Source organism: Adiantum capillus-veneris, chromosome 27 (genome assembly GCF_014529385.1).
Source record: "Adiantum capillus-veneris isolate H3 chromosome 27, ASM1452938v2, whole genome shotgun sequence".
In the NCBI taxonomy this organism is placed as follows: domain Eukaryota; kingdom Viridiplantae; phylum Streptophyta; class Polypodiopsida; order Polypodiales; family Pteridaceae; genus Adiantum; species Adiantum capillus-veneris.
Genome location: NC_140957.1, coordinates 46,928,605 through 47,072,783, shown reverse-complemented (window position 1 = coordinate 47,072,783; position 144,179 = coordinate 46,928,605).

Genomic DNA, 144,179 nt, shown 5'->3' with positions numbered 1-144,179 from the left:
CTTCCTGAGTATTTGGTCCTTACCCTTACAATACAAACCATCATTGATGAGTCGATACCTTGTGGCCTTCCGCGTCAGCCATTGCTTCTGTCCCTTTGTTAAATCTCATGGGCATTCCCCTATTTCCAAAAAATGCATGATGTCAGGGAAGGCATCACAGTGGCCTTGAAATAGAGGGAGCTTTAGTTTTATTGCTCCAACCACCACTTCCTGTAGTCTTTCACTTGCTAGGGCATCTGCTTCTTGGTTTTGAGTCCTTGGGATATGGTGTATTTGAACTTCTTCAAATTTACCCAACAAAGTTTTTACACCACTTAAGTGAGTCCTTAAACTAGGATTCTTGCATATCCATGCTCCATTTACTTGCCTTACCAGAAGTAGAGCATCCCCAAATACATTAAGGCGTTGTACACCTTGCGAGACGCACCATTGTAGACCCTTGGTTAGTGCTGCATACTCAGCTTCATTGTTAGAATGTGAATCTAACAATTGGCCCAACAAAAATACCTTTGTCCCTTTGTCATCAAAGATCACTATGCCTGCAGCTGCTTTGTCGGACGCTCGCTTGTAGGCTCCATCAAAGTAGAGAGAGTATGCTCCTTCTACCATCGGTGGTACTGGAGGTAATCAGACTTCTCCTTCCTTAGATTGCTTCTCCTTCCTTTCAAAGACTTGGTAGGTCATGAGTCCCCCCAAACTTGCCCTTGTCGTGCTTTCTACCTGATTCGTGTAGTCAAACTCTTGCAGACGAACTAGCCATTTAGTAATTCTAGCAGACACATCCATGTGTTGTACAACATAGGGAAATATTTCATCCGTGGTTAGAATCACAAATTGCTTAGGCAGCAAATATGACCTAAACTTTGTAGTTGCAAATCTAAGAGCTAGGACTAAGTGTTCCACATGGGTGAAACCTTTCTCTCCTGCTGTCATCATTCGACTAGAGAAGTAGATTGGCCTCATGAAAGATGTCGTCGTATCCTTTTGGAGTAGCATAGCCCCCAATGAGTCATCACCAACACTTGAGGTGACATAGAATTTTTCATCCCACTTAGGTGGTGAGATAGTTGGCAGAGTGGCTAAGACCTCCTTTACCTTGTTGTAGTGATGTTCGCTTTCCTCGTCCCAAGTGAAAGTTGATCTTTGAGTGAGTTGTTGCAATGGTAGAACAAGTTGTGATAGTAGATGTATGAATCTACTTAAGTACCTCACCTTCTGTAGAAAAGAGACCAGTTGACGTGCGGTCGTTGGTGAAGGTAGGGCTATGAGTGCAGACACCTTACTTGGGTCGGCGTTGATACCTTTTGCTGAAATTTCATGGCCTAGTAGAATGACTTTACTCTCCCCAATGTGGCATTTATCCACATTTAATTGCCCACCTAGGCTCTGCAACCTGGCCAAACCTTCAATTACCTTTTCTAAATGTGAAATACGGGAGCTATATATACAAAAATCATCAATGAACACTCTTATGGATGTTCCAAAGAACGGTTGAAAAACATATGTGACATATCTTTGGAATGTGGCAGGTGCATTTGTGAGACCAAATGGCATAACCCTGTATGCAAAACAACCCCATGGCGTGATAAGAGTGGTTTTTAGCTGATCTGCCAAGGCTATGCGTATTTGAAAGTATCCAGAATAACCATCACAGACGGTATAGCATTCAAAACCTGCTACTTCATTCAGAATTTCATCCAAGAAAGGGAGAGGAAAGTGGTCTCTCTTTGTAGCTGCATTTAGTGGTTTGTAGTCAACACAGACCCTCCACTTACCATTCTTTTTAGGCGTCACCACTACGGGTGACACCCATTCTGAGTTTTCTACAGGATAGATGAATCCCGCCTCCAACAGTTTCCTTACCTCGGCCAAAAGTGCCTTTTCTTGTATGACCCCCCAGTCGTCGTAGCTTTTGCACAACTAGTTTTACCCCTTCCTTCAGCTTAATATGATGTTCCACCACTGTAATGCCTGTGATTATTTCATAGTTGTCAATGAAAAGGTTAGGAAATCCCATCAACATTTGCAAAAAACTATCTTTCTCCTCAAGTGTTAATTCCGTAGACAACATACCCTTCAACCTACTTCCTCCTAGGCCAGGTGATTTGCTCTCCTCTTCATTGGGTTGCACTTTTGGTGATGGATCACTAGTTGTGCTTACCCTTTGTGGATCCTTCATAATGATACCTATCACATCAATGGAACTGTCACTTTCGTCGGTGGATGTGGTCTCCTCCTCAGAACTGGAAGATTCGCTAGTGGTTTCATTTGCCGATGTTTCCAGATTCATTTGCTTCTGCTTGCCAATCCTCATGTCGTAGTAGATTGTCTCCCCTTTCTTACCGGTCATGCGTAGAAGGCCAGTACCCCAGTCTTGTTTTACCTTCATGGCCATCAACCATGGCCTTCCCAAAATTAGTGGATAGCCCTCCCCCTTAGTAGGCATTAAAAAAACATCTACCTCTACCTCAGTGTTGAAAGCTTTGATTTTCACGGCACTTACCACACCCACACACTTTACTTTTGCGTTGTTTGCCATCTTTACCTTGCATGGAGAAGGCCTGTCAACCTCGAGCCCTAATCGAAGCATCATAGCTTCGCTCATTACACAGATTTGTGCACCTCCATCAATGTAGGTGTTTCCAACCCTCTTTCCTTTTATGTTTACGTCCACAATTGGAAGGATGTCATCCATGTTGCATCCCGAAATTTCTCCGGCTACCTTTGTTTTGGAGCGTCTTGCACTTACCATTTTAGACCATTGTCGCCTTACTTTAGGTACAAGATGTAGCAACTGTGGCCATGTAATCTTCGGTCCTTGCTCTGCCACATCCAATGTTAGATTATAGGGCTTAGAACTTTCCCCTAGCTGGATGTCGGTGATGCCCAATTTCCGTCGTGGCCTGGATGGCCTCTTGCTAGTTTCTCCTCTCATGCTTCTCTCATCATCTGATTGTGTAGCTTTCTCCCTCCTAGCTCTTTTCATAGTCATGGCTTCAAGTGGTTCTAAAAAGGTTACCTTCTCCTTACCCTTGTCCCTCTTCTTTGCTCTGGGTGGATCCACTACTACGGCTTTTTCTTTCTCTTCTAGCCTTATGATGTTTACAGGGCGATCAGGTGGTGGGGCTGGTGGAAGAGGTGGAATGGATGCTTGTAGTGGTGTCTGGGGTGGACGTAGAATTTTTGTTGGTGGGGGTGGTGCTCGGGGTGGGGGTGTTCTTTCTCTAGGGGGTGACAATTGGTTCCTCCTACCTCCTCTATTATAGTTTTGTCGTGGTTTGGGAAAGTAGTATATACCGTGACCGTCTTCTCCGCAGTTGTAGCAATGATACTCCCTGTTTTGTCGTCGTGCTCTTCCAGGGTCTTGATCTCTTTCTTGACTCCTCCCTTGGTGTATTAAGTGGACAGACAAATTCTGCAGTTGGTCAATAATATGGGCCAACATATCTTGTTGGTCATCTCTTATCCCAAGAGCCGGTGGTGGTGGTATGGTGGTTGTCGTAGTTGCTGGTCGACGCAATGTTCCTGCTTTTGTTGACTTGGTTTCTTTGGATTTCATTCGCAGCTTCTTGTCCTTAAGGTGAGCAATCTCAACGGCTAACTCGTACGTAGCCGGGAATCTACCTTTCACCTTCTCCTTGAGAAGCGGCCATAAGCCATGCGTGAACCGATCTTTTTTTAGGAAATCGGGTGTGGCTTCCCCCCTTGCTAGTGACTCAACCCACCGTTCCCACAAATCCACAAATTTGGACTCATAGGTGGCATATTCTAAAAGACCCTCCTGCTTCAAGTCTCTCAACTTGTCCCACAACTTTTCTGAAGTGGTACCTCCCCCAAAGCGCCTCTTAAAAGTGGTTTTTAAGGGTTCCCAGTCATCCTTGGTTGCTTGTGGAAGTGCATTGTACCATGATCTAGCTTCTAGCTTCATGAGATGCTTAAAGATTCTAACCTGGGATTCATTCATAACCTTGTTGCTCACTACACATGTTACTTCAAAGTCATCTAGGAAGTCTGTTACCAAATCCTCCCCCTTCTTTCCTTTAAATGTTGGAAATGCTACACTTGCCATGATTACTGAGAGAGAGCTAGAAAGACACTTCTTAACTTGCAAAAGTTTTTTTCTTCTTTACAAGGAGGCGTGTATACCCTCTTATACTAGGACATAGATTAAAACTTCAAACGGTACATTGCCTTGTACCAAAGGTAAGACAAATGGCTGATCTGATGCCAGAACCTCAAAAAACCGCTCCCCACCCAGCATGGTGTCAATGACGTGTTGGTAGTGAGCCTTCAAGTCCAGTATTACCTTGATTGAGCGTACACGTTGTCAGGAGTTTTTTGGAGCAAGGGATTGCGCATATGTACATATACATGCATGGTGCATCAAATAAAGGATTGCCCATTTTCCTTAGCCAGGTGGTTATGTGGGGCCCACATGTGTACAAGTAGGACAGTGTGTACATAGTGCAGCGATTTTCACTATTATCAATGCTAGTGTGTTTTTTCTACAATAAGGAGGAGTTGGTAGCGCGTAAAACTTCTCGCGGAAGCTATCCGCGGGCCGACGACGTGAGGTCAGCAGGTGCGTCAGATGGCATCTAGTGGCGTCAAGAGGGCGAACGAGGTCAATATTTGCACGCGGATGAGGACGGACACAACGTGGGTGTTTTCTTGTGAGAGTTATGCAGAAAGGTCATCATTAGGACCACTTTTTGGGGCCACTTCACGTGGTGGCGAGATGCATTATTGGAAAAAAGCTGAGTGCCAGGTGTGCAAATGATGCAAAAAGGTGACAACTATGCACTGCGAGGTCAGTTTTTTGCCTGTTCGGGGTCCGTTTGAGGTCATCTAAAAGGCCAAGGGTGCCCAACTAATAAAGCTAAGTGTGGGAACTGAAAAAACGAGAGAGAAGACCAGAAAAAACAGGGAGAAGAGAGGAGGAACAGCCGCAGGTGTGTTTTTGGTGTTTTTGGAGCTTGTTTTGGCCGTAAACTACTCATCCGAGGTCGGATTTGAGCACTTTGACATTGTAGACTGGGGTTTTGGGCCGTTCCGAACGCGATGGCGCTGTCCATTTTGCCAAATTCCTCACTCTTTTTTTTCTGTTTTTCTGTGTAATCTTCTCCGGTGAGTGAAGCTTCTTCTCCAATTTGTGATTGTATCTGGTATCTTTTACCCATATTGTGTGAGCTGTTTGCCCCATTGGTGTTGGCCCAAGCTCATTTGTATCTAAACATCAGAAATTCTCCTCGTTTGAGCTGAGTTTTTTGGGTGTGTGTGTGTGTGTGTGTGTGTGGAGTGGACAAGTGGATAGTCTCTCTCCTCTCACTCCAGAGGTGTGTTCCCTGTCTCGGCCAGGTGTGTTGTCTAAGCGGAGTGGTGCCCCATAGTGTGTGTGTGTATCTTCCCAAGAGTGTGTGTCGGGTCGTTATAGAGGCCTTCTGTGTGTTTCCATCCCGCTCACATTCTTTTGGTGCCCCCACTGAGGATCTTCTTCGAGTACCTTCTGCTTCGAGCTTCGAGCTTCGCGCTTCGGGATTACAGGTTACAGGTTACAGGGACAGGTACAGGTACAGGTGATTCACACAGGTACAGGTAGCTGGAGTATAGTGATATACTAGCAGTGATGTCACTTGCAGTTGTTGTGGGAATGCATTACTTGGCGCCTATTTGAGCGCATTGTCTGCTGGATTGTACGTTACTTGTGGAAACTGCCATTGTACGCATTTGTGGAGCCATACTTGGTTGTATTTGGAAGTCCCAGCCATTTCTGAGACTTGGTCTGGAAGATAGTCATTTCTGAGACTTGACTGTATGCGATTTGCATTAGCCTTCGTGTGAGGGTCGATAGCGTGAGGTTTTTATTGAGTTGGGGGATTCTCAAATGTGGAGATCCTTTCGGTGATACAGGTAGCTGGAGCACCCTTTTTGTGACCTCGCCATAGGCTATGTACTAGTGAGTCCTACTTGATGCTCGGGTTCTATTGTTGACAGTTTATGCATACATAGACAGTCCATATTTTGGGTTCCTACTGCTCTACTTCTGGGGAAACTCTGTCGAAATTTTCCCAAGTTATGATGGCTGGTTTTTTGGTATTTTGAGCCATTTATGCTGTTATGCTGCTGAAATTTTGGCAAAATCAGAGGTTGAGTCAGGTGTGCCTTCTTGGGAGCTTCATGGTTGGCTTTAATGGATGATCAAAATGGCCCTCAGTTCACTCCTTTTCATTTAACTCAAAGAATTCAGATTAATGTTCATGTGTCCAGAAGATCTTTTTCCAGCAGCGCATAGTCTTCATGTTCAGGCCAAGAAGATTAAGGGAGATCCTGGAATGTCCTTTGCCTGTTGTCATTCCGATGATTAACTATGAAAACTCATTTGATGTGCATGTGTTTGTCCTTATCTAAAGTTGAGCTCCATTGAAGTTTATGGGGATTGGGTAGTCAAAAGTTTTGGGTTCTTGCACGTGTGTTCAAAGGGGTTCTCAAAGCATTGTAACTTGGGTAGCCATGGCTTTCTCTTATCCCGAGTTTCATGGAAGAAGTGATGAAGATGTGGAAGAATTTTTGGAAAACATGGAGGTTGCCTGCATTAGCAACCAGATTCATGACCCTACGCAAATGTTACGCCTTCTCCAAATTTGTTTGAAGAGTGATGCACGAGTTTGGTCTAAAGCATTTGAAGAGGAGTTGCGTGTGGCTGATCCACCTGTAAGGTTGAGTTGGGACAATCTAAGGCATGGATTGGAAGTGGAGTTTGTGAAGATAGAAGATCCTGACAAAGTGTGGCAAGAAGTACAAGGTTTGGTGCAGAAGGAAGGTGAGCCAGTAGATGTGTACATACGTAAGTTTTCATTGGCATGGGAGCGAATGTGCAAGGCTTTAGCACCACAGGTACCCCCGCCTGACATGATGAAGAAGGACAGGTTCTTGGCTGGTCGTTGGGAGAATATACGTTGGAGAGTGGAGCTAAAGAAGCCTAGGACATATGAAGATGCACTAGAGGTAGCAAGGAACAAAGAGTGGAAGCTGAGGAAAATGAGCCAGTTAGGGGTGGAGTCTTTGCCAATGAGGTCTGAATTTCAGCCTATAGAGTCTTTACAAGGGCGCATGTCAGGGGTTCATCATGAACCAGTAGTTCCTGTTACTACTCAGGTTATGCCAACAGTGGTCACTATAGCAGTGCAAGATGATGGGCTAAGGCAAGACATGAGACAAATGGTAGATTTGATGAAGAATCTCAGCCTAAACATGCTAGGTCAAGTGGGAAATAATCGAGGTCGAGGGAGGTTTGGAAATCAGCAAGGAGGTGAAGAAAGGCCTAGGAATGGTGTTGGACAAAGCAATGGTAGGTTTTGGAGGCAGACGCCCACATGTTATAATTGTGGAGAGTTGGGTCACATCAGCCCGCAATGTGATAAGCCACCAAGGATGGGGGGAGACATGTATCCATTGCCAAGATAGGTGCTAACTAGGTCAAATGATTATGGCATCGAAATTAAGGGAGACGAAGGAACCAGTGGACTGACCCAGGAGGAAAAGGGAAAGACAAAAGTGCTAAGTGTAGTCACTTTGGAGAAGGCATCAAAGCTAGAGGATACATTAGTGATGCCTATTGGGAAGAGGACCACAGAGGAAAAGGAAGGAAGAAGTGCCCCAGGTCCTAGTAAGAAGAAAGGAAAGAGCCATGAAGGCGAGGATGTCAAGGCCAAGAGGAAAAGGAGAGCTCGTCGAAAGTTTCATGTTTCAGATTTTCCACTAGGGGATGGGCAATTAAGCTATGACTTGAGGGAGGATCTGATGAGCAAGAAGGCAGATGTTACTTTTGGGCAGCTTATAGAGATGGTGCCTAAGCTAAAGCGACAGTGGAAGAGGATGGTTAACCCAATGGAGAAAGTGCCAAAGAGAGGTTCAGTAAAGGTGTTGGCAATGGATGAGCTACCAGACATTTGTCCAATAGTAGATGTGTGGCATAAAAGGAAAAATTTGGGACAAGGTTATGTGGATGGCGGAGCCCAAATATGCGTCATAACACACTCATGCGTTGAGAAGATGGGTCTCACAGTGGCTGGGGTGTCAGGTTTTCGGATCAGATTGGCAAACCATCAAAAAGTAAAATGCTTGGGTGTTGTAAAGAGCTTAGAAGTGGAGGCATATGAAGCAAAGGCAGTGGTTGATTTTCATGTGATGCCAGCAGGGTTGGGAGCATATCCTATTATACTGGGCAGACCATGGTTACGTGCAGTGGGAGCTGCTCAAGATTGGCGACATGGTACGATTAGCCTCTATGGAAAGACAGGTACCAAGAAGCTTTATAATATGGACGCAAGGAAACGATTAGAGGAGCTTTATGAAGATGAGGATGAGTCTAGTGATGAAGACTCTTCCACGGTGACAGATGAGGACAGTGATAGCACTACGAGCAGTGATGAGGATGCTGATGTAGCATTTCTTTTGATGGATAAAGAAATCCAGGAGTGTGGTTTAGTCGCATTTGTGAATGAAGTTGAAGATGAAAGTGAAGGGCCTTATGAAGTGATTGAAGGGCTGATGCAAACCAAGGTTGAGTTGTCAAAGAAGCAGGAATTAATGACACAAATGATTAGTGGAGACCTCTCAGCTATGGAGAAGGATATATATTTGCACATGCTGGCTAGTTTTCCTGATTTGTTCATTACTTCATATGAAGAGATCAGAGGGTTCAAGGGTGAAGAGATGCATATAGAGCTGAAAGAAGGTGCTAAGCCAGTGCGGCAAAGGCTAAGAAGGATGGGTCAAGAGCAAATGGAAGCCTTGCGGGAAGAGGTGGACAAGTTATTGAAGGCAGGGTTCATAGTTCCAGTGGAGACCATAGAATGGGTGAGTCCAGTTGTAGTCAGTCCAAAGAAGGATGGGAAGTGGAGAATTTGTGTGGATTTTAAACCCTTAAACGCAGCCACTAAGAAGAACCCATATCCTCTTCCATTCATCGATCAGATCTTAGATTCAGTGGCAGGTTATGAGAGGTACAGTGTGTGTGATGGTTTTTCAGGCTATTTTCAATTGAAGATTGCTCTTAAAGACCGCACAAAGACAACTTTTATTAATCCATGGGGCTGCTACTGCTACACAGTGTTGCCGTTTGGGTTGTCAAATGGACCATCTTTCTATCAAGAAAGAGCAAATTGGGTGCTGGAACCATTCATTGGTAGTTGTGTTAAGGCTTTTATGGACGACTTATGTGTCTATAGCAGTAGGGCTGAGCATCATGAGAAGTTGCAGATGGTATTGGCTCGATATGATGAATGTGGAGGACAACTAAATCCAAAGAAATTTCATCTAGCACAGCCAAGGGTGAAGTTATTGGTCCATATGGTGTCAGAAAATGGCATTGAGGGTGATCCAGACAAGGTTAAGTCTATTATTCTTCTTCCATCACCTATGAGTACGAAGCAATTGGCAACCTTTATACACAAAGTGAAGTACATGGCATGGTTTATTCCATTGTCTTCGCAGCTTCTTTATCCATTACAGCAAGTGGCAAAGCATGATCCATTGCAATGGGATGACAAGTGTGAAGAAGTGTTTCAAGAGGTGAAAGAGGTGTTAGGGGGTTTGTCAGCCATGCAGGCTCCTGATTGGGAGAAAGATTTTTATGTAAATCCATCAGTAGGGGATGATGCCATTGGAGCTATGCTATTGCAAAAGGGGAAGGGTAGCCATTATATGAGGCCAGTGTATTGTGCAAGCCGAGTGAAGTTGGTAGCGGAGAGAAAGTTATCGGAAGTAGAGCTAGTGATGGCCAGTGTAATATTTGCTTGTCGACGATTTCGTCATTACTTGCTACCACGGCCTTTTGTTTTCTTGACGAGTTATGCCTTTTTGCCACAGTTAATTAATGGTACTAACATGTCAAATGTGGTGAAGAAATGGGTAATTGAGCTGCAAGAGTTTGAGTTCTCTTTTCTAGTGGAAGATAGTACAAGGGCTACCCTAGCTGATTTGTTGACCTACAAGGAGAATCCCCTTATTGTTAAGGAAGAGGTGGTGAGAAAGGTAGTTGAAGAAGTGCCACAGATCAGCAATGCACATGTGTTGTTCTTTGATGGTTCATACAGAAAGAGCCACGATGCAGCTTCAGGGGGTATAGCACTTTATGATCCAGAAGGGAAGCTAGTATGCAAGAGAGGGTTCAAATTGGATGCGCATAGTAACAATGAGGCTGAATATGCTACATTGGAAGCCGGATTACACATTTGTTTGAAGCATGGGGTTCGAAGGTTGAGCATAAAAGGTGATGCCTTGTTAGTGGTGAAGCAAGTGCTGGGTGTGTGGAAGAGCAAGAACACCTCATTGAAGAAAATGTGCTTCAGAATTAAAGGCCTGTTAAAAAAGTTCGAAGCATGGATCATCAGACACATTGAACGTGCTCTAAATGGAGAGGCACATGAAGCAGCTCAAGGCATGAATGGGGAGCTATTTGTGTTGAGGACCACTTTACCTCTTTATCATGGCCGGGAAAGTTTGGCTCAAGAAGAGGAGTTTTTGCTAACAGAAATCATTCCAAAGGAGATTCAGAAGTATAAGAAGTATGGCTTTGTGCGTAGAGCATACAGGTACAAATTGATTGGCGATGTCTTATACATGAAAGGAGCTCATCTCGTGTTGAGGCGTGTACCTTGGTGGGAGGAGCTTTACAGAGTGTTGGAAGAGAATCATGAAGGCGCATGTGGTGGCAATTTTGCTCTAAAGATCACCTTGCATAAGATTTTGCAAGAGGGGTATGTATGGCCTAGTTTGCACAAGGATGTTCACCATTGGTGTAGGTCTTGCAATAGGTGTCAAGCATTTGAGAAGAGAGTGTTGAAGCCAGAGCTACGAAAAACCATTATGGCGTTTGATGTGTTTGAAAAGTGGGGGATTGATGCAATAGGCCCGTTACCTATCACAAGCAGGGGCAAAAGCTATATTTTGACGGCAGTGGACTATCTTTCTAGATGGGCAGAGGCTATAGCAGTAAAACAGATCAGTGCAAAGGATGTGGCAAAATTTGTGTATGATGAAATATGTTGCAAGTTTGGGGTGCTATTAGAGCTACTTTCAGATAAGGGGCCAGGATTTAGAGCTAAACTGCTAGACTTCTTATGCACAAAGATGAAGATTAGGCACCAGCATACCACTCCTTATTACCCGCAGTGTAATGGCTTAAATGAAAGATTCAATGGTGAGTTGGTACAAATTCTTTCTAAAGTGACAGAGCACCAAGGAAAGAATTGGGATTTGGAATTGCCTAGTGCATTATGGGCTTACCGTACTTCGGTGAAGACAGGTACAGGGTTTACTCCATTTCATTTGGTGTATGGAAAGGAAGCACTATTGCCTGTGGAGGTAGAGTTGCCTGCGGTCAAGATGTTAGAGAAGTTACTTGGGCTGCCTAGTGATGCATTCAAAGAGAGGCTCTTGCAGTTACAAGAGGTCCAGTTGGATAGGATGAGCGCATTGGAGCATTATGGGCAGATGCAGGATAAGGCTTTGGCAAAGATAAATGAATAGGTCAAAAGTAAGGATATCAAGAAACATGACTTGGTTTTGCGCTACAACAGTAAGCTGGACAACACCTTCCAAAAGAAGTTTCAAATTAAGTGGGAAGGCCCTTTCAAGGTAGTGGAGTGTTTTCCAAATGGCACATATCAGCTGGCTAACTTGAATGGTGTTCTACATAAGTCAAGGGTAAATGGATTGCGTCTTAAATTGTATCATGCTAGATTGATGATGGTGGAGCAAGATGAGCTGTCTATGGATCAAGCAATGCTGGTGAGAGATGAGGAGACCTGTGATGCGGCGAGTCTCATATCTCTCTTTGCTGCTGCTGATCATGAATGATCTAGCAGGCTAGGGGATGGGCAAATTATGTCAGGAGTTTTTTGGAGCAAGGGATTGCGCATATGTACATATACATGCATGGTGCATCAAATAAAGGATTGCCCATTTTTCTTAGCCAGGTGGTTATGTGGGGCCCACATGTGTACAAGTAGGACAGTGTGTACATAGTGCAGCGATTTTCACTATTATCAATGCCGACGACGTGAGGTCAGCAGGTGCGTCAGATGGCATCTAGTGGCGTCAGGAGGGCGAACGAGGTCAATATTTGCACGCGGATGAGGACGGACACAACGTGGATGTTTTCTTGTGAGAGTTATGCAGAAAGGTCATCATTAGGACCACTTTTTGGGGCCACTTCACGTGGTGGCGAGATGCATTATTGGAAAAAAGCTGAGTGCCTGGTGTGCAAATGATGCAAAAAGGTGAAAACTATGCACTGCGAGGTCAGTTTTTTGCCTGTTCGGGGTCCGTTTGAGGTCATCTAAAAGTCCAAGGGTGCCCAACTAATAAAGCTAAGTGTGGGAACTGAAAAAACGAGAGAGAAGACCAGAAAAAACGTGGAGAAGAGAGGAGGAACAGCCGTAGGTGTGTTTTTGGTGTTTTTGGAGCTTGTTTTGGCCGTAAACTGCTCATCCGAGGTCGGATTTGAGCACTTTGACATTGTAGACCGGGGTTTTGGGCCGTTCCGGATGCGATGGCACTGTCCATTTTTCCAAATTACTCACTCTTTTTCTGCTGTTTTTCTGTGTAATCTTCTCCGGTGAGTGAAGCTTCTTCTGCAATTTGTGATTGTATCTGGTATCTTTTACCCATATTGTGTGAGCTGTTTGCCCCATTGGTGTTGGCCCAAGCTCATTTGTATCTAAACATCAGAAATTCTCCTCGTTTGAGCTGAGTTTTTTGGGTGTGTGTGTGTGTGTGTGTGTGTGGAGTGGACAAGTGGATAGTCTCTCTCCTCTCACTCCAGAGGTGTGTTCCCTGTCTCGGCCAGGTGTGTTGTCTAAGCCGAGTGGTGCCCCATAGTGTGTGTGTGTATCTTCCCAAGAGTGTGTGTCGGTTCGTTATAGAGGCCTTCTGTGTGTTTCCATCCCGCTCACAACGTGTTGGTATGTGTGATCTGTCTTGAGGTAGGTTGCACCGAGTCTTGTGAAGCTTAGAGGTGCTTAGTCACTGTCCAAGCTTGTGGGAGAGGGTGGAGTTCTTTCTTGAAACAAACTCAGTAGATCCCTAGTTTCTCTAGTGAGAGTGTGAGCCAATGATTCCGTTATCTGTGCTACAGCATCAGGTGCGACTTGAAAACTGACTGTGATAATTACCTCGGTGACCTGAGTTACCCGATTCTCAAAGTAGAATAGTATTGATTCTCTATTGTGTAGAGCTCCTTCCATTTTGTTGTTGTGGGTTGGTTGTAGGTTGCGGACATGGTTTCGACCTTCTCCTTCTTCTTCTTGGCACTTGGCCTATGTATATCCACTGGGTTTGGCGTGTTGGTTGACTCTCCCACTGCAAATTGATTACCGTTACGCCTGGCACTCGAGCTTCAATGGAGATGCGGAGTTCGTCTAGTTGTGCTTGGAGCTCTTCTTCTTCTGTCGTCTAACTAGCAAATCCTGCTAGCCATTCATCCATTCACAATAGTTTAGGAGTTTCAGTCTTGTAAACTGAAGGGTTTCATGAAAAGATCCTCAGTGGGGGCACCAAATGACGAGAGCAAAGCGAACCCCAAACCCCGACGGACTCCAAAACACTGGGACCGAATGGCGCGCCTCGAGCCTGTCATGGTAAAGCAAACAGGGGGCACCACCTAGCTTTAACGGCTAGGATGCAAACAACACACCACCATAACAAAGTTTTCATCCAAGAGAGATGGATTCTTGGGAGTAATGATGAAGAGGAAAGGGAACGAGATCAAGTGAGAGAGAGAGAGAGAGAGAGAGAGAGAGAGAGAGAGAGAGAGAGAGTGAGGGAGGGGGTATAGCGGCTTAGTACTTAGGCATCACAAAAGCATGGCGAATCCGCACACCCTTCACACATACACAAGCTCACTCCAAACACAAGATTAGGTGGCGATTCCGCACACCTCACATGGGCAAAACATTGCAAGAAAACATACTCACAAAACCTCAAGCTTTATTTAGAGAATAAGGCGATGAAATGGGGAGCATAGGGTAGGGGAATGAGAAGGGAGAGAGTGGTAGAGCACATGGCGGATAGGTGGGAGTTGATGGCGAAGACTCGCACGAGGGTTATGGCCATCATCCTTCATTTGGCTGCCCTTTATCTTCCATAGCCCAAGGGTGTAGAGGTCATGCTCAAGACAAGCATGGTGATTGTGGTGATGGTGATGGTGTGGGTGTGTGTGTGCACTAGGCACACACAGTGCATAATGTGTTCTTTGGTGATGTCGTGTGTCCTTAGTGTGATCGTGACCCCTCTTTATATAGGGGAGGAGGGGGGAGAAATTCTAGAATTTAGAAATGAAGAAATCATTATCTACATAGGTCATGTGACTGTGGGCCCCACTTGTGTGGCTCTGTGTATATGTGCCAGAACAACAGTCTCATGAGAGAGAGACTAAGAGAGAGAGATGGATTGATGAAAAAAAGTGAGAGGTGACATGGAGAATAAAGTAATTACAAGAGGGGAGAGAGGGGAGTGTGTTCAGAGGTGAATCTGTGTGCAGATGTGTGTGAACACAAGAAAAATCAGGTAACCACCGGGTGGGGATGGGTCTGCGGGCACCTTTTTCAGTGAAACTAAGTGTGTGTGAGTGTGGGGGAGGTTATTTAGCTACAAGACAAGAGACATGGCACCCTTTAGAGAGAGAGAGGGGTATTTGGGTCATGGGATATGATAGGAGAGAGAAAGAGAGGGTGGGGTATACTATTTTGGAAGATAGGGTAAGTTGCATGTGAGTTAGTGTGCATTATTGGTGAGTTATAATACGTTATTGGTGAGAGGTGGGGTAGCTTGAGGGAGAGAGAAAGGAGAAAGGACAAGGGGAAGAGAGAGGGGTTGACCTTTTGAGTGGAGGAGAGGAAAAGGGACACCCGGCGGGGCAACAGTGAAGAAAAAGGAGGCAAGGTGGGGATGGGCTACCCCGCAGGCATGAGGTGACCTATTTTATCTTTCTTATATATTTACATAATCATACTTTATTTTTTTCTTACTTTTTCCAATGCCTTTTATCACTCCCTCCCTAAGAGGGGGTTTTCATGGGGTGGGGATGAGAGGAAGAGGGGTATGGGAGCTTGGCTTGGGAAAAGCCCCCATCAATACAAAGAAGGCTAAGGATGGTAGTTGGTTGATCCTTATTTTGTACGTGGATGACATGTTGATTGCTGGCAAGCACTTGGAAGAAATTTCAGCTTTGAAGTCAAAGATGGCAAAATCGTTTGACATGAAAGACATGGGTGAGGCAAGTCATATACTTGGTATGCGCATTGAGAGAGACACATCAAAGAAGTTGATTTGGTTATCTCAAACAGAGTACATTGACAAGGTTTTGCAACGTTTCAATATGGAGAAGGGAAAGGCATTGAGTGTTCCATTGCCACCATATGTGAAACTTAGCAAACAAGATTGTCCTGTGTCTGAGGAAGAACAGACTGAAATGGATAAGATTCCATATGCGTCTGCAGTGGGTAGTTTTATGTATGCAATGATTGCTACTCGCCCAGACATTGCATTTGCAGTGGGAGTAGTAAGTCGATACATGTCAAACCCAGGCAAGAAACATTGGGAGGCAGTGAAAGGAATATTGAGATAGCTGAAAGCTACAAAGAGTATGCGTATATGCTATGGGAATCAGGAGCTAAGTGTAAAGGGTTTTACAGACTCAGCTTATGTAGGTCACTTAGACAACCGAAGGTCTACGTCAGGGTATGTCTTTACATTGGCTGGTGGAGCAGTATCATGGCGTTCTAGATTACAAGATTGTGTTACTCAGTCTACTACAGAGGCTGAATATGTTGCAGCATCAGAGGCATGCAAATAATCAATTTGGCTTAATCGACTAGTAATAGATTTGGGAATCAAAGAAGAGATGCCTGTGTTATATTGTGATAGTCAAAGTGCTATACAACTGGATCGCAATCCAGTTTATCACTCAAAGACAAAGCATGTGGATGTGAAGTATCATTTCATCAGGGAAATGCTCGAGGATAAGCAACTTCAGCTTGTCAAAGTTCACACCACAGAAAATCCTGCTGATCTACTTACAAAAGGACTTCCCTCAGAGAGCTTTGCGCATTTTCGCAAGCAGTTAGGTGTAGGGTAGTACATCACTTCTCTACATCTCGTGTATATTAGCTTGTATAGTAGCTTCTCTCGCACTTAAAGTATCACATTGGACTTTAAGTGGGAGGTTGTTGGGGTATAAAGCCTAATGTGGTCGCCCAGGTAAGTGGGCGGGCCGCCATGTATGTACACATATTCTTTTGTAAAAACCTAATAAGAACTTACTATGCTGTACACATTACAGTAGAGCGAGTTCACCATATCGTCATGCTCTTCTTCTCGCACTCTCTCTCGCGTCGCACTTTTGCTCGTACTCCTTCACTACCGAAGGTGAGTAAAGAGTTTCATGATCATAGGGAATGATGGGTTTTGGCCAAGTACCATTGTCAAGAGGGATTGCAGTGGTACATAACAAAAAAGGTTCTCACATGATCCAAAAATGGGTGAAACTTTTTCTACGAGCGAAATATGTTTTACAAGACTTGAAGAGATGTGAGAGGAAACATGCACATAACGTACAAATAGGCATGAAAGAGAGTGACGCTAGAGCCTACTAAAAATGTTTTGGGTTTGTGTGAGCAAGTTTCTTTTGTAGATACTATGGGTGATCTTGATGCTATAATGGAGTCTAGTTTGCATCTTGAAAATGAAGTTGTGGAAGTATGATCTATGGAAATGTATCTAGTCATAGAAGACTTTAAAGAAAACCAAAATTTCAAGCAAACAATTGGCCTAGATGTCCATGTTGAAACTAAATACACGAGTGTGGAAAAGAAGGTGAAACCAGTAGCTTCACCCTTACCACCCAACAACAGGGAAAATATTGGGCAACCTTCTTTGCAACCAAGTTTGAGGAATCCTAAAGAGATTGGACACACCTTCACAAAGGAGTCTTTTCAGGAGTTTCACATTGGTTACGAGGAGTTTCTAACAAAGGAGGAGACAAACTGATTCAAAGGAATGATTTCAAAGCATGGTGAGGCTTTTGCATTTGAGCCACATGAGATAGGATGTATTGATTCTTTTATTGTAGCTCCTACAATAATTTTTACAATACTTCCTGTACCTTGGAATCTATGGCCTATTCTGGTTCCAAAGGCTGATTTACCAAAGTTAGTAGAGCTATTGAATGAAAAGATCAAAATAGGGATTCTGGAGACCTTCTTGTGCTCCATACTCAAATACGTGGTTCATAGTTCCAAAGAGAAAGGTACTCTATGCTTCATTGAAGATATGCAACCAGTGAACAAGGTGATAATTAGAAATGTAGGTACATGTCCGATTGTGGATGAGTTTGTGAAGGTGTTTGCAGGGAGGCAATCTACTCAATGGGGGACCTCTACTCAGGGTATGATTAATTTTATCTTTCAATTGAAAGGAGAGACTTCACAACCATTGAAACACCTTTAGGTTTGGTAAGAATGTGTACCTTGCCGCAAGGAGCAAGCAATTCGGTTGCACATATGATGAATGGGATGAATATGGTCTTACCTGAATTTATGCCTCAAATCACAATGCCTTTCATTGATGATTTGCCTATCAAAGGATGTGAAGAAAATGAGAAAGATGAAGCTTTGGATCTCAGGGGGTGCCGCAGGTTTGGGGTAAATCACATAAATGAGTGTGATAAAATCTTGTCTAGGTTGGGAGAAGTGAATCTTACTTTGTCAGGAAAAAAGTCTATGCATGGTGTCAATGAGGTGCTCGTTGTGGGGCACATATGTGGGCCATATGGTAAGAAACCTTGTCCAACAAAGGTAGATTCCATCCAAAGAATGAAAGAAACATGCATTAGCATCACTAAAGTTAGAAGGTTTTTGGGAGCACGTGTCTTTTATGTTATTTGGATTGCATAGTATGCACATGTAGCTGATCCTCTTTATCAATTGCTTAGAAATAATCAAAAGTTTAAATGGACATATGCACATGTAAAAGCCATGAAAAAGCTAAAGGAGTTGCTACAGTTAGCACCAACTTTGAGAAAGGTAGGCTATGAGTGTAAAAGGCCAGTAATTGACAGTAGACACCTGTCTTATAGGAATTAGATGGGCAATAGGGAAAGATGATGAAGAAGGACAAAAGTATGTGGTCGGATTTGGAACAAAGGTACTAAGTTCTTGCCAAAGGAACTATCCACAGATAAAGAGAGAGCTATGTGGTATAATTATAGCCTTGAAAAATGGAAAAGAGTACCTAACTGGTGCATGTGTGGTTGTAGAAAAAGATTGTCTACCACTCTTTGGATAATTACAAGCTGCTCAATGCCATACATTGCTATGTTGTGGTAGATTTCCTACATTAAGTCCTTAAATCTCGAGTTTAAGCACATTTCAAGTAAAGACAATACAATGGTATATATTCTATCAAGGGTAAGGTATGAAGACGAGTCACAGATGATTGATGAGGAAGATGATGTGGGCACAAAGTTCTATTTTGTCTCTTATGTCAAAGCTAACAATGTATGCATCTAAAAGGATGATTGGTCTGAACAAGAATTCAAAAGGATATGTAGAAAAACATTTGGGTACTTATTGATGGATGGTTACTTGTGGAAGCATCCTAAACAAAAGAGTGTTATGCCACAAAGGGTTATATGTAAGAAAGAGACTCAAGTAAAGCTCATGAAAGAGTCTCATGAGAGACTATGGGCTGGACATAGGGGTGTGTGGGCAACCTTCTCCAAGTTGAAAGAAGAATACTAGTGGAAGGGTGTGTATACATATGTATCTCAATTTATAGAGTCGTGTGTAACTTGGAAAATGTATTCAAATGTCCTACAATGTAATGGGTTGCATCCTACATATCCGCTAGCCATGCACCATAAATGGGTTGTGGATCTAGTCACAATGTCTTTAGGACTCTGGTAGATGAGATACTTAAATCTTGCACGAGAGTTCCTAACTAACCAGGTTGAACAACAAGCATTAAGAGAAAAAACAACAGAAGATGTCTGCAAATTTGTTCTTGATGAGGTGATTTGACGTTATGGTTGTGTGGAAAGATCAATACAAAAAAAGGTGAACTAGATGCTAGGTTTCAGGCCCCGTGACCGGGGTGTGGCCTGAAGCCCATCCACTTACTCTATTCATGGTGGTTATACTTAGAATAAGGAGTTGAGATCAATTGCTCTCAAGTGCTCCACCAAGCTACTATGTTTGGCTCATCCCCTTCCCCACTTCTTTCCTTCCCTCTCTTGCACTCACCACACAGATCCTACAAGTGGTCTCATAGCTCAAGGCACCCGGATCCTGAGCCTCAACTATTCCATGTGTGCAACAACCCTAAATGAGGAGGGGAATATTGGGGATCTTCGTAACTTCTACTGCAAATGGAACAGGTTAAAGTGGGAGCTTGAGGCGTGCAAGGAGAAGCGGGCACAAGCACGAAATCGATTGCAAGGGGAGGCATAGAACTTGCAGTCAAAAGCAAGCAAGGAAGTTGAATGTTTTTTTGCAAGCTTGGGCAACTTGTGCAGCTTGAGAGTTGAGGGGGAGTGGCAAGGAGAAAGACTTTTTGGGTGGCATCAATTAATTTTTCAAGCAAGCCCTCAAAGGGCTGGCCTCTATAGTGTGCAATTCAGCCCATCATGTAGTTGAATTGAGCAGCAACAGAGCCCATCAAAAGGGCACCATGGTGCAGGGAAAGAATCCCTCAAAAGGGTGACCACATTTCAACAGCGAATTGAGCAAAAAATTAGCTTGCAATTGAACATTCAGAGAAGCCAGATCAGCCCCTGACAAGGCCGTTTTTGAGACTCGAACCCAAAGAGCCCTTTTTGAGACTATGGCTAGTCATTTTATGTCTTCTTTAGCCTTTGGAGGGTTGTTGCATGAGGTTTTCTTTGAGCTAGGGTATTCTCAAATGTTGAGATACCTTCGGTGATACAAATAGCTGGAGTTCCCCTCTTACGGTACCCTCGCCATAGGATATGTATCTGGGCGATTTCTTATGCTTTTGATGCCGATTTGGCGGTCACATAGTGGTGGTTTGAGCAGTTTATTCCCAATGTTTGCTTTGAGAAGTTTATGTGCTTACTTTTGTAACGTTGGGTTTGAGAGTTTTCTCCTTGTATAGAGGAGACTCTGCCGGATTTTTCCCGGGAGTCCATTTTATGCATTCTTGGCACTTGTAGTTAATCTTACATAGTGATTTTACCACATTTGGTTTGAATTTTTTGCTCTTGTTCTAGGGGAAACTCTGCCAAAATGATCCTAGGCAATTTGTCCATAAAGTTTTCTGCTACATTCTCTTGAGTCATGGCTATGAGTAGTGCTTTTGAAAGAGAAGAGCACTACGTCAAAAAGTCTGATGGCATAAACTTTGTTATTTGGTGGCAGCGTATCCAAGATGTTTTGATCAACAAAGGCTTGATAGCACCCTTGCGTGAAAGAAGAGAGAATGTGTATATTGATGAACAGTGGGAAGGATTGAATGAGCGTGCTATGGCGACCATTCACCTACACATTGGTGAATCCATTTACTTTACCATAATGGATAAGACCAATGCCAAAAGATTTATGGCATGCTCTATGTGTAGCATGGGATGACAACAATGCCTCGAATACGGTTTTCTTGATGAAGAAGCTTATGCTCATGAATATGAAAGAGGGCACTAATGTTAGTTATCACTTGAACGGATTCAAAAACATCTTTTCACAGATTACTTCAAAAGGTCTCAATTTTGGTGATGAACTGAAGGTCATTTTCTTTCTATGTTTGCTACCCTTGTCATGCGATACATTCAACATAGCCATAAGCAATTTTGCACCTAATGGCAAACTAGTTTTGAGCGATGATTCTAGTGCATTGCTCATCGATGAGATTCCATTTCAATCTCTTGATGCAAGTGGGCATGGTGATCCGTATGAGGCTAGCGGCAATCGTGACAAGCAAAGGCAGTGTGGTTTTAGCTGCGGTCGTTCTCAAGATTGCAGGCAAGGTCGTAGCAAGAGTCAAAATGTTGAGTGTTACTACTGCCATAAAAAGGGAGACTTGAAGAAAGATTTCCGCACAATGTAGCGTGATAAGGGAAAAGAGAAAGCGAAGTCTTAGAAACCTAAAGAAGCATGTGTTGATTTTCACATTGGATTTGAGTCTTGATGGATTGTTAGCTCTTAGTGAGTGTTATGCACAGAATTGGATTGTGGACTCAGGTGCTAGCTTTCACGTGACTCCTCACAAGGAGTGGTTTTATACATACACTACCACACATGGCACATTGAAGCTAGGCAACTCTTATGAGCTTGATATATACGTGGTGTGGGAAACAACAAGTTTTGTATGCATAATGACACTGAGTTTATGCTGCATAATGTTAGGCATGTACCCAAATTGACAAAGAGGGGATAGCTGGATGATTTGGGCTACAATACCATATTTGCTCATGGTTCTCAGAGGATTATCAATAAGGGAAATCTGGTCATTCTTAAAGGCTAGAAGTCTGGCTCATTGTACTCACTTTATGTCTCTTCCATGAAAGAGAATTACATTTGTGTAGCCGACTACCATCTATAGAGTTGTGGCATAACCGGGTAGGACATATGAGTCAAAAGGGAATGAAAGTCTTGCAGTGTTTTGGTTATATCTGTGTGTTAGATTACTCTAAATTCTCTTTATGTGAGCATTGCATCTATGGAAAATAGACAAGGTTGACATTAGCACCTTTGGACAAGGAGTTAGGGAGTCCTTTAGATCTCATTCATAGTGACTTGTGCGGACCTATGTCAGTCAAGTCTCTAGGGGGAGTGCTATACTTCCTGACATTCATAGACAACTCTACTAGAAAGATGTGGGTTTATCACTTGAAGCAGAAGAGCGATGTCTTTAGTGTCTTTGAAAAGTTCTTAGCATTGGTAGAGAACAAATTGGATTCTACTAAAAGACTCCATAGCCCACCTAATCCAGATCCTAAGCCTTCTCTAATCCTAGCCTCGATAAGCCCATTTGAATCCTAAGCTAAGCTTCCATAGCCGCTCCTAAGATAAAATCCATAGCCAATCTAAGCCTAAGCTAAGCTTCCATAGCCAACTTGATTCAACTCCTCATAATCCAACTCTCTAATCCTAAGCTTGCTTAGCTAGATCTCTAATCCTTAACTTCTTAGCCCGCTCTAAGCAACCCTCCTTAACCCATTCTAATCCTATCCAAGCCTCCATAGCCAACGGGAATTGCAAGCTCTCTCGGAGGAGAAATCCGTCAAGTTTTTTTTCCCAAAAGCTTGGAAATTTGTTAAGTCTATATTGATAAGCTAATATCATTAGCCTAATCGGAGGAAAGCCAGAACCCAATCCGTAATCTCTTCCATAAGCCATAATTAATCACTTTCCCTCATATCTCTCTCTCAACCTTGAAGCAGGAGAGGAGGAACGAAGGAGAGGAAGAGTATAAAGGCAAGCTTGGCAGGCCAATTAAGGCAAAGGGAAAAGCACCATCATATTCAGTATTCTTATCATTGAATTGGACATTATCATCATCAAGTTTACTGAAGTTTGATTTTCTTAATTATCACCTAAATTAAGGTAAATTAAATCGATGTAAGGAGCATAAACTCCAAAATTAACATTTAATTTAAGCATCGATACTGTTAATTGTCCGCTTTGGGTAATCAAGCTTTAGAATCTTGTTCAAGTTGTCCGCTTTAAGCTTTGTCTACATTAATTGCATCTACTGCAACTCTCTTCCTCACACCTCTCACAGCCAGAGGCCTCGTGCCTTCTGGCTCACCTTTCGAACACAAATCCCCCGACAACGGGTTGTGTGGACACTAGGCTGTCCACACCTGGTTATGTTTTCCTGCTCGCTAAAGAGGCAATTTCTTGGAGATCATGTATCCAGGATTTCACTTCATCTTCCATTACTGAGGCAGAGTATGTTGTAGTTTCTAGTTTCAATAAGGAAGCTGTTTGGTTATTTCATCTACTGGGAGACCTTGGTATACACTAAACTCCAGTGCTACATTGCAAAAATCAGAGTGCGATTGCGTTAGCAAAGAACCCCGTGTTTCACTCCAAGTCGAAACACATAGAGGTCAAGTATCATAGGATATTTTGGCTAGAAAATGGATTTAGTCAAAGTTCACAATCTAGCGGATGCTCTAATGAAGAGCTTAACCTCAGAGTGGATTGCACATTTTATAGAGATGACGGGCATAGGGTGAAGCTATGGTCATGCTTCATGATTTTTGTACATCTATACATAATAGCCCCTACATTCTTTAGCCACTTGGGCCACGTTGGCCTTCAAGTGGGAGATTGTTAGGGTACACGCTCCGTGGTCAAGTTGTGGCCGACAGCTCGTCCACTTACTCTATTCATGGTTATACTGGAAATAAGGATTTGAGAGTAATTGATCTCAAGTGCTCCAACAAGCTACTGTGTCTGGATCATCCCCTTTCCCATTTGTCTCCTTCCCTCTCTTGCACTCACCGCACGCAGATCCTAAACTCAATGCTGAAGAAGCAAGGGAGTTCTTTTCCAGATTAGGAATCAAGCTTTCCCTTACTACAACATATAACCCTAAACGAAATGGAAAGAGTGAAAGAGGGTATCCTCCTATCATCAAAGCTTTGGCCAAGGCTTGAAGTAAGAGTTGGTGAGTGGCCAAAATTATTGCCGTATGCTTTATGGACTGATTGTACAACACATAGCTCAGTAATTGGCTATATGCTTGCGGAGCTGATGTATGGTCAAAAGCCATTGATGCCAATTGAAGAATATACAATTCCCACATGGAATGTACTACCTTGGCAAGAGGGGCTTAACATGGAAGATCTCCTTGCATTGCATATAAGGAAACTAGAGAGAAGACCTAGAGACATTGAGACTGCAAAAGAGTGATTGAAAATTCAAGGTTGAAAAACAAGCGTTACATTGATAAGTGACATTGGATCAAGAGCAAAGAAATTGAAAAAGGTGACTGGGTTTTAGTGTATGATAGTAGCCATGATAACCAGCACACAGTCATGCGTAAGTTCTCAAAAAGATGGTTTGGATCGTACGTTGTAAATCATGTGCATAAAAATGCTACTTATAGATTGTCTAAACTAGATGGCACAGAAGTAAAGGTACCATTGTAGGGAAAAGGATCAAAGTGTTTAAGAGAAGATAAGACAGTGATCCAAAAGATGTTGATGGAAGAGGAAGAGCAAACTAGAGGTGAAGATCAAAGTGAAGATGAAGCATTGGAATCTATCAATGAAGATGAAATTATGGAAGATCTAAATGGGAATTGAAGCTACATGAAAATCAAATATGGCACATACCAGAGGATGTGCAGATTTAGAGGGGGTGGATGTCATGCTGTGGAACATACATAGTGGAAATGAATGCTAAGAGATTTATTTTGTGATTTTTTAGATACATAGGTATATTTTCCATAATGTACACACACACACACACACATACACACACACACACACACACACACACACACACACATATCATATCTAAGTATAATAATAAGCTTTCTATCTCATCCTATTATTTATCTCAAGGGTAACATATTCTTATTTTATCGTTACTAAAGTATCATGGAAAAAAATGTCAATTGATGCGCCTCTTTAACTTGGAAAAAAAACATTGATTCTTTCTTTTTACTATCTCATTATCACCTCACGCTCTAGCTAGATCCTATAGCTAGTGTAATTAGCAATATATATATATATTCTATGTATTTTCTATATTTTTCTTATATTTCTTTTAAATAGATACTAAGAAGGTATCAAATCCTAGTGGAACACTAGTTTGCATAATTTTCAATAATGCACCTATTTTAATGCATTATTGCAAGGATGCTTACAAAACTTTGTCAAGGAGCAATGTCATGCTTTTATATTGCATGAGGTGTCCATTGGAATCAAATGGAAGTCTAAGCTAAGGGGACCACAAGAAGACTTTTGCTTCCAAAATGATACCCTATTTTGATGATTTTTTTAACACATGGTTCCAATTGAAACTGAAAAAATCATATAAAATAAGGGTCTTAGCTAATGAGCTGAATTTTTTGTTCCTATTTTATTTCTTTATTTGGAGCCATGGTTGAGGAGATATGCTCAAAATGGTGGCCCCCAGTCTACCTATATCATACAGGGGACAACTCATTTCAAACTTGTCACACTGCTCCTTTATTTCTTTTGTAACCCTTGAGGGTTCCTTTTACCTAGAAAAAGGGACATCTTCTTCCTTGAAAACCATTTATTATGGAATGAGTGGATTAATACCTAATTGTACTTAGCCATAGACATAAGCCTAATCCTACACTTGCTTAGCCAATCTTGTAAGAAATCCTTGTAAGATCAATTTTAATCAAAGAAGGACTCGGATTTGGTGCATCATTCAAGGTTGGAAGTCTTCCCTCTACTTCACTCTTCATCAAAATGGTGAATAAATCTTAAAGGGCTATCAAACAAGGTGTGTTTTGATTTTGTTTATTTCTTGATGTTTTGCTTTTCATCTCTAGCCAACCCTTACCTCTATCTCTATTTCAAAATCTATTCCCTAACCTAGATATTATCCATTTCTAATTCTACACCCACTCTTATCTCTATCTCTACATCTACTTCTATCGCTATCCCTATCTCCATCTCTCTTGTGTCTTAATTACTGAAGGAATTCAAGCTACAATACTCCACCAAAGCTATGATCAACTTTCTTGGAGAGCTATGTTAATGCACATGGTGAGTAGCCATATCTTTACACTCTCATTAATCTCTCTCACTCTTAGAAGCTCATTCTCTCTACATTTTTCACATACTAGAATTATCCTAGATAAATAATCCTCATGATGTGAATTTATATATCTTTCACTCTTTGCAATCTATTACAATTAAGGTATGGATTAGCTGTAAAATACACTTTCAACAATGTATAGTGTTTCTCTTTGGTCCAGAAAGGCTCAATGAAATACTTCTTTCATCAGATCCCATCATACTACCCCTTTTAAACTATAATTTTTATTTTGATATAAGTGTAGTTATTTTGCCATGAACCAAGAGGACTCTTACACACAATGAATCACTAGGCAAGACATATATATCATAGTAAGCACAAAACTATATTTCCAAAGAACATTTTATAGCTTGTTTGGTCGGCAAAGATTGAATGCCATTAACTCATCTATTAACCCATTGTTAAGACGGTTACGCCGCTAGCGGAAGCTAAATAGCGAGAACTCAACCAACAACAGAATTTGTCAGACGAGGACGGAGCTTGACCCGCAGGCGCATGGAAACAACTAGGTGGGTGTCAAATCACCTACTCGACCTTCTAATGACAATCACTACTAAGGAAATCAAATCTAAGTTCTAAAATACGCAAGTGACTGAAATCCGTACTACGAACGAATGCTATACGAAACAGGATCTAGAATCATTGAATCGATCTCAAATTCAAGGGGAAGTCTATACACTAGGTAAGAACAACACCCTAAAGACTTGAACTGCAAACTCAACCTATAACCACTCCATGCGGTAAACGCGTATGAAGACAGGCCAAAATATACAGGTGACAGAAACTTGACCCCGATGGTACTAATGTGTAGCTCTACTCGTTGTGGTTCTATAGATATGCTGCACGCTCAATTCCGACACACAAGTTGGAAGAAAACTCACACCGAAGCTCGTAGGAACTTACCACACATAGAAGCCGATAGCGTGCACTCTTGGTATCTATGCGTAGCTCTCGCCGTTGCTAACACAATGGCGGTGTCGCTTCTCCAATGGCGGCTCCATAGCTCGTGTAGCAAGTAGATAAGACTCTCTCTCTCTCTCTCTCTCTCTCTCTCTCTCTCTCTCTCTCTCTCTCTCTCTCAGACACAGTCACGACGCTCAAAAACTCACTTTGATTAATAATCTCCCCCTTAGGTTACAAAAACTTTGGCTTATATACCTCAGCCTTGGAGGTGAGAACATCTCTAACTAATTACATCAGCAAGTGAAATTACTTCGGGATTACAAGCTGGAAACTCAATTGAGTCCCGTTACTTAATGAATGGCTCAAATCAAAATTAATGTCCGAAAGACATTTATTACAATCAATGGTTACAAAATGATGAGTGTGAGCAAAAATGTGGGTGTGATCCTCTGCTGGCTCAACACTCCCCCCCCCCCGCGTTCATGTCGTCCCTGACATGAATTTTATGCTTGGTCAATAAAGTCCTGTCGTCTTGAGCATCTGCAAATGTGATTTGTATCATAGGTTGCCGATGGTCAAGGTTGGGCTGAATATTTTGCTTTCGTGGGTGAAAAAGCCGGTGTAGAAAGCTTCTTCGAATGTTTGCATGTGGAAGCTAGGCAAAAACATAATCCTTTGGTATAGGAGGTGTAACACTTTTGGAGAAGGCTGCAATGAAAGATAGTACATCATATCAGACACCGTGTCGGCCGTCGATAGTAGACTCGAGGTCGTGGCTTTATCTGGCGCGAACACTTCAATGCAAGCTAAGAGAGTCCTGCAGATTTTCTTGAGCATCTGACAGGAAAGGTCAGGAGAGCTAGTAAAGACCTTGATGGTGCCCGTTAGGGTTTTCACCATGTAGGCTTTACCTATTCTCTCTCCTGCCTTTGGTCCTGGAATCCTGGGATAATTAAGCCAATTTGGCTTCTTTTCTGCAATCCTGCCATGCTCTTTCCACTTTCTGACTCTTGGCACCGGGCAGAAGGTTGCATCCTCTCGGATCTCCTTTGGTGCCTCCACCAAGTAGATGAGGTAGGCTAGGTATTTGTTCAGCCAACCTTTCCTCCATCTAGGTTGTGAATCTACTATCTTCTTTGATTGTTCCTCCTTTGTGATGTCGCCTTCGTAAAGAGCGACATACTGCTCTCCTTCTAGTCTCTTTTTTGTCTTTAGCACTTCAAATTTCATCAAAGGGAAAGGCAGGCTGGGTTGCATCCACTGTTCATGGAGCACTTTTGTGTCTAGTCCCTGAAGTCTAATGGAGATTAGGAGTCTCCTCTCCCATTCCATTTCCGCCTTGGCACTCTCCTCTGCTGACTTTTCTATTTGGTCATGGAGCCTTTGTTCTTCTTCTTCAGAGATTCTTGAAGTCGAGGCCACCTCTTGAGCTGGGCCTGTATCTTCAATTGTGGTTGCCTCTCCAGTTTTTGGTAGCTCTATGGCTGCTCCACCTGATTCTTCGTGTGGTGTCTCTGTCTCTCTTCTTTGTTGCTCTTGTAGATCTTGGAGCTGTTTGCGGAGGGCCTCATTCTCTGTCCGTAGTGTTTGATTTTCTAATGTGAGCCTCTCCTCTGCAGCCAAGGATCCCTCCGCAATGTGAAACCTTTGCACTTGCTCTAATCTTAGCTCTCTTTGTAAGCTTCGGACCTGGTCTTCCAAAACTGGTACGATAGCTCCCTCTTGTTCGGTTCCTGCTCTGCTAGCTCTAGGGGTAGACCTGAGTCGAGTGATTGTTCTTTCTTGGAGCTCGACTCTTTCCCTTAGATCAATGAGCTCATCCTTAGCCGCCTCCAACTCATCCTCTATCTGCTCCCTTGCTTCTTGTGCACTTGTTACTTCTCTTGAAGCCTCGGCTAGTTGGAGTATCAAGCCGTCTCTCTCGTTTTCCGCATCATAGAGTGATGCTTTATGACTTTTAGATTCGGTCATAGCATTCTCCAAATTTCTCTGCAACTCCGCTTCCCTTTGTTTGGCTGTCTCAATCTCTACTTCCTTTGCCTTGGACCTTTCTTTTATCTTGCTGAGCAGTTCATGCACCATGTGCATGTCTTTTTCATCATCATCTGTCAACTCTAAAGCTCTTTCCGCCACCACCTCCACTGGATTTGGCTCTTCTAGTATTTTTGGTTCGTCCAGTTTCTCTTCACTTTCTTTTTTACTCTTTGTCTTTTCTCCGTCCCTCTCCGTTCATCTTGTTTTTGTAGGGTGATCCCATAAACTGCCTCAAGGGCATCTTCTTCGGTGTATCCTATCTCTACCAGATCCTCATAATCATTTCTCTTTTGCTGAACTGGATCTATCTTCTTTTCTTTGGTCTCGGCTTCTGGCTTTTCCAAAACATCTGTGTCCACCTCTACTGTGGTCTCTTCCACAATTTTTTTCCGTCTTCTTCGGGCTTGGTACATCAGTCATAGAGGGATGTTTGTCCTCAGCTTCCTTGGCTTTCCATTTGTCGGCTTGCCCATCTTTCTCTTGAGGCTTAGTAGACCCATCTACTTTCCTTTTCCCCTTGTCGTCCTTTTTCAGATCAGCTTTTAATTGTTGTACCTCCTCTTCAGTGTATGGCTCGACAAGTTGCTGCTCCAAAATAGCCTCTGACTCCTCATAAGCTTTAATATATTGATCGTATTGATCAATGTGTGGCCTGGCCGAGCTAGTTCCGACTTTAGTGGGGTCTGGCATCCACTTTTCTTCAAAGTCACCCTTTAGAGCTCTTTCCGCTCTAAACTGCTCCACTAATCTTTCCATTCTTGTCGCTTTATGACTTTTGGTTTGCTTGGGAGCAACCTTCTTCTTTACTTTATTCTTAAGTGGCTCGTCCACATCCTCTTCAGGTTCTGAAACTACTTCTAGTTTCCGGCGTGCTCTTGTGGATGCCCTCTTGGATACTTCAGGCTGTTCTTCCTCCTCGTCGGCTTCTCTAAGCCACTCATTCTGGGAGGGAGACTTTGGCCACTGATCTCTAGCTCCAATAGCTTCATAAGCTATTCTTGTCAGAATTTCCGCTCCTATGTATTTTGGCTTCTCGTTGTGCATGGCAATTACTTGCTCGTGGATGTGTTGAGCGTAATTCACCTCTTTTGGCATATTTCTCTTTAATGACCATGTGATGGTGGTCGCAATGGCATGGGGTGGTGTCGTATACTTTTGCGGTCTTTTACTGCAAACATGAAGAAATTGGTTGTACAGTCGGCAAAGGGTTGCCGCTCTTGGGTCCTTCATATCTCCATAGGTCGCATTCTGTTTCTTGGGCCCATAGACCTCTATGGACTCCCTTCTTTCGCTGACCGAGCTCCCTTTGTTGTACAGCTTCAATGCGTCTGCAATTAGCTGTGGAGTGATCTGTACTTCTACCTTCTCTCCATCCATGGCTGTCAATGTGGCTTTTCCATCCTTCTGAATGGATGTTGCCAACTCGTACACTCTTCTTGTATCCACACCTGATGGTCTCGAGGTGAAGAAACTGTGTAAGTCTGCCCTTTCTAGGTACCTGCTGATGTCTTCTAACCTGCTATAATCTACCAATTCCTGTGGGATCATTGGTACATCCACCGCTTGCCCTTGAGGATCTCTGAAAGTCCCCTGGTATATCTTTATTCCCTCTTTCTCCAATACTGCTTTCTCCACCCAAGTTTTAGTTGGCTTGAGGGTTTCTGCTGGAATGTCAAATGGTTCCGCTTCTGCAATAGCATCTTTGATTGTCGGTCTTTTTCTCTTCGTTGCCGATGACTTGGTGGAATCCATGGATCCTGTAACTCCAATTTCAGAAGTTAGCGTCTTTTTAGTACTGAAAGCCGAAATGAAGCTTTTAACTATCCAAATGACTTGAAAATTGAAACATGAGCTATTCAGGGCCTAAGGATGCAAGGTAGGTGAAAAAATATGCAAAATGGGCTCAAAATCATGCTGGAGACATCATACGCGTATGATGTCTTTTGTGTCAAAATGACTTCATATTGGTTGTGCTTGTAGCTGATAGTGTATACATGATTATCATATGCTTGGATTTGAGTTTGGATCCCATTTGGTCAAGTTTTGGCCAATTTAGTCCAGTTCCGGCTCTTGGCAAAATTTTGAAAGGGAATTGGATTTTATGATCCAAATTGGATAAAACTTGGTGGTTCACTTTCAAATGGCATGTAGATCACTTCTGTTTGGTGGTTGAAGCCCTGAGGTGACAAAATCACATAGTGAGACGTCATACGCGTATGATGTCTTTTAGTGTATTTTTGGACCAAATTTCTCTATAAGCTTGGATTTGGCTTTAGATAGGCTTATTCAGTGGATTTATGAAGTTTGGATAGATTTTGGGCTAAAAATGGCTCTGGAGACATCATACGCATATGATGTCTTTTTCATCAATTTTGCATGGGATTGGTTCTGTGGACTCCCCATGTACTAGTGAAGGACTGTTCCTACTCAAATCTTGGTTTGGACTTGAGTATGTTGGATTTGGGCCAAAAATAGGCTTTAGGTGAAGGATTTTCCCTCAATTGGGCTAATGGGGTGATCCTCTTGACCAAATGGTTCCAAATTTTATATGTAGCATGTATTAAATATATATAATGGATGTATGATGACAAATGAGCAGTTTTGGCTCTGTAAGTGCAAATAGACATCATACGCGTATGATGTCTTTTGTGTCAAAATGGTGCTTTTTGGTTCCAGATAGCTTGTAGATGTGTTTAACAACAATCCTACAAAGTTTCAATGAGTTTGGAGTTATTTTGACAAAATTAGGACCAAAAATCAATTTTATGGCCTACTTTGCGTCTTTTTGGTTTTCCCTGGGTTTTCTAACTCCAATTCTCATGATACTTGGTTCATAGGATGTGATTAACATGTGGAATGAGGCTATGCACTCAAATGTTGAAATGGATGTGAAATTCATGCTGTGAGACATCATACGCGTATGATGTCTTTTCTTGAAATGTTGGTCTTTTTGTGCGAAGAATGCTTTGTGCTTGTGCCCTAAGCCCTGCTAACTAGTTTTCAACTTAAAAAGTCATCAGTTTAGCTAAAAAGCCCCCTTATAGGCATTTCAATCTCCGAAGTCGTCTTTTTGCCTTGGAGTTGAATTTCTTCAACTTTTCTTCTCGAGAGTTGCATTTCCAGCTCATTGGATATGTTGTGAAGCCATCTATTTGGTTGAACTTGACTTTGGCTCCCCGTTCTCCATCTTTCTCCCTTTGGTTGCCCGAAAGCGTCTTTTTCACCATCGGTAAGTGAATCAGCTTTCTTTTGGGTTTTGCTTGCAAACATAAGTCATCGATAGTTACTTGAAGTTGCTTGTGAAGTTTCATTTCATTCGGTCGTCAATTTCAGCCGTTATGCCAAAATGACGCTTTGTGTGTCCGCAGCCAAATTGGTTGTTCCGACCTACTTTTTGTGATTTAAACTTGGAGATATTCTATGGTTGCATTGTCCTTGATGTGGTTGAACTTCCTGTGAAGTTTCGTGTTGTTTCGACAACTTTTTCCTGTTTGCCTCTTGCAGGCTCTGTTGACCTAGGGTTTTTCCAGTCGTTCTTTCTCGAGCTTTGAGTGTTAGGAACACATCTTCTATACTAGGGTAACCCACCTATAAGTTCTTGCAAGGTTTGGTTAGGCGGTTGCGCCACTACCTAGCATTCTACCCCATTCCCCGTCTGCTCTTGTTTCTTAGTTTTGGTCAGTTTTCGCGACAAAAGTTAATGATAAGCATCAAAAGCTTATGGCAACGAGTCTACCTCTCATGTCTGGTGTCCTCTGAGCTCTCGTGGAAGTCGTAGAAGGTCATAGAAGAACTGTGCTCCTGTGGCTCTCTGCTCTTCTCCAAGAAGGTAATAGTGTGAATGAGATTGAAAGTGATGTGAAAAATACTTGACTTCGGACTTCCCGGTTCACTTGCCACCAAATTTGTCATGTGCTCCTATCTCGTTGTGAGATGCGCTTTAGGATCTGAAATTTCCCAAATCGGACTCCGTTTGACCTGTTTTCTTAGAATTCCATCCACTTGCCAAAATTCTGCCGTTTCGGACTTTTCGCAACTTTTTCAGAATTGTACCCAATTTTTACCATGGGTTGCCCTTGTCATTAGGACCATCACTGTCTATTCTTTTCTTTTTTCCGATCTCATTTCACGTGCTTTTTTCTTATTTTTCTTTTACTTTTATTAAGAAAATCATAAAAAATAAAGAAAAATAGCAAATTGAAGCCAAAAAATTCGAAACATACACAACAAATAGCTGGTAACCCTGTGTATATGAATATACACTTATTTGTGATTTCTGGACTTGGATTACCACTTTTTTTCCACTTTTTAGCTCCAAAAACACTCTTATTTAGTGATATTTACACGTCTAGAGACCCAAATTCATCATTTGATCTCTTCTTGTTGCAAAACAAGGTATATAAGGGCATAAATATTATCAATATCCGCAATCAAACATAAAAATTGCAAAATCATGTAAGACACTGCCCTTGTAATATAATTTTTGTTTTTCTTTATTTTTTGTTGCTTGTAGCTGCTTTGTAGCTCCTGTATACCTGTATACCTCCCCCCCTCCTAGTCTGAGTCCTCCCGGACGACTATGAAGTGTCTGTGGGCGAAGCATTGTAGTTGTTTGGGTCATAAGTTCCCAATGCAATTGTAGAGCGATGATACAACAGTCTTTCCAATAAAGCTGCTTTTTGTTTGATTGAAGGATTGGTGGTCGGGTTTTGGGTTGGTTTTGGCACTTCGGTAGTAGAATCAGTAGATGGATTCTTCTTTACCTTATTGTTCTTTTTCACAATCCAAATCTGCTTCCGCTTCGCTTGTGCTTGCCACAAACTCTTTGCGACCCAAATCTGCTTTGTTCTTTGTGTTGATTTCCTCGCCTTGAAATACCTAGGAGTTTCCGTGGATTGTACTGAAGGGAGTTCCTGTTTACAAATCCTTGGGATCCAATTTTGCTTGCTATAGCTTTGTGCCGTCATGAACTTCTTTGGAATCCAGATCTGCTTCACTGTCCTTGATTGTCTGGAAGCACTCTGTTGTCTGGTATTGAAGACTCTGTTTTCCACCTTTGTGTTCTCTGGCACAACCTTTTTTGGTCTCCATACCAACTTTGACTCCGTTTTTGCCCAAGGTTGAGGTGTTATATTATTGCTTGTCTTCCTTATCTAATGTTGAGAGTTCCTCGGCGAAGAGCAATCCAGTTGTATAGAAACTTTTGGTTGCCATTGCTTCTTTTTTTTCTCTGGTTGTTGTTTACCTTTGTTCTTGGATTCTTCCTTTGGAGTTGGCACTGCTCCTTTGATGAACTTAACTGATTGACTTTCACCTTCGTATTTGATAAGCATTGTTTAGAACTCTAGTCAGTCATTGCATTGTATTGCTTCTGCCATGGTTGTCCTAGCAATAATGGATGTTGTGTAGCTTGGTCTTCAACCACGTAAAACATATGAGGATACACATACTGGTTAATTTGTATATGTAAAACTGTGCATCCGACAGTTTTGATTGAATTCTCAGAGTAACTCTTTAACTCTTGCTTGGCAGTTTGTAATTTAGTGGCATTTGTCAATTGTCTATACAAACCGAGTGAAAGTAGGTTAGTTTGAGCTCCTGAATCCAATAGTGCTCTGGCTTTGATTTGGTTGGTTCCTACTTTGTATTCAATGATGGGTTCTTCTTTGTCATTATCCATTTCTGTTATACTGACTGCGTTTATTCGTATTGCTCCTTCATTGCGCTGTTTCTGACGCAGTAGTCTTCTTTTCTCCATTCTTTCCTTCGCCTCGGCTTGCGCTTCCTCCACAATCTTTTTCTTTTTCTGGACACACAACTTTTCTTGATGTATTTTGAGAAGCATGTCTTGGGTTAGCGGCAAAAGATACTTTTTCACTCTGTATCCACTAATCCAATTGGGCATTTCTTCTCCGTCTAATGTAGCAAGCTTGACGGCTCCACTTGGTGATAGATCTTTAATCACCAGAGGTCCCATCCCTTGCTTTTTAAGCTTCTTAGCATGCTATTTCAGAGTGTAAACTAGGACATAGTCCCCAACCTTAAACTCTTTAGTCCGCACATGCTTATCAAAAAATTCCTTTTGTTGCCTTTTTTGAGCGTAGATAGAAGCTACTGCTTTTAGGCGAAGCTCGTCTAGCTTTTCCAGGTCATCTATTCTATCAGAAAGCTCGTGCCCTGTTCACTCTAGATCCTTAGCCACCCTTAAGGTTGAAATCAAGAATTCTATTGGTAGGATAGCATTTAGCCCAAAAATCATGTTATATGGGGTCGTTCCTATTGATGTTTTATATGCTACCCTATATGCCCATAATGTTGAATGCAAATTCTGGTCCCAGTCAGTTATCGACTCATATACAATCTTCGTAAGGACCGTGCATATGGTTTTGTTTGTTGCTTCAGCTTGTCCGTTTGCTTGTGGATGATACGGGGCTGATTTCCTATGGATTACCATGAATTCATCTAGAAGGATCTCTATCACTTCATTTATAAAATGTGTGCCTCAATCACTCACAATTTCTATTGGCAATCCATATCGTACAAAGACGTATTCATATAGAAATTGTGCCGTGGTCCTGGCATCTGCTTTTTGAGTTGCCTTTGCTTCGACCCACTTTGTTCGATAGTCTGTAGCCACAACGATGTATTGTGCATGAGTCTTATATGCAGGAGGTGAAATGGGTCCGACATAATCAATCCCCCATTTTGCAAAATCTCTTGCCCCCATCATTGGTCTAAGTGGCATATCATCTCTTTTAAGTGGTACTTTGGTCCGCTGACAGTCATCACACCGTTTAACGTATTCCTCAGCGTCCATATGTAATGTTGGCCACCATATTCCTGCGGCTAAGACAAGTTTTGCTGTCTTATCACCTGAGAAATGGCCTCCACCTACTCCTCCATGAGCTTGCTCCAGGATTATCACATACTCAGACTCTGATGCGCAAATCCTAAGCTGGTTGTCTTTACCTCTCTTATAGAGTTGATCTCCTATTAAAGCGTAATCTCTAGCTTCTGTCTCTACAGATTTCTGACGAGCTTTTGACGTTCCTTCTGGGAAAGTTCTATTTGTGAGATATTCAACAATATACTGACTCCATTCCGGAGCGATCATTATCTGATATAATGTCGAATACTCTGCTGGCGGTTTTGATGAACATACAATACATACAGTGACATATTCATGTACGCTTTCTTTCATTCCTGGCCAATAGACTCCCAATTGTAACAAATTCCTATATGTGTTCCTTCTTGAACAATGAAATGCACATTCCTGAACATGTGCTTCGCGCAGATATATATTATATTCCTCAGGATTGATGCATAGTCGTAAAACATGATCATTTCCCAATTGATACAACCTTCCTGCAACCAATTGAAGATTCTTGGATTGCTGAATAGCAATATGTTTCTGGTTGTATTCTCTTCTATCAAACTCTCCTCCATAGGTTAATAGGCTAACGACATTTTGAGACCACTTCGGTATCATTTCTATGTTGAACAAGTACGCGTCTGGCATGTCGTCATCTACTCCTATAGGGTCTTCTCCATTCGTCAATCGCGAAAGATGATCAGCTCTAAGATGTGTTTTTTCTTTCTTTACTACTACCGTGAAGTCGAATTCCAGTAAGATAATGAACCATCTCACTATTCTCCCGGTATTGCATGGTTTATTCACTAGGTAGAGCAAGGCTTGGTGATCCGTAAAAAACACAAACTTGTTGGCTAGAAGATAATGCCGAAATTTCTTCACAGCATATATCATTCCTAATCCCTCTCGCTCTGTTGTGGTGTAATTCTTCTCTGCATTGTTGAGCTGTCGACTGGCGTAACAGATAGGAAAATCCATGTTTCCTTCTTCTGGCTGAGCCAGAATGCATCCTATTGCATATGCCGAAGCATCTATATGCACATGGAATATCTTCTCCCAATCTGGTGATTTCAAGACTGGAGCAGTAATGAGTGCCTCTTTCAATTTCTTGAATGATTCCTCACACTCCTCTGTCCATTCAAAGTTCACTATTAGCCTGTAAAGTGGTTGGCCTATTATAGCGTACATGTAAATGAATCGTCTATAATATCCGCAATGTCCCATAAAGCTCTGTACTTGTTTCGCATTGGTTGGTCTAGGCATATCCACTATAACTTTTATCTTCTCTAAATCCGTGGATATTCCGTTTTGTGAGACAATATGTCCCAGAATTCTGCCCTGTCGGACCATAAACACACATTTCTCAGGATTGAGACAAATGCGATATGTCCTACATTTCTCAAATACTTTTCTTAGGTGTTCTAGATGCTCATCTCTCAGAAGAGAATGTACACATAAGTCATCCATGTATATTTCTAGAAACAACCTTAAGTATTCTTTGAAAGCATGCGTCATCAGCCTCTGGAAGGTTGCGGGAGCATTGGTTAGACCAAAAGGCATAACCCGATAAGCATAAATTCCCCACTCCGTTGCAAAAGCTGTTTTATGTTGATCTTCCGGTGCTATGGCTAGCTGGTTATATCCTGAAAAACCATCAAGAAAGGAGTATGCTGTTTTCCCTGATACACGCTCTAGAACATGATCAGTTATCGGCAGGGGATAATTGTCCCTGATTGTTGCAGCATTCACTTTCTTTAAGTTGACACACACTCGGAGTTTTCCGTTCTTCTTGGGTACCACCACAATCGGAGATACCCAATCGGTGTGTTCAATCTCGTATATGAATTCAGCTTCCATTAGCTTATCTATCTCTTCTTTGATTCGCTTAGCAAACGTATCATTATATGTGTATGGTCTCTGTCTGCTAGGCTTTGCGTCTTGTTTTAGTGGGATTGTGTGTTGGCATATCGATGGGTCAACTCCCTTTAAGTCCTTATAAGACCATGCAAACACATCCCTGTACTCTCTGAGAAGACTCAAAAGTCTCTCTTCCTCGCCTGGAGACAAATCTGTGGCTATGTACACCGGTCTAGGTGTCTCACCTGGAGCTGCTAAATCAACTTTTTTTGCATCCTCCGGTCCGTCATAAGATTCGTTCTCCCTCTCTCTCGAATAGGTTGGGTTAATACCACCTTCCTATCCTCTATTGTGAATTTCCTATAGTGAGAGGGAACATCCATGTTTTCCTTGATTTTGGCGTTTTCGTCCTCTCCACTCTCAATTTCTGTCGTCCAAACTTCTTTCAGAGTTTTCTTGAGCTCTCTGTACTTGTTTCTACGTTCTAACTTGGACTCCGTGTGTTCTCTGTTGCGCTTGTTCTTTTTGATTTTTCTGTTTCAGTTTTCGTTTCATTCCTTTGAACTTGATTTCTTGACCTTCTTTTGTCTTTTCGTAAGCTCTTTTGATCATTGCCTCTCATTCTTCCAGAAATCTTGTCCTTAACACAATCTTCCGCCTTTACTAGCATTAGGAATTGATTTTTTCCTCTTATTCTAGGCATCGGATTGGTTCTAACCCCCTTTGTTTTTCTCTTTGCTCTATAGCGTTTCTGGCGTTGTTTAGTTTGGTTCGGAAAATCATAAAATCGGACATCCGTTATAGTTTCTTCGTTTCCGCTTGAATTGTCCGTTGACTCGTTGTCTGCTTCATTTCCCCACTCTGGATGATCGGGAATGTCGTGAAACACCTCTTCTTCATCTTCCTTTTCCAGTGTATCGTTCTTTTCAGTTTCTTTTTCGAGTATAGTTCTCAACATGAAGTACGGAACCACGTCGTACCCGTCCTTGTCGCAAAATTTCGTTGTGGGACCATCCGAATTGCACAAACATCTAGGGTTGCTAGAATGTGTGTCCATTCTAATGGTTCAAGCGTGTCCTCTGGAAAGGGTTCTCCTATATAAGTTTCGTCTTCGATAGCCCTTTCTAAAACATATTCTTCTCGCCTCAGACTTCCACATTTCGAGGCTCCACACATCCATAACTCCTTGGGCTTACCTAACCAAGCTGGAAATTCGGATCCCGCCAAAGTAGCTGAATCAAACTCCTCTACCGGTGTTCGGTTCACATCTTTGTAGCTATGGTCTCTCAGGTTCACACGTGTAGTGGTTTCCATATTTCTCAGGTATATGTGATCGTAGCCCCAATCCTGGACCATTTTCAACTGTCTCATGAATGGTCTTCCCAGTATGATATCATAGTTATTCTCCTTGCCAAAATCGACAATAGCAAAAGTATGTTCGTATTCAATGCCGCAAGAAGTCACTACAACTTTCTCTAATAACCCCATAGGTTTCTCCATGTGTCCATCTGCTAATTGGAGTTTCAACCTAGTCTTCCTTATTGCTGGTTTCCCCCATTTTTTCCAGATTTCTTTTGTAGCAATGGCTACCCCAGCTCCGCTGTCTAGTATTGCCATCGTGTTCACTCCTTGGAATTCAACTGGTAAGGTTGTATTCCCCTCTTCACCTTCGCAATACTCTCCGACCTTGTTTAAGGGTACAGGCTTAGCGTTCTTTTGTGGTTTGCTCAGCTCTTGTATACCCTCTTGCAGTCTCGATGTTGGGTCTTTTATCCCAAATTTCTCCAAGCATTTTCCTACAGTGGTCCACATATGTGGTCTTAGCCTCAAAAGCTCAGCTAGAGTGATAGTGCATGTCACTGGTGTTGACAAGATCTCTATCAATCCTTGCGAGTCCATGACTTTTTCTGATGAGATTCTTCGTGAGGGAAGTGCTCTAATCTCGGATTTTGCTTCATACTCTCCTAAGTATGAAGGTAAGGTATTCAGTGAATGAGGTTTGCTCTCCATTGTTCTAACAGAGCCCCCATCTCCCCAGTAAGATTGCAGATCCAAGTCCACTTGAGATCCTGCCTCAAATTCCACTATGGGAGGATTCCTGATGTCCTTTTCCCAATTTGTCTGATTAGCTTGGCAACTTAGCTCGTTTGCAAAGTTTGCCTCTCTCACTTGTTTCCAAAATTCATTGTAATCCTCATCTCTTCCGTAAATCCTCTGTATGACTGGATGAAAACTCTCTATCTCCTGATCGGTTGTGTTCAATACTATGCGGTCATCCTTGTGTGTATTTTCAGGCTTTTGTGCACTGGGAGTCTTTTCAGCTACCCGTGAAATGATAGTCTCTTGCTGAATTGGGTTTTCCGTTCCACAATTCATTGTTTCTCTTGGTGGTTCTAATAAGGCTTGTGCAGTCTCGATCATTCTCTGGCACATTTCAAGTCTCTGCTTTTCCAATTCCGCGTTTGGGTATGTCATCCACCTCTGTTCTTGTGTTTGGTTGTTCTTTAACCTAGCTTCGTAAGCTCTCATCAGTGCGTCCAATGGTTCGTGTACTTTGTCGACTAGCACTGATCCCCCTGAGCTTAAGCTCGTTGTTTCTTTGATACTCTTTTGTTTCGTTCTTTCCGGGCTCATCTCTCGTTTCCCGTTTTGACTCTCAAGTTTTTCTAATCTATCTTTAGTTCGCTTTAGTTCCTCAGCTAGAATAGCGTCTTCACGTTCTTTTCTCAACTTCATGCGTGCTTTTCTAGCTTTCCATGTGTTTCTCTGACTCCGCGGTCCTTGACTAACCACTTCAGTCGCTAACTTTCCATTCTCAGGTTCTCTAGTGGTTTTCTTAGCTTGAGCTCTAGTAACAACTTGCGTTGGTATCAGAGTTTCATTTTCAGACCCACTGCTGGTAGGAATAGTTTCTAGCATATTCAATGTCGTCTTTTGCACTTTGTTTGGATTCTTTGAACAATCCTCAATGAAGTGAGTAACCCCACACTCAGTGCAATAAGCGTTAATTCTAATGATTTCCGTATGTGGACAGACATTCATCAGATGGTCACCTCCACACTTGTAACAGGGTCCTAGTGCTGGTCTTGGTCCCACTTGATTCGTCCTTTGTGGATAGGATGGTCTTTGTCCTGTTAACCCTCCATGAGCTATGAACATCAATGTTCTTGCGTCCAAATTGTATCTCTCTTCATCAGAAGCACTTGTAACTGTTGGTGTTCCAACATTCCCAATCATGCCCCATGGTTCTGGTTGTTTGGGTTCTTCTGGTGGGTAATACACAGTTGGAGACATGTGTGCACCAGATTCTTCATAATAGGCTTGAACAGGCTCTAAGGCTTGTTCTTCCTGATTCTCTAAGTTTGGTGCATATCTAATGCCCACTGGTCTTGCTCCTGGTAAAGGTGGTTGTTGTCCCAATACTGGTTGCGGTCTTTCTATCCCCATAGGTCCTGGTACATTTCCCGTTGGGTATCGAGATACTGGATGTACCTGAGGTGGTGCTAATTGAGCAAGAGGTGCATAATGACGCTCCCTTACATACGCTTTGTTGTAATAGCACTCCTCTATTGGGTGGTTTGTCCATTTTTGTTCAATAGCACACCATTTCAGTGGTTTTGGCAATGTTTTTTGGTATGGTGCCATCCTTTTTAGAGAATCTTCTATCATTTGCTCTACATTTGGCATGGTTGTTGTTTGAACATTTTTTCTAGTGGTAGTCTCGCTCGCTACGGAGGAAGAGCTACTGGATGCAAAATCTGTATCCGCTGACACCTCTCCATAAACTATACAGTTATCCACTAAGTACAATGCTTCTCTCGTTACTTGCTCGAAACTTGTACAAGCTTTCAAGTGCAAGTCCTTCTTGAGAGTGTCGTTTCTCAATCCTTCAATAAAGAGAACAGATAGTCTGTCATCTTGTGGTCGTTCAGGTACTGGACATCTCTCAATGTATTGTTTGAAGCGAAGTGAAGCTTCCTTCACTTTTTTGTGTTCTCTCTGTTTAAAAGCATATATTTGTGAGACCGTATTGTGCTTAATCCCTCGTTTTGAGAATTCCTCAGCAAACTCTCTTAGCAAATGGTCAATGTCATGGAATCCCCCTCTGTTCAGTGGTTGAAACCATGCCAATGCCGTACCTTCTAGAGTAAGACCAAATCCCTCGTATTGTGTATGGAAATCTGTTATCTGCTCAGCTCTTAAGACTTGCTTAAAGAGTGACATATGTGCATACGGATCTCCTGAACCACCATACTTCTTTGGCATACACTTGGCTACTTGAGATGGTCTCATACGTCTATGGTCTGCTACCAATCTCATTGCTCCTATGTCCCGGCTAAAGCTTTCTCTAGCATCATGGACTTCATGGGTTACCCTTGTCGGTTTCCCTGCCCTGAGTCTACTACTAGGAGGTAAATGTGATGGTTCCGCTTCGAACCTTGGACCTGGAGTGGTATATGTGGGGATTGGAACTGCACTACCTCGATTCGTATCCATTGACTCTCTGGAATGTAATGATCCCATTGGTCCGGGCTTCGACTACTGAGGTTGACTGAAAGAGTCAGCAGCGTGAATTCTTTGTCCTCCTGTTGTCATTGGGTTTTGCACTCCATTTGTTGGTGCTGGTCTTTGTGAGCTAGAAGTAACATAATACTGATGTAGTGGTCCCCCAAAGTATGTATATCCTTCTAATTCTTTCTTGCCCATTGTTGAGTATTGCCTCCCATACTTGTCGTAAGCGGAAATTTTCATTTCCGATCCCTCTGTGTAGGTAAAGACATAAAGTCTTTTTTGGTCTGTCAACTCTCCAGTGTAGGGTTCTTCACATCTATAATAGAGATCTTGCTCCCCATTATTATATTTGTATAGCCCCACATAGATGTTATCAGTGTTGATCCTTGTAGTTTCATTCTCTCTTCTTAACCTCGCATCAGGGAAGTTCATTATTGGTGCTTTCTCCTCAAGTTCTTCATCTACTTTGGCTTTGGTGCCCATCAATCCCCACTTGTCCACAATTTTAGGGTTTAGGACTACCAAATACATGGTACCCTCGTTATCTAGATATCTATCTCCGCTATAGCTCACAGGCACTAAGTCCTTGAACTCACTAGGTCTATGTTCTATCTTTACACAATAGCGGTCCATTCCATCTTTGTAGATCTTGGCACCTTGCTCATTGTCGTACTGGTATTTTATGAACAATAGCTTCATTGTGGAGGAAGGGTTTGATGGTCCTGCTGCCATATTTTCTCTGTTGTTCAGGTTCAAGTGTTCCAAGTGTTCGGTGAAAATCTCGTAAGATCTCTCCGAAGAAGTATCAAAAACACTTCCTTCAAAGATCGGCTCTAATGGTTGCACCCAACTTTGGTTTACACTTCCCTCGGTTGATATGACACTTGCTTGTTCCCCTTGTTTTGGTTGGTTATTCTGGAGATTCCTGCTTGATCTCAAATTCATCAATTCCCCTAAAGGACTTTAACTTTTCCGTCTCGGCAATTTGTTTTCCCAAGATTTTGTGGTCAGAATTGATCCAAACTGATTGATACTTGGTCAATTGTTTAATCTTGTCACTTGGACAACTTCTGTTTCATCAAGTGAGAATTTTGTTGCAGTTATGCTGAAAAAGACATTATACGTGTATGATGTCTTTTTTCACAGATTTGGACTATTTTGGTTATGCTCACTCTCAGTAGCCCCCTTATGCTCTGTCCACTCACAAAATTCAGTTTGAACTCTGTTTGAGCAAGTTATGGCTAATTTAGGCTTTTCCTGGCAATTTTTCGCTTTTGACTTGTTTTGGGTCAATTGTGATCCAAATGGGATGAAACTTGAAATATAACCTCTAGACAGCTATTACAATGGATCTGTGTTGGCAAAGTATCAAAATATGTCCAAAATTAGGTCAAAGACATCATACGCGTATGATGTCTTTTTCATCAATTTGGGTCAAGACTTGATATTTATGCTTTCTACAGTGTTTGTAACAATCTTGTCAGGTCAGATATCAAAAATAAGTAGTGGATGTGCTAAAAGACATAATACGCGTATGATGTCTTTTGTTCCAGATTTTGACTATTCTTGGTTTTAAGCCTTCTCCAATGTTTATAATTGAATTTCAAGTGTTTTTGTCAGGTTTGAATGTAAAAACAAGATCTGAATCCAAAATTTCCTATTCTTTGCGTTTCTTGGACTCTGACTTGTCTTTTTGGGTTTCTTTGAGTGTTAATGCTCTTGTTTTAAGTTGAAATCAGGGTATAACCCCCCTTTTGAACACTCTGGTAAAGTCAAAATTTTTGTTTTGGTCTCTGTTTGGTCATTTAGACATCATACACGTATGATGTCTAAAGTTGCAGATTTCCAGTTTTTTGGCACAGAATCCTTCCTAAAGCTTTCTCAAGTGCTCAGCAACTCCCAGATACACAAAAAATTTCACTGACTTTTGTTTATTGCAAGTTTCACTACTAACTCGACGGTTTAGTGATCTAACATGCAATCAACCATATCAAGCAAATACTCCAATGATTACTAGCTCTAGATCAGGATCAAATGAAGTCCTACCTAAGCTATTCCTAATCATAAAATGGGTTTGGTAATTGTGATTTTAAAGAGATCCACTGCCACTCACGGACTAGCAAATTCTTCTTCTATCAACAACTACTCAACACCAACAAAACAACAAACAAATCTAAGCTAAACTAAAAATACTGTCAACACGGAAGACCCAGGAATACCCCACTTCCTAGTATCTCTCGAGATCTTCGGAGTCCACCACTCCTAGATCTTTTCTAACGAAAGTATACAAAGTAGTTTATACGACTCACCTCGTAGGATTAGTCTAAGGTCACCTACTTAGGGCTCTCGTCCCCGGCAACGGCGCCAAATGTTAAGGCGGTTACGCCGCTAGCGGAAGCTAAATAGCGAGAACTCAACCAACAACAGAATTTGTCAGACGAGGACGGAGCTTGACCCGCAGGCGCATGGAAACAACTAGGTGGGTGTCAAATCACCTACTCGACCTTCTAATGACAATCACTACTAAGGAAATCAAATCTAAGTTCTAAAATACGCAAGTGACTGAAATCCGTACTACGAACGAATGCTATACGAAACAGGATCTAGAATCATTGAATCGATCTCAAATTCAAGGGGAAGTCTATACACTAGGTAAGAACAACACCCTAAAGACTTGAACTGCAAACTCAACCTATAACCACTCCATGCGGTAAACGCGTATGAAGACAGGCCAAAATATACAGGTGACAGAAACTTGACCCCGATGGTACTAATGTGTAGCTCTACTCGTTGTGGTTCTATAGATATGCTGCACGCTCAATTCCGACACACGAGTTGGAAGAAAACTCACACCGAAGCTCGTAGGAACTTACCACACATAGAAGCCGATAGCGCGCACTCTTGGTATCTGTGCCTAGCTCTCGCCGTTGCTAACACAATGGCAGTGTCGCTTCTCCAATGGTGGCTTCGTAGCTTGCGTAGCAAGTAGATAAGACTCTCTCTCTCTCTCTCTCTCTCTCTCTCTCTCTCTCTCTCTCTCTCTCTCTCTCTCTCTCTCTCTCTCTCTCTCTCAGACACAGTCACGGCGCTCAAAAACTCACTTTGATTAATAATCTCCCCCTTAGGTTACAAAAACTTTGGCTTATATACCTCAGCCTTGGAGGTGAGAACATCTCTAACTAATTACATCAGTAAGTGAAATTACTTCGGGATTACAAGCTGGAAACTCAATTGAGTCCCGTTACTTAATGAATGGCTCAAATCAAAATTAATGTCGGAAAGACATTTATTACAATCAATGGTTACAAAATGATGACTGTGAGCAAAAATGTGGGTGTGATCCTCTGCTGGCTCAACATCCATTCATTGTACTCATGATAAGATATGACCAAAGCCTTGAAATTTTCATCTTTGTGTTGTTTTGATTTTCTCTTTTGTGTTCTCTCTTTGTGTGCGAGCGAGCGAGAGAGAGAGAGAGAGAGAGAGAGAGAGAGAGAGAGAGAGAGAGAGAGAGAGAGAGAGAGAGAGAGAGAGAGAGAGAGAGAGAGAATTGGGCTTCTTTGATTGCACTCCCTACCAAAATCTAGGCTTCATGGCATCTATGGCATAACTCTGCGTATAGTTTTTGAAGTTACCTCACAAATTCTCACAACAAGAAGCATGTGTTTTCCTGGCAAGATCGCAAACTTCTTGATAGCATGAGAGAGACTATATTTTTTGTAAACACATTATAAATTTTTTTGTTGCATAAATGCATTTCTTTATGCTCATTTGAAATTTTAATTTTTAAGTTCATGTACAAGGGAAGATCCATCAAAATGCTCTCAAATTGGAGAATCCTAAATCATTTCATCTACTACATAACTTATACTTGTAAGATAGGAGTCATATAAAAAATATAGAGTTTGTACAAAGGGGGTTAGGAAAGTGCTGCAATGTTCATAAATAGGGGGTTGGATTAGTAGGCAAGGAAATATATATGGGGGGGTTGGGGTGTTAAAATGTGGTTGCATGCAGGTGGCATACCCCCCCCACAATTAGTAAACCCCTCAGTAGGATGTGAAACCCCGCAAGAATTCCTTCCCCTCCTACATGCACATAGCTTCCTCCTGTATCTGCTTCACCTCTAACTACTATACATATATAAACACCTAAGTATTTGTATTTTGCATCTCCATCATCTTATAATGAGTTATCTTTCTCCACATAGAGCTTGTCACAAAGTCTAGAGATGGTAAAGAGAGGCACAATTTTTGCTCAAGCCATGCAGGATATGCTTGATGAGCCATATCTTAGCTCCAACATGGATTGGAACCTCTCAAGTCACAATCCATAGTGTTCTAGTAGAACATGAACAAATAAGACCTATTACAAGCATGGGGTATGTAGGGCGGCGTGGAGGAATCTACAAGGTTACCTTTTGATGACACCATCATCCATTGATACATTTGAATGTGAAACCGCATGGATAGTCACTGCCAATGGGAAAAACATTCAGATCACTACTCCAACTATCTCCCATGTGCTCATGTTGTCCTTTGACCAGAAGTCCTAATTATGCAGTGTAGACACCATCACTAGTTTTTGAAATGAAATTGCTCAGAGCAAGAAGAAACATAAGGATGACGGTCAAGGAATTTCAATTTTTGCGTTGGAAAATAGAGCATCATACATGTTTGATGTCAAGGCCATAATTTTAAATAACAATCCTACTTATGTATCCAAGAAATAATTCAGTATGCTTCTGGCCCGAACAGTAAATAGTAGGCACCACTTAATCGATTCTCTCTAGTAGTGTGGTCACACAAACTGCCAAAGTAAAGACACAAAATTTGTTCAAAGCGTAGTATTTTTTGCAGTTTCTCTATTAGGTGACCAAGTTTCCACCACATATCAATGCTTAAAACTTTTTGTTGAAGATAAGTAGAGTAGATGCCCCCAAGGAACAAACACGTGGTCTAGAGTCCCAGACAGAGCAAACGGCCCTAGCAAATGAGCATGCTCATGGGAGAGGAGGAGCTACTCTTGCTATTTCTAAAAAATACTCTAACCTCATCCCTAGATTCATGAAGTAGGCAGTGGTAACCGGGCTACTATTTCCCTAAGCTCCCCCTTCAATTATATAGTGATGTCACTCTATGCTTCTAATTCTTTCTTTGAATAAAGTTCTCTGTGGGAGGAAATCTCCAATCTTCCTCTACTTGTTATGATTGCAGGTGATTTCAATATGGTAGAAGTCATTGAGGATAGGTGGGATAACTTGGGTCAAACAATTGGAGGTTATCAGAAAGTCAAATGGGAAAAGCTCCTAGATTTTCATAAACCGCTAGATTATTTTAGAGAATACTAGAAACACACGGACCAAAAAACAAATAGGAGACTACTACATAGAAGGCAAACTAGACAAGATTTACATGAACTGATACTTAGTCCAAGAATTTTAGCAGGTACGTTGTAGCAAAGATAATTCTTTATTGCTTTTAGATCATGATCCTATCATACTTGAGATGCATAAATAGGAAATCATGTATCAAGCTGGGTGGCCCCATATGGATGAATCTTTGTTTTTAATCAAACTTGCAAAAAAAAAAGTGGCAGAAGTCTTTGATAGTGCTTTTGAGCAGCATACATCATCTTTTAGAGCTTGGGATCAAGCTCTTAAACAAACCCAGAGATTGTTGATCAATTATAAGAGAACGGCTAGGGAGATTAGGGCTCATAGAAGAGTGATGATTTCCAATGAGATAGCTGAGTTGGAGGGTCAAGTACTTCCTAATAATCTTCCCCTTCCTTCCCTTATAGAATTTAAATCGGCTAAAAAAGGAAGAGCTCTTGGCTGATCAAGCGTCACTGATATGGACCAGAGAACATTGTGCAACAAAAATAAATCGGCCTAATAAAAGTATGTTCACTTTACGACTGCCCATTACATTAGGGAACATATGAACCCCAAAAGGGCCCTTTAGGGGTCAAAGGATCTTTTGGAATATAGTCTCTACATCAAGGAGAATGGGCTTGTGGCCACGGTTCCACCAATTTTTGCATTTTTTACAATGGCCATAACTTGAGCATTTTAACTTCAAATTTGTCGAACAATAGTGCATTTGGAGTGCATTGATGATATCTTTCCATAGATTTGTCACATGATATAGTTTTGAGGTACGTAGATATGGGCTATCCATGCCCCCTTTTTTATGTCATATTGTTGACTGTAATATGGTTGGTTGCTCTTACAAGGCCCCTTTGGGGTTCATATTTTTCCTAATGACTTATACACACCTTATTATCTACTATTTAAAGAATAAGGGGCTCTCTCACACGCATTTTGTTGAGCATCTCCACCCACATCCTGTGTTCTCTCTCTCTCTCTCTCTCTCTCTCTCTCTCTCTCTCTCTCTCTCTCTCTCTCTCTCTCTCTCTCTCTCTCTCTCTCTCTCTCTGCACATGTAGTGCATTCATGCACTCACAATTGGTATCAGAGCTTTGGATTTGCGATAGATGGAGTGCTACAGAGAAGTGAGCTTTCGGTTGTGGCAAGCTCGTTTTCCTTGGGAGCTTGTGTTCGGTGAGAAACCACCAAATCTGTGCTCATAGAAGCTTGAGGGACATTCCCAAGAGGGTGTATTGCAAGTCTGTATGCTTTTTTGCAGCCATATTTGTAGGAAGAATGCATATTTGCATTTTTGTAGGTCATTTTTCAGGCTCCAAAATAGTGTTTCTTGCATAAGTTTTGCATACAGAATGCAATTTATGAAAGGGTGTAACCAGGGGTTTTGGCATTCTCTAGATACGATGGTGATGTCCATTAGAGCTGCTCTTGATATCTAATTTTTTTGCAGCAGTAGATGTTTGTTGTCCATCGAGGATTCCACACATGGTTTTCTCTCGGGTGTGAGATCACTATTGAATGGAGGTTTGCTCTCACATGGGAGGATATGATGTATGCTTCACTATGGAGTTTTTGCATGATTTTCTCTGCTTTTGATCATGTTTATGACATGCATGGTTATTATGGTTAGATAGCCAAAATATTGTCAAAACTTTGGCAAAATTTTTCCAGCAATTCTATGCACATGATTTGTTGTAATTTAGGTAGTGATTGCAAATTGCACTCATGGCTTGTGAGGTAGATTAGTGGGTATATGACTCAAATACCGCATTGGGTGATCTTGACGATTAGCTCACAAATTTTCACTGTCTTGTGTAGTAGGTACATCTCAAGTATTGACATTGCCAAAGATTTATGCTCGTTAATTCCGATTGAGGGATGTAGGGAGGCAGTGTAGCAACGGCCTAACTACAACCCACACAAAATTATCAATCCGTGGATTGGAAACTCGGCTAGCACTTGGACGCACGAGCATCATACGATGCATCAAAATAGAGGATTGAAAGGATTCTTCTACCCATCATAGAGAGAAGCCATGGAAGGGGCTTCCTCTAATCAACCACACAATTCTACTCACTAATCACTTTTCACACAATCATGTGATTGAAATTAACCTCTCACATCAGTCACCCTAATCACAACTCCTAATCACACAACTATACAAGCATACAATTAACATACCTACTTTGTGTTAGTGTGGCCATTCCAGCCAACCCCTCAATGCTACTACAGATGCACACACACTAATTACACACCTTGTAGAGAGAGACAAAGAGAAGGCATAGCCTTCACACACCATGGCCAATGGTGTCGATATAAGAGATTAACTTAAAAAGGGATTACAGATCTAGCATCCCAATAATACAATATCACTTCACATAATTAAAACAAAGAAGACTAATAAGAAAAAAGGTGCAATTGATTATTAGAAATCAAGAGCTACATGGGCATGAAAAGCCCATGACCCTCATGACCATCCACTCAACAAAAAAGAGAGCTCATCCAAGAACGCCTTCTCATTTAGCATAGGGCTCTTTTATAGTTTTGGGCTTCAAGCCGTTTAACTATGGGATAAAGTTGAGACCTTTAGCCTATATAATTTGGAACTCATAAATGAGCCCAAAACTTTATACAATGTGAATAGGAATTATTGTGCACATCAATATCACATCCCTAGCTTAGTGCATAATTGGTGTAGCATGTGTTAGCCGCTGCTAACATTCCCCCCTCCTAATTCGGCACACGTCCTCATGTGCCACTGAAGCAAAGCATGATGACATGATAGAAAGCACGTGCATGGAGGAATGTGGAGCTGCAAAACATAAAACAAGTCATGAGTATCAAAGGACAACAAGGATGAATAAAACATGAAGTGTAATGAAAACTTATGAAAAGTGATTTTTTTCTTCCAAAAGATGGGTCCTTCATAGCCAAAAATTAAACCACATAAAGCAAGAAAACACCTAAACTATCATGAAGATTAAACCATTGAAAATATTAGATTTATGCATGTAACACAAGGAATCAATTATGACCCTAGGCTAATGCAAGGTCATAAACCTACTAGTCTAAAAACTATATGAGCAATCTTAATAAGCATCCAAGTCTATCATGTCTATGGCCACAAAGAATCTCTTGATCTATTAGTACATTGTCACAACATTTTGAAGCTCATGGAAGATTTTTTTTAAACATTTTATAGACAAAACTAAAGAACATCACAAGGCAACCACCCCATGGAAAGTCAAGCTACGACTCTCGGATCCTTGAACCCTCAAGGAGGTGCTCCAAGAATCTACTAGTCTATCAAGGTGGCAACTAACTCCTATCTGATGGATGCAGGATGAAGAGTGCAAGAGAGGGAAGGAGAGAGGGGGAAGGGGATGGGGAGAACACATCATATGGTGGAGCTTGTGAGAATAAGGTTTCACTCTCCTTATTGCTCATTATAACCAAAGAATGAAATGGGCGCCCCCGGCCATAACCCGGCATGGCACTTGAAACCTAACAATCTCCCACTTGAAGGCCAACGTGGCCCAAGTGGCTAAAGAATGCAGAGTCTATTACGTAAAATTGTACAAACGTGAAGCATGACTATAGCTTCACCCTATGCCCATCATCTCTATGTAATGTGCAAAATGCTCTGAGGCTAAGCTCTTTGTTAAAGCATCCGCTGGGTTTTCATCCGTGTGAACTTTGACTAACTCAATGTGCTTTCTAGCCAAAATATCCCATACCACATGATACTTGACCTCTATGTGTTTTGACTTGGAATTGAACACGGGGTTCTTTGCCAACGCAATCGCACTCTGATTGTTGCAATGTAGCACTGGAGTCTGGTGTATACCATGGTCTCCCACTAGACCAGATAACCATATAAATTCCTTACTGGGACTAGAAAATGCAACATACTCTGCCTCAATGGTGGAAGACAAAGTGAAATTCTGGATACACGATCTCCAAGAAATTTTCGCTTTAGTGAACAAGAAAACATAGCCAAATGTGGATCATCTAGTGTCCACACAACCCTCATAATCCAACTCAGTGTATCCAACTATGGATGTATCACTGTTCCCAAAGTGTAAGAAATTGCTAGCTGAGCCCTTGATGTATCTCAAGATGTGCTTCACTGCTTCCCAATGCTTTCTACCTAGATTTTCCATAAACCTGCTAACCACTCCCAGTGCATATGCAATGTCTGGCCATGTGCTAACCATGGCAAGCATGAGACTCCCACTGCCAAAGAGTACGACACCTTTTTCATCTCTGCCTTTTCAACATCCATCGATTTGGGACAATCATGCTTGCTAAGTTTTTTGTATGCTTCCATTGGGGTACTCAATGCTTTCACCCCTTGCACATTAAAACATTCCAAGACCTTGTGAATATACTCTTCTTGTCAAAGTTCAAGTATACCACCTTTGCGATCTATTTTGATACGCATACCAAGAAAGTGATGTGCATCACCCAAATCTTTCATAGAAAACTGCTTCCTTAAGGCATCCTTGAGGAGTGCAATCTCATCTTTTGTCTTTCCGGCTATGAGCATATCATCCACGTACACAATAAAAATGATGAGGGAACCATTGTTCAAACTCTTTGTGCACAAGCAGTGATCCTCTTGGCTCTGTACGTAACCTTGAGACTGAATGTACTTATCAAATTGATGTCCCATTTACTTGAGCCTTGATTTAATCCATAAAAAGTTTTCTTGAGCCTACACACCAGTTCTGTCCATGTTGGCTTCTTAAGATTTATCACAAAACCCTCTGGCAGTTTCATGTAGACATCCTCCCATGAAGAAACGTGCTCTCTTCACATCCATTCGGACCAATTCCATGTTCTAGATGGATACTAGACCAAGAACAAGATGCAATGTAGTCATCTTGACCACTGGAGAAAAGATTTCATCAAAATCCACGGCTTTTGTTTGCTTGAACCCTTTAGCAACCAATCTTGCCTTATACTTAGGCTTGGGATCATCTATGATATACTTCTTCTTGTATATCCATTTGCATGGAAATGCGTGCTTACCCACCGGGTAACTCCGTCAATTGCCAAGTTTCATTTGCTAAAATCAAGTTATACTCAAATTGCATAACCTCTTCCCAATTCACACTATCATCCGTTTGAATGGCCTCTTTGTAGAAAGTGGGTTCATCGCAATTAGTGACTAGTAGATAGTCCAATCCTGGCTCAAACGGCTTAGGTGCACGAGATATACAAGTATATCTACGAAGTGCCTGAATGCTGGATTCTTCTCTCTCTAGAGCAACATGTGTGTGTGTACTAGTGGAAGGTGCATCGCTAGCATGCCAAACATTCTGTGTAAGAGGCGGTGAAGCAACATCCTCAAACCTTACTTTGCGATACTCAATGTCTTTCACTTAATATCTATGTATCTTAGACTCATTGAATATCACATGCCAGCTACTTATAACCTTCTTAGATTCTGAGTGCCAAAGAAGATATCCCATCTCTCCATCAACACCATACCCAATGAAGATGCACTTGTGTGATTTGGGGTCTAGCTTTTGTCTAAGATATTTTGGCACATGTGAGAATGCCTCATACTCAAACACACATAATTTGTCATAATTGGGCTCTTTTCCTGTCCACATCTCTTGCAAAACTTTGTACTTTAGTGGTATACTAGGTGATCGATTGATCAAGTAAGAAACCTGTAACAGCTTCTCCCCAAAACTCTTGAGGTGAGTTGGCCGTAGACAACATAGAAGTGACTCATTCCTGAATGGTTCTATTCATTCTCTTAGCCATACCGTTTTGAGCGGGTGTGTAAGGTGTGGTAAATTGTCTTCTAATGCCTCTTTTATTCTGCAAAAGTCCTTGAACTTGGAGGAAATGTACTCACCTCCATTGTCATTGTGAAAAGCTTTAAGCTTTCTACCCAATTGGTTCTCTACCAATGCTAAAATTTAATGAAAGACACTAAAAATGTCGCTCTTTTGCTTCAAGAGATAAATCCACACCTTTTTAGAAGTCGTCTATGAATGTGAGGAAGTATAACGCTCCCCCTAGAGAATTGACTGACATAGGTCCGCACAAGTCGCTATGAATGAGATCTAAAGGACTTCCTAACTCCTTGTCCAAAGGAGCTGATGTCAACCTAGTCTGTTTGCCATAGATGCAATGCTCACATACATAGAAGTTAGAGTAATCTAACACAATGATATAACCAGAATGCTACATGACTTTCATTCCCTTTTGAATCATATGTCCTAGCGGGCTATGCCACAACTCTATAGATGGTAGCATGGTATAAGGGCCTTCTCCTAGCCTTTATGCAAGGCCAACACATCTAAGCCACTGACTTAAAAGATGAAAAAGAAAAAGAAAATAATCGAAAGAAAAAAAATGTTCGAGAAAAATTTGGGCTCAATTTAAGCACCAAAGTATACTCACGGGACACTTCCGGCTTATGCCATGGGAACATGGACATAACCAATGCATAGGAAATTAGCTTTTCATTTTGGGGAAAAGATAAGATAAGGAAAAAGGAAAAAGAAAAAGTTGAAGGAGAAAATAAGGATAAGGTATGTAAATAACTTATTGAGAATGTTTTGATAACTAAAACAAGTTATCAAAGAAAGATAAGTTAACAAAATAAAGAAGATAAACTATCAAGATAAGTGAAAGAACTTATAAAAAATGTGCATAAAAAGAATGCTTTTCTTCTCATTTTTCACTTCTCTCCTTCATTTTCTCAAGGTGCAAACTTGAGAGTAAGTTTGAGAAAGCCATATCCAAACATCTTTCACACACACACACACACTAGTATACTGGTCATAAATGGTTTTTTAAGAAAAACTCCCAAAAAAAAAACAACCCCCCCCCCCCCCCGCCCCCCCCCTCCCCTTATGGTTGCATAATAAAGGTTCCCCCTTTTTTTGCCATATCATTAGAAACCGCCTTATATGGGGACTTGGCCCCCGCTTAACCAAAGTGTGAAGTAAAATCATTACACGGGAGAGGCAGCCCCTGTCCACTCTCTATCACCTTCCCCAGGCAATGGCGCCTACAGGCTTGCGCAGTTGAGGGCGGCCGATTGCATTCAACCTGCTGGTTCTGGGAGCGTGCATGACATCCTATATATACTGAGGTGAGGGCATACTCTGGCCCTCACTTAGCCCTGGAGTAGGTCTTTCTTTCTGCTCATTTTTTTGCTACTGTCTGAACTTGCTAAAATGGAGCTTGCCGCCCAAGTAACACAGGTACCTTACTACAAAGCTTCGGTTTTTGTTTAAATGTTGTTGTAGTACCTTGCAAGTGAAGAAAACTGTCGTCGGAGTTATGCACTGTATATTTGTCTTAGACATAAAGAGACAAACCCTTAAAGCCATATGGCTTAGCATTTGAGCAAAATAATGGTCTTTTAAAAGGGAGTACGTACAGGTAATTTAGGGATCGGCTCTATAAAAAGCCGCTGCATAACTGTTATTGCTACACCTAGGCATTGTTGTGGGCCTTTAGACTGCTTGTGCATAAAGAACAACTGTTTTTTTTGGCCTGTTTTTTTGACTGTATCAATGGGAAGAACACCTGAGGGAATGGTGTTAGCTATACAAATTGCTACATTGGATTTTTTTCTGCCACTTTAGGACCTTACCTGCATTTTTTAAGGTACCTGGTTATGGGTTTTTGATATTAGAAAATACTTGCATAAGTTGGTTTTCATTACAGGCTGTTATTGGCTCTGTTATAGCAGTTGGGAGTTGTTGTATGGGCTCTCGTTTAGCCGCCAATGGTTGTTTTAGGGGCTCAGTTTTTGTCGTTGCAGGTTTTTTCACTAATAGTTGTTATATTGGCCCTGTTGTAGCCGCTACAGAATGTTAATTTATTGATAAACAATATAATTGGAAACTATTTTTGATAGTTTGACGAACTGCTGCCGCACCATGAGTACAGATTGGCCCTCAAGATTTCATATGAGGAGACTGTGTGGGGTGTTATTTATCTCATTTAGTTGGCTTGATAAGTTAAAAACAATCTGTGTTAGCTTGGATTGATAAGCTGCTGGGTTTAAATCCAGTTTGGCACTTGAAATTTCATATAAAGCAACTGGTTGGGGTGTTATTTACTTCATCTAGTACCTCTGGTTGATGGACAAGTAAGGTATCTTACTCAGTCAAGGGCCGGACACTACCGTTTTGTAAGGGTTGCTAATGACTTGTGGATATCTTGGGATTATGAAGGTAAGTATATGACAGGTATTTTCGGCTTTGGCATAGCTTCCAAACTATGGCTCGTAAAAAAAGGGGATTCCATATTATAAAGAGGGAGTCTTGCTACCCTGCTAACTGGATATACTAGTGTTTTTAGCTGATACCGTTTGGGTCAAAAAATAGAAATTAAATGATTAGGCATCTTATACAGAAAAGGTCGGACACGACCTATCTTTGTCTAAAGGGATACCAATGATACCATGGGATTGCTAAAGTCTGAAGGTAAGTATATGGTTGCTATTTTTGGGCTTAAGAATAGCTACCGAGCTATGGATCTTGAAATGTTTGGATTCTTTGTGGACTTCACCACTCAGATTAGAAAGTAGAATGTACCACTCATTTTTTGATGATGTAATAAGAAAAGACTACTAACATACAAGTTCTAATAAATAACCTAGCTTGTCTAAAGTAATTAAATCCTATAAGATGGACATGGATAACAATTGATATGTTCCATTGATACCTGTAAAACACATCCAAGGCTAACTGAATTGTTGTCTTGTTTGGATGGATGCAGGCAAGGAATCTTTCTTATCTTGGAGGGTTTTATTTTCTTTGGCAAGCAACCTTACTGTAATGAGATACTCACTGAGGAACGGGGAAGTTCTTTTACTACTAATCTTACTGAAAGAGGATCTCTTTCCTACAATCGTTGTACCTAAATAATTCTGATAATGAGTTATTTTTGTACATATCAGTTCATTTTTCCTTGGCCAGCTGTCTTTTGAATGTAAAATTCAATTATGTCTTATTAGTTAAGATTTAAAAAGCTACAAACACATCCTATACATAAGGTTTCTTCTTTTCGGGGGAAACCGGGATGCTGGCCTAGGAAATTATCTTAGGAATGGAGCTCTAAATTGGACCCACAGTATGTAAATCCTTCATTGGTAGACTGGTGTTAGGTGGCCCCTTTTAGACCTTTTCCTGGTTCCCTGCTCACGGCTACCATAGTCTTTGACTTTGCTAGTTGAAGGTTTGCAGGACCAAGTATACTTTACAATATAGACAATTTGCTAAATTTTATGTCACCTCTGTTTCAGGAGTGCTCACGTTATAGAATGACAGCTCGCATGAGTACTAATCACAACCCTGAGAATCATGCAAAGATTCTTGATCAGATTAAGCTTGACCTTAAAGACCGTACACCAAAGAATGCCTTGGCTTCTAGAACTAGACCTTTCCTTCCTAGGAAAGCCAAATTATGTATTACATACTATGGCAAGAAAAAGTAAATCTGAACTCATTTTTTTTGTAGACTCTTGCTTTATCTCAAGGATTGGAACTTACCTCGGAGCCCCTCTCTGTGGCCTCCTCTCTTGTCCTCAGATGTATTAGCAGTTTGGATGCTTCACACCTTATTTATGATTCAGCTCTTGTCTCCGATAAAAAACTATCTGTCTTGCATATGTTGTCATTTAATGACCGGGTAAATTTTTTGACTACATTGGACAAAGACCCCCTAGAAGGTGTTAATTTGTTGTCCCAATATATTGCCCAACTTCCTGTCCTTGCTTCACAATACCAGCAAGAGCTTGCCCTGTTCTCCTCATCTAGAGCTGAGCTGCCAAACTTCCTTAGGAAACTCTGTGGGCTTAACCCCTCTTTTGTGTGCACTCTAAATACCCCCTCCATCCCTCCAACTGGTGGCATTTTCTGTCAAAATAGTGCAGCACTAGAAGTAGTAAAAGAATTTCAAAATAATCTTTGCTCCCTTAATGATGTCAACCTCCTTGAGATGGTACCAAAAATCTCTAAAGTTTTTCCTGTCTTACCAATAAGACAAATAGAAATTGAATCTCTCGGAGTTGACCATCAACTGTGGGTTCTGCCAAACAAAGCCTTCCTGGCTTCTATTCTTAGTGAAGCCTGGGTGTACTTGGCCAACCTTCGTGCCTCAACTGTGGAAGACTGTAAACTCAAGATTCTTAAAGGTGGACAGTTCTTGGACAAGGGAGAACTGATTAAAGCACCCTTTAACCTTCATCTCATCGACCACTCCAAATGCCCCTCAAATACTGGATTGTACATACGTACTAAGGGTAGCATGGAATTTGAAAAAAGTAACCTAGATTTCTACACAGAGTCCATCTGGAATATCTTCAGCCCCTATGTGAAATATGCTTGCAGATTTCTTGACACCAAAGCTACCTGTGAATCAAGAATCATGTGGTTTGATCATGCAATATGGTTTATCCTCAACCATCTGGATCTTTTATTCCCAGAGAAACCGGTCGACTTTCATCTATCCCTCATCTGCTCATGGCTAGATGGACAGGCTAAGCAGATTGTGATTGCACAAATTGACTTTAATATCTTCCATGGTCTTATGCATGATATTCTAAAAGATATTTTACCAGATGAGCCCAGTCTATACCTCACCACTTATGCTAACTTTAAAGGGGTCAAGTTCATCACTAATCTGCTTAAACCTTGTATTGAAGATGGTGATTCTCCTACCCTAAAAATAGCTAACTCTTTGGCTACTCCCAACTCTTTCACCTCGTTTTTTACACCTAGCTCCTCGTCTAATCGAGGAAAAACTCATAGCTTTACAAGAGGGAGAGGCAGGTTCCCTGCAATCAGAAACTTCCCTGAAATCTAACCCATGAATATATTGCAGGTCTCTACAAACCCGTGTGGAAGAAGATTTCTCAGCAAAGAAGATTCAAATTGTGGTGCTATCTACATACACTGTCTGTTTCACAATATACTTCTAGATTGGATCTTACCAAAAAATCTTTTTTGTGAGTGCTTTGACTTATTTTTTGGGAATCATAACTCCCTGACAATATTCTCATAGGATGGAAATACCATCATCCTATAAAATGATTAGTTTTAAATAATGACTTTCTTAGACAAGAAACAATCCCTTACTGTACATGCATTCAATTTGCCTCATTCTGCAGAAATTTTGAAGGATTTGGTAACCATGTCTGTACTCAGGACCTAAGAATTATCGATAATGTCACAATACGTAAATTATTGGCCAAAGGGCTCAATCACATACCTAACTATCCAAAAAACCCTCACCTTGCCCTATCAGCTTTACTTAGCTGCCTCATTGACCTTGTCCGTGCTCTCCGACTGGAGATGACACTCCTACCGGACTTAAAGGAATTAGTGAGGGAAGGCTTCCTTCATAAAATTTCTCTACTTCCTAGGAAGTGGCTTTCTTCTGATAGCTCTTGGCTTACACCTCAACTAGCTCTTGATTTTCAACTAATCTCAAATAAATGGCTTGTGGTCGGGCTTGACAAAAGCTCCAACTGTCCTACTATTATGTGAAAATACCTTGCTTGGAAAGCAGCTCAGGATGGAGTATTAGGTAAAGAATTCTGTCATACTAATAATACGCCGCAAGATATCTCTAACAAGATCTCTAAACATTTAGGATAGCTTGTTACTCAATTAGTAACACCAGATTACCAGTACTATTTCCTACATATAAACTCCACAAACACAAATTCAAATGGATATCTGATGCTTCTAACTGTATCTTCACAGATATCACCAAAGATATTACTCTTTGCCTTGATATTATTCTCATAGAATTTGAGCTCATTTGTGCAGAGAAGCAGAGAATCTGCAAGGATTTCCTAAATATCCAGTATAATCACTTTTGGTTAACAAAAAACGCTACAAAATTCACACTTAACCTTCCTCAACATATCTTCCACATCTTTACAGCTGATATTACACAATGCTAGGAAAACATTCCACTTAGTGGAGATCTTGGCCTTAAGACCGTTTTAACTAAGGTTATTAATTTAGCCTTTACCAATGCTAAAAAGAGAAAGTATTGTTTTAATCTACCTATCCAAGAAACCCAGATGGATTCAAGCATCTCATTCCATACACCCTCTACACTTCAATGAGACAAAACTTTGCTCTTATATTTTCTGGCTCTTGAATAACTGCACTATTATTGCAGGCGGCTGCTGCTTTAACCAATGCCTTGGCATCCCTATGGGCTTCTCCTGCTCACCACTTATGTGTAATATTTACCTGGCTTTTTTTCAAATACAAATGGTGTCTTAAGAACATGGAAACTAACCATAAAATACTTCCAATATTCAATCATACTTTTAGATATATGGATGACATGCTTAGTGTTAACAACAGAATGTTCTCTAATGAGATTGATCTAATGTACCCCCACTGCCTGAAAATTGAGCCTTCTTCCCTCCCAGATAATTCGACTGTTTTTGGGGACTTTTGCAAATCGGCCCAATTTCTTAACCTTTCAATATCCCTTCACTCCCCATCTACAGGTGGATATGACCTTAGATTTATCTGGAGAAAGGATCTTCTTAAGCTTCCTCACATAGAATTCATTAAAATAAATAGAAATAGACCATACAAAGCCTCTATTTGCTCTTGTATTGGCCTTCTTTACTTAATTTTCTACTCTTCATCTACCTCCTCTTTGGCCTGGGAAGAGATATCTGTACTAGTTAAAAATATTGCCATAATGTATTTAACCATAATCAGATCCGAAACCCCATCATACAAGCTCTCATTCGGCATAACTGGCCTTGACTATTGTTTCAGAAAGAGAGTTTCATCTCTCATAAGGTAGTAGGCCCATACACAATGGGCCTACTACCGACCCATTGTGTGTGGTGCCTGGGTTAGGGCGGACACACACACACACACACACACACACACACACACACACACACACACACACACACACACACACACACACACACACACACACACACACTAGTATACTGGTCATAAGTGGTTTTCTAAGAAAAACTCCCCAAAAAAAGCAACCCCCCCCCCCCCCCCCCCCCCCTGGTTCCATAATAAAGGTTCCCCCTTTTTTTGCTATACCATTAGAAACCGCCTTATATGGGGACTTGGCCCTCGCTTAACCAAAGTGTGAAGTAAAATCATTACATGGGAGAGGCGGCCCTTGTCCACTCTCTATCACCTTCCCCAGGCAATGGCGTCTACAGGCTTGCGCAGTTGAGGGCGGCCGATTACATTCAACATGCTGGCTTTGGGAGCGTGCATGACATCCTATATATATTGAGGTGAGGGCATACTCTGGCCCTCACTTGGCCCTGGAGTAGGTCTTTCTTTCTGCTCATTTTTTTGCTACTGTTTGAACTTGCTAAAATGGGGCTTTCCGCCCAAGCAACATAGGTACCTTACTGCAAAACTTCGGTTTTTGCTTAAATGTTGTCGCAGTATCTTGCATGGTAAGTGAAGAAAACTGTCGTCAGAGTTATGAACTGTATGTTTGCTTAGACATAAAGAGACAAACCCTTAAAGCCATATGGCTTAGCATTTGAGCAAAATAATGGTCTTTTAAGAGGGAGTACCTACAGGTAATTTAGGGATCGGCTCTGTAAAAAGCTGCTGCATAACTGTTATTGCTAAACCTAGGCATTGTTGTGGGCCTTGGGACTGCTTGTGCATAAAGAGAAACTATTTTTTTGGCTAGGGATAGTGTGTTAATATCCTTGTGGTGTTTTTTAACTCGGGACTATTTAACCTAATAAGCCTTGGGTAAATTACTGGAGTAAAATTGGTACAGATATTTTTAAGGGTGCCTTTAATAAACACCTAACCATTAGTAGCTAGTTAAATTGCTAATGAAGAAAGGTGGTCGGGCTCGCTCTATCATTTTTTGCCCTCTTCTATGACCTACTGCAAGTCTGCAATACTGCACATTACCTTCCTTTTTCCCCTTATCTCTTGCCCCTATCTTATGTCTCTATCTCTCCTATCCCCCGTTCTCTGTACGAGATGAGGTTGCTGTAGAAGCTGGGCCCGCCTCACTACCTCAGAAGGAATGTGGCCTCTTAATGATGTGGCGTTGTTGTATCATCTTCATCTCGAAGCTGGCCTGCCACACTACTGTAAGGGAAATGGCCATGAGCTCCCATCACTATAAAGGTGAGGGTTTTCTACTCACTTAGCATTGGTACTGTGTGGCTTTTGTGATCGTGTGAGTACTTGTGTGCTTTGAGAGTGTGAGGTTTTTTTCCGCAAGGGTGTCGGGTTTAGTAATGGGCTATATGACTAAAGGCAAGGGTAAAATTGCTATTGTAGAGTTGGCCGCTCCGACACCATCTCAGGTGAGTTACAAACTACTGTCCATTTGATGTGGTATGATTCATTTGATGCTATGGTACCATCCCTCATACTTGTACTGTAATGACTTCCAATGAGTCCCTTTTTTTTTGGCTATGGTTGGTTGGTTTATTTTCCTGTAGGAAATGCTTTCCTTTTATCGGTAAATCTTAAAGAAGTCCCATAGTGTGTATCGGTGGCCTTGGTTTGTGATTGCCTGTCAAAATGTAGGGCTTGTTCTGTTGATGCATATAGATGGTCCTGTCATTAGCTCAGAATGTTTCACGTGGAAGGAAAGTAGCCTCCTGCAATAATGGATGAATGGTGTCTTAAAAAGCTTCAAACTTGGTGAAGGACACTATATGGTAATGTTGACCTACATGGTGGGAATAATCATTGGCCTATCATGGGTACGAACCGGTCATAGGCATGTTTTTTTAATAAAAATCATTGAATAAAGCTTTCCTCTTACAATATTGGTTGATTGTTGACCTACCTGGTGGCAATAATCATTGGCATGGGTACAAAGCGGTCATAGGCATGGTTTTTTAATAAAAATCATTGAGTAAAGATTTTCTCTTACAGTACTACTTGATTGTTAACTTGAACCTTTGTTTTGATTAGAATAAGATGATTGAAGTACTGCCTATTACTTGGTGATAGAACCTATAAAGTTAACCTACTGCTAGGTAATAAACCATGACCTGGTAAATTTGGTTGATTTTAACAAATTATTGCAGCAGGTATGCTTCTATTGGGTAATTCTAGGTTGGATACTGAGCTTAGTACTCTTGCTCAAATCTAATCTATATCGTCTATGTAGAGGGTGATTCTGGGTTGGAAACCGAGCTTACCACTCATGCTCAATTCTAGTCTATACTGTCAATTTCTGCTCACTTAGCCATGGTTGGGTGGTTGTGATTGACGGTGGCCACAATGGTTATTCTATTGTACCTATATAGAGGGCTGATTGGTGTATGACCCCTAATAGTGGGGTAACCTACTTGTGGGGTGATAGACATTGGCCTATATGGTCTGGTAATTTTTTCGTGGTGGTTATACTAAGGTAATGTGACTCTGATTGCTCTATGAACGCTGAGAATAGCGGAATTAAGAGAATTAAGGTAAGCATTTTTGTGAGATCACTTTGAGAACATAGAAGGTGAACTTAATTGATGGTATCAACATAAACATAGTACTTAAGTAACTTGGCATGAACAATACTTTTGCAAGAAAGAGAGTATTAGAGAACATGACAATAGTTGAGGACCGGATTTACTTAGAGCTGGTCCCCCCTCCAAAAGGCGTTTGTATTATAGATTCTCCCATCAAGAGCGACTTTGTTACAATACAATCTTTGTGTTCCTTGTGACCTTGGTGATGCTATGAAGATGGAAAGCTTCATGCATCACGATCTTAACATAAACTTTGCAAAAAACATTAACTATCCCAAAGCCTCAGTCCCAAGGATCCAAACACCTTTGAAGGTGGAGAGAGCTAGCGGGAAATGAGGGTAGGGAAGAGGAAGAAGAAACATTTCATAGGAGAAAGAAATAGTTCCTCACTTATCATCACTCTTCTTGCTTAGCATAGCATAATAGCATAGTAATGAAGATGAAGAAGATGGCAAGCTTAAGCATTGAAGCATGGCTCTTGGTTGGATTTGCATTCCATAGCAAAGAGTGTTGGTGTAGGCTCTCCACTTCTCAAAAAACTTGGAGAAGGAGATGGAGCTCTTGCACTTTGCACTCCACACAATGAGAGAATGTGTGTGTGTGAGTGGGAGAGTATACCCGGCCGCCTCTCATGCTTGGTCCACACCTCTCTCTCTCTCTTTGTCTCTCTCTAGTAATATTTAATTATTTCATTTGGACATGTGTCCTCTTTTTTTTCTTTGAGAGAAAGAACTTAATTATTTATTTTTATGTATCTAATTCTCATTGGGCCCCTTTAAACCCTAACTAATAGCATTCAGGCACATCATGAGGACCCATGCGGAGGATCATTTTGAACATGTGTCTTTTATGCTTATTAAGTCATTTGGTTGAATTGGATACTTCAAAGACTTAGTCAATCAAGCAAGTATGTGTCTTTTATGCTTCTTAAGTCATTTGTTTTGAATTGAATACTTCAAGCCTTAGTCAATCAAGCATGGAACGTTTTATGCCTCTTGAGACTTTATATTTGAATTTAACATTTCAAGAACCTTAGTCATTTTATGCATAAAAATCACCTCAAGCTTTGGACAAGGTTCCCACAACCACTTTAAGCATCTTAGCACCTCATGCTTGGGTAGGATTCCCACCTCAAGGTTTTCACTAGCTTGCGTAAGGTCAAAGGACTTTTTAACACTAACTTTTGGAGGTATTTAATGAAGCTAACCGTAAGGTCTTTTAAGCTCCATTAAATGCACATTTCTCTTTGATAGACTACCTCCGTTTGCAACCCTTTTGAGATGTAACCATATCTCCTCTTGGTCCCTTGCTGAGGTAAATCTAGAAGCTCTTATTGCATATTGCTCTTTGGTAGATCGTCTCCTTTTGGACTTCTATTGAGATACAACCATTTGTCCTTTTGGTTCCCTGTTGAGATAGGTCTAGAAGCACATATATGTATCCTAACTCTTGTTCCCCTTTTATCTTCCCATATTAAGTGATCAATTTAATATGAAAAAATCATTTGGTAAAATTAGATATTATATTTTATGACAGTTCCACTCTTGTCCAGTTAAGGTCCATGCTGTGGCATCTATGGTTCCTGGGCATAATTGATTAAATGCACCGAATGACTGGTTGGTTATAATGATGGTGATTGATTATGGTTATGGTTAGGATGGGTTGTGAATTATGATAATGTTGGTTGTAAATTAAGATGATCATAAGGCCTTATATGGTCGTGTATTACATAGAGGATACGGGCATTTGTGGCACACTTCCGTGGATTTTGTTTTGAACAAATAATGATTATAGGGTTTAATACTTACTATCCTACATAGGGTCTCTGACTTCAACTAAATAATGTTGGGATTATTTACTCATGTCTTTTTATGTTACAGGTGACTCCAAGGTATAGATTGACCGTCGTATGAGTACTGTCACTGACCCTAAAAAAATAGCAGCAATTAATGCCAAACTCTGTAAAGGAAAGAAATAGAAATAGTATGCTTTGGTACTAATTGATAGCTCATGGTTATGATTTGGTACTATTGGTAGCTCCTGGTTATGATTTTTGGTACTAATTGGTAGCTCATGGTTATGATTTGGTACTAATTGGTAGCTCATGGTTATGATTTGGTACTAATTGGTAGCTCTTGGTTATGATCTGGTACTAATTTTGGTAGTTTACGATTGTTTGGTGACCTGCTAGTTTTTGGTACTAATTAGTAGTATGATGGCTTTGGTATTGTCTGCTAGGTTTTGGTACTGATTAGTAGTATGATGGATTTGGTACTGTGTGCTAGTTCTTGGTACTAATTGGTAGTATGATGGCTTTGGTATTGTCTACTAGTTTTTGATACTAATTGGTGATGGCCTTGGTACTGTCCGCTAGTTTTTGGTAGTAACTGGTAGTATAATTGCCTTGGTACTTTTTGCTACTATTTGATACTAATTGGTAGTATGATGGCCTTGGTAGTGTCTGCTACATTTTGGTCATAATTTGTAGCATGATGCCTTTGGTACTGTTTGCTAGCTTTTGGGTTCTAATTTGGGACTGTTTGTATTGTTGCTGGTTGACAACAGGCTGAGTATGATGTGCTGGAGGCAACATGGAAGGAAGCACAAGGCCATGTCCTATTTGTGAAGCAGATGATTGCCGATGTTCAACACAGGAAGAGATTTATGTTATATCCTAGGCCCCAGGTTGTTGATTCGGGGGAGATGATCCATGCGTTTGGAATGTGTGTTGCATGTGGCGAGCTCTTGGAGTCTGTAGGAGTTGTAGTAACCTTAATGCTTGAGTGCCAACATCAGTATCACTCCCTTTGCTTTAGTGCTTTGCTACTAAGCAGGGATCATTGTGCCAAACCTAGTTGTAACATGGTGATCCTTGAGGTGACAAAGTCATGGGTCAGTGGGCATCGTGGTGTGAAGAGTAAGTATGTGTGTGTTTTGAAAATCATATGCTTATTTTCACTGAATGTGAGGTTGTTTGTAAGTATGCTCTGTATTTCTCAGTTTTTGCAGAGGAAGAGGATGCTGCAGAGGCTGGGCCCGGTGGGAAAAATGGACAGGCAGTCAAGGATGGACCGAATGCCACAAAATCTGCTGCAAGTCATGAATGGGAGGAGGATGAGGATACTACACAGATAAGGGATGTCCTCCGAGATTTAAAGCATGGTGGTGTGGAAGGGAAAGGGATTGAGAAGGGACAACATTGTGATATCATGCGGGACAACGAAGAAAACACTGACCATGAGGACAAAGATGCTAAAAGGAATAAAGACAATGTTGGAGGTAAAGTGCCTCACATAGTGGAGCTGGATGGATCATATGCTACTGCCAAGGGTCTTGAGGATCAAGTCACTAGGGAGGACGAGAACAGGCAAAGGGAAGGTGCAAGGGAAGAGTCCACTATGGGGGAGGAGGACAAGAAGGGAGTTAAGGGGGAGGCCAAGAGGGGGGTGGAAGCCAGGGATGACAAATGTGCAAAGGATACCAAGAAAGGGGATGACGGGGAGGCCAGGAAGGGGGAAGAGGAAGAAAAGGAAAAGGCAGGCAATGCGATGAAGGGGGACGGGCCCGAGGATGCCAAGAATGAAGTGGTAGTGGAGGATGTAAAAGTGGACAATGCTAACGGGAGTGCGGATCCTGAAGTTGAAGATGCTGTGCAAAAGATGTCAGGTGATTCCACTGATTTGGTGACCCTGTCATAGCTTTCTAGTCTACAAAGAAAGAAGCGCAACCGCGCCTCTGACCAGTTTTCTTGTGCATGCAAGCTGTAGCCCTTCTCATACGCTTATGTATTTTGCACATTGTGATTTTTATTCTACCAATACAATCAACTTTTGGCCTTTGTCTTTCATCAGTTGTGTTCCAATGTAACTATTCACTATGGTACAATACTGTTGGGGTATAAAGCCCAATGGTCGCCCAAGTAAGTGGGCGGGCCGCCAGGTATGTACACATATTCTTTTGTAAAAACCTAATAAGAACTCACTATGCTCTACACATTACAGTAGAGCGAGTTCACCATATCATCGTGCTCTTCTTCTCGCACTCTCTCTCACGTCACACTTCCGCTCGTACTCCTTCAACTGGTATCAGAGCTCAGATCGAGGCTCGGGGCAGCATTTGCAGGTAGCCAGAGTCACCTGCTCAGATTGGAGTGAGATTCGACAGGCAAAGACACGGCCCCAAATCTTGTGGGAGAGCCCATAGGGCATGGTGTTCTCAAAATTTCATTCTGAGATCATCTCGGCCACTGTTCGGCTTCGAAAAAGTTCTGCGCACGCCATTTTCGACTACGTGGTCTCAGCGGGTGTAGATCCAACTCTACAAATTTGGGGTTTCGGCCTACGACTACAGGTGCTGAGGATATCGGCACTCCCAGAGTGCTGATTTTTGGCTATCTACACATCGAAGGACGGCTCACAGTTCTTGGAGGCGTGTCACATACGACACGGACGCATCTACACACAGAGTGTAGGCGACATCCAATAGTTCATCAGGTAGCTCGTGTTTGCTGCTTGATATTCCAGATTTCATCCTGACATTGCAGGTACTTCCACATGGGATGTATTGTCAGAGATGATGTATGTCTGTTGAGGGTTTGCTAGCTGTGAGTCACGCAGCAAACAACCGCCGCAACGGTTACAACATATAGTGGGAAATTTGTGGATGTATGACTTTGTGGGAAGTCTATGTACTGTCAGATTTACTGCAGCCTTTGTTGAGGGTTGAGTGAGGTTTTATTGAGCTAGGGGATTCTTGAATGTTGATATCCTTTTGGTGATACAGGTCTTGGAGCGATCCCTCGAGCACCCTTAGATAGGCAGCTAGGATGTATTGACTGTGAGTTAGACAGTTGGGATTGCATCTTTGCTTTACTGCCATTGAGGCATTGTCACAGTCTATGCTTACAGGACAGTGACAGGACAGTGACAGATAGTACAGGTGCAGGACAGGTTTACCCGCAGCTTACAGTGTCAGAGAGACAGTGTTTTTTGAGCTGTTTTTGGTTTGTTTTTTGAGTACACCAGAGCCATTTTACAAAGAAGACTTTGCCGAAATTTATGCAGAATATGAAGCTTTCTTGGTTCATTTGACAGGTTGATATTGGTTCAGAGGTCAGTTTACAGGGGAAACTTTGCCAAATTTTTCCGAAGAAAGTAAACCACTGTGAAGCGTAGCTATGGCTGGATCACAGGACACTGCTCTTTACAATATCAAGAAGCTGGATGGAACCAATTTCCCATTGTGGAAGAAGCAGATTTGGCACGTGTTGGTACAAAAGAAGAAGATAAAACCTATAAAGCTAAAGGGGATAAAACCAGAACATATGAACGAAGATGAATGGAGCGAAATGGATGAATTGGCACTTTCTACCATTATGATGACTTTGGCAGAAAGCGTTTACTTCAATGTAGCAGACGAAATGTCGGCTTATCAAGCATGGATAAAGCTGAGTGATCTTTATGAGAAGCAGAGTGCAGCTTCACAGGTATACTGGCTTAAGAAGCTTGTTGACTTGAAGATGAAAGAAGGGACCCCTATGTCCAATCATCTAAATGAATTCAACACCATCTACAGTCAGTTGTCAGCTCAAGGTGTCAAGTTTGATGAACCTGTTAGAGCTATGTTTCTGTTGAACACATTGCCGGAAAGTTGGGACACTTTTCGCACAGCTTTGAGTAATTCTGCACCTCCAGATGGTGTAGAAGGAAGCAGGTGTAGAAGGAAGTGTGCTTATTGAAGAAACCAATAGAAATACAATCGAAAAAGGCAAAGGAACAACCTTAGTTGTCAGGGGAAGGACCAAAGAAAAGTACAAAGGTGGAAAGAGGAATCAGTCTCGTAGCAAGTCCCGTAGTGCTAAAGGCAAGAGTGACATAGAATGCTACCATTGTGGCAAGAAGGGTCACATGAAAAGAGACTGCAGAGAATGGAAAGCAGAAAAAGGCAAAGAGAAAGCTGAAGACCATGGTGAGAAGAACAAGTCCTCAGTGAAGATTCAAGAAATAAATGTGACAAACACTGTTGCAGAGGATGACAGTCTAGTGTCAGGAGACATCTACTTCTTGAAGAATACAATGGACTCAGGTCTTCTTACAACATCTGATGGAAATGCACTGAGTGACTGGATTATTGACTCAGGGGCTTCGACAAAGTTCTGCGCAGGCCATCTTCGACTACGTGGTCTCAGCAGGTGCAGATCTGACTCTAGAAATTTGGGGTTTCGGCCTACGACTGCAGGTGCTGAGGATATCGGCACTCCCAGAGTGTTGATTTGTGGCTGTCTACACATCGAAGGACGGCTCACAGTTCTTGGAGGCGTGTCACATACGACACGGGCGTATCTACACACAGATTGTAGGCGACATCCACTAGTTCATCAGGTAGCTTGTGTTTGATGCTTGATATTCCAGAATTATCCTGACATTGCACGTACTTCCACATGGGATATATTGTCAGAGATGATGTATGTTTGTTGAGGGTTTGCTGGCTGTGAGTCACAAAGCAAACAACCGCTGCAGCGGTTACAACATATAGTGGGAAATTTGTGGATGTATGATTTTGTGGGAAGTCTATGTATTGTCAAATTTACTGCCCCCTTTGTTGAGGGTCGAGTGAGGTTTTATTGAGCTGGGGGATTCTCGAATGTTGATATCCTTTCGGTGATACAGGTCTTGGAGCGATCCCTCAAGCACCCTTAGATAGGCAGCTAGGATGTATTGATTGTGAGTTAGACATTTGGGATTTCATCTTTTCTTTACTGCCGTTGAGGCATTGTCGCAGTTTATGCTTACAGGACAGTGACAGGACAGTGAGAGACAGTACAGGTGCAAGACAGGTTTACCCGCAGCTTACAGTGTCAGAGAGACAGTGTTTTTTGAGCTGTTTTTTGGTCTATTTCTGAGTACACCAGAGCCATTTTACAAAGGAGACTCTGCCGAAATTTTTGCAGAATGTGAATCTTTCTTGGTTCATTTGACAGGTTTATATTGGTTCAGAGGTCAGGTTACAGGGGAAACTCTGCCAAATTTTTCCCAAGAAACTAAACTACTGTGAAGCGTAGCTATGGTTGGATCACAGGACACTGCTCTTTACAATATCAAGAAGCTGGATGGAACCAATTTCCCATTGTGGAAGAAGCAGATTTGGCACGTGTTGGTACAAAATAAACAGATAAAACCTATAAAGCTCAAGGGGATAAAACCACAAGATATGGATGAAGATGAATGGAGTGAAATGGATGAATTGGCACTTTCTACCATTATGCTGACTTTGGCAGAAAGCATTTACTTCAATGTAGCAGACGAGATGTCGGCTTATGAAGCATGGACAAAGCTGAGTGATCTTTATGAGAAGTAGAGTCTAGCTTCACAGGTATACTGGCTTAAGAAGCTTGTTGACTTGAAGATGAAAGAAGGGACACCTATGTCCAATCATTTGAATGAATTCAACACCATCTACAGTGAGTTGTCAGCTCAAGGTGTCAAGTTTGATGAACCTGTTAGAGCTATGTTTCTGTTGAACACATTGCCGGAAAGTTGGGACACTTTTCGCACAGCTTTGAGTAATTCTGCACCTCCAGATGGTGTAGAAGGAAGCAGGTGTAGAAGGAAGTGTGCTTATTGAAGAAACCAATAGAAATACAATCGAAAAAGGCAAAGGAACAACCTTAGTTGTCAGGGGAAGGACCAAAGAAAAGTACAAAGGTGGAAAGAGGAATCAGTCTCGTAGCAAGTCCCACAGTGCTAAAGGCAAGAGTGACATAGAATGCTACCATTGTGGCAAGAAGGGTCACATGAGAAGAGAGTGCAGACAATGGAAAGCAGAAAAAGGCAAAGAGAAAGCTGAAGACCATGGTGAGAAGAACAAGTCCTTAGTGACTCGATTCAAGAAATAAATGTGACAAACATTGTTGCAGAGGATGACAGTCTAGTGTCAGGAGACATCTACTTCTTGAAGAATCCAATGGACTCAGCTCTTCTTACAATATCTGATGGAAATGCACTAAGTGACTGGATTATAAACTCAGGGGCATCACTTCATGTGTCTCCAAACAAGGAGTGGTTTACCTCTTATGTGACCACTAAAGATCATGTTCGGCAAGGCAATGGGCAGACATGTGAGATCTTAGGTGTTGGAGATGTTCAATTGAAGTTTCAGAATGGCTCTTCTTTCACGTTGAAGAATGTGAGACATGTTCCCGCAATTACAAAGAGCTTGATCAACACATGTTTACTTGATGATGCTGGCTATGTCACTACTTTTGGACAGAACATGTGGAAGATATCCAAGGGTTCTATGACAGTAGCACATGGAGTAAAGTCTGGAGGACTTTACATGATTTATGTATCAAATGTCTCTAAAAATGTAATCAATCTAATCGAGCAGCTGAACGTTTCTTTGTGGCATAGCCGGTTAGGACATATGTCCAAGAAGGGAATGGAAATCTTGTCTCGTTCTAGTTATTTGCCTGGCTTTTCATTTAATGATTTTGAATTCTATGAGCATTGTCTGTATAGTAAGCAAACACAGCAGCCACATAAGCATAGAAGCAGTAGAAGAGATACACAGTTGGCACTTGCTCATAGTGATTTGTGTGGACCTATGCCTAACCTATCTCTAGGGGGAGCTTCTTACTTTATGACATTTATAGATGATTACTTGAGGAGAGTATGGGTTTACTTTCTTAAGCACAAGGATGAAGCGTTTAGTGTTTTCAAAACGTTTGTGACACTTGTGGAGAATCTGAGTGGCAAGAAGCTTAAATGCTTACGCACTGACAATGGTGGAGAGTATGTTTCAAAGGCCTTTCAGGACTTTTGTGAGTCAAAAGGTATAAAACGTGAACTTACTGCTCCTTACAATCCTCCTCAAAATGGTGTTGCTGAGAGGATGAATAGGACCATACAAGAGAAGGTCAGAAGTATGTTGTCTAATGCACAGTTGCCAAATGGGTTTTGGGCTGAAGCTGTATCAACAACAGTTCATCTTATAAATAGATCTCCTAGCAAGGTTTTGCAGAAGGATTCAGTGCCAAAGATGGTATGGTCAGGCAAAATGCCCTCATACAAGCATCTAAGAGTCTTTGGCTATGAGGCATATACTCACGTTCCAAAGGAATTTAGGAACAAACTTGAGCCAAAGAGTAGAAAGTACATCTTTCTAGGCTATGGTAATTCTGGTGAGATGGGGTACCGACTTTGGGATCCGAAATCCAGAAAGGTTATCCGCAGCAATGATGTTCACTTTAATGAATCCAAATATCATTCTAAACCAGAGAGGGTTGAGGAGATTAGAAGAGTTGTCTTCCAAGAAGATGGACCTGCACGTGCAAGACAAAATGTCAGGGCTCAAGAGGAGTAAGGACAAGATAGATTGGAACCACAGGTTGTGGCTGAGCTTGAGCCACAAATTTTGCGTAGATCTAGACGTATCACGCGACCTTCTGATCGGTTTGTTCCATCTATGAACTATGTCATGTTGATTGATTGCAATGAGCCTTCATGTTACAAGGAAGCAGTGCCAATGAAGGACTCCAAGAATTGGCAATTGGCCATGCAGTCAAAGATGACAGCTCTGCATAAAAACCAGACATGGAAGCTAGTTAAATTACCACAGGGTAGAAAGGATCTACCTTGTAAATGGGTTTACAAGTATAAGATCATCGCTCATGATAGTCACCCAAAGTACAAAGCAAGGCTTGTTGCCAAGGGCTTTAAGCAAGAACAAGGCATTGAATTTGATAAAGTCTTCTCTCCGGTGGTCAAGATGACTACATTGCGATGCTTTCTTGCATTGGTTGCCATATTAGATTTGGTGTTGCACCAAATGGATGTCAAGACAGCGTTCTTGCATGGTGATTTAGATGTGGAAATTTACATGCAGCAGCCAGAAGGTTTTGTTGAGAAAGGCAAGGAAGATTTGGTATGCCAGTTGTTAAAGAGTCTTTATGGCTTAAAACAATCACCGAGGGCATGGTACCATAAATTCCACAAGTTTATGATTTCTCAAGGCTACAAACATAGTGAGCTCGATCACTGTCTATATACAAAGAACGCTAAGGATGGTAGTTGGCTGATCCTTATTTTGTATGTGGATGACATGTTGATTGCTGGCAAGCACTTGGTAGAAATTTTAGCTTTGAAGTCAAAGATGGCAATCGTTTGACATGAAAGACATGGGTGAGGCAAGTCATATGCTTGGTATGCGCATTGAGAGAGACAGATCAAAGAAGTTGATTTGGTTATCTCAAACAGAGTATATTGACAAGGTTTTGCAACGTTTCAATATGGAGAATGGAAAGGCATTGAGTGTTCCATTGCCACCATATGTGAAACTTAGCAAACAAGATTGTCCTATGTCTGAGGAAGAACAGGCTGAAATGGATAAGATTCCATATGCTTCTGCAATGGGTAGTTTGATGTATGCAATGATTGCTACTCACCCAGACATTGCATTTGCAGTGGGAGTAGTAAGTCGATACATGTCAAACCCAGGCAAGAAACATTGGGAGGCACTGAAAGGAATATTGAGATTGCTGAAAGCTACAAAGAGTATGGGTATATGCTATGGGAGTCAAGAGCTAAGTGTAAAGGGTTTTACAGACTCAGATTATGTAGGTGACTTAGACAACCGAAGGTCTACGTCAGGGTATGTCTTTACATTGGCTGGTCGAGCAGTATCATGGCGTTCTAGATTACAAGATTGTGTTACTCAGTCTACTACAGAGGCTGAATATGTTGCAGCATCAGAGGCATGCAAAGAATCAATTTGGCTTAATCGACTAGTAACAGATTTGGGAATCAAAGAAGAGATGCCCGTGTTATATTGTGATAGTCATAGTGCTATACAACTGGCTCGCAATCCAGTTAATCACTCAAAGACAAAGCATGTGTATGTGAAGTATCATTTCATCAGGGAAATGCTCGAGGATAAGCAAATTCAGCTTGTCAAAGTTCACACCACAGAAAATCCCGCTGATCCACTTACAAAAGGACTTCCCTTAGAGAGCTTTGCGCATTTTCGCAAGCAGTTAGGTGTAGGGTAGTACATCACTTGTCTACATTTCTTGTATATTAGCTTCTCTCACACTTAAAGTACCACATTGGACTTTAAGTGGGAGGTTGTTGGGGTATAAAGCCCAATGTGGTCGCCCAGGTAAGTGGACGGGCCGCCAGGTATGTACACATATTCTTTTGTAAAAACCTAATAAGAACTCACTATGCTCTACACATTACAGTAGAGCGAGTTCACCATATTGTCGTGCTCTTCTTCTCGCACTCTCTCTCACGTCACACTTCCGCTCGTACTCCTTCAAATACAGTTTTCCAATGTTACTGCTCACTATGGTACAATGCAATTTTCCAATGTTACACTTCTACAGTGCAATACAATACCCAATTTGGTACTCTATAGTACCAAATTTGGTACTATATTGTACAATGCAGTTTTCTAATGTTACACTGCAGTTTGGTACAATGCAGTTTTCCAATGTTACACTTCTATTGTGCAATATTGTACCACAATATGATACTGTATATTACAATGCAATTTTCCAATGTTGCACTTCTACTGTGCAATATTGTAGCAAATATGATACTGTATGGTACCCAGTTTGGTATTGTATAGTACCCAATCTGGTACTATATACTACCAAATTTGGTGCTGTATAGTATCAGCTTTGGTACAGTATAGTATCAAATTCTGTACTTCTTGTGTCATAGTGGTGCTCTGTTTTTTATATAATGTTTGCATTGTATATTTGCCATCACTCATTTGGACTGTTGGTATTGTAGTATGGAAAGATGAGACACAACCAAACACAACACTTGCGGCTGATCTGGCTGCTAAACCTGGCCAGTTGATTGTGCTTGACCTTAATGGGGTCTTATCGACAAGCTACACAGAGCTGCGAGAAGGCCATTGGGTTTTGGCGGATGAGCTCCAACCACGGATTATCCATGTCAATAGCTCGCTCGTTTGTTGTGTAAGGCCAGATGCTGACGAGTTCATACGAACTCTTAAGAATAAAGCCAAGATAATTGTGTGGTCTTGCTATAGAAGGCAAAAATTGATAGATATGTTGAACGCTTGCTTCCCCCAACATGTGAGGCAGAAGTATTTTGTAGGTAACAATGCCTCGAGTGCTTTAGATGTTAAGATACTCAGAATTCTAACCGCCTTTATGGCATGGCAGGTATACTATCACAAGAAGACTGTGAGACCTGGCGGTAGAGTATGGCGGAGGTGCCGCACGTGTCCGACGATGTGGCCAACAAGCCTATTTTTTTGAAAAACCTACGGATAGTGTGGGCAAGGCACCCCCATTTTGATGCTAGCAACACAATACTGGTGGATGACTGTAGATACAAGTCGCTGAAAAACGACTGTGAGAATTGTCTTGCCATTAGATCATATGAACCTCTAGTGGTTGAAAAAGATTACCCTTTTTACCTGCTAGACCGTATTTTTCCCTGGTTGCAAGGATGGATACACGATCGGTATCCAACAACATACACTTGAAAAAACCTAAATTTTGACACACAAGATGATGTCTCTGCATACGTTGCTGATTACTTCATATAGATGGAGGGGTACTCTTACATATTAGACCCCCCTGACCTACGAGATTCCTAAAGTGTTGTACTTGGTGCACTTGTGTATCATGTCACATTAAATGTAATGGAGATTCCTGAACTTTGGTACTTGAACCAAATTTGTATCGTGTCGTGCACATTTATAATCAAAACCCACTATTTTTGTACACTGCCTTGGAGCTTGAGCTGTACTGTCTTTTTTTTGGTGTTGTCTAGTAGTTTCTAGTCTAAAAGCATCTTTTTTAAGATCCCTGACATTAATGTTAATACAATGGTATCAGTAAGTACCAGTACTGTGTATATCTGGGTGTTACACAGTACCTGATTTGGTACTCACACTACCAACTTTTGGTACTTCCAAAGTACCAAATTGTCTGTTTGGTACTTGAATTGTACTGTCTTTTTTTTGTGGTGTCTAGTAGTTTCTAGTCTAAAAGCATCTTTTTTAAGATACTTGACATTGGTATTAATACAATGGTATCAGTAAGTACCAGTACTGTGTGTATCTAGGTGTTACATAGTACCTGCTTTGGTACTCACAGTACCAACTTTTCGTACTTCCAAAGTACCAAATTGTATGTTTGGTACTTGAACTGTACTATCTTTTTTTTGGTGTTGTCTGATCCCTGACATTGGTGTTAATACAATGGTATTAGTAAGTACCAACACTGTGTATCTGGGTGTTACAAAGTACCTGCTTTGGTACTGGTACTCATAGTACCATCTTTTGGTACTGTTACTCATAGTACCAGCTTTTGGTACTTCCAAAGTACCAAATTTTTTGTTTGGTACTATTTTCTCTCTGTTATTGGTACTGTTAAGATTGTGTTACAGTATCTAGTTTGGTAGTCTGTAGTAACAACATTGTATGCCAAGGTTTCTTCATCATTAATAAAGATATTTCTTTTAGTATATCATTTTCTCTCTCATACATTTCAGTTATATACTTGTCATTCTCACATATGGTACAAAGATCCCTTCACTCCCCTATTTTTCACATGGTATCAGAGTGAAGGGAAAGTTTTAAGAGACAGTGAGTAATTGGAGACCCTATTGTGCATACTTGTATTTGGTAGCCTAGGGTTGCAACTTGGATACATGGTCTTGTGATTATGGAAAGTTGGCTAAAGTACCAAATTTTGGTACTTCTTGTCATTATTTTGGTACTGGTTACTTTTGGTACTGGTTAGTATTATTTTAGTTCTGGTTAGGGGCAACTCTTAAGAGACAATTAAAAATTGGAGGCCCTGCTCTGCATACTTGTATTTTGGTAGCCTAGGGTTGCAGCTTGGATCCATAGTCTTGTGATGATGGAAAGTTGGCTACAATTCCAAAGTTTGGTACTTCCTAGCATCACTTTGGTACTAGTTAGGACTCTTTTGGTATTGGCTAAAGTACCAAAGTTTGGTACTTCTTGGCATCATTTTGGTATTGGTTAGGACCCTTTTGGTTAGTATTATTTTGATACTGGTTAGTGTCAAGTTTATGCATATCCAGGCACTTATTTTACATCAATCTCAAGTACTAAACAGAGGAAGTGAAGGATAGAAAGAACAACAATAAACCATGAGGACAACAAGATATATCCAGGCACTTATTTTACATCAATCTCAAGTAATTACTGAACAGAGGAAGTGAAAGATAGAAAGAACAACAGTAAACCATGAGGACAAAAAGATATATCCAGGCAGTTATTTTACATCAATCTCAAGTACTGAATAGAGGAGGTGAAGGATAGAAAGAACAACAGTAAACCACGAGGACAAAAAGATATATCCAGGAAGTTATTTTACATCAATCTCAAGTACTTAATAGAGGAGGTGAAGGATAGAAAGAACAACAGTAAACCATGAGGACAAAAAGATATATTCTGACCAAGAGGAAAAGCATGGACTTGCCCACTTAGGGGTTTTGGCATTGTATAACTTCAAGTATCATGGATGCACCATCATCACTATCATCATCATCATATGGCATGCTATTGTATATGTTTTCATATACTTCAATAGATAACTTGAATTGATAGAGACTCCAACAATAGGCTCCATTGGGAAACGTATGGCCCTTACAAGATGTGAGTAAGCTATATGTATCAAATTTTCCTTCGACTTGGCCATAGTAAAAACCTTCAACAACCTTCCCGCCTCTAACAATCTTGTTATGCCACATATCCTTTAGTGATCTCACCGTCTGGTACAACTCCTTCATACATTTGATAAGGTAGAAGTCCTCTTTACTCTCGGCTGCTTTGACTGCAAAGTTATCCCCAATGGACAACATTTCACATAACATTTCAGGGCTTCCTTCAAACAATGGCGGTTAGAAACTTCGCTCATCGGCACAAAATCTGAATATCTATCATCCTCCTCATCATCCTCTTCATCGTACCTTCCTGTATTTATAGACTCCGGTAGTGGTTTGATGGAAACATATTTCCATTCTTCTATATTTTTGCATCTTCTCCATAGACCACTCATACATGGATCACAGAAGCATGAAAGGGTTCAAAAGCGCACATGACACGGTTTGTCCTTTGAATACCCATCAGCACAATGAAATGAGCGGGAGCCCACAATGCGCTCACAGTCCCATTGGAGATCGCGTTGCATATCATCCATGCCAATAAGCCAGAAGACTCTCTGTGTAGTACACTTGTGAGACTGATCTCTTGGCTGAAATGTTGTGTTCAAAAAATTCACCACATCAGCCGCACACTTCATAGGCTAGCCATCTGGTTTCAATTCCTCACGTGTCAAGGTTCTCTTCATGACTGCCCCTGCTGTTGAGATGTCGAGCTCTACACCTTGAGCTGGCATCCACTACGGGTCTTGGCCGCTTACGGCATTTACTCACTAGCGCGTTAGGTGACCGACACGGAGGATCTCTGCCAGTGATTCTACAGCTGGACTACACTTATAGTGCCAGCCTAGTACGCTTCTAGCGAGTTCACACTCAGTGACCGCATGTACATATGTGCTACTTTTCAGCTTTAGCACTTAGTCATTTTGTACTCTCTTTTCTGTGAAGAAGTAGAAGAAGCTTTCCATCTCTGTGTGCTTTGTGCTTGTCTTGTGTAGCTCTCTTGCATCCTCATTCTTTACATGGTATCAGAGCCTGGTGCAGGCAAGAGAGGCTAAGAGAGCAAGAGCATCACAATCCCTTCGTTCGCAATCCACGACCAGATGCCGAGTTTTTCGCACAAGTTTCTGAACAGGTCTCCAAAGTGCAGTATACAGAGATTTACTGTACAAGTACAGTGGTTGTATGTACACTTAATTGTGGACACTCGTTGAGTGTAGAAAGCGTTACAGGAACCACGATAGCAGGTTCAGCAGATTTGCAGGTTTTTGCAGATTGCAGCTATTTTGTCTTAGTGCTTCAAGATGTCTGACGGTTTCAGTCAGATTGTTACTGAGAAGCTTGAGAAAAATAACTACCATGCATGGAAGTTCAGAATAACAAATTTCCTAACAGGAAAAGGTTATTGGGACTATGTAGAAGGAGACAATGAAAAGGAACCAGAGATTCCCGAGGCAAATGCTACAGCAGAACAAAGGAAAGCTTTGAGGGACTGGCAACAAGGCCAGAGCAAAGTGATGTATTGGCTTTCTATGAGCATCATAGATGGCATGATGGGCTATCTACAGGATGCTGAAACCCCCGCCATTGCATGGAAAAACTTAGGCAGAGTGTTCGAGGTGAACACCAAGGCCAGGAAGCTTCAACTAAAGTCGGAGCTAAATCAGGTTAAGAGGAACAACCTCTCCATCAATGATTATGCTTTGAAGATCAAGAGTATCATTGAGGCTCTTGGATCTATTAAAGTCTCAGTGGAAGACGATGACATTGTCCGTGCATGTTTGGATGGTCTAGGAGATGAGTATGTACATTTTAGGTCTTCCATGAATACACGAGACGACATCCCCGTGTTCCAAGATTTGATTTCTATGCTTATTCTTGAGGAGAAGAACCTTGACACATCTTCTTCTCATGGCAGAAATAATTCTGAACAGGCCTTCTATTCTAACTCCAACAGAGGTAGAAGTAGAGGTCGTGGTCGAGGCCCAAGGGGTTGCAGGGGCCAATTTCTGGAAGCTCAATCAAATCAAAACAATACAAGTGGCAGGGGAAACCAGTCTCAAGGCAGGGGGAGTCAAAGAGGTCGTGGTGCAGGATCAAGCAGACAGCAACATACTCCAGATAGTAGAGAATGTTGGACTTGTGGTGAAAGAGTTCACATATCACGTGACTGTCCAAAGCGAAAAGCAAGTAGAAAGAGAGAACAGGGCAACTATGCATCTACTAGCAGAGATGCAGATGACAGCAAAAACGAGCGCATGTTTGTTATGCAACATGTAATGAATACAATGACTGCAGAGAATTCCACCCAAGATGATGTTTGGTATGTGGATTCAGGTGCCTCTAATCACATGACGTCTCATGGAGAGTGGTTTAGAGATATACGCAAACCAGATGTGTCAGGCTATGTGCAGACAAGAGATGACACAGCTCACCCCATTGCTCATGTAGGGGACATACCTCTAAATACGAAGAGTGGGAAATCAAAGTACTTAGTAGATGTACTTCATGTCCCAAACATTACAAAGAATCTTGTTTCTGTTGGACAAATGGTTGAGCAGGGTTTGCAGATTCGCTTCAATCCAAATGGCTGTTATGTAGAAGATTTCCAGAATGGCTGTAAGCTGATCACAGAGGGCAAATGTGTGGGCAGAATGTTTACGCTGAATGTAGACATGCCTGAGGTAAAAGCTGCATTATTTGCACAGGGCACAGGTGTTGTGGCTGATGTTGACATTTGGCACAAACGCATTGGCCATGTCAATGAGCAGAGATTGCGCAGCATGCAATCAAAACAGATTGTAAAAGGTTTGCCCAAATTCAAGGTGGATGGTATGCATAAAGTGTGTGCAGCATGCCAGTTTGGAAAACAGTCAAAGGGCTCATTTCCACATGAGCGCAATGTATGTAAAAAGCCACTTGAGGTGGTGCACACAGATGTTTGGGATCCAACCGATACTGCAAGTATACATGGTTGCAGGTATTATGTCTCTTTCATTGATGACCATACAAGGAAAGTATGGGTCTACTTCATGCGTAACAAAAGTGAAGTGTTTGGTCACTTTCAAGACTTCAAAGTCATGATTGAGAAGGAGACAGATATGCAAATCAAGACATTGAGGTCAGATGGAGGGGGAGAGTACTTCTCCAATGATTTTTCAGATTTTCTGCGAATGCATGGTATACACAGGCAGTTTACATGCAGATATACTCCACAGCAGAATGGGGTCGCAGAAAGGAAAAACAGGCACATTGCAGAGGTTGCACGTGCATTGATGAATGAGAAGAACATGCCTCATCATTTCTGGGCTGAAGCTGTAAATACAGCTGTGTACATTATGAACAGGACACCTACAGCTGCGGTGCATGATGTAACACCTGAGGAAAAGTTTATAGGTACAAAGCCTGATTTGGCACACTTGAAAGTGTTTGGCTGCATAGCTTACGTGCATGTACCAGATGAGTTGCGTAGGAAATTGGATCCTAAAGCAGAGAAATGTATTCTTGTGGGATATTCCCTTGAACAAAAGGGGTACAGGTGCTACAATCCTACTACACGAGAATTACGAGTGAGCAGAGATGTAGTCTTTGATGAGATGAGCAGCTGGTACAGTAATGCACATGGCACTATTGGGGCTGATGTAAAAGATGATGTGGTTGTACAAAATGTGAGGCCACAGTCACAGGTTTTGAGTGGACCACAAGAGTCCTCTTCTCGTGGCTCTGTTGAGAAACCATGGAATGGTAGACTACATACGCAGGTTACTCCACCAACAGGTACAGGGAATGTATCACGAAAAGGAAAGGAAAAGGTTGATGAACCTCCCTTTATGGTTGATGCATCATCAGGTTTTTCACATGTAAACATGGATTCAGATGGTTCTGAACAAAGTCTTGATGAGGAATTTGGAATTCCGGCTGTCAGGACACCTGGTGTAAGGAAAGTACAAGAAGATGCTAGAGGGCAAAGGAGTGACCCAGGACCGCGCAGATCTAATAGAGTCAGAAATCCAGTTCAGAAATTGACTTATGATGGGTATCTAGCGCATCACCAAGCCTACATGGCTAAGGTGATACAGGATGTGGAGCCCACATGTTTTGAGGATGCAGTTGGAAATGTGCATTGGGATGATGCAATGAATGAAGAGATGGCTGCATTGGAAGCAAATGACACATGGGAGTTGGTGCCATTGCCAAGTGGCAAGAAAGCTATTGGCTGTAAATGGGTGTATAAAACCAAGCATAAGGCTGATGGTAACATTGAGCGTCACAAGGCAAGGCTGGTCGCAAAGGGTTATGCACAGACGTATGGCATAGACTATGAGGAGACCTTTGCTCCAGTGGCAAAGATGACGACAGTGAGAGCTGTCATAGCAGTGGCTGCATCTAGAGGATGGATTATGCATCAAATGGATGTAAAGAATGCCTTCTTGAATGGTGAGTTGCAAGAGGAAGTGTATATGGATCAGCCACCTGGTTATGTCGATCCAGGTTACCCAGATTATGTATGCAGACTTCTCAAAGCTTTGTATGGTTTGAAGCAGGGCTCTAGAGCATGGTATGACAGGATTGCCAAGTATCTTGTCAGTATTGGTTTTAGGAGAGCTCATGCTGATCATTCACTCTATGTACGTGAGAGTGATGTGGGGATTGTGGTCATTACCATATATGTAGATGACCTTATTATTGTTGGTGACAATGCTATGGAGATTGACCATGTGAAGGGTCTTCTCAAACAGGAGTTTGAAATGAAAGATTTAGGCGAGTTGCACTACTTTCTTGGCATTGAGGTGATCAGGACTCCAGAGGGTGTATGGCTATCACAGAGACAGTATGCTTTGGACATGTTGTCAAAGTATGGTATGGATGATTGTAAGCCAATTTCTATTCCCTTGGATGTGAATGCAAAGCTGAGTGCAGAGAAGGGTGATGTTGTTGAGGATGTCAACATGTACAGGAAGATTGTGGGTAGTCTAATCTACTTGACTATCACGAGGCCAGACTTGAGCTACACAGTAGGCTTGGAGAGTCAGTTTATGCAACTTCCGAGGAAGCCACATTTGGATGGAGTACGACGCACACTTAGGTATGTGCAAGGTACTCTTGACTACGCATTGTTCTATGCAGCAGATGCACCATTAGCATTGTATGGGTATACAGATGCAGATTGGGCAGGTAGCATTGTTGATAGGAGATCTACGAGTGGCTTCATGTTCTCTTTTGGGAGTGCTGCTGTTACTTGGAGCAGCAAAAAGCAGCCTACGGTTACTTTATCGAGCACAGAGGCCGAGTACAGAGGTGCAGCAGTTGCGGCGTGCGAGGTAGCTTGGCTACGCACATTACTTGAGGACTTGGGAGTGCAGGTGGACCAACAGATTTTCATCCATTGTGACAACCTCAGCAGCATGCAGTTGGCTAGGAACCCAGTGTTCCATGCCAGGACCAAACACATAGAGGTCCATTACCACTACGTTCGAGAGCGAGTGTTGGCGGGCGACATCGACTTGGTCTACGTCAGCACAGAGGAGCAGATAGCGGATATCTTTACCAAGGCCCTCGGAGCTGAGAAGCTTCGACGTTTCCGGACTATGCTTGGACTCTGCGACATGCAGAGCTCGAGGGGGAGTGTTGAGATGTCGAGCTCTACACCTTGAGCTGGCATCCACTACGGGTCATGGCCGCTTACGGCATTTACTCACTAGCGCGTTAGGTGACCGACACGGAGGATCTCTGCTAGTGATTCTACAGCTGGACTACACTTATAGTGCCAGCCTAGTACGCTTCTAGCGAGTTCACACTCAGTGACCGCATGTACATATGTGCTACTTTTCAGCTTTAGCACTTAGTCATTTTGTACTCTCTTTTCTGTGAAGAAGTAGAAGAAGCTTTCCATCTCTGTGTGCTTTGTGCTTGTCTTGTGTAGCTCTCTTGCATCCTCATTCTTTACACCTGCCCCATCATGCTCTCCTTTACCATGCCCGACTGCTGAGAAGTTATGCATCATGTGCAAGCCTATCATCTGATAGTACATGGCCACAAAATGGTAAGGTCTATGTGCTTTGAATTGTGAATCCGTACCATCTGACCACACCCAATGGTGCTACAAACAATGTCCTTGCTATTTCAACCACTGCCATGAAGCAAGAGACAATGTTGCACAAACAATGTATCATGCTGCTTGTCATCGGATATGTAAAAGTGCAGCGTCTTTTGAACACCACCTGCTGCATTTCTTACATAAGTGATGTGCACAAGTATTGTGACTTGGGTAGACCACCAATGCATTGATTGAATCTCATTCTGAATTTTAAAAGAATTTCTCTGCAAAGTCAATAACTGATACAACGACATTGCTAGGAAACTTGAGCAAAAAATCCTTGAATTGTTGGGCTTGCCAACAAAAGACAAAGTTGTGCTTGATGAAGCTTGTCAGGTGGGCTGAAAACAAGCTAAGAAAAGCAACACTTTTCATCCATCGCACAATCAAGTACTTTCTCTTCTTCTCACTCCCACCTGCATCAAGTCGTCCTATTCCAACATCCATGAAGACCTTCACAGACACCTCCGTGGTATCCCCTGCTATCTCATCGGGACAAAATGTCAACTTTCATACACCACATTGGGAGTAGTCCCCCATCAAGCATTTCTTGGCATGGTATTCACTATCTCTTGGCTTTGGGCACCTGATGGATTCCCACATACTAGTGATGTGCTTACATACTACCTGGTTTGCAAAACACTCTCCTATATCATCACTTTTACAGCACATGGAGCAAGTGCAAAGGTGACCTTTCCCATGATGACCAAGTTTGTTTTGCCGCATCTGATTAAAAGCCTCTTTGAAATAGAGTATCTGCACATGGGATACACAGCAGCATGTATACCACTCTTTCAACTTCCGAACAAAGTACGGCTTTAATGCCTCAAAGCATCTAAGGGACACAATCATTATAGGTTGAGTCCTCTTGAATCTTTGTTATAGCTCTACCTATGGAAAACCAATACAATAAGAGTTAGAAAATTCCAACATCATGCAAATGGTAAAATGTCACTAATGTGCAGTAGTACCAAAATTGGATGTATACAGTACCAAAGAATGTATTGTAGAACCAAAATTGGATGTAAGTAGTACCAAAGAACCAAAATTGGTTTTAAACATTATCAAAGATAGTAATGTACCAAAAGTGGATATACAAACTACCAAAGCTTGTACCGTAGTACACAAATAGGTTGTAAACAGTACTAAAGATAGTACTGTAGAACCAAAATTGGATGTAAAGAGTACCAAAGATTGTACTATAGAACCAAAACTGGTTGTAAACAGTACCAAAGATAGTAATGTACCAAAATTGGATGTACACACTACCAAAGATTGTATTGTAGAACCAAAATTGGTTCTAAACAGTACCAAAGATAGTAAAATACCAAAATTGGATGTACACACTACCAAAGATTGTACTGTAGAACCAAAATTGGATGTAAAAAGTACCAAAGATTGTATTGTAGAACCAAAATTGAATGTAAACAGTACCAAAGATAGTATTGTAGAACCAAAATTGGATGTAAACAGTACCAATTTTAGTAATGTAGAACCGAATTGGGATGTAAACAGTACCAAATATTGTACTGTAGAACCAAAATTGGTTGTAAACAATACGAAAGATAGTACTATAGAACCCAAATTGGTTGTAAGTAGTACCAAAAATTGTACTATCTGTCTGCTTTTGACTCATTTTAGAATTGTTTGCAGAAGAGTACCCATATGGAAACTTTGCAAATGCTTTGGTGATAAACAAGAATGTTTTGGTACTATTACAGGGAATAGTTTTGGTACTGCACAAACTTTGGTACTACACAAGTAGGCTTTGGTAAAATAGAGTGAGGCTTTGGTACTAAAGATTGAGGCTTTGGTGCCTATAGGGACGGAAAAGGTATTATACAGAGACTTTGGTACTATACAGATAGGCTTTGGAATCACTAGTATGCAGCAGACTACCAAATTTGGTACTGCACACGGGCTTTGGTTCTTTACAGGATAGCTTTGGAACTACATAGGAGTGCATTGGTACTGTATATAAACTTTGTAAGGTACTGTATACCACCACTACCATATAGTAGACTACCAAATTTGGTACTGCACAAGGGCTTTGGTTCTATAAAGGATAGCTCTGGAACCACCCAAGAATGCATTGGTTCTGTATATAACCTTTGTAAGGTACTGTATACCACCACTGCCATATAGCAGACCGCTAAATTTTGTACTATCTTGACCAAATCAGCCTTAAGAATCACCAAATCAATTACAATTGCTAAGATTTGTTGGTACCTGATGTTATGAGCGCGTACAGAGCTAGAAGAGATCAAGAGGAGGTGCTCACAATGTACAAGAACTTGGACTTGATGATAAGCTTAATATTGATTACAAGACTTAATACTTTCTTAAGAGAGCTAGATACAAGACTTGGATTACATGACTTGAGTACAAGACAAGGACAAGACTTGAGCATAAGAACTAGAAGAGGGATTTCCTCATAGGAGGCTCATAACTGGTGTTGGCAAGACTGAGGGGCTTGTGGCCCAAGATACCTATTTATACTAGTGCTTGAGGAGGTTACTTGAGGAGGTTTCTAGGTTCTTGTTGAGGAGCTTAGAATCTTCTAGAACCTTCTTGATGCTTCTAGTTCTTCTAGAACCTTCTGGATCCTTCTTCAACTTTCTAGAGCTTTCCAAAAACTTCTAGATTCTTCCGAGATCTTCTCAAAGCTTCTAGAAACTTCTTGATCCTTCTAGATCCTTCTTCAACTTTCTAGAGATTTCCAAAAACTTCTAGATTCTTCAGGAATCTTCTTCAAGCTTCTAGAAACTTCTAGATATTTTTAGAACCTTCTAGAATCTTCTAAATCCTTCTAGATTCTTCTAGAGCCATCTAGTGATGATGTAGGCGATGACACAAGTGATGATGCAAGTAGCGACTGATTCTCAAGCATCCATGACATTACCCCCTCTAGCAACGAGTTCCATGAGGAGCAGTGGTGTTCCTTGATTGGGGCTTCCCAGGTTTGTTCACTGACATCATAGCTTTTCCAATGCACCAAGTATTGTAACCTGCCACGCGAAACTCGAGAATCTAGGACTTTCTCGACCTCATATTCGTCATGTCATTGAATCTCAACCGGAGGAGGTGGTTGTAGGGCTCTTCCTAGGACCTTAGATGTGTGACAAGGTTCTAGGACTAAGACATGAAAGACCGGATGGATTTTCATGGATGATGGCAAATGGAGTCGATAGGTGTCTGGATTGATTTGGCAGATAATTTTAAACGGGCCAAGCCTTCAATAATCAAGCTTTTGACAGGGACGAGATGAACAAAGATCACACCAGAGGAGACACACTTTATCCCCTTCTTTGTATTTTGGATGCTGCATGTAATGGAGATTTGCACTTTCCTTATACTTGGATTGAGCTTCTTTGATATGAATTGTAAGTTCTTTGTCAATTGCAGATAATTGTTGTGTAAGATGAATAGTAACTGGATTCTTGACTTGATGGTGTTTGTGGATATCTTGTTTAGGATGTTGACCATAATTAGAAAAGACTGGAGTGTGACGGGTGGAAGCATGGAAACTGTTATAATAGGAGAATTCTACTATCGGTAGGAGCTCCACCCAATTATCCTGGTGATAATTGATAGTACAACGGAGATACTGTTCCAAAACTTGATTTACTCTCTCTGTTTGTCCATCACTTTGTGGGTGATTGGCTTAGGAGAGGTTAATTTGTACTCCGAGTAGCTTGAATAAGCTTTTCCAAAAGCTAGATATGAATTGTGGGCCTCGATCAGAAACTATTTCATCTGGTAATCCGTGATAACGATAGATATGATGTAGAAAGAGTTTGGACGTACCTTCGCCGGTGATGGTTTTAGTTACTTGATTTTGTTAACGAGAGCACCTGCGGACCTGCAAAGAGATCCAACCTTCTGTCATGTACCAAGAGTAAGGACTTGGCAAGCGCATGAGGCACTAATACAGAAGCGGCCAACCTAGCTTAACTACGAAGAGATTGCTAGCTCCAGATTAGGGATCCGCGACAGAGGAATACATGGTGAAAACCCTAAAGGGTGCCATGTCATTCTTCAAGAGTCTACATGATCTATCCTGTACAATGTTATATAAAATCTGTTGAATGCTGCTTACTTGCATCGAAGTATTTCATGAGCTAGCAAGCAAGCGCCCCTTGGATGTCATTCCTCGAGGGTAATAAAGATTTGTGCTATGATCTCAGTGGCCAACCTTCCGAAGAAGTCCTCTATGGCTTCTACACCAGATTCTTTCTACCTTCCCACATTATACTGGCATTCGAGGAAGCGTTCTACACGGATTCTTCACTTGGAGAACAAAGATATTTGCGCCAGTCATCAGCAATTCAACCTCAAGGTTTGTAGACTACGCAGTGGTGGAGCTAACGAACAAAGTAACTATGCAGTTTCTGCAAGTGCCAGATAAAGAAAGGAAAATCAGATACCAAAAGTTACTAAATGCGCTTAAAGACCACCTCGCCAACCACCAGCCAAAGACTATTTCAGCCTAAAAAGTTGTGTCAGGGGACAACATAGACGAGGAGGGGGGAATGTTAGCAGCAAGTTAGCACGGATACCACAAATACCATTTTTTAGAGTTCTCATTATAAAACACTTATTATTTTTGATAAATCGAGAATATTTTAACTCCTATTTTCTTGGATAAACTCTATAATTAATGAGCCGGTGCTACAAGCTTCCAGATTGTATCAACCTGTCATTACCCATCTTTGGTAGAACTCCCAGATATTAGTTTTGACCACCAAAAACCTTGGCTAAGGTATAAAAGCCAATTTTTGTAAGTTATTTTCAAGTTTGGATAATGAGATACACAACGTGAGCTAACGACGCTCACTCCTCTCCTTCTCGCGCTTCCTTCCCTCCCCGGTTCTCACATTCGAGTCGCGTTTGTTGCATTGCAACCGCAAGTAAGAGCTCTACCCATTGACGTAAGCTGTTCATAGTAATTGGTAGCTTTCGGCGTCGTCGACCCATGGCCTAATTTCATCATAACTAGGAATTTACACTTTCAAATAAAAAATTAAGCATAGGCAGGGTATTGGGACATCATTGCTAAGCATTTAGATGCATTCTGGGTCGAAAACTACTAGGTAAAAAATCCACTCCTGTTAATAATCGCAATTTTAGAACTTGACCTAAGTGGGGTTTGAGACATAAGCATGTGCACGTAGGTCTTATAAACATGTCCTAGAAGTTTCGTTACGTTTGGATGTTGTTTGATGTTATAGTGGATGTGATTTGTTTGCCAATGAGCGATTAGCTTTTGGTGATTTCAGTCACTTGAGTGTAGCTTGAGTTAGATGCGAGTTTCTAGTTGTTTTTCTGAGAGATTGATAACCTCTTGTATCCTCTATGCACTAGTCGAGTCAGCTTCATCCCATGGATTGACAATTTAATCGTGGTTCTTGCTAATACTGCAATAAAATAGGATGGTGAGGTTAGACATGCGTCCCACACATGATGAGGTCCGTGTGCACAATTAAGGATTTTGTATCACATGAGTACAATAGGAACATTCAACTCTTTGTAGTTGGAGAGTTTATGAATGGAGGTTGTGGATAGAAGGTTTGCAAGCTGACAAGGGTACAAGGATGAGAATAATCTCTAATAGGAGATTTATGCATCGAAAGTTGTGTATGATCCCAACAAGTCGAATCTTGCATAAGTGTTTTTTCTTACCTTTGAAACGTACTAACAAACAAGTGATCTATGAAATGAGTGACATTATTTTTAGGAAGCGTTTACGTATTACAGCCCGCGGTTACCCAGGATGTGCTCGACCGTGGATGGAAAAGGGGGATGTAGTTTTAACTGTAAGTCACTCTCCTGACATTGGTCCTTCCTCTAAGATTGTTGTGGTGATCGACGTCGACAAACAACAACATGCTATCAAAATTGGAATCTTAAAGAAGGAACCATTCAACGAGTATTGGGAGCTTCGATCAAAATGAACACAACTCTTGGCATGAGTGGAACATATGTTTAAAAGTGTTGCAAGGATGGTCTCAAGTGTCTAATGTTGGACGAGAGGACGGTATTTTTACTTGTTGGCTTCCACGAGAGGAAATGGTTTCTTTTGAAGAAGATTTATAAGGAGATTTGGATGATGAGTTGTACCTTTTTGTAGAACGTTTAAACTTATTTGGATATACATGGTAGAAATTAATCAAGAGTTTTGTATTCGGCTTGATCTTATAAATATGGTCTTTTGTATTGCAATATTTCATTTGCATTTATGTCTATCTTCATTTTCATGTGATGTCATGTTATTAAGTGTATTCAAAATGATAGAAAAATGTGTTAAAACATAATGAATTCACAAAATTTTCTCTCTTTGTTTTTTATCAAAATGTGTGATACATCATTTGAAGCTTTGCATCCCTACTATTTGTGAAGCTGGTTCTCTAGCTTGATTTGCTTTTCATCTTTAAAGTTTGTATGTGAAAAGTGCACCTTTGAGAGTGGCCTTGTAATAGCTAAAACATATCTTATAATAAATTTACCATGTTTTACAAGCTAAAAATTTTAAGGTTTCACTCTTACTACCGATTCTACACTTCATAAACATGTATCATATTCTTCGTACTTAGCATTTATATTTAAAAGGTAAAAAAATGTCAATTTCTAGTTCATTTTTTTTGTTGCACCTCCACACAAAGGCCACATTCACTGACAATATTATTGTAGATGCTTAACCCACATTACTCCAATTCTACTTTTCCACCACACCCACCAGGAATTTCAACTTGGTTATTTATTGGCACCCTCAATGTAGAGCTATCTTTTTTAAGGAAACCTTTGAGCTGGTTGTGAATTAAGCTAATCCAGCTTCATCAAGATCATGTTGGGGTATAAAGCCCAATGTGGTCGTCCAAGTAAGTGGGCGGGCCGCCAGGTATGTACACATATTCTTTTGTAAAAACCTAATAAGAACTCACTATGCTCTACACATTACAGTAGAGCGAGTTAACCATATCGTCGTGCTCTTCTTCTCGCACTCTCTCTCGCGTCACACTTCCGCTCGTACTCCTTCAACTGGTATCAGAGCTCAGATTAAGGCTCGAGGCAGCACTGCAGGAGGCTAGAGTCACCAGCTCAGATTGGAGTGAAATTCGACAGGTGAAGACACGGCCCCAAATCTTGTGGGAGATCCCGTAGGCCTTGGTGTTCTCAGAATTTCATTCTGAGGTCATCTCGGCCACCGTTCGGCTTCGAAAAAGTTTTGCGCAGGCCATTTTCGACTACGTGGTCTCGGCGGGTGCAGATCCAACTCTACAAATTTGGGGTTTTGGCCTACGACTGCAGGTGCTGAGGATATCGGCACTCCTAGAGTGCTGATTTGTGGCTATCTACACATCGAAGGACGGCTCACAGTTCTTGGAGGCGTGTCACATACGACACGGACGCATCTACACACAGAGTGTAGGCGACATCCAATAGTTCATCAGGTAGCTCGTGTTTGCTGCTTGATATTCCAGATTTCATCCTGACATTGCAGGTACTTCCACATGGGATGTATTGTCAGAGATGATGTATGTCTGTTGAGGGTTTGCTGGCTGTGAGTCACGCAACAAACAACCGCCGCAACGGTTATAGCATATAGTGGGAAATTTGTGGATGTATGACTTTGTGGGAAGTCTATGTACTGTCAGATTTACTGCAGCCTTTGTTGAGGGTCGAGTGAGGTTTTATTGAGCTGGGGGATTCTCGAATGTTGAGATCCTTTCGGTGATACAGGTCTTGGAGCGATCCCTCGAGCACCCTTAGATAGGTAGCTAGGATGTATTGACTGTGAGTTACACAGTTGGGATTGCATCTTTGCTTTACTGCCATTGAAGCATTGTCACAGTCTATGCTTACAGGACAATGACAGGACAGTGAGAGACAGTACAGGTGCCAGACAGGTTTACCCGCAGCTTACAGTGTCAGAGAGACAGTGTTTTTTGAGCTGTTTTTGGTCTGTTTGTGAAGTACACCAGAGCCATTTTACAAAGAAGACTTTGCCGAAATTTATGCAGAATATGAAGCTTTCTTGGTTCATTTGATAGGTTGATATTGGTTCAGAGGTCAGTTTATAAGGGAAAATTTGCCGAATTTTTCCCAAGAAAGTAAACCACTGTGAAGCGTAGCTATGGCTGGATCACTAGACACTGCTCTTTACAATATCAAGAAGCTGGATGGAACCAATTTTCCATTGTGGAAGAAGCAGATTTGGCACGTGTTGGTACAAAAGAAGCAGATAAAACCTATAAAGCTCAAGGGGATAAAACCAGAAGATATGGACAAAGATGAATGGAGAGAAATGGATGAATTGGCACTTTCTACCATTATGCTGACTTTGGCAGAAAGCGTTTACTTCAATGTAGCAGACGAGATGTCGGCTTATCAAGCATGGATAAAGCAGAGTGCAGCTTCACAGGTATACTTGCTTAAGAAGCTTGTTGACTTGAAGATGAAAGAAGGGACCCCTATGTCCAATCATCTAAATGAATTCAACACTATCTACAGTCAGTTGTTAGCTCCAGGTGTCAAGTTTGATGAATCTGTTAGAGCTATGTTCCTGTTGATCACATTGCCGGAAAGTTGGGACACTTTTCGCACAGCTTTGAGTAATTCTGCACCTTCAAATGGTTTGACCATAGCGTGTAGAATGCAGTCTTAGTTGTCAGGGGAAGGACCAAAGAAAAGTACAAAGGTGGAAAGAGGAATCAGTCTCGTAGCAAGTCCCGCAGTGCTAAAGGCAAGAGTGACATAGAATGCTACCATTGTGGCAAGAAGGGTCACATGAAAAGAGACTGCAGACAATGGAAAGCAGAAAAAGGCAAAGAGAAAGGTGAAGACCATGGTAAGAAGAACAAGTCCTTAGTGACTCGATTCCAGAAATAAATGTGACAAACATTGTTGCAGAGGATGACAGTCTAGTGTCAAGAGACATCTACTTCTTGAAGAATCCAATGGACTCAGCACTTCTTACAATATCTGATGGAAATGCACTGAGTGACTGGATTATAGACTCAGGGGCATCACTTCATGTGTCTCCAAACAAGGAGTGGTTTACCTCTTATGTGACCACTAAAGATCATGTTCGGCAAGGCAATGGGCAGACATGTGAGATCTTAGGTGTTGGAGATGTTCAATTGAAGTTTCAGAATGGCTCTTCTTTCACGCTGAAGAATGTGAGACATGTTCCCGCAATTACAAAGAGCTTGATCAGCACATGTTTACTTGATGATGCTGGCTATGTCACCACTTTTGGACAGAACATGTGGAAGATATCCAAGGGTTCTATGACAGTAGCACATGGAGTAAAGTCTGGAGGACTTTACATGATTTATGTATCAAATGTCTCTAAAAATGTAATCAATCTAACCGAGCAGCCGAACGTTTCTTTGTGGCATAGCCGGTTAGGACATATGTCCAAGAAGGGAATGGAAATCTTGTCTCGTTCTGGTTATTTTCCTGGATTTTCATTTAATGATTTTGAATTCTGTGAACATTGTCTGTATGGTAAGCAAACACAACACCCACATAAGCATAGAAGCAGTAGAAGAGATACACAGTTGGCACTTGTTCATAGTGATTAGTGTGGACCTATGCCTAACCTATCTCAAGGGGGAGCTTCTTACTTTATGACATTTATAGATGATTACTCGAGGAAAGTATGGGTTTACTTTCTCACGCACAAGGATGAAGCGTTTAGCGTTTTCAAAACGTTTGTGACACTTGTGGAGAATCAGAGTGGAAAGAAGCTTAAATGCTTACGCACTGACAATGGTGGAGAGTATGTTTCAAAGGCATTTCAGGACTTTTGTGAGTCAAAAGGTATAAAACGTGAACTTACTGCTCCTTACAATCCTCCTCAAAATGGTTTTGCTGAGAGGATGAATAGGACCATACAAGAGAAGGTCAGAAGTATGTTGTCTAATGCACAGTTGCCAAATGGGTTTTGGGCTGAAGCTTTATCAACAGTTGTTCATCTTGTAAATAGATCTCCTAGCAAGGTTTTGCAGAAGGATTCAGTGCCAGAGATGGTATGGTCAGGCAAAATGCCCTCATACAAGCATCTCAGAGTCTTTGGCTATGAGGCATATACTCATGTTCCAAAGGACTTTAGGAACAAACTTGAGCCAAAGAGTAGAAAGTGCATCTTTCTAGGCTATGGTAATTCTTGTGAGATGGGGTACAGACTTTGGGATCCCGAATCCAGAAAGGTTGTCCGCAGCAATGATGTTCACTTTAATGAATCCAAATATCATTCTAAACCAGAGAGGGTTGAGGAGATTAAAAGAGTTGTCTCCCAAGAAGATGGACCTGCACGTGCAAGACAAAATGTCAGGGCTCAAGAGGAGCAAGGATAGGATAGATTGTAACCACAGGTTGTGGCTGATCCTGAGCCACCTATTGTGTGTAGATCTGGACGTATCACGCGACCTCCTGATAGGTTTGTTCCATCTATGAACTATGTCATGTTGACTGATTGCAATGAGCCTTCATGTTACAAGGAAGCAGTGCAAATGAAGGACTCCGGGAATCGGCAATTGGCCATGCAGTCAGAGATGACAGCTCTGCATAAAAACCAGACATGGAAGCTAGTTAAATTACCACAGGGCAAAAAGGCTCTACCTTGTAAATGGTTTTACAGGTATAAAATCACCGCTCATGATAGGTAGCCAAAGTACAAAGCAAGGCTTGTTGCCAAGGGCTTTAAGCAAGAACAAGGCATTGAATTTGATGAAGTCTTATCTCCGGTGGTCAAGATGACTACATTGAGATGCTTTCTTGCATTGGTTTCCATATTAGATTTGGTGTTGCACCAAATAGATGTCAAGACAGCGTTCTTGCATGGTGATTTAGATGTGGAAATTTACATGCAGCAGCCAGAAGGGTTTGTTGAGAAAGGCAAAGAAGATTTGGTATGCCAGTTGTTAAAGAGCCTTTATGGATTAAAACAATCACCGAGGGCATAGTACCATAAGTTCCACAAGTTTATGCTTTCTCAAGGCTACAAACGTAGTGAGTTCGATATATGTCTATATACAAAGAAGGCTAAGGATGGCAGTTGGCTGATCCTTATTTTGTATGTGGATGACATGTTGATTGCTGGCAAGCACTTGGAAGAAATTTCAGCTTTGAAGTCAAAGATGGCAAAATCGTTTGACATGAAAGACATGGGTGAGGCAAGTCATATACTTGGTATGCGCATTGAGAGAGACAGATCAAAGAAGTTGATTTAGTTATCTCAAACAGAGTATATTGACAAGGTTTTGCAACGTTTCAATATGGAGAAGGGAAAGGCATTGAGTGTTCCATTGCCACCATATGTGAAACTTAGCAAACGAGATTGGCCTATGTCTGAGGAAGAACAGGCTGAAATGGATAAGATTCCATATGCTTCTGCAATGGGTAGTTTGATGTATGCAATGATTGCTACTTGCCCAGACATTGCATTTGGAGTGGGAGTAGTAAGTCGATACATGTCAAACCCAGGCAAGAAACATTGGGAGGCAGTGAAAGGAATATTGAGATAGCTGAAAGCTACAAAGAGCATGAGTATATGCTATGGGAGTCAGGAGCTAAGTGTAAAGGGTTTTACAGACTCAGATTATGCAGGTGACTTAGACAACCGAAGGTCGACGTCAGGGTATGTCTTTACATTGGCTGGTCGAGCAGTGTCATGGCGTTCTAGATTACAAGATTGTGTTACTCAGTCTACTACAGAGGCTGAATATGTTGCAGCATCAGAGGCATGCAAAGAATCAATTTGGCTTAATCGACTAGTAATAGATTTGGGAATCAAAGAAGAGATGCCCGTGTTATATTGTGATAGTCAGAGAGCTATACAACTGGTTCGCAATCCAGTTTATCACTCAAAGACAAAGCATGTGGATGTGAAGTATCATTTCATCAGGGAAATGCTCGAGGATAAGCAAATTCAGCTTGTCAAAGTTTACACCACAGAAAATCCCGCTGATCTACTTACAAAAGGACTTCCCTTAGAGAGCTTTGCGCATTTTCGCAAGCAGTTAATTAGGTGTAGGGTAGTACATCACTTCTCTACATCTCTTGTATATTAGCTTGTATAGTAGCTTCTCTCACACTTAAAGTACCACATTGGACTTTAAGTGGAAGGTTGTTGGGGTATAAAGCCCAATGTGGTCGCCCAGGTAAGTGGGCGGGCCGCCAGGTATGTACGCATTCTTTTGTAAAAACCTAATAAGAACTCACTATGCTCTACACATTACAGTAGAGCGAGTTCACTATATCGTCGTGCTCTTGTTCTCGCACTCTCTCTCGCGTCACACTTCCGCTCGTACTCCTTCAGATCAGTCCCCCCCTCCTCACCCCACCTCTCTCTCTCTCTCTCCCCCTCCGATCTCCCCCAGGATCCCACACCCACCCCCAATATTTATGTTTTCTAAAAAGGGATTCCTTTTATTGTCAATATTTTATTGGTAGCAAAATTTTCTATATGGATCTTTATGCTTTTGTAAAAAGGATAAATTTACCATACTCAAAAAGCTATCTTCATAGAAATATTTATCAATTAGAACTATGGTGTAAAAGATAGGCACTAGAACTACATGTAAGAATGTTTTTCATTGTGAAACTTTTGCACTAAGTAACTTGAAACAACAATGTGCAAATAATTCATTATAGTAACCTGAAAGTAGACATAATTCTCATGCATGAAATAGAGTATAATACCTCAAGATTCTTCTTATTTTACTTACAATTGTGATGTGTTATTACTATGAAATGGGGGTGTGACAATAATAAACATGTGAAAAATAGAAGATTCACACCATAAATTGTACTTTGATAGTGAAAAAAGTGTTATTCACACTTCAAGTTCACTCTTTAAAGTGTGAATGTCAGAATTAACACTATGTTTTTCTAGGTGAGAAAAAGTTTAAAACTTGTTGTGTATATAACTCACCACACAACCCACCACCCCTGTGCCTTGATTGGCACAAACCGAAGTTACCAAACCCCTCCCTGCAGCCTGCAACTCGTGATTGACCCTCTACACCCTCCTATTCGGTCCAATTGGCAAGATTCTAGTCGGCTGCAATAAATGCTCGCAAAATATACCGGGCATCACACCCATACGCACGCAATATGCTCCCTGGCTATTGGTAGTTTGCACACTGAAGCTTCTGCTGCTGAGATGCCATATTTCCTTGAATCCATTGTGCCTCTGCCACCTCGTCAATTGAACAAAGGGTGCCAAGTTTCCAACACACACACACCCTTTCTCTGCGTTCCAGGTCGGATAGCCCCACCATATTCGTACACTGTGCCATGATAGCTTGTGTGCACGACGCCCATGCCCACTAAAAGCTTTGTCCCTGCCATTAGTGCTTCCTGCTCACACACACACTCTCTCATACTGACACACACACTTACTGCAGTGTTGCACCACCACACACCTTCGCTCTCTCCCACTTTCTCTCAGATGCCCACAAATTAATTAGGTTGCCGATACTAGTCATTTGTGCAAGAAGCTGCCCACTTGGTGGCCTCAACTGACTCATTCTCCCATGGTCCCACCTTCCTTGGGTGCATCTGCTCACGCTACTTCACAAATGCCTGATCACCTTCAGATAGTTGCTGACGACTGATTGTCATGACTTGCAAATTTGTAGTCCACTGTGCCACACTTATCCGGGCTCTCAATCCCCGCCTCTGCTGCCGATTCTGCACACGCATCTTTGCACCACCTGCTTCTGCTGCCTTTGGCTCGACACCTGTCCGCACCATAGATATACACACACATACACACTCACCGTGCTTGGAATATTTCCCAGGCCTAGGAGCCCGCCATCAGCATAATGGTGCTACCATTCGCCCTTCTCGATTCTCACCCTACTGGATGTCAGACCCACTCCCACTCACTCAATGGCCCACACTCACAAGTTGCCGTGCTGCAACTTCTGCACATCACTAGACCTACCATGTCTTTCAGCTGCTGCCAAACTTGCAATCTCTGGCCATGTTCCCCCACACTATCTCTCATTGGGCTCGTGCTGCAAAAGTATCGACTCATCGAGTTGCTCGCAGAGTCGTGCTTACCTGCAGTCATTCACCTTACAATCCCACACACCCTCCCATCTGCCTTTATCTCTACTGTTGCCGACTAGTCCAACTCAGAACTATCAAAAAATAAAACATCGTAGGATGCATTCCCACCCATGCCCTTCCCTCAATAAGCAGTGATTACCCATGAAAAAGAAGCAATTTCCATCGTCATCCTTGAGCCAAATGCCATCGAGAGGAGTACAAGTTTGAACTAGCACATGCTTTGGCTTGACATTGAGCCTTTTAGGAATTCAAGTTTGCTATTAAGAGAAGAGAGAAAAACAAAAACTCTAGCTTGAATGGGTTGTGCTTCATGAAAATCTCAAAATTTTGGCATTTGTGAGTGATTGCTTACTCCATTGCCTTAAGGTGAAAGCTAATGGAAAAGTTTTGAGGCTAAAATTCACTAAATAGTACTCAATTGTGTGTTATCCATAGATCACCAAGGGGTTTTTGGCTTGTGTTTGGTCAAAACGAGTTTAAGAAATAATATAAATGCTCTTTGCAAATTTGCTATTGAGAGTTAGGCAAAATCACAAAGAGTTTTTGCATTAAAATGATTGCATTCTTGCTTAAAAATGACATATGGTGCTTAAGGTGAATAACATCTTTTTAGCACTATTTTGAAGAGGTAGTGGCCTATGATGCATAATCAGGAAATGATTGGGATGGCTATTATGCTTTGCATGGATGTGATGTGTGCTTGAGCATTGATTTTTAGTGCTTGGTTTGAACATAAACATTTTTCATGCACTAATGAGGGATATTTTTGAAAGAGAAATGGTTGAATAGCACGAAATTGGGTTTTGATCACTTCAAGAGAGCTACGTTTCATGTCATCATAAGTTTTTTCTCTCTTTGCTATGTATGCCATGTGAGAGCTAGGATATGAGCATCGAGTGTGTGTGATGATAATTGTGATGATTTCTGTGCACACATGACCTTACTTGCACTAATAATTTGGCTCGTGCATAGTTTAGTGCTCGGTTTGATTGTAGTTCTCATTGCACTACATGAAAAATTCTTTTGGTATGCATACGAGGTTCATATGAGAGATACATGATGATAAATTGATGCTTGGTTGGGACTTTGTTCTTGCTCTTTGAATCGTTTTTTACATCTTAGTGTTTGAATTGAATGGAAAAAAAACCTACATAGCACTAAATTTGAGCTTCTTTGAACGACCATTGAATTTGTGATTGATTGTGAATTGTTTGAGTGCTTGTGTTGAATGACCACATGCTTAAGAGCACTAATGACTGAGTTCCTTTGAAGGGTTGTGGCAAAGTCAAATCTTCATGGATCCATGATATGTGTTGGCATTGCTTGAACTTGCATAATTTTGCTATTTATAGCCATTTCATCTCATTTGATTAAAGTTGCAGTCATCTCTAGCTCATAGCTTGCTCTAAAATTGTAAAATTTCATATGAGCTAGTTGTTAGCCACTTCTTATTGAGAGCTTTATATTGCATTATTTGGCTTTCAAGAGCCACTTCATTTTACTTAAAAGTTGCATTTTTCTAGCTCATGGCTTGTTTTAAATTGCACGTTTCAATTGAGCTAGCAATTAATCAACTTTTAAACATTCATGAGAGATTGTAAAATTGAAATATGTGCTTATGTAGAAGCAAATTTTTCTCTCATTTTTTGATGTGTATACATAGATTTTCTATCCAAAGAGCATCATGTGCATAACCAAAGGCACTTTTTTTTCCCTAGGGTTTTTTCTCTTTAACATATTTGGGTATTTGAAACCCTAGCATTAGGATTTCAATAATGTTTTTTGTGTGTTTTTCTTAACTTTCAATAAATGGTTTTTGTAGCTTGTGTTTGCTAATGCTTAGCTTCAAGAAGCTTGGCTTGGAAATAAAAGGAATCAAGGGGCCTCTATATACACAAGCATGGATGCTTTGCAATGCTCCAAAGAGCATGAATAGGTGAAATCCTTCCATGACATTGCTCTTTTGTTTATCTTTACACTCCTTGCTTGCTTGGATTAAGTGATTTTGCTTCTAAGCTCTAGTTCCTTCATTTTCAAAAACTAGGTAGACATGAAAGTTTCAACACTTTTGCTTTGTGTTTATTAAACTCATTAGAAATTTGGTTTTATGTTTGATAATCATAGGTAATTGGCTTTGACCTTAGGCTAATGTAAGATCATTGCTTGTTAGTCCTAAACTCCTAGTGATTGTCTTAATAATCCACTCATCTTTAACATGACCTAGGGTTATGATTAGGTTTTAGTCTCTTAGTCCATTTTCCATAAGCAGATCTCACGATGGAAGCAATAATTTCTATAATACATTTGTGTCTATGTGAGGCCTAGCGTCTTATAATTGGCAGTTGGACGTAAGGGGAATCACCTTGGATCTCTTGGTCAAGTCCCTAAACCAATGCCTTGGTCTAATAGTGTTAGGTTTCAAGCCTTGTGGCCGGGTTGTGATTGGGCGCCCATTTCATTCTTTGGTTATAATGAGCAATTAGGAGAGTGAGACCTTCTTCTCACAAGATCCACCATATGCTGTGTTCTCTCCATCCCCTTCCCTTTCTTGCACTCTGCATCTTGCACCCATCAAGTGGTGAGAGCAAACCCCAATCCTTGGCACTTCCCCTTCCCCACCCTCCGCGTGCAGCAATCTTGAGCAAAAGGTATTATAGAGTATGGTAACTCTGCATGGAATCGACAACATAGTCGGGCAGCAGAGGATAGAATTAGGAGAGCTTGGGGGGCTTGAGCAAGAAGCTCACAAGTAGACAATCGAGCTCTAATCGAATGCTTGAGCAAAGCAAGGGAATCTCAGCAACACACAGTTGAAGGCATCTTTGAATAGCGAGACAAGCAGGGAGATCATGTGAAGCAAGGTAAATCGAATCCAATGTTGGGAAAGCATTTAAAGGTAATGGGGGCTGCAATTGGATCTGCCGTGAGAAGGACCACTGCAGAAAATCAGACCTGCTTAGTGCAGATAATCGGAGCGCAGCAGAGCTTGTGAGCAAGGGAAATCAAGCAAGCTAATTAGAGGGATTGAGCTTTTTTGTGAGCAGGGGAAATCAAGCAAGCTTAGAGGGCTTGAGCTTTTTGTAAGCAGGTCAGGTGATTGGGAATCAAGCAGCAGCATAACGAGCATAAACGCGTACACACGCCAGCAATGAGCTCATGAGTTGAAGTCAGGATGACCATAGTATACACGCCCCCTTGCCCAATCCGGGTCCTTAGAAGTGAGAGTCTGCAGCTCTTCAGGCTCATCAAATTTTATGCAGCTCGTCAGTCTGGATGCAGGTTTTCGTCAGTGTGCAATTAAAATTAATCTTTTTTAAATTGAGCCTTACACACACTATTGTGTGCAAGGGCCTGCTCCCACGACATCCTCGACAAACCCCAAGCTTGAGAGAGAGAGAGAGAGACCTCAACACCCCAAGCTCATACATGCCCGTGAGGGACCTTGAGAGATTGAAAGAGTGAAGAGCTGTGTGAGAGAGAGAGAGAGAAATTAAAATCCATAAAGAGTTCGTAAAAGAGAGAGAGAGAGAGAGAGAGAGAGCAAAGCTGTGCGAGCGAGTGAGAGAGAGAGAGCGAACAAGTTTTTGGTGACACTCTTTACGGTCTTGACACCGGCGGTCTCAAGATTGACGACTTGCTGCTCTGCAAGACATCGACGACTCGTCGCACTACATCCGCATCGACATCGGCGAGAGCAGATCAACTAGCTCTCGGCTAGTTCTTGACATCCCATTGATTTTAAAACCGACTAGGCATTTTCTCAATTTTCACGGCTTTATTCGACGGTACAACACATCTGTTTCCCTACCATCCTTGCCATTTGGCACCAACAGCTCTCTTTACGTGCAAATTTTGACATCCGACTTGACGCCGATCTTTGTGCTTGCGACGTGCGCGGGTGAGGTATTTCTACCATAGAGGAGTGACACCCGACATCGGTACCAAGCGCATCGATCGTGCTCTATGATACCTTTTCGGCCACAACTCCCTTTGGCGGCCATTCAACTAGCGGATTTTTCGTTTGGCGATGGAAATTGGTACATATCGACACCAACACGCAGGTTACATGGGGATTTTGAGCCCGTTTTCACACAATTTACAAGTTCCAGATATGCAGACAAGTACAACGCCTTCATAATCAATTTTGGCAGTCATTTTTTCTAGTAGTTTCACTACAAACGACTATGCGTTGACAGATTCATGCATTTTTTGAGCACACCTACTGATATTTGAGCTCTGTTGAGAGCAGATATCCCCCTAGCGATCATTTTTACTGCATGCAACAGTTTTTGGTGCATGTTTGAGCACGGTTCACTCATCATTACATTGAGTTACAGAGGTTGCCTATTGTACTACGTGTGGAGCCATTTTTTGGCTATTTTGGTAATTTTCCCGGTCGTTTCTGAGACTATGGGTAGTCGTTTTAGTCTGCTTTAGCCTTTGGAGGGTTGATAGCGTGAGTTTTTCTTTGAGTTGAGGTGTGCTTGAATGTTGAGACACATTTTTTGATACAGGTAGCTGGAGTTCCCCTCTTATGATACCCTTGCCATAGGATATGTATCTAAATGGGTTTTTGTGCTTTTGACACTAAGTTGGCAATCACACAGTAGTGGTTTTGAGCAATTTATGCTAGTGGTTCTTTGAGCAGTTTATGCATTTTTTGATTTGCACTTTGACTCCTCATACAAAGGAGACTCTGCCATATCTTTCCCACGAGTCCGTTTCATGCGTTTTTGGCAATTATAGATGTTCTTACACAGTGATTTTACTACTTTTGTTTGAGTTTTTGCTCCTACTCTAGGGAAAACTCTATCAAAATCATCCTAGGAAATTTGCCATAAAGTTTTTGGCTCATTCTCTTGAGTGATGGTGGCTGCGAGTAGTGCTTCCAAAAGAGAAGAGTACTACATCAAAAAGTTTCATGGTTTAAACTTTGCCATTTGATGGCAGTGTCTGCAAGATGTTTTGATCAGCAAAGGCTTGATAGCACCCTTGCATCCAAGAGAGAATGTGTACACTAATGATGAGTGGGATGACTTGAATGAGTGTGCTATGGCGATCATTTGCCTACACCTTGGTGAATCCATTGACTTTACCATAATGGATAAGACCAATGCCAAAGATATGTGGGATGCTCTATGTTAAGCGTGGGATGGCAACAATGCCTTGAACAAGATTTTCTGGATGAAGAAATTGATGCACATGAACATGAAAGAAGGTAGTAATGTTAGTTCTGCTACAAACGGGAGTGTGGCTGCCCTGCGAAATACCCTAAAATAACACCATAAACGGCATAAAACAGACTAATCGGCATACTTGGCACAATCACGTGGTCGCATGATCGCAAGATACATGAACAAAGAGAGACAGAGAGCGAGAGAGATTGAGAGAGCACGTGCAGGAGCACCTCCTAGAGCGGAGTGCTATGCCGGCACAGCGAGAGAGAAGAGGGGAGAGGTGAGAAGAGCAACGCAGACACTGGGTGCAATCTCCCCCCGTGCAAGAGTGACCATTTCCCTCTTGCACGTATTTATTTATAGATTTCTTGAATGCCCAAAATGAGTACAAACTGGCCGGCCGGACATAATTGGCCAAAGCTCATAAAGAGCACTTGAATAATCAAATATACATAAAATGTAACATCCTTCTGCATAATCCATTATCTGCTGGTGCTTTTGCCACCTGTCAGCTACAACAGATAATAAAATATCAATTCTATAACATACCTATCCGTTGGAAAGCAACTGTCCTCAGTTGCGAAGATAAAAATCTGCAAACAATACTTGTCAAAAACAATGATTAGAAATCTCTATCAAATAGTAACAAAATTCATAAAATTAGATAATATTGCTTATGCCTGCCGTCATCCACATACTACCTATTCTAGTGTCCCATACCATTAGAATAAGGATTATATGTCATACCCTGATGAATCAGGATATCATTGGTCACGCTCATCATCAATCTCATAATGTCAAGTCTCATCACATAAAGACTGCTAAATAAACACCAGATACCAAATCCCAATCCAATTCCATTTCCACAATGTAAGTCCAAATCCAAATCACTTTCATTATGTACCTGGATAACAAAATCATACCAGTTGTAGTGGTGGCCAGCCACTGCAGCATGATTTTGTGATTGGTGTTGCCTAATCTAGCGAATCTACACCTGACGTGCTGCCTAAATTGGCAAATCTGCATTTGATATTGTTTAAAAATCATGAAACTGTAATGTTCAATGTGCTGCCTAAATCGGCGGATCTGCACCAAGATGAGTATCTACACACTGCCTAAATCGGCAAATCTGTGTGTACGTGACCAATGGACTAGACCAGGCATAAAAAACAAAACATCTACTACTTGTTTGACACAAAATTGGAGTATGCTTATGTGACAAAGTACTTACAAACAATTTTTCTAGTATCCCAAAGCAGCATGAGTAGCTTCATAGCTTATGGACAAGTGAGCTCATTAAAAAATTCCTTTCAATACCATTAGAAGTCATGGTTGAGTATGCAGCTTAGAACACAATCCCGAGAAATGAAATATGAAAAGAAGAATGTATTTCATGTACATACAAGGAGTGTATACTATTTTTGAACATATATATACCAGTGTGTGTGTGGGGGGAATAGGCACAAATAATAGAAAGTTGCAATGGTATTGTAATAATGTTTCAAGAGGGGTATTAATCAGAATGCATTAAGGAGTGTCATACTTGGATTTTGATATGAGACCATTATAGTTAGATTTATCTGCATAACTTTTCTATAAAAAAAACAAAGCACTAAAAACAATTGAGGATGTTGGGATCTGCAAATAAAGATGAGAGAGAGATTTTTGTGTTTATACTTGATAATTGGTGACAATGTAGGGTAGGATAGTATCAAAATAAGTTAAGAGGCACGTGACTCATGAGAAGTAAATTATTGTTACATTGAGCCAGGTAGCATTAAAAATTCACAAGCCACTAAAGTTTGGAACATCGTTATTCATGAGAAACTCTCGAAATATGCAAGCGGTTAAGTACCACTAACTTCATGGTCTATTACCTTTCTCTTAGGAAGGCAATTAGTTGGTAGCTTATCGTGCTTTTTTGAAAAGATTTTTATGAACAATGGCACCATCATATGTGCTAGAGAGCATTCATTACAAGAAAAATAAAATGAATAAATATATATATTATTAGACAGCTATGTTTTCAAACCAAATTTTGTTCAAGAGTTATGGGCTACACGAGCCATTGGGTTCAAGTGCGAAGGGAAATTTGAATTATTTATGTCTTCTAATTCCGGTTTCGTATTTTGAGCTCCAAGGGAAAAATTGATTTAGCAGGGAAACCTTTATGCCAAATAAAGAGAATGTGAAGAAAACCCTTATTGAAAAACAACATATATCAGAGATATTGGTCACATTATAGAGATATTTCATTAGCCATAGTAGCCATAGCCTAAAGTTGTGATGAAAAGCAATATTGTCGTCGACAATGTGTGTGGGTCTCCGACATTGGAGAAAGTATTGCCGTGGGCGTCGAAGAGCATCCTCAATGTCTATCGTCGGAAGGAGTCATAGTGGGAGGGGGAAGAGGATAGCTAAATGAAATGTTATATTACACGTCTTCAAAGTCCTATGGGACCAAGCTCAGACAAACTTTATGGATTTAATACAATTTTTGGATACAAAATAAAATGAATTAAAGTAAAAAAATAAAATAATCAAAATAAATAAAAATCTTCAGGCTGAAATCATCATCGTCGTCACTGCCCGAGGATGCCCGATAGCGGCCTGTTGTCGCTGAGAGTCTGGAAAAGCTTCATTGAGGTCCGCTTCTCTTCTCGTGGATATAGCGTGCAGTTCTCCTCTGTAGTTCAAGATGTGGGTGGCAAAGGTAGCCATGGATTGCGTAGCCACCCGCGTGGCTCGCTTCATCAACCCTAATTCTTCTCTTGCTCGCCATCGGCATTCTTAGCAGCAAAGCTTGGAAATGATCCTGGAATTGCAACTAAAACTAAGGAAGCATGGATACCGAGAGAAGAAGAGCTATGATGAATACAGCTAAGTCATTTGAACTCTTTCTTTCAATATATTGGGATGCATGTATATATTTTGTTCAAAAAGATGCTTGGAATGTGAATCTATTAAATTACAAGTCAAATGAATCCATCCAAGCTCTATATTATTATTATTTTATATTTATTAGCAAGATTTTTAAGGTGATTCTTTACAATAATTGTTAATCATGTTAATACACTTGCTTTTAGAGTACAAAGCATGGGTGGTAATAGAAGGATGAAATGAGGTTCAATTTTTTTTTTTTAATTTACTAATAAACCTCGATGATCTCTATTGCGGGTAGGAAGGGGAAGAAGACATCAAGAAAAGTGTGTTCACTCTCTCTCCGTCCTGAAGCTGGGCCGCTCCATAGCAAAGGCATTGGTGATGTTGATAGCCTACAAGGGTTACATTTTGAAGCAGTATAGCACTACAAGAGGCTATTCATATTAGCGACGCTCACACAGCGACGCTCAAAAAAAAAATTCCCGGCGTCGCTATGAGTGTCGCAAATTTACAAAGAAATTTGCGACGCTCATAGCGACGCTGGCTGGGCTAAAAAAATAACCGAGCGCGCCCAAAAACTCAGATCTCAGATCTGAGTTTTTCGGCGCCCTCAAGCAAGGAGCAGGTAACGCTCTCTCTCTCTCTCTCTCTCTCTCTCTCTCTCTTTCTTCTCCACACACACACACACACACACACACACACGAGGAGAGGAAGGAGAGCCAGGTATGCTCCTTTCCTCTCCTCATTCTCATGTTCCCTTCCCCTCTTTCTCTCTCCCTCTCTCTCTCTCTCACACACACACATACACACACACATAGTGTTTTTGAGAGAGAGAGAGAGAGAGAGAGAGAGAGAGAGAGAGAGAGAGTACAAACAAAAACAAAAATGCACACACACATACATAAACAAAGAATGCACACACACATTGAGAGAAGAAAAGAGAGAGAGAGCATGCATAAACAAAAAACGCACGCATTGAGAGAGGAAAACAGAGAGAGAACATGCATAAACAAAAAACGCACACATTGAGAGAGGAAAAGAGAGAGAAAACATGCATACGATCCAAAAAAACGCACACACATTGAGAGAGAAAGAGAGAGAAACTAATTTCGTAGGAAACTAATTAAAATTAAAAGACCTAAAGATCTAGCCGACGAGGAGTTGAACTCAAGACCTATTATTCAAGAGGGAAATGGCATAATCAATCTATCATACTTGGCATGGGTGATAGAAAGGTTATACCATTTATCTCTTTTTATCGGCACACACATCCACACACGTGCACACACACAAGAAGAAGAGAGTTATAACGTCGTAGGAAACTATCTTAAAAGACGTTAAAGATTAGGTTATATGTAGACTTACATTAAATTGGATTTAGGTTTATTTTTAACTAGATTTACGTTTATTTACGCTAGATTTAGATTTACGTTATATTAGATTAGATTTAGGTCTCCATAGACTACGATGCCTGCATGAAGCGGGTGAAGAAATCCCTCAATGGAATATAGGGTATTGCTGCCTTCACTCATGGTGGGCTCCGTCGATCCAAAAGTACTAGTGAAATGTCTTCAGAAGATAGGGAAGAAGGTGGATCTTCAGGGCGGCAAGAGTCACTACATCCCCGACACAATGACCATCTAGACAACCTCTAGTCATTCAACAACAACTTCAAAGTTAGTAACAAGAGCAAGAACGGTCCAAAGGGCCAATTGCTGTTGTCAGATGTGGATGGAGATGAGGCAGCATCACCGCCGGAAGTTAACTCTCACATATTTAGTGATGAGAATGCCAACTCTTGCCGAGTTATGTGAAAAATTATGTGTTAAATCAATTTTAAGGTTCTTATAATCCCTGTTAGTTTAGTTCTTTGTTTTTAATATAACATAATTTACGTTAGATTTAGATTTATGTTACATTAGATTAGACTTGGTTTATTTAGGTTTACCCACACACACACACATACACACACACACACACACACACACAAGAAGAAGAGAGTTTTAACGTCGTAGGAAACTATCCCAAAAGACGTTAAAGATTAGGTTAGATGTAGACTTACGTTAAATTAGATTTAGGTTCATTTTTAGTTAGATTTACGTTTATTTAGATTTACGCTTATTTACGTTAGATCGAGTCTACGCAAGAATTACTTACGGTTTAGGGTTTAGAGTTAGACGAACAGTGAAAAGATCTACTGTGAAAAGATGTTAAGATGCTGTGAAGTGCTACAGCTAGAGAAGAGGCAAAGGGGTTTTGTCCACTACATGCAGTATCATGTAGACGTGGGTGTGTAGATTTCTTGTACCCACAAATATAGGTATTGACCAATAAAGACGAGATTATAACCCGGTGGTTCTGATCTCCGTGCACCTCTAGACCGAGGTGTGCGGGGATTGGACATGACTAGAGAATGTGAGGTAAAGAGAGAGAGAGAGAGAGACAGAGAGAGAGAGAGAGAGAGAGAGAGAGAGAGAGATAAGACGAAGAATGCCAATAGAATATTAAATTTGTTGTCCAGGTTATAAGTTTTTTATCCTCATTATGAGTAGTGACGAGGATGTGGGACCGTCCAACCGAAACACCTATCTCTCAACGAGGGTCTTATGTCCTTGTAATCAATGCAAGCATGCTGTGCGACAGACAAGACGTGTTTCTTTGCAGCACGTTCGCGAATTTGGCGAGTTCGATCCATATATTATAGATCGAGTTGTTGCCAATTATAACTCGTCGGACTCTGACGCTGGCCAACAAGCAGCAATCTTGCAACCCAATAGACGTGTTCGCAGGCGCTTTGGTCAAGCAGCATATGTGAGGCCACAAGATGTAGCCTCTGACAGCTCGGGGGATGATCATGCAGAGCACATTCCCAACGAGGCAATGTTTGAGCCCGAGATTGATGAAATGATCGAGACGATCATGGATTCAGAAAGGCTTATCTATGATGATATGAAAAGTGAAGCCGATACGCCATTGTATAATGGAGCACGTATGTCTAGATTGAAAGCACTCCTGGTTCTTCTCAACATGCAGGCAAAGTTTGGATGGAGTGACACTAGCGTCACAGCGCTTTTCAGGTGATCTATTACAATTAGTTTACTTTAATAAAACTCTAAATGTATAATGATCTGATAGATTTTTACACAACTGTATCATATTTTTATGTTGTGTAGATTGCTGAAAGAGCACATACTACCAGCTGACAATGTGATGCCAGATTCCCGAGATGAAGCAAGAAAGATTTTGCGAAACTTGGGGATGGATTACAATTCTATCCACGCTTGTCCTAATGACTGCATTCTTTTCAGAGGGGAATACATAGACATGGAGAAGTGTCCGAAATGTGATTCCGAAAGATATCGAGTAGATCTCCACGGGACAAAAATTCCACAAAAGGTTTTGCGACATTTCCCTCTGCTTCCTCGCATCAAGCATTTCTTCGAATGTAAGTCCATGGCCGCCCTAGCATCATGGCATGAGGAGAATAAATCTTCGGATGGTGTGCTACGAATTCCTGCAGATTGCGTAGCCTGGAAACATATAGATGGAACATGGTCGGATTTTGCCAGGGAAGCTCGAAATTTGCGCTTAGGCCTGGCTATGGATGGCGTAAATCCATTTGGTCAAAGATCAACATCTTACAGTGTATGGCCCGTTGTCATCGTCAACTACAACATTCCCCCGTGGTTGACTACGAAGAAGGGGCACCTATGGCTAAGCTTGATTGTGCCAGGGCGATATAAAGTGGGGAATATGGATGTGTATCTTCGTCCACTATTGGAAGAGCTACAACAATTGTGGATTGGCATAGAGGTGGTGGATATGAGCCGACACACAGGACGACGGAATGCTTTGATCAGAGGCATTCTAATGTGGACCATGCATGACTATCCCGGGCTAACAGAATGCTCAGGTGATCTATTGACACTACTCACTCAGACACTGTAAATCTTGTTTTTTCCCATAGTTGATCTATTATCATGTGTATACATGCAGGGCTTCAAACAAGCGGATACAGAGCATGTGTCACATGTGGACCTAGACTGAATGCACGTAGGGCACCCTCACTGAAGAAGCAAATCTACAAAGGTCATCAAGCGTATCTTCCAGAGAATCATGTGTTACGCGATGGCTTTTTGGGAAGAGAGCCACCAAGGATGTCTGCACAAGCATGGTTAGAGCAGAAGGAGATGTGCGATGATGGATTGCCTCCAGGGATGAAGAGACTATCTCTATGGTACGAGTTACCATACTGGCCCCGACTCATGATCAATCACTTGCTCGATCCAATGCACATATTCAAGAATGTGGGTAATCTACTATGGGACCATATGACCGGCAAGAAAGATACTTTGGGAGCTAGAGTTGACCTTAGAAATGTGGATCGTATGGAGCAATATTGGCCGCAAACAGCGTCTGATGGATCGATAAAACTCCCTAAAGCACCATGGATTTTCACAGGAGCCCAAGAACGCAAAGTAAAAGTGACCATTCGATCTTTGCGGACCCCCACTGGCGTAATGCACTCGCTTCGGACGTGTTTTACTAAAGAAGGAAAGCTTACCGGTTTGAAGTCACACGATTGGCATAAAATGTGTCAGGTACGTTCATAGTGGACTTTAATATCATTGCATAAAATGTGGACTTTAATATCATTGCTGCACATACTTTACAGTTTATTTTACCGGTTGCCATTGAGGGATGTTTGTCTCTCAACATCCGTAACACAATCTACAAACTTGCAAAGCTGGTGCAATGGATCTCACAAAAGGAGATCAACGTAGACTCCATACCATTCGCCAAACTAAATGCTGCGGAGCTTGTGTGCATGTTTGAGAAACATTTTCCTACTACAATGCTAACCATTCAGGTGCATCTTCTTGTTCACATAGTTGATGAGGTGGAAATAGCTGGCACAGTTCATTCCAGATGGATGTTCTTCTTAGAACGTTTCATGAAAACGCTTAAGGGATATGTGCGTCAAAAGGCACGTCCGGAGGGTAGCATGGCAGAAGGTTGGTTGGTATCAGAGTCCCTAGTGTACATTGGAGAGTGGCTAGACGGATTTGATAAAGCCCGGGACACGCTATGGCGAACCATAGAGGATGAGCGCATATTTGGGATTGTCATGTGCAATCTCGGTGTTGAGAAGAAGATGATGGAATGTACGACTAGCAAGTGACTTTATTTATAAACGTTTGAACAGCCACTCATAATCTTTGTTCGTTGTAGTATAAGTCATACACAACAGCATGGTGTAAAGGTCGACATTTTAGGGTGGAACGAATCGACAAAAAGCGTTTTACTCAAGATTGTGGAATCATGGCAAAATTTGAACAGTCTAGTCGACGACGTTCCTCTGATGCAGATCCTGTGGTGGCGGAACTCACTTACTTCGGCACGCTGCAAGAGATTTTGAGGATCGATTACAGAGGATTTTTTGTCGACTTGTTCGACGTGCAATGGTTCAAGATAATCATGGAGGGTCGCAACGCTACTGTGCGTAGAGGAGAGTCTGGTTTTCTTGAGGTGGATTCTACTAAGAAATGGAATGACCTAAGAGACACTTTCGTACTACCCGAGCATTGTGAACAAGTAAGTATGTAAATAGTTAACATCCCCCTTTTACAAGTTATGTGCTTGAAAGCTCTCATGTAAGTTATGTGGCTCTGGCAGGTAATATTTCATCCTACAAAGTCTACATCAAACTGGTGGTACGTCATAGAGGTAGCCCCTCGTAGTGCAAGGACGTATGAAGGCTACCATGTGCCAATCACAACAACATCAATGGAGGAGATCAGAGAAGATGCTCAATCAGAAGCCGCTGCGGTGGTGCCAGATGAGCATCAAGATGCTACTACTCTATATGGGGTGCATGCAGAGGAGCTACAAAATGAAACAGCGGATATGTGTTTAAACGGAGAGCTCTATATAGATATAGGAAGTTATGCTGAGCTATGCGAGGATGAGAGAGAGATCTCTTAAAGCCACAAATATTGTATTTGAACAATTTTGCTCCGTGTTGTAAAAGCTCTGGCTCTCTAAGTACCTTCCATGGTGTATAACGCTCTTTTCTACTCGCGCTCACATCGTTTGATTGAAAATTCTGAGTTTTCGACTTGCCTCTTCTATCACTCAATTCATTGCGTCATTGCATTTATATGCGTCATTACGTCATTGTATTTAATGGTCTTTGCGTCATTGTCTACTCTATTCATTCAATATTAAGTTTAAATATTCGTGTGTTTAATGCAGGTATGGATGATGAGGAGTTTCTTTCTTCTTTGTCACCGCAGCAGAGACAGTGGTACGTGGAGCGTCATCGCTCTGGCGCATCATCGCGCGTTCCTACTCCATCCGCATCTCCCTCTCTTTCGGAGCATTCGGCGCGCTCCGAAGCTTCGGCGTCGACGAGACGAGCTTCACACTCGTCTAGACACCGGCGCTCTAGTGGTGGCGGTGGCGGTTGTTGTGGGGATTCCGCCACCGATGCCTCCACACCGCCTCGTGTTCGACGAGGCTCTTTACCCTCCCCTTCTTTGCCCGCCCCCACACCAGCCACAGCATCGCCATCTACGCCAGGTTTTGCACGACTGACTGTTCAATGAAGACCTGATGAAGATTCGAATGCGCGAATACTGCAAACACAAGCGTTCCGAAGTGCAAAAAGCAATCAAGAATGGGTGGAATAGGCCAGATTAGCTGGACAAAGAAGATTGGAAGAATGCGAAGAAAGCAGCGCGCGAGAATCCCGACAAGTGGAAGCAACAAAAGGATGCAGCCAGAGCAAAAGTAGAGGCAGGGAGCTCACACCACTTGGGGAGCGGTGGATGGGCATCATTTGAGGCCGATTTTGTAAGTGTTTTCACATTGCTCTTTATGTTCGATAGTTTAGGGTTTATGAGTTTTTTAATTCTAACATAATGAAATCTTTGTATGTTTTGACAGTGGTCGATGACAGGACGTGATCCCACACCGTACGAGCGCGAGTACGCAGGCAGGAAGGGCTTAAACGCCCTGATGGACATTCTCAGTTCTCGCGGCGGCATGGTTAGTATTAGGGTTTACTCTTTTTTATTTTTTGTATTGTTTTATAAATGTCGTTATATGTTTATACTTACTGAAAGCTGTCTTATTGTCTTTTTTTGCAGAATCCGACAGATACGCCACTTGGACCCGATGAGACGTCTGACTAGACGACGTCAATTTAGCCGTAGCTAGATAGCATTAGTTTAGGGTTTCTCATAGCTTATGTATCATGAGACGGATTTTATACGTCTTTTTTAACCATGTATATTATTACATTTGTCACCGCAGTTCCTTTTGCCAATCAATTCTTTATGCCTATGATGTTGTACAATTGTCATTATTACATTTTCCAATCAATTCATTTTGCCTATGATGTGTATAATTGTCAATTTTGCAAACAATGCGTCTTGTGGGTGACTATTTTGGGTCTATTATCTACCCTTGCACTTTTTTTAAAAAGTGAATCAAGTACAATATGGTTGATGGGTGAATGCCCTGCCACCAAAAAAAAATTCTCTCGGACGTCGCTATAAGCGTCGCTATTTATGGCTCTATAGCGTCGCTATGAGCGTCGCTATGAGCGTCGCTATAGTCTTCTGTGTAAACGTCGCTATAACCGTCGCTATGAGCGTCGCTATGACCGTCGCTATATAGCGGCGCATATAGCGACGCTCTTGTAGCGACGCTCGTAGCGACGGTTTTAGCGACGCCGGGGGTTAAAAAAACCCAATGTATTTCCGTCGCTAACAGCGTCACAAGAGCACACAACCTCTTGTAGTGGAATCTGCAGTAGATGAGCATTGACACACTACCTAAATCGGCGAATCTGTGTGTATGTGACCAATGGACCAAGCAAGACATTTTTAAAAAAAAAAAAAAAAACATTTGCTACCTATTTGACACCAAATTAGAGTATGTTCCACTAACAAGGCACTTACGAAGTGTGGCTTGATATCCGAGAGCACCCTAGCTCAATTGAAGAACTGCGTAGCTAATCAACAAGGCATATCAAAAATTACTGGTAGTACAAGTAGAAGTTGTTATCTTAACATTTGATGGAGTATTCAGTTGAGTAGATAATGTAGAGAAGTGAAATTTAAAAATAGGAGTGATGTATGTGAGATACTTATCGACAGGATGTAGGAAGTGGTTCCATTTTATAAGTGCTAGTGATGATATGAGAGATGTTGGGTTGCCAAATTTATAAAAGATTGTCGGTAATGGAATTATGAAAAAGGGAGTGAGGTTAATGTACATACCTTGAGCAAAAATATTTGAGACAGTGTGTTCGTGGAGAGAGATATAATCGTAACTTGCATCTGAGGCGTGTCAAACAGATTGTACAAGCTAGGTAGAACTGCGACTATCAAACTTGCACCATAGTGTAATTAACAAATCCAAAATATGTTAGTTGTGTGTTAGTAATTTGAGATGAAATAAAAGAATAGGTTGTCTATGTAGAATTTAATTGAAGATTAGTATGCAATCACATATTTAGAACGGACAGTGTTAGCACTTTGATTCGCAAAATAAATTAAATGAGGCTGGAACACAAATAAAAAGTTAGCCAGAGCCCTGCAAAAATGGAAATGTGAGAAAATGTTCAAGTCCTAATGTAGATAAGGAGATCTGATTGGAGTGTATAATGCAATTGTGGGAGGCAAAATTACATTGAGGATTTACAGATGTCTACGATGATTAGTTGTCGAACGAATAGAAAGATAGATGGGACTGATTGATCAAACAACCCAAAAGTAATTTGATCTTGAACGGCCCTTTCCTAGAAGCCTTTAGTTACGATAGGTGTTTGCTAGTTAGAACTAGAATTTTGTATGAGAATGTAGATTTGCGGTGCAACAAGAAAATCCCTTGCAAAACCATCTACTTAAGCCTTTGGATGTTAACTAGGAGGAGGTAGGATGGGAGTTGGCAGTTTATACAAATGACCTAGACTTGACTAGACAATGCGTAGAAAGTCGGTGAGTGCAGACCGCAGTGGTTGTAATCTTGGTAAAATTTAGCGAGGTAGATGTGTAAGGATCTTGGTTAGAAAAAAAAAAAAGGTTCCCTTAAGTAGGGATGCCAATTTGCACATTATTAAGACACGCATACAATATGTGTGTATATGTGTGGGTATACAAGAAATGGCTAGGGATAGTGTATCAAATAGAGCAGGGAGTTAGCTGAGCGGCCATGGTTTTTCTTCCTCGTTATTAAGAGCTGTATCGGTTCCATATTGCAATTATTAGCACCGTTTGCTTGAAGTTTTATTGTGAAAGTGAATCTCTTGTCCATTGACTCAAATTACGTTGTGAAGGTTAAATTACTCGTTTGCCAAATGGGACCAAAAGATACAAGTCTTATGGATCTAAGCTAATGTCTGGGGACAAAAATAAAAATAAAATGTAGTGAAATAAAAGATTATGAAGACGAAAATGATGTCCGAGAGAGTATTGCACTGATTATTGAAAAGCTTTGTGACTGTCCGCCTCTTTGTAGGGAGCCGTTAGTGGAAGGGGGGATAAAGAGAGAAATGAGATGAAATTAAACATCCTCAAAAGACCAAATTAAATATGAGGCCAAACTCCGTATGAATCTAATCTAATGCCAGGGTACAAATTAAAAGGAAGTAAAGTTGAAAATAAATAAGAAAAATAAGCAAATCTTCATCAACATTTCGTCGACAATGCCCTGCATTGGATGGAGTCTAAGAAAGTATTGCAGCCGTCTCGCAGCAGAATTTCGTGAATGTCCGCCTGTGGAAGTAGTCGTACTCGGCTAGGATAGCGTCCAGGTGGCCCGACGTGCGGATGCCCTTGCATGTCCGGTAGCAACAGCAGTGAGAGGACAACTCGGTGACATGCAGCCAATGTGAGCACGAGCAGCGCGAAGTAGGATACTGGCGAGGCAGGTAGTTGAGACTCTGAGAGCAACCGGTTGCAAGCTGAGCTACATGTTGAGTGTGTACGCGCGACTGGTTGCTGGGTGGTTGACGTCATGCAGGCAAATGAGAGAGAGAGAGAGAGAGAGAGAGAGAGAGAGAGAGAGAGAGAGAGAGTGCTCCCCGTGTGCCAAGTCCTTCTTGTTCGCCTTCTCTGCTTGTGCTCCCTCCTATCGAGAAGGCATGTTTCTGACTCCCCTTCGACAAGCATTCCCAGCCATACAATGATTTGGAAATGTCGTCATGCCAGCTCGATGGCTGATTCAGTTATCTGGTTGATCATATGTGGCATCAGCTCCTCTTGAAGTTGAGGCTAAGCTGTCTTCAATAGGCAGCTAGTGGCCGACTCTGGCGCAGGTAGCTGGACTGGGAAAGGAGGAGGAGAGAGAGGGAGAGTAGGCAGCCACCCTCTGCATGGTGTGGGCATGCAACAACGAGAGAGGAGGAGAAAGAGAGAGTTGGTCACCTCACAAGGGAGAGGGGTGGCGGCTGAAAAGATCCCGAGAGAGAGAGAGAGAGTTGGTTGGAGACCACCGTAAAAGAGAGAGGTTGTTGGCCACCTTGTTGCACGGAGCCACCATTCTGAGGTCGCTGATGTGAGGCCGAGAGTTGGTCGTCAAATTGCATGGTTGAGGTGGGCTGAGGGGGTTGTAGGTGTTGCATGGCGTCCAAAAAAAAAACAAAAAACATACAGCGGGGTGGGTGTCTGGGCACCGTCAGTCGACGAGAGAGAGAGGCACTAGGCGACTGCAGGTAATCATCTGCATGGCAGCGAGGGGTGCAGAGAAAAGGTGGGAGAGAGAGAGAACTGGGAGTAGGAGCATGCCAACGTGGGGCGACTACGTCACAGTGGGCTGCATATGGGATGCACTGAGCGCCTCTTGTGTGGTAGGCACCCACAACTGAGAGAGAGAGAGAGAGATAGAGACGAGAGCGAGACTCAGTCGTTTTGATGCGGGCCGCTAAAACGGGTGGCTGGGATAGGTTGGCGGCACCTCTGCATGCTAAACTAGCGGATGATCATGCTGCTATTGGGTTGCCAGTAGGAATTACCACTGCGGTGTTGACGACGACAGGCAGCCCGACGGTCATGCAACTGTTTGAAAGACAAGCAAAACTGTAGAGTATGATGGTTGTGTGTGTGGGTGGGTGTGAGAGATAGATAGAAAGAGAGAAAAAAGAAAAAAAATGTTCGATTGTACTCAGTGGCCGTGATTTGAGAAATAGAGAGTGATTGGGTGGGATGTGCATGTCAGAAGCGAACGAGGAGAAAGAGAGGGAAGATGGTCTCTATGAATGGTGGCTTCTGATCACTTCTATGACATCAAAATTTCTCAGCCTCTTCTGCTTCTATTTCGTCTATCTCGCCCAATATCCCGTTCCTTATCATATATACATATTCTACGAGTTCAATATGTAAGGCACATTTCCTATCCTTCACTGTATATTCAGCTAGTCGATACACAATAAGAACATGACAGGGTTTTGATAAGGCTATCAAGGTCAACAACTAGCGTGTTATGCATTAGCAAAAAGTGCAATGATATGTGTCTTAATAATTTTTGGAAGGATATTAAACTCTCATGATGAATAAATATTAAAAAAAAAACAAAGTATACACATGCAGCTGACAGGTGTCGTATAATAATATTCACCAATATTATTAAAAAATTAAACAGCAATGAAGTACATGTAAGAATTGCTTATCTTTGTTCGTATTGATGTCCGTAATCGTGATTATTGAAAAATAAAATAAAATTGAAGAACGTAGCCCAAGCTCTGATACCACTGCTACTAACGGAAGTCGTGGTGTCCCTGCAAATTATACAAATACTATGCCATATACAACGAAATACACGAATCCGCATACCTAACGCATCCACTAGCACATAATCAACGATGAACGTGAAGAGAGAGAGACATCAAGCGAGAGAGAGGAAGAGAACATGCGCAGACGCACCTCCTAGAGCGGACTGCTACGCCGGCACGGCGAGAGATAAAGGAAGAGGAGAGAAGAACAGACACGAGCACTGGGTGCAATCTCCCCCCGTGCAAGAGTGACCATTTCCCTCTTGCACGTATTTGTTATATAGATTTCTTGAATGGTCAAATTGGTTACAAACTGGCCGGCCGGTCATAATTGGCCAAAGCTCATAAAAGAGGACTTGAATAATAAAATGTACATGACTGCTACAAGCGGAAGTCGACGCTCCCTGCAAAATACATAGAATAACATGCTACAGACCATAAATCAATAGATCTCCATACTTGTACCATCATGTACGCGTAAACACCATAGCAAATCTCACATGAGAGAGGCAAAGAGAGAGACAGAGTAAGCGAGCACGTGTAGGCGCACCTCCTAGAGCGGAGTGCTACGCCAGCACGGCGAGAGAGAAGAGAGGAGAGATGAGAAGAGCAACGCAGACACTGGGTGCAATCTCCCCCCGTGCAAGAGTGAGCATGTCCCTCTTGCACGTATTTAATTTATAGAAAAGTTCATGCTCAAAAATGAGTTACATCCAATTCAAACTTAGGCATAAAATAGTCCTGGCTCATAAAGAGCTCAATGTAACAATTAATAGCTGTCTACATCCCAACTTATAACTAAACCATAAATACTAAGGCTTGCCACAGAAAGTCCAATGGTGGAAGTTTTATTCCGAATAACTGCTATCGCTTTATTGTCCAGCACGTGCCAATCACTGATTTGCTCACACAACACCCAACAAGTGATCATATTCCACAATTCAAATCAAAATTGCAATGCTTCATCGGAATATCCAATATTTCACAAATATATCATCAAAATATCAATTCCATTACATACCCCGGGGTTGAAAATCAATTTTCCTCAATTGTTACTAAAACCAAACTAGCGACAGTGGTGGCCAGCCACTGGTGGAGTGGTCTAGTAATTTGGTGTTGCCTAGATCGGCGGATCTACACCGATGGTCGTGCCGCCTAAATCGGCGGATCTGCACTTTGAATTCGTGTTCCCTAAATCGACGAATCTACACTGGTGCTGCCTAAATCGGCGGATCTGCACTTTTAACATTCGTGTTGCCTAAATCGGCGAATCTACACTAGAAGAGAGGCACTGCCTAAATCGGCGAATCTGTGTCTCTAGGTGTGTTGTATGCAAGTATCAAGTGATGGTAGTGCGGACTTAGCGATTGCTCAGAAATCCATTGACACTCTTCCAAAGAATGGTTTTTGTATTTTACCAAATATCTTCTGTACTGGTTTCCTCTACGGGTAGTAGTCATGTCATGATCTAAAATTGTTTCGGGAGTCAGAATTTCTGCATCGTTCTCAATGAAGAGGGGGTCAACTGTGGTAGGGGTGTCCGGAATAGGTCCCTTGTGTGGTCTCAGCAAACTGACATGGAAGGAGTTGTGTATTTTCCAATTTGAGGGAATGCCCAAGCGGAACGCATTATCATTTATTTTTTGAAGAATTTTGAATGGCCCATAAAATCTAGGGGCCAATTTCACTTTAGGGTGTTTTTCTACACTTTTTAAGCGTCGTTTTTCTATTCTAAGCCAAACAAGGTCGTTTTCTTTAAAAGGTGCAGGTCTTCGTTTCTTATTGGCTTGTGCAGTGTATCGTTCTTGTGCTCGTTTAATGCAAGATGTGGCTTCTTGTAAAATGTGTGTGTGATCTCTTGCTAAAGTGTCAGCCGCAGGGACATCAATGCTAATAGTGGAGACAGGGACAGGGAGTTTTTTCCCATAGACAATTTCAAAAGGTGCACGGTTTGTGGATGAGTGGGGTGTGTTATTGTAAGCAAATTGAAGCATAGGGAGGTGTTGGTCCTAGTTTGCAGTATTGTCAGTGGTATAAGATCGAAGAAGATCCATAATGGTACTATTTGTGGCTTCTATTTGACCATTACTTTCAGGGTGAAATACAGATGTGAAATCCATTTTAGAGCCTAAGTTTTTGGCTAGGGCGACCCAAAAATGATTGCAAAAGCATCCATCACGGTCGGAGAGAATGACCTTGGGGAAGCTGTGATAAGGGAAGATGGTTTGGAGGAAAAGCTTTGCAACCTGTGCTGTAGACAATGTCTTTTTGCAGGGTATAAAGTATGCTTGTTTGCTAAACGGTCCACTATGGTCCATATCATGTCATTGTGTGAGGATGTGGTAGGGAGTCCTGTGATGAAATCCATGGAGATTTGTTCCCAAGGGCCAGCAAGGATGGGGAGAGGCATTAAAAGACCATAAGACTGACCATGATAATGTTGAAATCTTTGACATATCAAACATTCTGAAACAAATTTTGTGATATCGTGCTTCATTCCAGGCCAAAAAAAATGATCTTGACATGCAGTGAGTGTGGATTGAATTCCTCGGTGACCCATATATGGTGGTGCATGCATTTCAGTCATTGCTAGTTCCTTGAAGGGTGTTGTGATGCATAGCTTTTGCTGAAAATAAAGATAACCATTTGCTAATGTGTAGTGTTCATAGGGAAGACCATTATTGTGAGTTATTTCAAAACCAAGCACGTGAGAAATGTGGGTCGTGAGCATATGTGTTAGGCATAGAATGAAAAGATTGCACATCACTCACAGAAATGTGATTCAAATAAACATGCCTGATTTTATCGAAGACAGATGAACGAGTAACAGAGAAGACATTCACTTCAGGTTTTCTACTTAATGCGTCTGCTACTACATTCGCTTTACCTGGTTGGTATTGTATCATAGGATGAAAATTTTGAATAAAACCTGCCCATTGGATATGACGATCAGAAATGGTGGATTGAGTTAGAAGATGTTTAATGGCCTGTTGGTCAGTTTTGATTAGAACTTCGGAGCCCATAAGATAGTGTTTCCACATGTCTAGAGTGTGGACTACTGCTAGCAATTCTTTATCGTATGTGTTGTATTTGGTTTCTGATGGTTTGAGTTTTCGACTTTCGTCGGCAAGTGGGCGATCATTTTGCATTAAGACTGCGCCTATGCCTGAGCCAATGGCATCTGTAACAACTACAAAGAAGGGTTGTGTGAAGTCGGGTAACTGCAGGATGGGGGCATGTGTAAGGAGATATTTGAGAGTGTCAAATGATTTTTGTTGTGTGGGACCCCAATTGAATGGTACTTTTTGACGAAGTAAGGTGGTCATCGATGACGCAATGTGTGAGAAGTTTTTGACAAATTTTTGATAAAAGCCTGCTAAACCTAAAAAGGATTTTATGTCATGCACGGATTTGGGGGTAGGCCATGTTTTAATAGTGTCAATCTTTTGAGGGTCAACAGATATTCCTTTTTCTGAGACTATGTGGCCTAAATAGTCAATGTGTGTTTGAAAAAATGTACTTTTGTCGGGATTTGCAAACAACTGGTGAAAATAGCTGCTGGTGATGATAGCCACCATCAAATGATAAGTTACTTTGTGGAAAGATCCTCTTCAGTTCACAATCAAGCAGTCAATTGGGCATGGTGATTTTGCCACAATACACGAGGTTGAATGGTTTGGCCAAAGGTTTGCACAGAAAGATTTTTTTTTTTTGGCGTGAATGAGACCACTTGCAGAGGCGCAGATGAGCTTAGGATTGGGAGCTATCATCAGGGCGTCAATAATATGAGACGAGGAGTAGTAACCACACCCCTCAGCAGACATGAAGCTTCCCCGCTCACCTCTCTCTCCTCACTACCCACGCTAGCGGCAATACCCTGCATGGCACCTTTGAGAGGTGTTCAGTACAAAACAATTTAACAAAGGGACGACTGAATTACCTTGGCAGACAACGGCCACTGCCGGGCAATCTCGGCACGGCGACGATGATGATTATTTTACTCTGATAGTTCCACTTTCTTTTATATTGTTTTAGCGTTGCACTATACATTTCAGTTTAACACCCACACATTGTATTCAATTCATAAGAGTGGCGTAATAAGATTGTATGCCATTGGAAACCCCCCCCCCCCCCCCCTTTTCTCTCTCTCTCTCTCTCTCTTCTCTCTCTCTCTCTCTCTCCCTCTCTCTCTCTCTCTCTCCTCTCTCTCTCTCTCCTCTTCTCTCTCTTCTCTCTCTCTCTCTCTCTCTCTCTCTCTCTCTCTCTCTCTCTCTTCTCTTTGGCTATAACAAAATCCCGGCCACTTTCCCTTTCTGTCTTCCCTCTTCCCCAGTACGACTACTTACAATGGCGGGCAATGACGAAGCTCTGCAATGGCCGTTGCAATATTTTCTCAGACGACACCCGATGCTGGGCATCCTAGGGCATTCAGGATGCTGCTGCACTTTCTACGATGATTTCAAACTTTTAGTTTTACTCCTTCAGTTTACTTCATTTTATTTTAGTCACACTGATTGTATTAGTTTTGACTCAAATGTAAATTTGGCTATTGAAGGCCTTAAATGTAACATTTTATTTCATTCCTTTTCTCGCTCGTTCCCCTGGTCTGCTGCATCTGACCCCTCCACAACAATCTCCCCCCCCCCCCCCCCCCCCCCCCCCCCCCCGCCCGAGACTACTTACAGAAGCGGAGATCGAAAAAAATCTTAGGTGACAAATGCAATACCTTTTGCGACGATGCCCAATGTCGGGCATCCACGGGACTTGACGACAATGACACTGATTTTAGTTCATTTTTTTTATACAGACATTGTATTAGATCCATAAGGAATGTATTAGTTTGCTCTTATAGGTAATTTGTATAAGTTGCAGACTCTCATACTACATACCTAGTACAAGTTTAGAAAAGAAGCTTAAGTTTTTGGTCTTGCAAGACATTTTTGTGATGCATATTCTTTTACATATTTTGATGTCTGATTGGCAATGTCCAAAAGAGCAACTAAGGTCAAATCAATTTTGCATTGTTTTCTTTATTCGTGGACCAATCTACTATTTATAGTAGGGCATTTACCTGATGTATGCTCGTGATAACATGACTAGACACTAGTATGCTCGTGATATCATAATTAAACACTAGGAAATGCCCTTTAACAAATACAAATAATAAATTTTACAGTGTTAAGCACTTTAGAGACAACAACTTGCGATATCAAGGGGACTACTCCATTTATTCAAACAATAACAATCTACGATATATTGATTCGATCACACTTTTCGATTAATCAGAGGCTCATCATTGTAAATGACTTTTGCTAATTACAGTTCTCTCCTACTTGTATCTCTCTCCCCACGCACAAACTGGTACATATTTTCAAATACAGTACATCATCCAGAGTCTAATGATTTACGGACAGCACAGAGGTAAGTTCTCTCCGCATTTTTAAATTTTGGTTTTGAAAAATCTTCTCGTAAACACAAGCAATCATACCCTCATAGGACTCTCTCAAAGTTCTATGATTTTCAAAGTCCTACACATACACCATTCCACAGAGAACAACACGGTTACATAAAGTCAACGCACGTGACTTACTTATCAGCTTGATTAACATCTAATTTTTTGACACACAGTATGGCTCTTTTTAATCACCTGCATTCTCTAACATTGTGCCAATACTTGTATTAAACGAAATTGCTATTGCGATCATTTCACATTGAGATATGCAGCTACTCACGTGAGTCGCGGTGATTTCAGTTAAATACCGATTTGTCAGTACTTTGTTACTCAATCTTACTCCAATGTCGTGTGAAACAGGTAGTACATTTTTTAATGTTTTATGCCCTGCCTAGTCTGTTGGTCACATCCACACAGATCCACCGATTTAGGCAGTGTGTAAATGCTTGTCTTGGTGTAGATTCGCCGATTTAGGCAACACCAGTTATCTGTGCAGATCCGCCGATTTAGGCAGCACACTGACAAATTGCAAATTCACAATTCTGCTGATGCATCACTTGCTATGTTTCCCTTGATATCACACACACAAGCAAAACGTGCACTACGAAAGGATGACAAAGCATACATGATATTTGTTACTGAAGTGGAACACACACAATCGTCTCTCTCTCACACACATAATGATTTCCTCTCACAATATAATGATTGCTTTGTGGATGATTACCCCCCTCACCTACCACCCTCTTGTGGTGAATCAGATCATAAAATTGAAATTTTTCTAGGCTCACAACCTCCTCACAGAGCACCATATAGACATAGTCCCTTGCACCAACAAGAAATCAAAAAAAAAATCACCGAACTCCTACATAAGGGCCTCATCCTTCCTAGTGCATCCCCTTTTGGTGCCCGAGTTCTCCTAGTCCAAAAGAAAAGCAAAACTTTTTACATGTGCATAGACTACCGTGCATTAAACAAGGTTACTGTCAAAAACCGCTATCCCATCCCACGTATAGACGATCTCCTAGATCGCTTACGAGGAGCGAAACTGTTTAGCAAAATTGACTTGAAATCAGGATACCATCAGATCCGTATGCACCCTAATGATATTTTAAAAACTGCATTTCGTACCCAGTCTGGTCATTATGACTTTATAGTTTTACCGTTTGGTCTCACAAATGCACCTGCCACATTTGCTAGGATGATGAACAAAATATTTCTTGATTATCAAGACTTTGTTATTGTGTTCTTTGATGACATTTTGATTTTTAGTCGTGATGAGCACGAACACAAAAATCACCTGCATATTGTCTTTGAGTTATTGCATGACCACCAATTGTTTGCAAATCCCGACAAAAGTACATTTTTTCAAACACACATTGACTATTTAGGCCACATAGTCTCAGAAAAAGGAATATCTGTTGACCCTCAAAAGATTGACACTATTAAAACATGGCCTACCCCCAAATCCGTGCATGACATAAAATCCTTTTTAGGTTTAGCAGGCTTTTATCGAAAATTTGTCAAAAACTTCTCACACATTGCGTCACCGATGACCACCTTACTTCGTCAAAAAGTACCATTCAATTGGGGTCCCACATAACAAAAATCATTTGACACTCTCAAATATCTCCTTACACATGCCCCACATCCTGCAGTTACCCGACTTCACACAACCCTTCTTTGTAGTTTTTACAGATGCCAGTGGCTCAGGCATAGGCGCAGTCTTAATGAAAAATGATCACCCACTTGCCTACGAAAGTCGAAAACTCAAACCATCAGAAACCAAATACAAATAAACTTCAAAAAGTCTAACTCTTTCGATGATTAGCCGTCGGGGCATAAAGAGCGTTTTGTTTTTACCATCTTTACACATACGATAAAGAATTGCTAGCAGTAGTCCACGCTCTAGACATGTGGAAACACTATCTTATGGGCTCCGAAGTTCTAATCAAAACTGACCAACAGGCCATTAAACATCTTCTAACTCAATCCACCATTTCTGATCGTCATATCCAATGGGAAGGTTTTATTTAAAATTTTCATCCTATGATACAATACCAACCAGGTAAAGCGAATGTAGTAGCAGACGCATTAAGTAGAAAACCTGAAGTGAATGTCTTCTCTGTTACTCGTTCATCTGTCTTCGATAAAATCAAGCATGTTTATTTGAATCACATTTCTGTGAGTGATGTGCAATCTTTTCATTCTATGCCTAACACATATGCTCACGACCCACATTTCTCACGTGCTTGGTTTGAAATAACTCACAATAATGGTCTTACCTATGAACACTACACATTAGCAAATGGTTATCTTTATTTTCAGCAAAAGCTACGCATCACAACACCCTTCAAGGAATGACTGAAATGCATGCACCACCATATATGGGTCACCGAGGAATTCAATCCACACTCACTGCATGTCAAGATCATTTTTTTTGGCCTGGAATGAAGCACGATATCACAAAATTTGTTTCAGAATGTTTGATATGTCAAAGAGTTAAACGTCATCATGGTAAGTCTTATGGTCTTTTAATGACTCTCCCCATCCCTGTTGGCCATTGGGAACAAATCTCCATGGATTTCATCACAGGACTCCCTACCACATCCTCACACAATGACATGATATGGACCATAGTGGACCGTTTTAGCAAACAAGCATACTTTGTACCCTGCACAAAGACATTGTCTACACCACAGGCTGCAAAGATTTTCCTCCAAACCATCTTCCCTTATCACGGCTTCCCCAAGGTCATTCTCTCCGACTGTGATGGATGCTTTTGCAATCATTTTTGGGTCGCCCTAGCCAAAAAATTAGGCTCTAAAATGGATTTCACATCTCCATTTCACCCTGAAAGTAATGGTCAAATAGAAGCCACAAACAGTACCCTTATGGATCTTCTTCGATCTTATACCACTGACAATACTGCAAACTAGGACCAACACCTCCCTATGCTTCAATTTGCTTACAATAACACACCCCACTCATCCACAAACCGTGCACCTTTTGAAATTGTCTATGGGAAAAAACTCCTTGTCCCTGTCTCCACTATTAGCATTGATGTCCCTACGGCTGACACTTTAGCAAGAGATCACACACACATTTTACAAGAAGCCACATCTTGCATTAAACGAGCACAAGAACGATACACTGCACAAGCCAATAAGAAACGAAGACCTGCACATTTTAAAGAAAACGACCTTGTTTGGCTTAGAATAGAAAAACGACGCTTAAAAAGTGTAAAAAAACACCCTAAAGTGAAATTGGCCCCTAGATTTTATGGGCCATTCAAAATTCTTCAAAAAATAAATGATAATGCGTTCCTCTTGGGCATTCCCTCACATTGGAAAATACACAACTCCTTCCATGTCAGTTTGCTGAGACCACACAAGGGACCTATTCCCGACACCCCTACCACAGCTGACCCCCCCTTCATTGAGGACGATGCAGAAATTCTGACTCCCGAAATAATTTTAGATCATGACATGACTACTACCTGCAGAGGAAACCAGTACAGAGGATATTTGGTAAAATACAAAAACCATTCTTTGGAAGAGTGCCAATGGATTTCTGAAGAATCACTAAGTCCACACTACCATCACTTGATACTTGCATACCACACACCTAGAGACACAGATTCGCCGATTTAGGCAGTGCCTCTCTTCTAGTGTAGATTCGCCGATTTAGGCAACACGAATGTTAAAAGTGCAGATCCGCCGATTTAGGCAGTTTAACTCGAGTTAGATACGCCGATTTAGGCAACACACGAATTGTGTAGATCCGCCGATTTAGGTAGCACGACCATTGTAGATCCGCTGTCATCTAGGCAACCCCAAATTACTAGACCAGTGGTTGGCCACCACTGGTAGTTTGGTAATTGAACGACAATGCTTTTTCAACCCCGGGATGTAATGGAATTGATATTTTGATTATATATTTGTGAAATATTGGATATTCTGATGAAGCATGCAATGCAATTGAATTGAAATGTGAAATGATTGGTGGGTGTTGGGTGTGTGACAAATATCAGTGATTGGCACATGCTGGACAATAAAGCGATAGCAGTTATTCGGAATAAAACTGCCACCATTGGACTTTCTGTGGCAAGCCTTAGTATTTATGGTTTAGTTATAAGTTGAGATGTAGACAACTATTTATTGTTACATTGAGCTCTTTATGAGCCATGACTATTTTATGCCCAAGTGTGAATTGGATGTCACTCATTTTTGAGCATGAACTTTTCTATAAATTAAATACGTGCAAGATGGACATGCTCACTCTTGCACGGGGGGAGATTGCACGCAGTGTCTACGTTGCTCTTCTCATCTCTCCTCTTTTCTCTCTCGCCGTGCTGGCGTAGCACTCCGCTCTAGGAGGTGCGCCTACACGTGCTCGCTTACTCTGTCTCGCTCTCTGCCTCTCTCATGTGAGATTTGCTATGGCTTTTATGTGTACACGATGGTACATGTATGGAGATTTATTGATTTATGGTTTGTAGCATGTTATTCTATGTATTTTGTAGGGAGCCTCGACTTCCGCTTGTAGCAGCTGCTACAGTCGGAAGGCGCGGTTGCCCTGCAAAATACTCGAAATAACACGTTGCAATCCATGAAAAAGAATATATCGGCATACCTGGCACAACCCATAGCACGTTTGCACGCTATACCTGAACAAAGAGAGACAAAGAGCGGTAGAGAGAATAGAAGAGCACGTGCAGATGCACCTCCTAGAGCGGAGTGCTACGCCGGCACGGTGAGAGAGATGAGAAGAGCAACGCAGACACTAGGTGCAATCTCCCCCTGTGCAAGAGTGACCATTTCCCTCTTGCATGTATTTGTTATATAGATTTCTTGAATGGTCAAATTGGTTACAAACTGGCCGGCCGGTCATAAATGGCCAAAGCTCATAAATAATAAAATGTACATAAAATATGATATCCTTTTGCAACAGCTTAGTTTGGTCCAGTCTTTTTCACCTGACAGTTGCATAAAATATCAAAATATCAATTCCATTACATATCTCTCCGTTAGAAAGCAACTGTCCTCAGTTGCGAAGATAAAAATCTGCAAACAATACTTGTCAAAAACAGTGATTAGTATGTTGTGTCAAAAAAATCACATAATAACAAAAAAAATAATGAAACAAAAGAACATTAGCTTATGCCTACCGTCATCCACATACTACCTATTCTAGTGTCCCATACCACTAGAATAAGCAGTATATGTCATACCCTGATGAATCAGGATATCATTGGTCACACTCATTATCAATCTCATAATGTAAAGTCTCATCACATAAACATTGCCATACTAGTCACCAGATACCAAATCCCAATCCAATTCCAATTCCGCAATATAATTCCAAATCCAAATCACTTTCATTATGTCCCCGGGTAACAAAATCATACCAATTGTAGTGGTGGCCAGCCACTGCAGCATGATTTCGTGATCGGTGTTGCCTCAACCGGCGAATCTACACCAATAAGGCGTGCTGCCTAGATCGGCGAATATGCACTAATGCTGCCTATATCGACGGATGTGCATTTACCATTGTGACTTTGCAATTTGTCAATGTGCTTCCTATATCGGCGGATCTGCACAGATAATTGGTGTTGCCTAAATCGGTGAATCTACACCAAGGTGAGCATTTACACACTGCCTAAATCGGCGGATCTGTGTGCATGTGACCAATGGACTAGACAAGACATAAAAAGACGAAACATTTACTACCTGTGTGACACCACGTTGGAGTATAGTTGAGTAACATAGTACTTACAAATTTTTTTGTTCACTAACTCAAAGCACCACAGCTCATATGAGTAGCTACATAGTTGAATATCAAATCCTCTCAAAAGAAATTAAACAAGGCATAACTTTACTGATGGGTAATGGCACCCGCTATAAGAGAATATATATATATACACAAAAGATCCTCTTTTTTGGGTGGAAATTGGCCAATGTTTTTATTCTTATTGAAAACTGCTTGAGTTGGTCTCCCTAAATATATGTATCAGGAAAACAATTGATAAAGAAATGGAGAGGGTAAGTATTAGCATAGTAGTATATCAAGCGAGTGCATCAGAGGGGAGATGGATCATAATAACAAGATCTTAAGACAAATGATATCAGTAGATACTTTTTGGAAGTGACTTGTTAAAGGGAATCAAAATGAAGTAGAGAACGTTGAAAAATTACGTACCTAGCGGTGGTTCAAGGAAATGGCGAGGAGTCAAATTGTCGAATGCTAAACAAGTACTTTAAAAGTGAAGGTTAGTAGAAAAAGCATCATTTGGTTAATGTCAGTCAAGAGAAACAACTGGATTTTATAACAAAATTTATAGACTAAACCAAAATACAAATTTTAAGCCACTTTTAATGCAATTATGATTAATATAAATTTCACAACTGTGTAGTGCGCATAAAGTTTAGATCGTACGACATTGTATAACTGCAAGTTGTGAAGGAAGCATGCAAAAATTATTGACTGAAGATCAGTATCGATGTTACTAAGGTTGTAAAAACGAGTAAATGTTTCTGTAGGAACGCGTTATATACTTGTGCAAAATAGTCACAATTATTTATCATTCTTAATATACATTAATAGTGTTTTATTTAGAAGACTTGTGGAAGGCTTCTATGTCACTAATGAATACATACAACATTTTGAGATGTCTATAGCGAGGTGCTAGTCTTGCTAATGGATCAAACATACAGATCTTGTTGTGAAGGTAATGTGACTTACATTTATAATTGGAGGTGCTGGAAGGCATGTAACATGTCGCAAGCAGGTGTATATACCCATTGAGTTGTTTATTAACACAAAAGAAAGAAAATGGAAGTTATTCCTACGTTGAAGACTAAGTGCTAGTATGTATAACGGAAGAGGAGGGGGAGGGAATACTAGAAGAGGCCAGGATTTGCCAGTTGTGTCAAAAAGAGCCAAAGATAGAGTTGCATATGTCAGTGTCCAGTATACTATGAGATATGAGGCCACTTTTATTGTTCATTTAGTCAGGATCAAAGATTCATCGGGTTGTTTTCGCTAGAGTTGGACAAACACTAGGAGAGTCGCTTGAGGAGATGAGACAATGAGAGAAATTTACAGAGGGAGATCATTGACTTCTTTAGAGCACAGAATCGGCAGTTAGATGAACAAGCTTCACAGCCGACTTCAGAGTCCAGCAATACCAAAGGTATATTGATTATCGACAGAGTCACTAAGCTTGGAAGAGTTAGACGGTAATGTTTTATCCGAGGACCACCATGGCATTGATGGAGGCGGTTATTGACCCGTTATTTACAACAAGCTTCATGAACCAATGCGCCGTAATTTTACGTCAATTTATTTTGTATCCAAACATTGTATTAGATCCACCAAGATTGTATCGCTTGGATCTCATAGGTCGTTAGCAAGTGATGCTACAAAGCAATTATGTGATTGCCGCTGTGATCACTAAAGCAATAGCGAAGAAGACGAACAAGATAGCCATGAGAGACTACCCCAATTACAACCAATTAATTAATGATTTACATAAGGGTGTGAGTATGAGGCCACGGTTAGAGAACCAGGGGCGTGCATTACCATAAGTGATGATTGTCGGAACATGTTGAGAGCATAATCCATCGATTGTAGCCCGCAATTGATAATAATACCATCACTGGGGCTGTAAGAAACGCAAGTAGGCCCTGCAACTAATGAGGCATTTGGTGAACCTCCACCACCATTATATCTAGGGCATGATCACATGGAGCAAATGACCAACAAAGACTCTTCCGCGATTACTGCAGCATGTGGATGGGATGATGTTTTCTGGCAAGAAGTTGGGCTTGAAGATGTTGTTGAAGGAAACTATGCAAAACCAAAGTGTTGCATTTCCAGGTTATCCATTAGGTTCTGGCTTGACCTCCACTACTGCAAAGCCAAGAACCTCTTTACAATATGGACGATGCCTCAGAGCTTGAGGTTGGAAAATTTTGATGAACCTTGGCACAGTAGATGGTGCTGGTTTTGGGAAATCTATTTGCCACATGGATGTTTCAAAGAAGAAGATTTTCATTCTTGGTGTATGGGGACCTTACTGGTCAGCTATGATACCTGAATAATATCATTGAGAATCATTTAGCAGCTCTTAGCCAATCGTGCAGTTGCTCAGAAGGTTTCCATCTGGGAACTTCTTAACAAAACCTTGGGACCGGGCGCCCTCTATCGAGTTGGTGAGGCTGGTGCATGGCACCCACCTCTAGGAGTTGAAGCTGTGTTTTTACGACAGTTGGCGGTGCTGGGCGGCTCTAATAGGAGAGAGGGTGATCTTGTCTGGTGTGGTTGGTAGTGCTACACTACAAGGGCCGTGTAACAAAATCATACCAATTACAGTGGTGGCCAACCGCTGCAGCATGATTTTGTGATCGGTGTTGCCTAAGTCGGCGAATCTACACCAATAAGATGTGCTGCCTAAATCGGCGAATCTGCATTTGGTATAAGTGTAAAAATCATGAATCTGCAATTTATCAATGTGCTGCCTAAATCGGTGGATTTGCACCAAGATGAGTATCTACACACTGCCTAAATCGGCGAATCTGTGTGTACGTGACCAATGGACTAGACTAGGCATAAAAACAAAACATCTACTACCTGTTTGACACAAAATTGGAGTATGCTTATGTGACAAAGTATGTACAAATAAATTTTTTTTCTAGTATCCCAAAGCACCTTAGCTCACATGAGTAGCTGCGTACCTTTTAGACAAGTTAGCTCAGTAAAAATTCCCTTTCCATACAATTAGAAGTCATGACCAGGAGGATATACTGTTTTTGAAAATATATATACATATATCAGTATGTGCATGGGGAGAGATACAAGGAGGAAGGACTGCCACTTTGACTCTTGCACAAAAGTATAGTTAAAAATTGCAAAATGTGTTAATTTTGTGCTGAAATAGGGTATGTAATAAAATAGAATTGCAACCTATTTAAGATATTCAATGTATCTCAAAAGAAGAGAAGTACTACTTGGCCGCTCTAGTGATACCAATGTATATTAGACTACACATTGAGCTTGATTGCACATGGAGGATGTTTATGACTGAAGGTTTGTTGACGTGAAACTAGTGCTCATAGCTTTATCTACAATAGTAATCCTCAAAGACAAAGTAGTGAAAATGACGTGTGATAAATTGTAAAACAAATTGAAGCACACACTAATTGTATGAACAAGTTAAAAGTTGATAATGAGAGTTGTGATCAATGGAGGATGGGTGGCAGTAGAGAGGGGGGTCGTATGATAACAATACGAAAGTGAAATAGGAGGTCCAATTAAGTTACTAATCAAGGATTTTTTTTAAAAAAACTATCGTAAAACATTGCACTACCATTAGAGTGTATGATGGAACATTAAAATTAAAATAGAGCAATCATTTTGAAAATCAAATTCCATTACATGACTACTAATGGGTATAATCTGACAGTACAGAATGAAGGGTGTATTATGCAAATAGGGATGATAGACTAAGTGTCTCATTTACAATATATAGTTTCTTACAGAGTTGGCGTTGTATTCTTGTAATCAGGATAGCAGTCACTTTAAGTGTTGGTAGCTAGAAGTGTATCTACTTAGAGTTCTCATATGGTTATCTTTGTTAGAATACCTAGGCCTGATATAGCTTCACCATGCACAAAATAATGAAGGTTAGTGAAAATACATCCCAATGACAGATATCTAGCATGTCTCAGAGGTTATAGTTATAATTTAAGTTGTTTAATTATCTGATTATGTAGATGCCCTTAGATATTGTGCGGGTTCATATACATGTTTGCTTGAGGGTGGGCAATCGAGTACAAAAGTAGGGTTCACTGCTTGGTTTCGGTATTGATATCAATCAAGGTCCAAAAGGTAAGGGGGCGAGGGGGAAAGAGAGATGGAATAAAATGTCCTATTAATTGTCGTCAAAAGGCCAAAATTACCGATGAGACCAAATCCTTGTGGTTGTAAACCAATTCCTAGATACAAAAAGAAAAAGAAGTACATTGAAAGACTAAATTTAAAAGCCTAAAAGCGTGATTAAACTCATAATCATGATCATCGTATGCTGGAGGAGACACGACAAACGATGTCAGGCGAGAAAAGATTCCACGGGTCGTTGAAGTGCTTCGCTGATGGCCGCTTCTATAAGTAGCGATACTGGGAGGGGGAACTGTTTGGGTACAAAATTAAATGAAGTAAAGTGAAAAAAAAAAACAAAACTAAAAGCCAATAAGCATTAGACTAAAATCATCAGCAGCATTGTTAGTGCTTGAGAATGCTCGACAGTGGGTGTTGTTGGCGAAAGTATTGCATCAGTCATTCAAGAGCGTTTGCAACGTCCAGCTTTGTTCGTCCTTCGATGCTGCTACTGATTGAATTAGGGTTGGTAGTGGTGGCCTTAATGCAAGCATCAAGCTAATTGGAACAGTGGCTCACATTGGACATGGCCACGCAGAGCTAGATGGCATCGACATTGCGAGGTGCTTTCTCACACAATAATCTACACTATACTCTATGCAGAGATTGAGTACAATGGTCAATCTGCATGGACTACAGTAGTCAATCTCGAATTTTGTGTTGCATCAACACTAGATGAAGAGCTTATCATAGTGGACGTGGTGTCACAAATTTTGGTGTTTTTATATATATATATATATATAATAATTTCCGATCATCCTCTACCTTGACATCACGAACTTCAACATCTTCTCCACCATGACAAATTTCTCCGGTTTCTAGATCGACATCGTCTTGTTGGTTTTCCCAAATTTCTCCTTCTTCGAGGTTGTCATCTTCTTTGGCTTTATAGTGCTGTAATTGCCATTGCTGATGGCCGCTTGCTGAATTCTCACACTAGCTCGACATGTAGGCATTGCTGCTCAACGCAGTAGCTTGAAGTTGCTCGCGTTTTCCATAGACTAGTGATGTCTAGTGCGAGAAAGAGTCGGTTATGTGGAGGCTGTATCAGAGAGAGAGAGAGAGAGAGAGAGAGAGAGAGAGAGAGAGAGAGAGAGAGAGAGAGAGAGAGAGAGAGAGAGAGAGAGAAACTGTTTGGTTGAGGTTGGATGACACCATGCATAACACGAAAAAGAGAGAGAGAGAGTGGTTCAATAAACAGAGAGAGAGTGGACGTATGGCCTGCATGGCGATTGGAGGGTGCAGTGCACAGTCGATTGTTGGAAGGCGCGAAAAGCTGCAAGGGTCTAGTGGGTAGTCTCCATGCAAAGCCATATGGCAAGGTTGGCTCTACTTTGCAAACGATGTGCAGCAAGGGTGCAGACGGCGGAACGTCTAGTGATATGGCTTGCTGAAAATCGAGGTTGTTCGCACGGATAACTCAAATCGACACTCATCCAAACTGAATATTGGTGCCCAACTATTGCTCGATGGTGAGCTCGATGGTGAGCATGCTACTTGGCTTCCAAGCCTACGCCTCTGCTCCTAGTGCTACAACCATGGTCGACTGCTCCTACGCCTTGCTAGAGTGTAGCTGCATCCTGCCCCTCTCAATGCCTATTGTTTTGGTCTCTGAGCTGCCATGATCTATGCAGTGCGATAAGCTCGACGACCGTACGGTATAGTCGGCACTCCATGACGAATATCATATTGACTATCGCCAATATTGCATGGCTTCTCTTCACCCTTTCTAATTAAAACCGTAGTCATTGATTCAATGGTCTTCGACTTTCGTGAAGATCAAGAACCGCCTCGATACTCTGCATGCTCTATTCTATGGGACGAGTCATGGCCTACCCTTTAGATCATGAGATTAAGTTTAATCTATTCAATAACTATGTTTAACGATTCACAATTTTATTTTACTTTTGCTAGTAATTATTCTATTATGATGATAAAGAAGAAATTCTCTTTAATTTTAAAGGCCACTAATTGTATCATGCAAGCAACACCAATTACTGCAAGCTGAAGCAACTAACAACACCTACAAGAATGACAAAATAAAATACTTAGCTGGTGCTCATCAATTTATTTAATATTGGAGCGTAGCCTTGCTCTGATACCACTGCTACAAACGGGAGCGTGGCTGCCCTGCAAAATACCCTAAAATAACACCATAAAACAGACTAATCGACATACTTGGCACAATCACGTGGTCGCATGATCGCAAGATACACGAACAGAGAGAGACAGAGAGCGAGAGAGATTGAGAGAGCACGTGCAGGCGCACCTCCTAGAGCGGAGTGCTACGCCGGCATGGCGAGAGAGAAGAGGGGAGAGGTGAGAACAGCAACGCAGACACTGGGTGCAATCTCCCCCCGTGCAAGAGTGACCATTTCCCTCTTGCACGTATTTGTTATATAGATTTCTTGAATGGTCAAATTGGTTACAAACTGGCCGGCCGGTCATAAGTGGCCGAAGCTCATAACGAGCACTTGAATAATACATGAAATATATTTCCAAGCTCTGATAGTACTTCAAAATATAGTTACTCTCCCCATGTTGGTTCTACCCTAGCGTCTCTACATATTTTCTCACCTCCTGAAGAATGTCCCGTCCCCATTTCAAAAAGCAGTGTTGTGATGCAACTCTGAAAATGTTGAACTCACATGGAGTTGCAGATTTCCGTTTGTACATGGTTAGGGTTTATCAATATAATCAGATTCAATAGTAAGAAAAGATTTAGGCTGCAATTGTCACTTCTCACTCATGACACTCATGAGTGTTCTTGTATTTATTAATTTTTGACAAAAATAATAATAATTTATTAATTTAAAAAAAAAACATAGAGGCCTTGGACGAGAATTCAAAATGAAAAATACATAAATAAATAAACTAGCAAGTATCTCATATACTTATCTGGCAATTTTGACAGGACCTTCTTTGATCCTTTTAAGTGGTCATTTTACTTAAGAATAGTGATTTATTATGGCATGATTTTTTACAGTCTAGTTTTTATATATATATATATATATATATATATATATATATATATATATGTAACATGCAATCTTATCAGCATTACATTTGCAGTTGATTAAAGTTTTATTTTTATGTGGTTCATAGCTCCACATTTCTTAACCCTTCAACATTTTTTGGAAAAGAATGTGACATGTCCACTTTTATTTTGGTTTAATGCATGTGTACCATCAAGACTACGCACACTTCAACAGAACCAGTCAGCTAAGTCCTATCCTCACTCCCGTTTATTTTTCAAGACCAAAGCATCTATATTGATTACATGCTTGATCAACACTTATTTACGTGCATTATCTTCTGAGTTACTAAATCAACACTTTCTAACGTTGTGGCCATACATATATTAAATGGAATTTACATTGAGATCGTCTCACATTGAGCTATGCATATGCTCACATGTACCGAGATACATTGAGTTAATAAACAATAGTTTGTAAGTATTGTGTTACTTAATCTTACTCCAATGTGTTACCAAACAGGTATTCAAATTTTTAATTTTTAATTTTCTCTTTTTATGTCTTTTCTAGTCCATTGGTCACAAGCACACAGATTCGCCGATTTAGGCAGTGTGTCAATGCTCATCCTGGTGTAGATTTGTTGATTGAAACAAAACCAGTTGTACGTGCAGATCCGCCGATTTAGGCAGCACACCGACAAATTACAGTTTCACTATTTTTAACAAATTAAATACAGATCCGCCGATTTAGGCAGCACTAGTGCAGATTCGCCAATTTAGGTAGCACGTCGGGTGTAGATTCGAAGATTTAGGCAACACCGATCACAAAATCATGCTGCAGTGACTGGCCACCACTGTAACTGGTATGATTTTGTTACCTGGGTATAGAAAATGAAAGATATTTTGGATTTGGATTTGGATTTGGAGTTGGTATATGATGATTTTCTGTCGCGATAGTCTCTATGGAAGTGAACTTGAGATTGATGAGAATTGATTTATACAATGATGAGTGTGACCAATGATATCCTGATTCATCAGGGTATGACATATACTGCTTATTCTAGTGGTATGGGACACTAGAATAAGGAGTATGTGGATGACAGCAGGCATAACCAATGTGTCTAATTTTATGGATTTTTCTTTATTACAGATTTCTAATCATTATCTTTGAGAAGTACTGTCTGCAGATTTTTATCTTCGCAACTGAGGACAGTTGCTTTCCAACGGAGAGGTATGTTATGGAATTGACATTTTACTATTTATTGCAGCGGACAGGTGGAAAAAGGCTTGACCGAGCTACACTATTGCAAAATGAAATTACATTTTATGTATATTTATTCAAGTGCTCTTTTATGAGCTTTGGCCATCTATGGCCAGCCGGCCAGTCTGTACTTATTTTTGACCATTCAAGAAATCTATAAATGAAATACGTGCAAGAGGGAAATGGTCACTCTTGCACGGGGGGAGATTTCACCCAGTGCTTGCGTTGTTCTTCTCTCCTCTTCCCTCTTCTCTCTCGCCGTGCCGGAGTAGCACTCCGCTCTAGGAGGTGCGCCTGCATGCGTTCTTTCACTCTCTCCATCTCTTTCTGTTTGCATACATCGTGGTTATGTGCTATGCGAGTTAGCAAGTACGTAGATTTGGTCGTTTATGTCTTGCTATGTGCTATTTTTCAGTGTTTTGCAGGGCGCACTATGCTTCCGGTTGTAGCAGGCTCTGATACCACTGCTACAAACGAGAGCATGGCTACCCTGCGAAATACCCTGAAATAACACCACAAACAACATAAAACAGACTAATTGGAATACCTGGCACAATCACGTGGTCGTATGACCACAAGATACATGAACAGAGAGCGAGAGAGATTGAGAGAGCACGTGTAGGCGCACCTCCTAGAGCAGGGTGCTACGCCGGCACAGCGAGAGAGAAGAGGGGAGAGGTGAGAAGAGCAACGCAGACACTGGGTGCAATCTCCCCCCGTGCAAGAGTGAGCATTTCCCTAATGCACGTATTTATTTATAGATTTCTTGAATGCCCAAAATGAGTACAAACTGGCCGGCCGGACATAATTGGCGAAAGCTCATAAAGAGCACTTGAATAATCAAATATACATAAAATGTAACATCCTTCTGCATAATCCATTATCTGCTGATGCTTTTTCCACCTGTCAGCTGCAATAGATAATAAAATATCAATTCTATAACAAGTTCTCACTTGAACAAATTCAACAAAGTGTATTTACAGATTACTTTAAAAGGTCTCAATTTCGATGATGAAATGAAGGCTATTTTCTTTCTATGTTCTCTACCATCGTCATGGGATACCTTTAACATAGTCATAATCAATTTTGCACTCAATGGAACGCTAGTTTTTAGCGATATTGTAAGTGCATTTCTCACTAAGTAGATTCGACGTCAATCTCTTGATGCTAGTGGGCATAGTGATGCATATGTGGCTAGTGGCAATCATGACAAGCAAAGGCAGCATGGTCGTAGCCTCCGTCATTCTCAGGATCATAGGAAAAGTCATAGCAAGAGTTGTGGCAAAGACATGCAAAATTTTGAGTGTTACTTTTGTCATAAAAAAGGACACTTGAAGAAAGATTGTCGTATAATGCAGCATGATAAGGGCAAAGTTTGACAAACCTAAAACTAATGTGAAAATTAAAGAAATTAATATGGTTGAGTCTCCAATCATTGAAATAGTTTCTAACGTGCCAAATGATGTGTTGATTTTCACATCAGTTTTGAGTCTTGATGCATTGTTAGCTTATGACGAGTGTTATACGGCTGAAAGCACGCAATGGTGGTACAAAAAGGACTATTCTTGACACAACATGGGCTTGGTGGTTCATTTGTGTATAAATAGGACCTTTTAATTGGAAATGGAGAGGGGCCGTATATTTCTTTGTTTTTAGACGTTTCACTATTTGGAGGGACCACTCCAAGAGAGGAGCTGCGCGGAGAGGGTTGGACCCACATTATGGTTATTGGCTTTCATGACATCACCTGTGTGTGTGTGTGTGTGTGTGTGTGTGTTGCTCCTTGCCAATGGACAATACTATAAGAGTTTACCGCTCGGGTGACTCACAACTACTCTCTTTTGACGAGCTGGATGAGGAGGAATCACGGATGGATGAACAGATACAAAATCATCCCATTGTCAGTTCCATTGAGATATGTGTCACTAATCAAGATTTTCTTCGTGATTATTGGGCTGTAAACAAATGCAAACAAAAAAGGAAAGAATGACATCCTTCTTTTGCACTTGGATTACCGAAAGCCACGTCAAAGAATAACATTTGTGCAAGCAAACACTCGGGTTGTCAAGGAATGAGCAAAAGGAAATATTTCAGCAACTATTGGACCATCGGACATTTTTCGAGCTGCAAAAGTCAAATTTCAACAATGTCTAAGACACCGTTCTATCGGGTGTGCGCAACACTTTGGCTCAAATTAAGGTCCCGCAGTCAGCAAGTGAGCTTTTTGTTAAGAGAAACTCTCTGACGATGATCTTGAACAATAGTACGGGTGTAGCCTCAATAAACCAATCCAAAATTGCTAGTGTCCTGGGTGTCCATCGAAGGAATATAGCTGCTGCAACTTCAAGGTTGGAGAAATAAGATGAGGATGAAGTGTAGCCATTGAGTGCTTGTGAGAGAAAATTGCCACAAGGAACCACTATCACTAACGAAACAAGAGATATGGTGTATGCCTTTTGGACATTAAAAGCCAGAGTTTCACCTAACAAGAAGGACATATGTTAGAAGAGAATTGGAAGGAAAAGTGTTGTCAAACATCCTGTGCATGTACTCGATGACTCTCAGGTGTCATGGATGCTTGAGAGTCATTCGATGCCTGCATCATCGCTTGTGTCATTGCCTACATCATCACTAGAAGGCTCTAGAAGAATTTAGAAGGATCTAGAAGATTCTAGAAGTTTCTAAAAGTATCAAGGAGATTCTAGAAGTTTCTAGAAGCTTGGAGAAGATTCCAGAAGAATCTAGAATTCTGGAAAGCTCTAGAGAGTTGAAGAAGGATCTAGAAGGTTCTAGAAGAACTAGAAGGATCAAGAAGTTTCTAGAAGCTTGGAGAAGATTCCGAAAGAATCTAGAAGTTTCTAGAAAGCTCTAGAAAGATGAAGAAGGATCCAAAAGGTTCTAGAGGAACTAGAAGGATCAATAAGGTTCTAGAAGATTCTAACCTCCTCAAGAAGAACCTAGAAAGTTCTAACCTCCTCAAGCACTAGTATAAATAGGGGTCTTGGGCCACAAGCCCCTCAGTCTTGCCAACACCAGTTGTGAGCCTCCTATGAGGAAATCCCTCTTCTAGTTCTTATGTTCAAGTCTTGTCCTTGCAATCAAGCCTTGTCTTGTACTCAAGTCATGTAATCCAAGTCTTGTATCTAGCTCTCTTAATAAAGTATTAAGTGTTGTAATCAATATTAAGCTTATCATCAAGTCCAAGTTCTTGTACATTGTGAGCACTTCCTCTTGCTCTCTTCTAGCTCTATACGCGCTCATAACAGTTTGGCAAGACTACCATCTCTTAATCTTCTCAAGCCATCATGGAGCCGACGATGGAAGGTGTCATCAACACATTGCAAAGCATCCAAGCTCAGTTACAAGAACTTCGTGAGAGTAATGCTCAACTTCAAGCAGGGCAACCCATAATCTTGGGACCGGCGTTGCAAGATCTTCAACGTCAAATTCAAGAGCTTCAAGAGACAAAAAAACATCAAGCACAAGCTGCAAGATCCAGCTATTCTCAACAACATAAGAAGGAGCCGAAGGTCAGCATGCCTGAAAAATTTGATGGGACTAGATCAAAGTCTAGAGGTTTTCTCCAACCAGTGCGTATCTTCATTCGAATGCAACGAGAGAGTTATCCAGATGATGCCTCTTAAGTAGGCCTTATTGGGACCCTCCTCTCGGGTACGTCTCTCTTGGTTTGCTCCCTTACTTGAAAAAGAATCTCCTCTCCTTCATGACTTTGAAGCTTTTGTGTGGGAGTTCTCTGCAACCTTTGGGGATACTGATAGAGCAAGGGTTGCTGAAACCAAACTTAGAAATCTCCGCCAAGGATCAAGACTTGCATCCATCTATGCATCCAAATTTCAACAGCTCACTTCTGATTTGACTTGGCATGAGGAATATTTCATTAGCCAATTTTGGTGGGGATTAAAGGATGACATAAAAGATCTTTTATTGACTATGCCAAAGGTTCACACACTAAGCGAGTTCATCTCTCAAGCAATAGAATGTGATAATTGACTGTTTGAGAGGAGACAAGAGTGGCATCTTGGGGCACCATTGTGACCCCAAACAAAAGTGACACATAATAGCTACACACCTCAACAGGGCCATGAATCAAGCATTGAGCCCATGCAAATTAATTCAGCATGGTTTCAACCTCTCTCAGCCCAAGAGAAGCAAAGACGATGCATTAATGGCTTATGTATGTATTGTAGAGAGCAGGGACACAATGTTCAACAGTGTCCAAGGAAGAGAAGGATGAAGGTTCATGGTGCAATGGCCTCAGTGTGTTTGGAAAACATGGACCTCCAACCCCAATAGAGACAGACCGGTTGGACAAAAGACAAGAAAAAGAAGGTCTCTTTCTTCTTGCTAATTCCACTTCAAGTTTTATGCTACCAGTCAAGATCCATATTCCGGGTAGGCACATGGATTGTGAAGCATTACTAGATTTAGGCGCAACAGCATGCTTCATGGACAAAGAATTTGCAAAAGAACAAGGCATTCCACTTGTGGAGAATTCTAATCCAGCAACTGTAGAAGTCATTGATTGTAGTCCCCTTGCTTTAGAGGATGTCAGGTATGAAACTCGCCCCATAGAAGTAACATTGAAGGAGCATGTTTCAAGAATAGCGTTCAATATTATACAAAGCCCAAGCAGTCCAATTGTTATTGGGCTACCATGGCTTGAATCACCTAATCCTGACATCGATTGGAGGGCTCGAAGAATTGAACCACAAAAAGTCCAAAAGAAGAAGGGATGGCATAATAGGCCTATATCTTGGAGCCAAGGTCTTCATGCGTGCAACCAAAAAGTATCCAACTTTCGTGATATTTGCAGCACCAATTGACACCTCGAAAAAAAAATTCATGGAGGCATTGCCACATCAATATCAAGATTACAATGATGTTTTTGAGAAGAAGAATGCAGAACTCTCACCGGAGCATCGACCCCATGATTGTGCTATAGAGCTTCAGGAGGGATCCCAACCCTTGGCCCAATATACAAGCTATCTCAAGATGAATTGGTAGAATTACGTAAAAATATTGATGAGAATATTGCTAAGGGGTTCATACGACATTCAAAGTCCCCAGCAGAAGCTCCAATACTCTTTGTAAAAAAGAAGGACGGAACTCTCCGGATGTGCGTAGATTATAGGGGCCTGAACAAGATCACCGTCAAGAATCGCTATCCCCTTCCCTTGATCCCAGAGCTTCTTGAGCGCCTTGGCAAGGCAAGAATATTTACAAAAATAGACCTTCATGGTGCTTACAACCTAGTCACAATCAAAGAAGTGATGAATGGAAGACAACCGTTCTAACAAGGTATGGCCACTTTGAATATACCGTCATGCCATTTGGTCTCACAAATGCCCCAATAGTTTTCCAGCATTTAATGAACGATATCTTTTGAGAGTATTTGGATTATTTTGTGGTAATATACTTGGATGATATCTTGATTCTTTCCAAGGATCAAGAAGAGCATGAGCACCATGTATGATTAGTGCTTGAAAAGCTTCGTGCATCAGGGTTATATGCAAAGTTGGAGAAGTGCTCTTTTCATTAATCTAAGGTGGAATTTCTTAGTTATGTTATCTCTGGAAAGGGAATCTCCATGGATCCAAAGAAGGTTCAAACCATCCTTGATTGGGAGACACCCACCTCAGTAAGAGATGTTCAATGCTTCCTTGGATTTGCAAATTTCTATTGTATCTTTATTTAGGGATACTCCAAGGTGGTTACAACACTCACAAGGTTGGCAGTCCATAATAAGTTTGTCTGGGACTCAGAGGTCGCGAAAGCTTTTCAGACTCTCAAGCAAGCTTTCATGACCACAACCATTCTAATTCATGCAGATCCTACAAAGCCTTTCATCCTAGAAACAAACGCTTCAGATTTTTTCCTTGGCGCTATTCTATCCCAAGTAGGAGAGGATGGTTGAGTACATCCAGTGACTTTTCATTCCCTCAAGTTCTCAGCTGCAGAAATAAATTATGAAATCCATGACAAAGAGCTCTTAGCAATCATCGACTCCTTTGACACTTGGCATCACCTACTTGAAGGAGCTCCTGATAAGATCACTGTCTATACAGATCACAAGAATTTGGAATACTTCATGGCATCCCGCGTCTTGAATTATCACCAAGCTAAGTGGAGTGGTATCCTATCAAGGTTTGATTTTCTTATCTCTTATAGACTTGGCCGTCAACAAGGTAAGCCAGATGTCTTATCAAGAAGATCCTGCCTTGCACCTAGAACAGGCGACGCAGCATTTGATCAACAAGAGTCAGTGATTTTGAAACCTGAGCAGCTTAAGCTAAATGCCACCATGAGCCAAGCTCCTGAAGATTCTACTTTTCTTTCTAAGGTGAAGACGCAAATTTCCAAAGACCCACTTGCTCAAAATATTAAACAACAACTACAAGGACAAGAGGTTAATGAGGACTTTCAAGAAATTGATGGACTAATTTACTATAAGAGTCTTATCTATATTCTGTTAGGACCAACACGCTAGGAGGTACTTCAGCAACGGCATGATCTTCCATTAGCAGGGAATTTTGGGGTTAATAATAAGACAATTGAGCTTCTCTCCCGTGACTTTTGGTGGCCTTAAATGTGGAAGATTGTGACACTTGCAATAGATCAAAGGCCCCTCGTCATCGTCCTCATGGGTTACTCCATCCCTTGCCCATTCCAAGCAAACCATGGTCATCCATCTCCATGGGTTTCATTGTAGAGCTACCCTTTTCACAAGGATTTGACTCCATTTTAGTAGTCGTGGATCGGTTTACAAAAATGGCACACTTCATTCCAACCCCTTTGGTTTTTGTTCAACCTCCATTTCTTGTGGTCTTTATCTGCGCCGTCGACTTGCATGTCTGCATAAAGCCTTTCTTTTGCCTGTAGTAATTCCACTTTTATGAGAGGGTATGGTAGGGACTATTGGTGCCAGTGTGCATTGATTTGATT